The 141,591-nt window shown below is 45.0% G+C and overlaps 1 long non-coding RNA gene across 1 annotated transcript; it reads left to right on the top strand.

Moving 5' to 3' along the window:
• The first annotated feature begins 22,336 nt into the window (after positions 1 to 22,336).
• LOC135314258 (uncharacterized) lies at positions 22,337 to 135,725 on the top strand. Its single transcript, XR_010373697.1, has 3 exons — positions 22,337 to 22,482; positions 23,652 to 23,781; positions 132,501 to 135,725. It is a non-coding gene; the product is annotated as an uncharacterized LOC135314258 (long non-coding RNA).
• Positions 135,726 to 141,591: the final 5,866 nt, after the last annotated feature.

The raw sequence follows: 141,591 nt of genomic DNA, 5'->3' as shown, positions 1-141,591 counted from the left end.
TAGTGGGAAAATATGTTTGATCAGGTCTTGTTGCAGTTGCTTTGCAAACGGGCATATTTTTTCTTTAAGCCCCTACTGTATCCTTGAAAAGGGAATCCTATGCCCAAAGTCAAGTGAATTAATGTTTTGTAAAGTGAGGGTGTAATCATTTATTGGCATTGTGCTGGACAAAGTTCTTTGTCTTTGGAGATTTGGCCAAGTGCCCAGATTCAGGCAGCCTCTGACTTTTGCTTTAGTCTCTGAGATAAACTCTCAATGAAACAACGCTGGAATTGCACCAGCTGACATGGATCCAGGGAGCAAACCCTGTCAGGAGGAACAGTTCGGAGCAACGCCAAGCCTGGCGGAGGTGGCAGAACTTTTTTGAGATGTTTGGGGTATCTGTGGGATGAGGGGAAGAAGGCATCTGTTTGCAATGCGAGTCCAGGTTCTGGTCAGGTTGTACTTAGTTGACGCTGATTTGCTCATCTCTACAACCAGATCTTATTAAAAGAAGGGTCAGTTTCTCTCATCTGTAATTTGTTTTTCCTATAGAGTATTGAATTTACTGCTGTGTAAATACCAAAACACTCCTGGCTTGTTTTCAGCATTTGGTTGCGTATTCTGTTTCCTATGGACACGCACTCTACGGCTGACTTAGGCTTTGTTAGAAAAACACCGCCAGCTTCAAGGGTAAACCCTTTCCAGTATGAACGCAGTTAATTTAGTATGAATGTCACTTTGAGCATTTTCCCAACGTAATCTCTTTAAAGGTTAATCATAAAGTGAAAGAATGTGCTCTGGATTCTGACACAATGCCTGACAAATATTTTCAGCAGGCCACCGCTAAAGAAACACAGGTGTGGTCTCACTCTTAATGTCTCTGAAGTAGTGTTGTATCTTTGGAGAAACAAAGATAAATTGAGAGCTTAACCCATTGGCTTCTTGGCATGTTAAAAAAAAAATTATTTAACTTCCACTTGTTCTGGTTTTGCTCATCCATAATTCCCCGGGGGAGATTGTGTTTCAGAGAGATGAAATAGTCTTGATGTCTTTATGAAAAATGCAAACAATGTGTTATTTCTAATGATGCCTTAGACTTTCTGTTCTGTTGAATTCAGCAGGATGCTCCAAAGCCCAGTATTTACATAGTAAGGTTTAAACTGTTTTGGACTTGAAAGCAAACAGTTTAAGGAGATTAAATAATCTTATTGAAATATGTTAATAATATCTGGGATTAATCCTGATATTTTTTTTTTAATTCAGACAAAGGAAAAGCTGAAGAAAAAGGAGTAGTTCTAAAATTGTTTCAGTTTTGTTTCATCGCCGAAGAGGACGCGTGTTTCTGCGTCTAGTAAATGGGGACATCTTGGTTTTTTCTTTTTTTAAAGTGCCACCCTGTTTTTCTTAATATAATTTGTCATTTCCTTCTTTAGTCTTAGAACCTAGAATTAATAGATTTTGTTTTGTTTTGTTTGTTTCCTGAGATAGGATTGTATAGAGGGAAATGGGATGTTTTATGGAAACATAGGAAATCTTTCCAGCTCCTGTCCTGGTCGTGAACACAGCTTCTCCTAAATTATGTAACGTTACTGTCTGCTTTAGCAGTCTCTCTTGCATTCTCAGAGTAATTGCATTTCAGGAGCCGATATTCTAGAGCGGCAAAGCTGCCAGGGTAAGAAGTCTGTGTAGCTCCGGTAACACTTCTTGAACAAGTCATCAGAGAGATGAAAGAAAGCTCAACGAAAGGTGTAAATAGGCCTCTTACACAGCAGCTTGTTTACTTGTGCAAACAATTTTTCATTTATCCTTTTAATTATCACTTTAGGGTGTTCTCAGCCCAAGCATGTTCCTACCCTTTCCCTGAACCCTCTAGTCTGGCGAGGGAAGAAGGCACTGAAAGCAGCAAGAAGGGCTCCCTCCTTCCTCTCACCAGTCTTGCTCCCTCTGCTGAGCCAAATGCTGGACCGACATGTGAGGGAGGAGGCTTGATGGGGGGAAATGATAACCTGGGGGTTTCTTTTGCCTCTGTTTTGTCCTCCAAGGAAACTACTGCTTGTGTTTCTGAAACAAAATGCTAGTTAAAGGCACTCAGTATTTTGAAGTTTGGTCCCTCCACTGCGCGTGGTGTAGGTGTGTCAGATAATAGTGTTGCAGAAGGTTAGGGTCTTCCAACCCTTTGGTCAATCGCCCTTCTGTTAGAGGCCTGATTTTCCTAAGCTCTTCAGTTTTTATCCTTTCCACATCTCTGTGAGGTGATCCTGTTAGCCCCATTTCACAGGTATGAAAAGATGGAGACTTGCCCCGTGTATCATAGAAAGTCTGTGGCAGGGCAAGGAATGAAACTCGGGTTGCTAAAATCCTAGGTTACAGCACTGACCTCTAGCCCTCCTTCCCCTAATTGCATTGGGAGGTCTCTGGCTAACGGGACACGCACACAAAAACCACACAGGAATGCAGGTTTTAATGCCATCGCTTAGTCCATTGACTTTCACTGAGGAATTCCTTCTGAGACACAGAGTCTGGGCTTGACATGAAAAACTGATTAAAGTATTTGAAAAAATAGAACAGTACTTTCCAGTTTCCTCAAATATGATTTTCATTTTCCAGTGTTTGAAATCTGGTCAAATTAGAATTTAGCCTTTTGGAAGTCCGAGGGGGGAAACCCCCCTCCCTCCTACTCATAGATATTCATTCAAGTCATGCTGCAAACTGGCCATTATGATATTTCATTTGTCAGCATGTACTACAATCACTTGTTCTGGATCCCTTGGGCAGGCTGCCTTTCAAATCGATATTAATTATGTACCACTAGACAGTAGCTAATCTGAAAGAAAGAACAGGTTTCATTTAACAGATGACTGATGGTTACTAGCTTCCCCATGAGTGTGGGTTTTGGTTTTCTGGTTTCTGGGTTGGTTTTATTTTTTTCCTTTTGAGAAATCTCCAATCACTGTTTTGGAGCACAGATTGTTTTCTGCTTTGTCTAATAAAAAGTATCACCTTGTTTTGCATAAATCTAACATTGAATTCAGAATTACGGGTATCCTCACAATTGAGGATCTGTAAGATCCATGAGCATAGAAGTTCAGCTCCAGCACCTAAAGCCTTCAGAGAGCTCACCCCCGGGCAACATTTTTATTCTTTCTGGCAACTGTCCAGTGAACAACAGAGGAACCTGACGAAAGTGGCTTTGAAATGTGTGTTTATTGCATTGTCATCATGCCAGAACTAGCCGTTCATCTGTAATTTGTAAAAACTGCTCCTTGGAATCGTCTGAGCTTCTGGAGAGGGATCTGTAATAACCATGAGGTAGATGCTCTGCTGGGACGTCTGAGGCTGACAGGTAATTTCTGGTAGGGTTAGATGTGTGTCCGCTTTCTTTCTTCACTGGGAGTGTACACTGAAAGATATCTGCTTTACAGATGATGTAGTAGCAAGACTGTCCGTGATCAGTGAAACCGAGTATGTTGGATATCTGTGTGTTATTGTAAAATTAGTTAGGTAGGAGTAAGGATCAAATTAATAGAGCTGTTGGTATGAAAATGCTCATTGACTTGGAAGAGGGTGTTGGGAAGTTTCTCAGAAGATCTCCCGCTCCATTCCCTTGATCGCCTTCATCAACATCACTCTTGACAGTTGTTCATCAGAGCCATTCTCAAACCTCCCATGATCGCAGCTCACGGCCTCCCCAGCTGAACCACGGGAAGCTTTTACCAAGTGTCTGAAGGGCTCGAGCAGCTCCTTGGCAGCCAGAAGGGCTGTAATCTGCTGCCTGCAGACAAGAGGTTCCCTTTTTCTGTAGGAACTGAGGTATGCAGGTTTGGAAGTAAGATGTGCTGTACGGACTTGCAGTGCGACAAATCATTAACAGGCAGATTGTTTCGGGTTTTTTCTTTTTTGAGTAGTTTAGCCCTGAAACTGTAGAACCAAAAAAAGAGAAGCCTAACTAGTGCTTCTGCAAACAGGTTCAAGAAAAAAAATAGGGAGCAGTAAGGTATTTCCCTCTATGCTTGTGATAGATTTGAGGTACTGACCAGATGCCCTGCAGTGGGACCAGTGTCCTCACAGCCTTTCCTCCGTGCAATTGGAAGTGCTTATATTAAGAATTTTTCTAACGTGAGCTGTTCCTGGATTTGCAAAGAACAAAGCGTTACTTGATCTGGGCAGAGTGTCACTGATACGGCGCATTGCTGCATCTCTGGTCGCCGCTTTAGCCCGGCCGTCTTGCTTTTCCTGACGGCTGGAATGGATGTGAATTTTGCTTCTCCTTTCTGTAGATTACAATATCTATTAATCAACATTCTTGGGTCTTCCTTCATCACCGTAAGTCACTTGAGCCCCTTAGCTAGAAGAAAACTCTGTCAACTCTCCGTGTAAACTGAGACGTTGCTGCTGTGAATAGCACTGGAATTTTATTTATTAAGTAAAGACTCTTGGATTTCTAGCTTTTGCTTTGGAATGGCAGCCGCGAAATACAACCCTCCCCTGCCTGTCCCAAGAGAAGGGCAGCCTGTAGCATAGCAGGCAGTGCAGGGTCAGGGGTCAATCTCATGATATAGGTGGCCCAACCACAGCTGCATCTCGAGGGCACGCTTTAAAAAGGAAGGAGTATCTTCATGGGGCTTAGCACAAAGTCCTCCATGCCAGTGAAGAAACATATGCTGAAGGAATCATAAGGGAGAGACAGTCCTTGTTGCTCTCCTCCTGTCATCGCCGTATGATGTACCTTTATCCTCATTCCATAGCTGTACCTTGGCATCTGTTACTTTTAAGTCCTAAAAAACCCAAACTTAAATAATTTCTGAATTGGGTGAAGGCATGGCAGAAACTCACTTTAGTTTTTTGGGGTTCCATTTTAGGTAGTAAACAAAATACTTTGAAAATCATAATGTTTATAACTTCAATGTGAACAAAGTTTTAGAGCTCTGTGGTTTATTTTTTCTTTTCCTCGCTTGTTTTGCCATCTGCGTCGATGGGAACAAGAGTTCTTGCTGAGAGAGTGGCCTTTTCATTATCGTATATGTTTCTTTGAAAATTGGGGGGAAACAAAACAATGCAGCAAACAGTGTGAACACCATCAAGGAACGCTTATCTTTTAATTCTCAGTGCGTTAGGAAATATCCCTGGGGAAGCTGTGGGAGGGAGACTTGAAAGTCTCCAGACATTTACATTAGGGAATTTAAGAATGTAGGGAAGTGTGAAATTAAAAAAAAATAAAAGTGAATTGGGCATCACGTGCTTCTTGTAAGTAGGCATATCTAAACATGCTTGCAAGTTACATATTAGTGTATATAAAAAACCCCTTTAAAATTAATCTCTGTTATCATTTTGTGGCCCACTTTCTCATATTTTATGGTCCTTAGCTGAAAAACATACACAATTAGGAGCACAATTGACTTCCTTTTTTGAAAGGGCTGTTGTAAAAATAAAGAAAAGTTATGTGCTTCCACTTGTACAAGCACAGAAATAAGTACAATTGAAACATAAAAGCAATAAACAAACATTCATAGTTTGGGCTTCTATTTTTTGTTGTTGTTGTTGTTAAAAAGGTTTAAAACAAATTAGGCAACACTCCAGGAAATGATTCTTCATGTTTTAAATATATTGTTTTAAATTTAGGTGATCCTTCACTTTATTAAGCGGGTGGGGGGAATAAGAAACATTGTTGTAGGTTACCTGTTTATAAACTCTGCCTACTGTTATTCCAGAAATAACCGAACGGCACAATTCACATAAGCGCTATCACAAAACAGATCATCTAAATCAAAGCTTAAAGCTGAAATTCTTGTTTACCATTTGAACATCACCTCATTTACTGTGTTTCTATTCAGATAAAGATGTAAATAAGATATAAAAAAGAGATTGTTATAGGCCGGATGTGAACCAAGATGCATAGAGCTTTTCCAATACAACACTTTGTGTCCTGGTTTTGACCTTCGCTTGTGCAAATGACTGCCTGTCTTTGAGTCACGTAAAACTCTCTCGTCGCGTTGCATACGATTTATGCTTGGCTCTTCGCGCTGGTTGAACACCTTCACAGTGTCTGAAGGTAAGCTGCCTACACAATGGATGGTTGCTATAGGGTAATCTTAGAACCGATGGCTTTGAGGTTCCTGGCTCAGCCTTCTGCTGAGGTGTGGATTTGGTTGGCTTGGGTTAATAAAGTCGAGTTGCCAGTATTGCCTGTCTTCCTGAGTTGGATGCGTTTCCCTGTGTTCTCCTGCCTGTTTATGTCCATCTCTTTTCCTGTTCCAAACGCAGGTTTTGCAGCCAGAACAGTAATTTTGTAAAGTGTGATTTCAATGCCTGTGTTATGGCCAGAGGTACTATGTATCATAATAATGAGTCCCAAGCCCCAGAGAATTGAATATGTTTGAGGATCTGGGTCTATGAGAACCCAAATAGTGAGACGTTATAGTCATCGAGGGTGTCAGTAACATAAAACTACAAAGGGCACTTGGGTCTCTACACAGCCTTCTGCACACCCAGTCATTTGGTTTGTACACTTACTCATAGGCCGTGCATCTGCAGACTTTGCAGGATATCTGCATTCTTTACGTGTTGAAGCTCTGGCTTTTTCCTTGAATTCTTCCATTAGAAAAGCATTTTACATTCCTCTGACATCTGCAGTTTAATAGATATTATATATAAATCTGGATTTATTGGAAATGTCTTTACTTATTTTTCAACTTCTTTCAGAACATTTATTGGAGAAGATACGTTTGCCATGCCAGGCTGTGATGCAGTACAACTGTGTTTTATCTAGCAGTGTTTTCAAGAGAGTAGATTTCTCTAGAGAAGCACGGTTGTCTTCAGTAAAGATTTACTGTCAGTTTGGCGCAGCTCGGTACAAGCCTGCAAACCCTCCGAGATGGAGGCACTGTGAGACCATAACACACAAGGTCACAATTTTCTCCCTCTCTGGGAGAATTTTTAATCTGGGCCAGCACTTCATTTTGGGGTTTGGCTCAGCAGTGGAAGTGGAGCTGCTCTCTAATTTCGGAATGTTAGATGGTGACCCGGTTATTGGATGTTTACTGTGTGGACATGTTGCTTTAGTTTAATAGGAGGCTGTCAGTAAAAACAAGCAGCGAGGAAACAATGTCTCAGGGTGAACCACCCAAATGCCTGGTGATGTGATGGGACAATGGCAGGACTGGTGGCTTGGAGGAGTCTGGCTCAACCTCAGACTGCATTTGTAGAGCTGTTGTGGGTGAGCAGGAATTCAAAGAACAAAGACATCTGGCTAGATTATAAGGGACTCCCTTTCTCCAGAATTTGGAACTGTTTGAGAGAGCTAGGTCGCCACTGGTGTCAATTTGAATGTTTTGAAGAAACCAATACTGCCCAGTCTGCCATAAAGGTGTGGTAGGACACATGAGTTAAGTATACTGCTGTTTAGTTTGTTTGGTTTTTTTTTTTTCTCTTCAAAGAAAACCTTTCTCATAACCTTGTTATAACTGATTGAAAACCAAAGGCTGTGTCTTAGAATGAAGGATTGCTCTTCTTGTCACCATGTGAAAGTAGGAAGAACTGTAGGTACCAAATTCTGGTGTACCTTTGGGGCAAACAGGGTTTACATGCAGAGCACAGGACTTCACAACAGGGACTGATGCTAGGAAAATCACATAATTTCCAAAGAATAGATTACAGGAAAGACCTCTGAGAGAGGGAATATGAATGGAACAATTATGCAGCTAGTACAAAAGTGAACTGAAATCAACTGAGGCCTGCTAGGAAGAAGAATGATTTTTTCCTAAACTCACACTTCATGCTGTTACAAGCGACTTCCTGGCTGTCCCAATACAGACTCTGTAATTTCTTAGATTGAGAATTGTGCTGGTTTGGGCTGGGATAGAGTTAATTTTCTTCACAGTAGCTAGTACAGGGCTATGTTTTGGATTTGTGCTGAAAACAGTGCTCATAACCCAGGAATGTTTTAGTTCCTGCTGAGCAGGGCTTACACAGAGCCAAGGCCTTTTCTGCCCCTCACCCCACCCCACCAGCGAGGGGCTGGGGGGGCACAAGGGGTTGGGAGGGGACTCGGCCGGGACAGTGACCCCAGCTGACCCCAGGGATGTCCCACACCGTATGGTGTCATGCTCAGTGTATAGGGCTGGGAGAAGGGGGAGACGTTCGGGGTGATGGCGTTTGCCTTCCCAAGTCACTGTTACGTGTGATGGGGCCCTGCTTCCCTGGGGATGGCTGAGCACCTGCCTGCCTGTAGGAAGCAGTGAATGGATTCCTTGGTTTGCTTTGCTTGCATGCACAGCTTCTGCTTTACCTCTTAAACTGTCTTTATCCCAACTCACAAGTTTTCTCACCGTTACCTTTCTGATTCCCTCCCCCTTCCCACCGAGGGGAGTGGCTCTGTGGCACTTAGTTGCCAGCTGGGTTAAACCATGACAAGGACCTACTTTTAAACACTTTGGAAGTCCCCCTGACTTCGCTGGAATTTCTTCAGGTGTTTCTTAAGCATATGCTTAAATTTTCAGACTGTGGCCCATGCTACTCAGCTTTTGATTGCTCGCTAGTTTAAGTTATAACCTCCAAATTAATTTTCTTTTAGCTGTGGCAAGGCTTTGTTGTAGCAACGGATTTTAACCAAATGGGCCAAACTGGGTGCTATCTGTAGAGTGCAGTCCCTTGGGACAGGCTCGTGTTTCATCCTACAACTTGATTATCCTGTCATGGCATGATACATTGCCCATGTTGACAGATCTTAATTGTAAGGTCTTCGTTGTACAAATCAGCATCTTACCAATAAGTCTTGTGTACCAGTTTCTTAAACCCTTAATTTAACACAGCAAAGAACCCAAACTCTGAAAGAAGCATGCAGATGATGTGTCTAATATCTAATAAAAGCTAGTCAAGGAACTCTTCCCAGACATTATTAGCTGGTTTTTTGTAGGCACGTGCTGCTGGAAGCCTTTAACTTGTTCCAGAGAATGCAAATTAAATTAAATTCTTTATAGGCCACTGAATGCTGCTGGATTTTTTGTTTTACAAATTAATTCCTAACAGTTCCAAACTGCCTTCTCACACTGACATAGTTAATGTAACCTGATGTGAGAGAAGAATCACTTTGTTCGTGTCCAGCCCACCTCCAGGTATCTTTTCCTTCATGGGTCACCACCATCTAAGCGTGTGAGTTAAAAATAGGTGTTGCAGAGCCTGTTCCAGCCAAGGAAGCCTTCTGCTATGAGCATGTAGTATCCAAGTGGCATGGGAACCTGAAAGACATTGATATATGGTTTTCCTAAAAGCTGCCCAATAGAGCTGAAAAGATTGGTACAGGGCCCTTTGGCAGCTCTTTAGGTGGGAGCATGATTTACCCCCTTGCAGTGATACTAAAGCTGTAACCTATATCTACAAATTAAAGTCAAGGATTTATGAACCTTGGAATATTTTACCCATGCCTCTGAACTGCCAAGTGTAACTATTCTGGGCTGTAACCCAAAACATAGTTTACTGAAATTCCACTGCTTTAATGATGACTTTTTTTCCCTATAGAAAACAATATGAAACATTCTGCCATCCAAACATAATTACATTCTGCATCTGGAATTTGTTGATGTTTCCTTTTGCTGCTCATATACATTCAATTCAATGAAATTGTTAGTGAATGCCATCGTACCCTAAATCTTGGTTACTGTCGGTTGTTATAGCTCTTGCATTACAAAAGAGAACTGTTGGATGGTGAATTCTGCGGTCCCCCTGTGGAACACTGTCCTGTCCCTTCTCACAGATGGCTTGAAGAAGTAGGTCACTCAGGCTGATACATGTCTTGGGAAGGAAGATGAGACCGTTTGGGTGTACATCGCTCAAGATGGTCCACGTCCTGTGTGCATAGGCAGCGAGCTTCGGTGGCTCTCAGTCAGTGGGGTGCTGGCATCAGAGTGGAAAAGGCACCTAGATCTGCACTTGACAGAGGTAGGAGTGTGGATCCCTTACAAAATGTTTGGTGGTGCTGTGGATATTGAAAGAGCAGGAAGATGCTACCGCCCCTTGCTTGCCAGTGCTTTAAGGAGAACCCTAGGCCTTCCCTGCTCCTCTTTCTGCCCAGTATGTAAACAGGCTTTGACCCAGGGCTAAGAAAAGAGCTTGTTCTGCATGAGAATTAGTGTTCAGTCATCAGAGGTGAGCTGCTGCTTGTTCTTTTTTTTTCCAGATTTAAACATATGGTAGTGTAGATCATGAGTTCTTTCATCCCAGGATGATCTATGGCAACTGGGGACGGTTAAAAGGAGGCATGGCTGTCAGGGACAGAGGCACCAAAGCCTTCAACATGTCAGGAGTTGTGTTGTGAAAAGCTCTCTCGAGGCAATGGCAGGCTTTCAGGTAACCACAAAATAAGCTCTGAAGCCAGCCTTTAGACGAGGGCAGAGGTAATCCACAAACGTGGCCCTGGTGGAGTACACAGACAATCTAATTTTCTCTGGTTCCTGCTATGGTGGGCAGAGCAAGTGGATGTTTTCCAGATGTTTGGAGAGATGTATTTCTGAAATCACATTGTAGGAAAACAAACTACCACATGAAAGGACACCAGGGCCAGGAAAGTGAAGTAGAATGGCATGCATTAACAGTGGTTGATCCTTTTTTTCCTGTTCTTGTATTCTGAGAAGTGGAAGCTTGTGCTGATCAAGAAAGCTCCTCTGTGCTAAACCTGTAGCTTTGCATGTCCTCGGGTGAATTTTCATCAGATGGATTTAAGTAGGGGTTGCACAAGCAGTCCTAATACAGCCTCTAGCCATCTCCACTCCTGGGGATGCCACAGAAATAGCTGAATTGGGAATATGTATGTGTTTTATTTCTTTTTTTCACTAGCCTCATCCCCAGAGCACCTCCAGAAGTCTGCCATAATGAGGATGCTACTGAAGCAGTGCAGGAAGATAATTTGATAGCCACAGTTGCAAGTCTGATGACTGAACCTTTGAGCAGCATTTGGGTTTAAACAGGAGAAAAAACAAGGGACCAAAAGTGATTTGATGCAATTCCATGGAAAGAGACATTTTCACTGCTTGCATAAATTTCAGCAGACCTAAGCTTCCTCCAACTCTAAAGGACTCTTCAGGCTATCGAGCTACAGTGGAAATTAGGCTGGCCCTTGGGTTGGATTGTGTGTGGATCCTATGTGAAGGGCATTTGCTCTGGAACACATTAAACCGATGTGGTCATCAGCTGAAAATAAGCAGTTCCGTGAGAGTCAGAAAACCCAGGCTGTTTCCTGCTTTTTGCCTGTGCAATTCAGTGGTTTCGGGGGTTTCCGTGTGTGTGTGTGTCTTTCAGCATTTTACAATGAAGATCCCTTTCAATCAGGGCTTTTCTGAAAGTAATTTGGCACAGTTTAGCTACGTGCTTCTTGCCTGGGAGCTCAGGTTCTGAACGCGTGTGCTTAGCTCTGTCTGTCATCAGCAACCACTTTAACCTGAGGTGAGGATACAGGCTCTGAAATCCCCCCCAGGCTATATTTGTTAAAGCAAGACGGTGAAAGGTGAGGGAGGCAGATTACAATGCGTGGAATGAAACCCAAAGGAATACATGCACCTTAAATTTCTGCTGTGCTTTTACAAAACCTAGAGAGTCAACTTCATAATTACCTGCTCAGCAATCTATGTTGATATGCTGGCTTTTTCTTCCAGAGCTACCTGTCCAGGAGCAATCTCTTCAAGGAAGCATGGCAGGACTCTCAGAAGCAATTCTAGAAAATAAAACCTATTTTGGTAGGGCAGTACTCGTCTGTTATCCCCGAAAACTGCCCCTATTCTGGCAGCCCCTGCACGGGGCGAGGGTTATCACACCTTCCCTCTCACAGCTGCCATGCTTTGCGGGATGGCACTATCCCTTTGATCCACTGGTATCGGGGCATCTGTAATCTCATCCCAGCTCAGCTGAGGGGAAACTGCTAAGCTTGGAGCACTTCTTAACCTCTGCCACCGTGACTTGCTGTTAGGGCATCATTACATGTGCACTTTTGCTTGTAAAACTGCCTGGTAAGATCTGGGAGATGGGCAGAGGACTTGATGGGCAGCCTAACAGACACGGTAACCTGTTCACCTGCATCAGCAACATCCACAACAGAACAAATAATCAGGCCCGTGTAAACACATGCAACTCTCGATGCAGTTATATCTTGCTCACTGAGAATACTCCTGCCTCATCTTTTCAGTGACGCCCTTGTAGTTCATGAACATTACACGCCAGAACATCGCCCTGGCTGAAAAGGAGGGGTGTTTGGGGGCAACACGAAGCACAATCCAGGGTGAGAACTGAGAAAGCCCAGTCCTGCAGTCACAGGTCACTCTGTCCTCTCATCTTCTCAGTGAATTTATAAACAACCATTTTAAAACACAGTAACATTTTTGTGTGGTTTGTGTTTCTCCCATCCTGTTGGAAGGCTGTGCCAGAATCTTTCCGCACCTTTTTCTAATTTCTAGCAGAAATTTATTAATGGCTGGCTTATATCCATGGCTTGTTGTGCAAATGTTTTCCTTCAGATTAGAAGGCTCTTCTTCCTGCTGCTTGCCCTTCTGGTTTATTTGCAGAGAGCTTCGTGTACCTCCTCTCCACCTCACTTCTGTCACGTCTTAAAAGGTGCATCTTTGCAGTGTCCAAGGGAGTGGTGCAGAGACTTCTGAGCTATTGATTCCAGGTGATGTAGAACGGGATTTGTGTGGGCTTTGCAGCCAGGTCCAAAAAAACTGTCTGTGCTGTGGTGCTTCGTAGCTTGGGTTCATGTCTGGAAGGATTACAGGTGTGTTCCCACCCATCTTGGACACAGCCAGTACGAGTGGATGGAAAAGGAAAATGTTGAAGTTGTATCCTGAATCTCCTCCTGCCATATTACCTCTTTGATTTGGCTCAAAGCTTCGAAGCGGTTGATCACCAACCCCCTGCTGCCTTTCTGGGACTGCAGGCCGTTCAGTGACTTGAAGCAGTCATATATGATCATACTGAAATTGTTCAGTCAGCTCTTAGACGTCAGCACACTAGCAGCTACTTGGTGTGATGTAAAACATGGAAGTTATTAAAGTGAAATAATATATCTTTCCATTCTGATATTTACTAACCAGATGGGAAGTTTCCAGGAATAACTCATACATATCAATTTAGTGCTTGCCAGGAAGACTGTCTGTTTCAGAAATCCATAGGACGGAAGAGTGGTTACCCTGGCCTGTCTCATATGGAAGGATTTTCCTTGTGTCCTTTACAAGCACTTGACGCTGAGAACAGCGTGCTCGTGCTCACAGCAACAATTACATGTTAATGTAGGTTAATAGAAGTTCATGTGTCTGAGTCTTGAAATGCTTAGCTCTCCTTTTCTGTGTTGCTTGACAGCTTTATTACTGCAAATACTAAGAGAAGCCAGTTCAATATGCTGAACACTATCAAAAGATTTTTCTTTATGGTCTTAAGAGGGTTTATCTGTAATTCCTGACTGCACAATCTTTGAAAACTATAATGTTACAGACAGTGATTCTTTTTCTTTCTTTTTTTTTTTAATAACCACATGGTTTATTTTTAAATAAAGGCATTCTGAGATGGAACGGGGTCATTGTTAACTCTTTTTTCCCCCATAAGCTCTCTTAGGGAAACTGCAGATTTGACACAGTTGCTTTATTTTGTTAGTCTATGGCAATTTCACTGAGTTATTCAATTTGAAAAATGTCCTCAAGAGTGCAGAGAGTTGAAATATTTCTTTGTGAAATTTCTAAAATGAAACTGCAATTTAAGTAGTAATTTGTTTTGAGCTTTTTATAGAATTTCAAAACCAAAATGAAACACTTCAGAAGGACTCGAACCAAAAACAATGTAATGAAGCCTGCTTTTTTCCTTCAAGTTTTACTTTACCATGAATTAGAAATATTACTTTTATCTGTACTTGCTCTGCTTTTCTAATCCAGAGTGACCAATTAATAAGAAGGATCTGTTGGTCTCCCAGCACAGCTCCTGGGTGGTGGGGCTGAGCCAGCCAGGGCGGATCCGTCTGCAGCATGGCCTGGCCTGCAGGCTTGTGGTCACCTGCAAGCCTTTATCCCGGCTCGTGTAAGCTTGCAGGGACACGCATTCCCCTCTGAGCTGCCGGTTCTCTGAGGGCAGCAGCCATGTGCTGAGCTCTAAATGCAGTTGACAGATCCTCAGCTGATGTAAATTGTCATAAGTCTGTTCAAGCCAGTGATGTGATCTACATTAGCTGTTGGCTAGGTAAAGGCTAAGGGCATCGCTGAGAGCTCAGTGCTCCCTTTGGGAGGCTTGAGGGAGAAGCGAAGACGTTTTACTGTCATTCCCTCTGCCAAGCACAGTTCCTAGCTGGCCAGTACTGCATTAATCTGTAGATTTCTCAGTCACCTTTTATTGTTACTTTTGTAATTTGCTAGTTCTAACTGAGGAGTTGCAGCAACAGTTTGCATCATGAAACACTTCATTTTAATTTCTCATCCTCTTCCAGTGTGACTGTCCAACCTGCTTCCACCGTGTTCCCCTCTGGAGCTGGACACAAATGGGGCACGCCTGTACTCCTGTGACGGGAGGGAGAACCCGTGTCGGGAACGGGGCTCCACTGTGGAAGATGCTATCAGTCTGGGAGCAAAGGAATGATCCCTTCCCAAAGGCCTTCCTTTCCCTTAAAGCACCCACTTAGGAAAGGCATGAAGAGGAGTGAGCCCAGTGGGATTTAAGCATATGCCCACAGTTTACTCTGTCCTCTGAATAGCCACCAACTTAAGCATCTGCTTGGCTCACTTGTTAGGGCACGGTAACATGACCACGTGTCTAAGTGCACCACGGGAATGCACATTTCAATTGTCATTTTGAGAACAAACCGTCTGCGGCCTTGCCGACCATCAAAGGGATGCCTGATGCAGCATCAAGCGGCACGTGATGAGTCAGGCTGCGTGTGTGAGCAATAGAACACCCTTCCCTGGTGCACAGGAGTTGTCAAGGATTCCCAGTAGCAAAGAGGAGCTGCAGGAAAGTCTGGCATGCCAGACCCACTGTCTTTGATCTGACCTGAGCTATAGCAAGGACTAGACCTGCGTGTTATTTGTCTAATATTTCTGCCTTCATTTGCAAAGCTTGAAACCTGTTTTTAAAAATGTTGCTGTCATTACAAAAAGCAATCTTATTGCAAAGGGGATTTTTGGTCTCCACATTTTTTTGAAAGCTTCCCCCTTTTTTTCTTTGAAAAATTAAGTGCTGAGCTTTTCACTTGAATTTCTCTTTTTCCTCTCCAGCAATGCCCAACAGGCAGATCTGCAGCCCCATGCCACGTGTTCCCACCGCAGGGTCCCACCACTGCCGTTCAGCACAGGAGCTAGTGGGGCTCACTCAATGAGTCACATCAACAGGTCCTGCTCAGACATTTCTCCATCCCAGCAACTTTTTCACTCACAGGACAGGGCAACTGCTAGAGGGATCAATCTACGCTAGATATAACAGCTCATATGCGCTCAAGCTCTTTAAAATGTATGTTTGCCCTTGCTGCAATATTAGCACTACTCATCCCTGTTCTACAGCTGTAGTGATATCCATATCGAAGGGTAGATATTGTGTATATGTTATCAGTTACCTGCAGCACTATTCTGATCTTGAACTGTATCGTGAATCTCTGCATCAATTTTTTTATGCTTTCACAGCCCTACTCAGATTTCATCCCTAGAAGAAGAACAAAGAGTGTATGTTCTGTGTAACTGCAAAAATATCTAAGTAGGATAGGAAAACCATTTAATTGAGTACTGATACAACGGGGATGTATAAAGAAGCTATAGCTGTAAGTGTATTTATAGGTAACCAAGCTTCTGTTAGCAGGCACTGGATATGTTTGGATATGTGGGCAGCTTGGTTCTGGGCTGTCTGGAAACAGGTGACAGGAGAGTTCTGTGTTCTCACCATCTGTTAATTTTCACGGTACCTTCAAGGTATCCCAGCTGAGCACCTGGTATCCGAAACATTTGAAATCAATCAGTTTCTGTAAAAATGTAGGGTTTGGTTTTAGAAAATAGCCACGCTAATCTTGGAGTGGCTGCTTGGAAGCGTGGGATAAGCAGGAGAAATGAAAGGTTGCAAACCTGACTGTAAATTTTTATGCTTAATCTAGTTTCAAGGAATATTTTAGATTATTGTAATTGTCAAAGGGGGAAAATGCATTTCTGCTTTACACAAAGTACACATGGAGTCCTGTCCAGCTCATAGGTAGAGAAGGAGGAACTGTTTGAGCCAGGAGTTATATAGAAACCTTTTCTGAATTTCTGTTCACACACAGTTAAAACCCGCTGCAAGGCAGTGGCTCCCGCTGGGAGCTTCACGCTGTGGAGAGGGGGGCAGTGGGAGGAAGATGGGGAGAACATACTGTTCTACTAGTGCTTTGTTTCTGTACACCAAAAAAGTGCAACATGACCTTAAGTATATTAACTGGGCAGTTTCTACATCTTTTGCAAATTACAGAACCGAAAGTCTCAAATCCTTTGTGGATTCATCTCTTTTTAGAGTTGGTGAACTGAAGAGCTCTTTACAGAGAGGTGCTGAGTGCATTATCTTCCAAATCCAGGGTCGGCATGGGTGTCAGCTATATTCCAGATCCATCATAGCCTTGGAATACATTTAAATCTTTTAAAAATAACTCTCTGAACTTCTTGTTTTCTTCCTCTTCCAAAAGCACAGGCATCAGTACTTACTGAGATCAGGGTTGTAGCCAAATAAATACGGTCTTTCTATACCATGAGCAAGCCAAGCTTTTGAGATATGATGTTCCCAGAAATGGTAGCAGACTTTTCAAAATTAAAAACCTCTGGTCATTTTCTTTTTATTTATGCTCCTCTGTTAACAAATGCCGTGTTTGATTACTTTTAAATATTGTGTTTCTGGAACGAAAATAGAATACTGGGTTTTAACTCTGGCTTTTAATTCTGTATGCCTTATTATTTCAGCTTCTGAGAAGGCTGAGAGGGTTTGGGTTTTTTGGTGGTTTATTTTTTTGTGTTTGGTTTTTTTGTTTTGTTTTGTTTTTAACAAAGACTGGATTGTTTTAAGATTGTTGTAAGGCCAAATGTTTAAATACCAATTTTACTTACTTCCAATGCTCTGCAGTAATTGGTAGAAGGCTTGAATCTTTTTATATGTCTCTTAAAGAGTCCTTAGTTGATGGAAAAGGCTTTTGTCAAAATCTTGGCTAACTATTAGAACAGTGAACAAGACCCTGGTGGGTCTTGCATTCTGGGATTTCTCTGTCCTATGATGTTGCTTTTCAGCTGGACTGACTTTTCTGATAATGAAATGAAAAAGCAAGCTATAGACAATTTACTTGCCGTGAAGCCATGCAGAAGTAGGATTCAGGATTTGGGTATATTTTGGTAGACAGCTCTTTTACATGGCTAACACAAACAATATGAGGAAGGGGAATAGATGTCAAACATTTGGATAGAATGGTCTGAAAAGTGCCTTAGATCTGAATATTTCTCTGAATTTGGGGAAAACGCAAATCTCTACCTGAAGCTTACGGCCAGCATTTTCTTTAAATACAGCAGGTTCCGTCCATGCTTTGCATGTGTGCGTTGTCATGGTGTCGGTTAACCGGGACCCTAATCTGGCACCGAAGTTTTCTCTGACCAAAAAATTGCTCTGAGCTCTTCTATGGATCTAGAGTTGTCTAAAAGGAACTTTCACCTATCACAAGGGCCGCTTTAACAGTTTTTTCAACCTACTTTTTTTTTTTTTGCACTGTACTGAGGAGTAAAATCAGATTCTCCATGAGGTGAAGTCTAGTTGTTAGTATATGCTACATTCTGCTTCTGTGTGCCTGAAAATATTTTTGAAGTGGAGTTTTTTTCTGAGATGGGATTTGCATAATCAGTTGTAAGAAAAACACAGGTATTTGCAATCCTATTCTGCTTCCAGATCTTCAACTTGTTCTGAAAATCAAGGAGTTTGTGGGGATTTTTTAATAAGTATTTTCATAGTTATTTGAAAGCCTGAAATAAGGAATGAATTACAAGTATACATCAGATGAGATAAGACTGGTAATTTTTTCTGTGTGCTGAAGAGAGTTAGAAACCTTTGAAAACTGTTGTCCAAAGGTTTTAATTGGTATTTAAAATGTTTTTCACTACTTTACTGATAATTAGTGTCTAAATTTGTCAGCTCATATGGCGTAGCTGCAGCTTCTTAGAGCAGAAATACATTCTGTTTTCTATCCAGCTGGTTTCTTGTAAAGTGCTGAATTATTCTAGCTTTTATGGGTCATTGTTAAAAATGGCAGGAAGGGTCATTGTTAAAAATGTTTTCAGAACTTTGATAACCAGTTTATCAACTGATTCACATGTTTAATCAGTTAATAGGTTTTCCTTTTCAGTGCATGGGAATTTCTTTGTTTATCTTAACTGAGTAACTGTTTCTACAGTGGAAAGAACTGTAGTTGACTGATAATCTTTTCAAATATGTGGAGCTTGCTCTTGTGATGCAAGTTACATGACCAGATCCTGCACTCTTACTCGTAAGTCTGTATTCATAGGGAATAGTCCACCGGAATAAAGTACAAGGATTTGCACGTGAATGAAACCCCAAGACGGTCCGGTATTCTGGGGGTACAGAGCATGGAGCTATAGTTATTAGGCTTTTAAAGGCATTTTGATATTTCAAAAAGATGGACAGGTGCTTTTGAAAATTTTGCTGGGTGGTTAAGTGCCAAACGTCTGTGGTTCCTCTAACGCCTTGTCAAGAATTTCATAACATGGTACTTTCACCAAAAATACCAATGTGTCAAAAGGTATGTGTTTAGCATGAAACTTCTCCAGGAACTGCGGTCCCGTGCCTGTCTGGTGACCTCTTCTAGGGCTGCACCGCCTTTCTTCTGAATAAGTTTTTCCTAATCTCTGATCTGAACCTGCCAAGACCAGGTTTTCGATATTGCCTCTTATTCTGTCATCTGTCTCAAATGAGAAGTTTGGCTCTGTTGTCACTGTCATTTCCCTTCAAATAAGGGAATTCGGCATAGGCTACTTCCTTGCAGGCTACTTCTGGATAGCCTGTTCCTAGATCACCAGCTCTTCATCAGACCAAACAGGCCAGGGCCGTGCTTCAGATGAAGCCCAGTATGCACTTTGCCTTACTTGCTGAGAGCACACTCTTGGCTCATATTCAGCTTGAAGATAGGGTGGTGTTTTTTTCTGCCATTCCTATTGTAATAAGGCCAGTCTGCTCCTGTGTTTATAAACAAACTTTAGGCCAAGCAGAACTGTAAACTTTATTTTTGCTTTTTTTTTTTAAATAAATTCAATGATGTTTGCCTTCTATGTAAAGAGCAACTTGGCATGAAATAATACACAATAATAAAGTTGCAAAATATGAGTTTACATAACATTTATTGCAGATACTTACAGAGCCCTGCAACACCCGGATGGGTTCGTAAGAGAACCACATTCATACGGCCACAGCAGCTTCTGGGAATTGGCATCGTATTTGCACATGTGAGAAAGAGTTAGCAGCTTGTTTTGTGTGACCTGGTTTCTTCCTAGATATGTTCATTCTAGCTGCTGCATGAAGGAAATGTGTTTAGATGAACACAAGTCACAAGCAGTAACCCAAGTTATGCTGGAAACCCAGACATGGCAGTTTTATTGGTGTGCCTCAGACTGAGAAAGGCACAGACATATTAGTAAAAAGCCAGTCCAGCTTGACAGACCCAGTTCCACACATTGTGGCTCACATATCAACTAGAAAGACATTTCTAACTTGCTCCTATGAATCTCAGAGGTGAAATGGAGTATATCCTGTCTTGTTGAGAGAGCGCTGGGGGCTGTTGGTGGCAAGGCATGGTTGGAAGGTGCAGCTGGGCCTAGTTATGTGCCATGTAAAACGTACATCTGGAACCTGCCGTTTCAGGTTAGTCTTTAAGTCAGTGCAGGACTGTGCTATCGTCTGAAACGATCCACTGCTTTGTCAGCTGATCTGACCAAGAATGAGCAGGGAGGAGGCTGCGGGGATTTATTTTTTTCCTGTGGCCACCAAAAAGCAAAGGTGATGGGAAGGAAGCAGCAGGATCTTGTGGGTGTGGGTGAGAAGAAAGCAGAAGATTGGGTTAAGCCACTTGTAAAGCTTGTGTGGAGTCAGCCACTGTTTTGTATGGAGCGTTAACTCAGTGTTTTAGTTGATAAAGCAAAAATTCCTGAGACCTGAGCAGGCTCTAGCCTTTGAGAAGCATCGCTCTGTATTTGCCTGTAGATATTTAACTGTGGATATTGAAAAAATAGTGATACCGGTCCTTCTTACAGTGTTCAAATATTTACAAAATATTTTTCCAAAATATTTTATTTAAAATTTAAACTTAATTTTAAAAATATTTTGTTTAAAAAATATTTTATCAAGGAAGATACTTACTTTAAAAATACTGCTGTGAAATACAGCGAAGATAAATGGACCGTGATGTTTGAGACCTGTTTTTTTTTTTGTTGCCTATTTTCTGTGCTAGTCTACTAAAAAACTCCTCTTTGCTGGAGAGTTTGAAGCAAATAAGACCTTCCAATTTGTTGCTGAAGCTTTGTGAAATTCAAAACCAATTCATTAGGTACAATGTAAATGTAGAGCGTGGGCAATTATTAGGATTTCAACAGCAAATAACGCAGCCCATGAAACATTAGACTTATTTCCTTCTTGTTTAAAACATTGTAATGTGTTTCGCCCAGCTAAATGTGCTCTTGAGCTTTTATGTCAAAGTGAATCATGATCTAATGCTCACCAGATTAAATCTAAATGTCGCAGTATTTCCTTTCTAATTCTGGCTCTTCCCGCTATGATAATATTATTTATCTAGTCAGTTATGTGCAAGTGTGAATGAGAAGATGTAATTTTTATAAGTATGCAAACACCCATGGAAGTATTGCCCAAGGAAACTGTGCTCCGGTTGTGCTCAGCAGAGCTTGCCTTTAACCGCCGTCCGCCCTTTTTCAGATGCATAAAGAAAAAAGCCAAGTTGATAATTAGGTAAAAAGCATAATAAGATCCATGTCTATAAGGCCAGCGTGGCCCAAAAGACTTTTATTTGTGTGAATTTCTGGTACAAATGTGAAAGATCCCGGCTACTTAATTGGTTGCTAAGCTACCCACGGAGAATATTTGGGTTAATGACCGCCGGGCCCAAAGCCGCCTGCTCAGCCGAGCGGGCCCTGAGTGGAAGAGACAGGCCTGGCCGGGCTGTCAGGAGCCGGCTGACACTGGCGGCCACCTGCGCTGCGGGGTTATTAGAACATTTCATGTCAAAGTGTTTGTGGCGTTGGAGCAAACAGGCCCAATTAACAGGCCTGAAAGCTCCTCTCCAGCCAGCCATCACTAACACTCCAGATAAAATTTGACATCTTCCCCTCCTCCCCCTGCACCAAACTCCAATTAATTTAAATGGTTTTACTGAGGGTCCGTGGCACTCCTGAAAAGGCAGAGGACTTTGCTTGGGTAATCAGCTTAAATACCCAGTCCGTTTCCTGCCCTTGCTGCTCCAAACTTCCCATTCGGGAGACATAAATACTGTTTTTATTTTTTAAACTTTTTTTATCTCCAATTTCCTTGTACAAGACTCCATTTCAAAGGGCAGGATGGTAAAGCCTGTAAACTGGATGCGGACGGCAACTTTTAAGTTTAATGTCGATTACCTTTATTGGAAGGAAGGGGTAATGAGGGGTTTCACGGGGAAAAGGTACATCTTCTCTGACAGTCAGAAACTGGTGATAATTAGGAAGAAAACCGCAGTTTCATTTATTTTTATACTTCTTAAACACTCTTGCCTAAAAATGCATTTTGCATCTCCTGCTGTAGCAGCAGATCAATGACTTCTGCGTTAAAAAAAGGTAATAGCTCGTTGCATACTTTTTTATAACTATAGTCAACTAAAGACGTGCCAACGTCTGTACCAGCTGTAAGATAAGCTTTGAAATGCCCATATTACAAGACCTTGTATGCACAGAAGTTATTACAGAAGCATCTGCGATTTCAGTATGAATATATAGTTCAGCCTCTGCCAGTACTGAATTCTTCACTGTCATTACTCGAGGGAATTGCCATCAAGTGGAAGAGTGCTTCGCGGGGTCAGGGTCTTTACTCAGGTGAAAGACTTGAGTGTGTTTCATTTTAGGAGGGTGAGTAATCTGTGGAAACATCCCTATGCTTCAAATTATGTGTGCGCACAATTTTATTCCTGTATTCGCCAAGAATTTTTTGCCCATCGTACCCACCTTCTGAAACTGTTGGGGGAATTCTATTTTCTAGCAGGAGAGCTTGGGATCAAAGAAATATCCTGCTTTTGGGAGTGTTTTTCTTTTAAATGAGCAGCATTTCTCTAACTTTACATTCTCTCTTTTTCTTAACAAGCAGTTGGCCTAGAAGACAAACTGCCTTCCAGCCAGAATCCCTTACCATGGCTGATACAGCGTGCTTGGGAAGCAGGTACATGGTGACCTCCGCAGATGGCAGCCAGCAGCAAAACCGTGGCTGGACCTGCAGCGATACAGCACAACAGAAGTGAGTATATCATCCTCTTCCCAGCTGACATGCCATTCTCAGAAATGCCCTCCCGGCCATTTTAGGCATCTGCCTAAAACCGTCTCATGTTTTTATAGTGGAGGCTGTGAGTGACACTACGCGGTAGTCAGAAAATTGTTCTTGGACACTGCACAGATTTCTAGAAGCAAGTACTTGTCACATGTTAGGAGAGGTTCATCCTCTCCTTAAAGCCCAAGTTAGGAACCGTGTGGCTGCTTTGGGACACGCGTGCTTACACGTGAAGCTTGCAGGTGTGTGTGTGTACGCAGTGTGTGTTTGGCAATCTCCATTCAGGATCGAACTAAAATCTCCTAAGAAATAATGAGGATCTATTCTGACGTTAAGCTGAAGCGGTCTGTAGGAAAATCAAGTTTTTAATCCCACCGTTACAATGGATCAATCTTTGTTTCCAAAGGAAGGGGCTGGGTGGTGTTGCTATTAATCACACTAATTGATTGGACGTGGCATTGGGTTCCACATCCAGAGTTTTCCTACGTGTTTTGGAATCGCAGCATCTGGACTCAGCTCCTCTCCTACAAGGGCACTAAAATAAACAAGACGTTTGCATGCAGCACTTGCAAAACTAAGCTTAGGTAGCTAAATGGCAGTCAAGATTTCTTAAACATTAATATGCTAATAGCAATGGTTAAAATGTGATTTTCTCAGCAGGGGGTGGTGGTGGGGAACACACCATATTCTTCACCTCACATCAGCAAAGCCAGTGTTCACTTCCATCTGTCCCAGTCAGAACAGGATAATATCTTTTCCTGACTGGATTTAATGGGAAAGATCTACTCTGTTCCCAGGTGTTTGATAATTGAACAATTACTTTTTAAATATTTTATTGGTGTCAGTTTACGCATTTGCTAGCATTTCTTTTTTTTAAATGTTATCCTACTGTGGTGCTATTTCTCCAGTGCTGTTTTTCTAGCATTGTTTAATGATGAATCATGAACGTTAACTTTATACATGTGTAATGCTTTCTATATATATACATATGTATTTATATAAAAATCTGGGTGGTGGCAGGGAGAGACTTATTCTGTCTGCTCCATCTTTTGTTTTGATCTAGTTGCTATAGAAATACTAAGATCAATTTTGACAGAATAAAATACTACAAATTACATTGTCGGATTACCTCATTACAGAGGGCTGGCACTTTGGATTGCAACATTACTGAAACGAAGAGCGTGAACACTACAGGAATTTCTGCTCTATGGAAAAATGTTATTTTTGGATTCTTCAGGAAGGCGTGCGTATAAAACCACCGGTTCCCTGGTGAGTGACTGGTCCCCGAGACTGGCAGAACTTTCTTCTTAATTTTTGGTTGTGGTAGTTGACGTCATATTTGGCCATACATTTACTTTAAGCTGCAACTGGCATCTCACTGACAAAGGCCTTCATGTTTTTTCTGTTAAACACTTAGGCAACAGATTTCTTGCAGTAAGACTGATGGAGTGCGTCTTTTTTCTTCCTTTTTTTTGGTGTCATCTACTACCTATGTGCCTTTGTCTTGATGTAACTAACATAGTTTGAGTGATTTGCCCTCCGTGATCGAATAGGAAGTATTGTACTACGCCTTGTGTTCTCAAAACTGGCTACAGTTAGAAACAACTGCCCTTGTTCGTTAGCAGTGAAGGGCAGGCTTTGAGAACAAGCAGCTTTGGGATGTAGTCTCACTTGAAATGGGAGGTCTCTGCTGGAAGGAGATGACCGTGAAATCTCAAATTGCTGTGCGTTTCTTTTCCATGCTGATAGAACTTACACGTGTCTGCATGTGGATATGGGCCTTGCTTGAAGAAGTTTTGCATTTTCAGTCAAGGAAGTGTCTTGTGCTCTAACAACTGGTAGAGCTTTATTGCTGTGTTCGTAAAAGACACGTTTAGTACTAGGTTTTATTTAGGAAACCATTTATACGTTGGTATTATTTGTATACAGGGAGACAATCTGTGTGATTTGGCAAATGGCTTAGTCATTCTGTTTTTCTTCTAGTCAAGAATATTACTCTTGCTGTATCTAATCTAGAGTTGTAAATTGCAGCAGAGGTACAAATCCAAAACAAACATTTTGAAGAATTTGAATGGAGTAGAGCCCCAATTTCCATTTCAGTACTCTCTCTGTTGTCCAATTTGTTAAACTCAAGTGGTCCTATGTGCGAATAGCATTACTGCCAGAAGCGCTCTCCAGCCATCTGCTTTTTTGGTAAGTCTTTGATTACTTCTTTGTCCATTTTTCTATCCAGAATCAGAACTGGCAACTTACTTGGTTGATTAATATTGTATTTTTTATAATTTAACATTTCTAGCTTATGGCTAGGAAATGGCAGCAAGGTAATAAAAAGCACAAGAAATAAACTCTCCTACTGAAGTCCAACTGTACTATGGTGGAGCTTTTTTACCACATTGTTTCAGCCTTTTCAAGAGTAGCAAGAGAATTGAATAGGAAAAGTTTTACTGTTTGTGGGTAACGTCAAACTGGGAGGAAGAGACATAGCAGCCTGCATTAACTTGATGAGCTGTCTCGGAAATGTGAAGAACTGCCAGGCACTGATAGGGGCTTTCGCAATAGAGCTGAACTTAGATGCTAGCACTGCATTTAAATCTGAACCAAACCAGGCAGTAGAGGAACAAAATTTAACAACCCAGAAAGCTGGTTCGATACTCTATGGGAGAGGCTCTGATCTGTGTCCTACAACTGGATGGGGCATGCGCCCGCATTGTCTCAACTGAACCTTAACTAGAGGTCTTGGGATTCTTCACCAAGAAGGGCCGAAGCCTGCTCCTGTGTTGGTATTGAGAGACAGAAGAGGGAGTTGGGGCTGGAGTGGACACTGTGAGATGCTGTGGTACACCTTGGCGTACCAGCCGCTGGCTGGCTGCTCCTCCTGGTTCAGGTTGTGACAAGGAACCACTAGGTATTTTAGGGGCGGTGGTTCATTTTGGCTACTTGTAGAGTTTAACACATTAGTCGTGAAGGGAAATTTGGCTTTAAAGAAGTCAGCATTGAGGACTCTGAGTTCCGGTGCGTGTCGTAGGCAGAGTCCCACTATGTTTGTACGGCTTCAGGTTTTCAGCTTCAGTTCACAAGTGGCATCAACTGATGGAAACTAAATGGTTTTAGACACTTAATGAAGAAATTCTGCGGACAAATGAATGCTGCAAGACAAGCAGAGGGTAAATGAGAACTCTAGATCATTGCCGTTGTATTTGCTGCATTTAAATACCTAATGCGTGACGTGGTGCTTTTGGATCTGAGTAGGCTGGGTCTGTTCTAGCCGGCAGCCAGAGGAGATAGTAATGGATGTGCTCTGTAATGCAGACTTGGCCAGGGGGTTTGTACGATAAAGAATAACTTATTATTGTTTTGTTTGTTTGGTTTTTTTCATTTTAAAAGAAATTGCATCAGAATCTTGGTCTGATGAGCAGCATCTTATGAAAGCGCAACAGGTTTGCAGGATAATGATGGAAATCTCACGAGCCATATGCAGAGGTTTGGTGTTCCCAGCAGCCACTTTGACCTGCAGAGCTGACAGGGGATGAGAAAGAGAAGGGCTTTTTCTTCGGTGCAGCCTCATGTTGTAAATGAGCTGTACTTGGATGTTACTGTTGGGGAGAATGGTTGCTCACCTAACACAGCCTCTCTTCATCCTTGTCATTTCTCTTACTGTGTAGACAAGGGGAAAATATTTATTTCAGATCATAAAGGGCTCTGGAAACTGAAGTCCCTTTGCATTTCAAGAATCACCTTCTGATTTTGTAGGAGACATTGGTTTTCATGGCAGCGTTATGCAGAAAATCAGAAGTTCACAAAACTCTGGTGGTTTCAGGGATGCTATGGAGGGTGGGCTGCTCTGACTTGCTATATCTGCCTGGTCTGCATCTCTTGACTTGCAGGCTGCTAATGGCTAGCAATGCTCAGAGCTGTCAGAATGGAGAAAAGGCAGGTACCGTTTCCGAATATACAAACGCTCAACACATAAAAAAAATATTTTTGTTTTAAATTATAATGAAGGGGTGGGGAGGGAAGAGGAAAAAGGAGTAATTTAGCAAGTGGGGATGTGGCGGGAGCCAGCCAGGCTGGGGTTTGCTAATATCTGAACTAGGCTGTTGAAAAATGTTCCAAATCTGTCAGAAGGTCTTGAAAGCTCAGCTCTGCCCAGTTTAAGTTAGTGGCGACAGGATTGGGCCCTCTATTACTTTTTTATGTGGTATAAATTACTTTCCCATATTTCCAAAGACATTAATGAATCTTTTGAAAGCACATTGTGAAATCATTGTATGTGTTGCTTAAACTACTTATCCATATGTACAATAGGTTAATACAATATATGGGCTTTTTTCCTTTTGTTTTGCTTTTGCAAAAAACTGGCAAACTAAAACTCTTTCCTCCCCTCCCTACTTTGATTTTTTCCAGGTAAAATGATGGCAGATGTACTCAGCTCGGTTTCATATAACCTGTTGCTTACTGGAAAAACGAATTTAACCCTCTGCCCTTTTACTGTAAACTTGGTTGTGTTTTTTATGTATTTGTAATTTCCTTTAAACCATTTATAAACGGGTTAGAAATACCATTTCGTGGCATCTGACTCTATTAATAATCAGAGCTCTTTATACGGGTTCTTTAAGAATCTGTCAAGTAGGAACAAACTGTATGGTAAACAAACATCTCCAAACTCTTCCTGCTGCACAAATATTCACTGCATTGTTTTGTTATTCCTTAGATCATTCTGCCTTAGTGTTATCATCAGGGATTTAACTGCTAATTGTTACTTCCAGGAAGACTATTTTATTCCTTTAGGGTACAAAAAGAAGTAGGTTTTTTTTGCAACAACTTTCATGTTCCATTAAAAAGATTAAAAAATGTCATTGGAAAACTGTGAGGGTTGGGTTTCTGCTGCCAGAGCCAGAAGGCTGCTGGCTGGTTTGCCTGCTCGCTTCAGTGATATAGGAGAGCCAAGACAGTGATTCACCATCACTGGACTTGATGACCTCCAGGGGTCCCTTTACACCTAAAGTATTTTGTGATCCTGTGAAATTGGAAGGTTCTGCTCGCTTTCCTCCCTGTGGCTGGCTGCACACCCCCACCGCCTCCCTCGTGCTGTTCTGGCACTTGTACTCCTGTCTGAGCAGATTCAACTCACTATGCCTGCAGAAAACCAACCTGGGGAAAACAAGGAGGATTTCCTGTGCACTTAGCAGGTCGAGTGTGCTCAGTGAAGGGTTGGTAAATGTTGAAACCAGCATTAAGGAGGGGGCAGGACTGTGTGGTGGGGAGTGGTGTTGGCAAAGAGCTGTTAGAGCAGCTCAGCTGTGTTACTGTACTTACCTCCAAATGGGCTTGTTTATATCCGTGGCAGATCACATCTCTTACTGGTCCCGTGCAGGGGTGTATGGAGACAGTCCTTTTCCCGGTCATGGTCTCCTCCTTGATTTCCTTATTCAGTTTTAACCTGATGTGAACATTCCCATATACGACCTAGTTATCATGACAACAGAAAACGTGAACTTCACTAGACTGGCTCGACCTGGCACAAGGAAGCAAGCAGCTGTGCAGGGTGCCGTTCTGCGGTTTCCGTGGTGAAGTTGGTTTAAGAAGTTTGTGGCTGCTCATTTCCATCCTTGGGAACGCTGCAATTTGCTGCTTCCTCAGGCTGCAGCTTATCCCCTCCCTCTCATCAGCGCTGGTGCTCATATGACCCCCTGAGCTGATCCAGACAAGTACTGGAGCCAGCAGCACTGGAGGGAAGGATGAGTCCATGGCTGAGGAGGCAGCCTCAGCCTGTTGGTTTAACTAGTTCGGCCTGTCCGGTTTAACTGCACCATCAGGTGTTCCACGGCCATGACTTGCGAGACTGTCGTGTAGAGTAGATCACTATGTGCCCTCTGCTAAAAAGAACTCCCTGCTCTCTTTTGATTACTTGTTTTAAACTGAGAAATTGATCTCATTTGCAGGGCACTCTTTTACATCGTTGCATCAATGATAAACTGTAGTGAAAAGGCAGCCAAGGGCTGGGAATTCCTGAAAGCAATGTGTTTTAGGACTCTGCCGCTGAAGTAATCTGGTCTGCCTCTGCGTTTGCTGGTGATGATACTGCTTCTTTCTGTTTCTGTAAGAACACAAGAGACTCTAATAATACAGAAGAGGATTCTTCTAAATCATTGCCTATAAGCTTGACCATCCTCCAGTGGTTAAAAATGAAAAATTACTCACTGCATCAAGAAGATGAAAATTTGATCTATGCTAGTCATGGCTGAAAACAGCCCCATAATGTCCTTCTATCTTTCCAGAGATGGACTGACTCTTGTAACCGAAGGTGATAGAATAACCTAGAGAGATTTTTGCTGCATGGGTGGTAAGAAAGGGCAAGGGAAGAAATAATGAAACCCATGAATTTTCAGTGTGGAGGAGCAGACCTCGGGAGGATTTGTGTAACTTACAGACCTTTACCCCAGATTGTGAGTTACTTTTCATTTTGGTAAGCAGTTGCTCATGAGTGCTCCGTTAATTCCAGTGGGATCTCTCATGAGGGTAGCCGCTCGCCACTAAAACTTAATTGCTCACTAGGTAGAGCGTACGTTTTCTGCCTTGTTTTTGAATGTGGTACTTTACTGGCAACTTGCAAAGTAGCCTTCTCTTGTAAGGAAGAAATAGAGTTTACTACTACAAATGTTCTATGGAAATTCTGGTTTCTGATACTTTTTGCATGTTTATAACAATTCAGAAATTAAACGTGAATCAAGAGACCCCAACCTCATTTTTCTGAGCTGTAATGTTGTTGATAATAGCATATTTTCTGAATTCTAGCTTTGCTTGTTGAGAGGTAAGGTGGATTTCAGGCGGACGGTTGACTGTTCCCTGTCTTACACCTCACTTTCTCTTTGTGTTCTGATGTAAACCACAGCCAGATCTCCACCTCAGGAAAGCTGCAGTGATCACTTGTGTAGCAGTGGACAAAAAGCACTCTGGGATCCAGTAGGACAGGAGCTGTAGGAAGAAAGAAGCAAGAAATCATTGACGAACTTAATTTTGTGAACACCAACAAACTTTGTTGTTCACTCGCAAGAAAAATACGTTGGGTTAAAGATTTAAAATGTGCAGTTAACAGCTGACTGAGAGCAAGGGATGATGGTGGGTGGTATCTGAGACCTTAATGTTTTTGTTATCTCTGTTTGCTTTGGGCCCATGAGCAGCAGATAACTTAAAAACAGGGAAAAAAGGAATTAATATTTTCATTTATGCATAATTTCTTTAGGCATAATTCCTTGGACAGAAAGATGGAAAGTTCCTGAATAGTGTTGCAACATATGACTGCCTTGTGACAGCACTGGGGAGTAGGCTGGTGTCACAAAAGAAATGATCTCCAAGAAATGAAGGGGTTCAGAAGTGCAGCCACGAACATGCTTTTAGCACTTTCTTCCCTCTAAATGTAAAATTCAGGCACCCACTTTTCTTCTTGGTTTCGTGCTGATCAGTGATAACCTTTTAATGAACTGTCCTGTGACTTGTGCTTTCACCTGTTAAAATAAATGACATTTTTAAAAATAACTGTAACAATAACACCAAAACCACATTGTTTTAGGGCATAAATCTACCACTTCAATTGCAGGAGCCTGTCAGTGAATTTCTGACACCAAGTTATGTTATTTAATGAGTGCTATTAGGTAGTTCTGTCACTTAATAGGATTGAGGGTTGGAAATGCCATGTAGTATCACTTCATTGGAGAAAAAAATCAACAAACAGCCCTCACTAAAAACCTCACGTCCCCTTTGATGTTGGTAAGACCTGCTGTCACTTCAGAAAGGAACCCACAGGGGCTGTTTTCACAGGGCTACAGCTGCCATTTTAGGAGAGGCAACAGTTATTCTTGGCAATTTTACATTAGGGGCACCCAAAAAAAAATTCTCCCACCATCTGACCGAGAGTGAAGAAACATGGAATGGTTATGGCAAAAGGCCCTTTGCAGGAGTATGCCCATAAAACATCTGGTTCAAGGAAATGGGAATGTAGACTGTGCACATGGGAGAAAAAGCTGATGGCCATTACTGGCATGTCTTGTCATTCATACTCGGGTATCGCCTAAAATCCCTGCTTAAGTTCCAGGCTCCCTTATGTACCATACAATTAGTGAGAGTCGGTTTTTGTCCTGAAGAATTGTTGCCGATCATGCAGTCACCTGTGTCTCCAGGCATCCATCCGGCTGCCCTCTATACGCGCTGAGACTGCATCTTTACAGGAAGAAGTGTCAATGTGTAGCGGAAGAAAGCACAACGGCCTGGAGAAAGAAGGGTGGAGACTAGTAGCACAAGTTCTGTTCCAGATATGAGTTTTCAGGCTCATGTCACTGGGCAGCTTAAAGCCACCAGAGCTTCATGTCTTGGTGTTTTCCCCTGTAAGAACAACTTTTTTCTGCTAAGAAAATTCCCCACCTCACTGGGAGAACAATCAGCAACTACAGGAACTACTAAAGAGTGTAGAAAGAGGAAACATGCTCCACTTATGGTCCTTGGTGAACACTCTGGGTCTGAGCATGGTTGGGGACACTGTTCTGTTTTGATCCAGGAAGTCAAATTCTCACTTTGATGCTGGTGTCCAAAGCATGGCAAAGGAGCTGAATTCCCTCTGCAGCAGTTGAGCAACTTAAGTGGGGTTATGAATGGAAAAGTTAGATCCCCTTGGAAAATTCAGTGGAGAAAGGTGTTTTGCCCTTCCCATTAGATTCACTCTAAGCCCCTGTGCAGGTTTTGGGGGCAAACAGGCTTGCATGTCGGTAGCAGGAGTCCCCTGTGTCTTCAGGCCTTTCCTTACCACAATCCAGATTTTCTCCTGAAATAGAGCCTTTTCTTTAAATTGCAATTGCACTTTTTGTGATCAAAGTTAGAGTTTTTTGGTGGTATGAGATTCCCCTGAGACCCTGTCCTGCATTGTTTGAGCATATGCAGAAGGCAAACTAGCAGGCTGATCTCAGAAAAGCAGTGGCCGATAGCCACGACTCTCTTGCTGGGCTGCCTGTGTTTACAGGCTGTGGACTGGCGACTGGTGCAGAGGATGAGTCTGTGTTCCTTAAACTTTGCATTTCTCTTGGGTACAGCCCTGTGTTAAGCTACATAGGATGCAATGAGTACCTCCTGGCGCCTGTCTGCTATAGCAAGTAAATTCCCAAATCATCTGGAATAAAGACAGCTATAATATATCCAAATCACTTGTGCTGGTTTGCTTCTGCTAAATCTCCCGAAGTAGCATATAAAATGAAAAATTCTGGGTAAGTGGTGAAAAACGTATAATAAAATACTCAATTACAACAGAACATTTTAAAATCATTGCTATTGACAGCTACATAGGTAGATCGCACGCGAGTGTATTGTAAGTGCCACGTATGCGTGCCTAAAGACAAGGTAAATTCTAGAAGTGAAATATGGCTCCCCTGAAGTCCCTGACAGAACTCTCTCTCACTTCAGAGCAGCCAGGATTTCAACACAAATCCCACCGAGCCCATGCCAGGCTAGATAGGCTCTATATGGTGGGAACGAAAAAGCCATGCGCAATATATTCCATTTTAACAAAGAAATCTGTAAGCTTGGTAGTAGATGTTCTTCAGTCCTAAAACATGCTTATGGGGTTAAGATACACACCACTTTTCCCTGTACTAATCAGATTTGTCATTACTTGAATAAGCGCTGATAGAGACCTAGCGAGAAGTTAAAACTTCTGTGTGACTTGATGAAATAATATCAATGACAATGCTTAAAAAGGGAATTAGGCTGCAATATCCATATTTCTTCCCTATGACAACTGTTTTCCAAAGCCTGTGGCAGATTTGGCAATAAAACCGGATCTAGGAATCAAGGATCATTCTGAGACTGGACTTCTTGCGTTTCATCTTAGATCCTTCGGTTCTGCAGATCTTCAGGTGTGTTTTTTATTCAAATTGCTGTGTGGCTGTTAATTATTATGTGTCCAATTCACAGTGTTTCTAAGTGGGATTTGTGACTTGAGAAGACAGTGGGTTATGCAAAAAATGGCTTTGGCTTTGTCAAGAGCCTTGACTATTGCAGTTAAAGACACTCAAGCTGCATAAAAATTGTCCTGTGGGTCAAAAAAATGTGTGCATGTGGGAAGTGAAGTCCCACGGTTTGAATCCTTAGTATACAGAAGGTTTATTAAGCGCAGATCTTTTTTTGGACCTCAACAATGGGACCTAAATAGAAAGTGCCCAGCTAATCTTAGTGAAGTCCTGCTGGGATAGGTAATTTTTGAAATAATCCAAACGTGACTTGGGCCAACTGTTCCTGTTCAGAAGGCTGCATAGGTCCCTGCTTCAAAACAGACCACTTTTTGGAGGGTTTTCTGTGGAAAGAAGTGCAGGGTCTCATGTCAGTATGTAATTGCTGCAGCATTATGCACAAATAGCTCCACTAAGGGGATATCAGATTAATCGTACACCCATTCCCTTTGATTTATTTCATTTATTTCTGCATTCATGTATCCCTGATATCTTGAGGGCAAACAGCTTCCTGTTGGTTAGATGTTAGACACAGAATAGGATGCAGAACTAAGCAAAGGGTGATGTTTTGCATTTGCCTCAGAAGGCGGCTGGACTGGCAGAGTTCTTACTTCATCACATCACCCAGCCGTGCTTACCCAGCACAAAAACTTCTGCTTCCTTAGGCAGTGGCCATTAATATTTTGACACTCGTTTTGGTTCTTTCACGTGAGGAAACATTTAGTGTGTCCAGTAAAACAAAAACACCGCCGAGTGAGACCTCACCCTGACCAGGTCGCCTTGATAAAACCATGCTAAATATTATTTCAGTTATTAAATACATTTTAATGAGGAGCTGAGATTTAACTGTCCTTTTGTTAAATGTGATCCTTGTACGTCAGAGGCTCTGCACACTGTCCCAGTGCCCGCACGGCGTGGGCGTACGGCTGCGCGTAAGGCAGCCTCACCTCCTGGGCAGGGATTGTCTGTGTGGGAAAGGCACGAGGGGGAGCCGTCCGTCAGCGAGTGGCAGCGTCGCCGAGCCATGCCTGCGCCTGTGTCTGAACGCTGCCAAGGCTTTATTCCTTCTGAAAAACAATTTATGAGATTTAAATGGGGTTTTTAAAAGTGTGGCATGAGCTGATGTGGCGGAGGGGACCAATGGGAATTTGGGAAAAGGGAATATAGGCATATTCTATTTCTTAAGTGAAGAAACAAAAGCTGTAGAACCAAGCACTCCTGAACACTAACAGTTATTTTCTTTTCAACCCTCAAATTTGCTATGTTAGGCCATTTCTCTTTCAGAGTCTTCTATTTCTTAAAAGGATATCTTGCTTTGGAAAAGCAGTAAAATGCCCAGAGTGTAAAATACACTTCTGCTCCCTCTCCCCTACTGGTACCTCTATGAAAGCTCAATGGTCACATACTGCACCGAGGGGAACATCAGTACCTGGACAGAATCTGGCTGGTCTTCAGGCTGCAGAGCAGCTGATAGCCGGCACGTGCCTTGGGCACCGGGGAACGCCCTCTATTTGGGCAGATGCATTCAAAGGCTTTTTAAAGCTACATATGAGTTATTTATCAGATTCAGCGAAACTGGGATGGTTTCACAAGTGATGGAATAGATGCATTTTGGGGTGGTGTGTCGAGAAGGAGTTCACAGAAGCAAGTGAGGAAGCTCATATATGGTCACTTCATCCTGAAATAAGCATCAGCTGTCAGCAAAAGGGAAATCCCATCCAACTCTCTTCTCGCCCCAGATGTTGGTTCCTGCTGCCTCCCTTGCTCCAGCATTAGTCTTCATGGCAATGATCTGGATCAGAAACGTGACCCAGCTAAAAACTAGCCAGACTATTAAATAAATAAAAACCCCACCAACCTGGACTTAGGCCAGGCTGAAGTGCCTCTGCACCTTGCAGCTTGTAGGAGTAAAAGTCAGGGTAGGAGTGTTAAAATTTGCCCATAAAGGTCTAGGAGGGAGCCATGCTAAGAAATGAATCATGGGAAGTTCACAAGCCAACTTCTTTCTCTGAAAGAATCTACTCCTTGCGTCAGTAACTTTGCCAAGTCGAATGGCTGAAGTCTGTGTGTGCAGCCACTCACCGGCGCAGTTTCTCCTATGCGGGAGCTTCTCCCTGCTTCAGTGCATTAGCATTTTTTTCCATGGGCACAGGCTAGGAGAGACTGGTTTCTTCACATTCTACCGTATCTGCATGAGAACAGCCTTCAGGAAGAACGCCGAGACACCACAGATTTCATATGTAACAGCTTTGGTGTGGGAATCGTGATCAACTGCTCTTTAAGGTTTTGGCTGGCTTCCCAGTTTTCTGGTGTTTCAGTTCTTGGGATGTCCTTGCACAAAAGTTGGAGGCAGTTTATAGCTTGTGTGTTGGGAAACAGCATTGGTGTAAATGTTTTTTCCTAGATAAACCGGGAAATTTGGCGTCTTCTGGGACTTTTGGGTGGAAAGACTTTAGATATTTATTTTTCCTTTTGAAGCAATAGTGCTCCCACTACTTGCGCCCTAAGTAGGAAGCATTTATGTTTTGGAAGATTTGGCTTCATACATTCTGTATAGGAGAAACAAAAAAAAGAATTTGAACTTCCATCGCCTCCCAAACATCCCTGACCGAGCATATTAACAGACTGTTTTTGATTTTAAAACATACATGACTGATCTTTTCGGTTTTGCTGTAAAAGTGAGGTTCTGGCTACTAAAAATGCAGTGCTGCTTCCAGATGCTGACGTGCGGTATTGATGACTGGTAGTGAGAGACCCCAAGCAGAGGAGAACTTTTCGTAAGACCAGAGCTGTTAGCGTGAGACTCCTGGGTCCGTTCCAGTCAGCCTGCGTGATATTTCCTCTGGAGCTTCAATCGGATTAGATATTCATCTTCTCTTCCTGTTCCAAACTGTTGTTTAGTGTTGATGTGTCCTCTCAAACTGTTGCCAAGTTCCAGCACAGCGGTGGTGAAGCCAGTCCTACGCCTATGCTGGGATTTTAAACTTTTGGAGAAGTTTAACCCTTTGTCTCCGTTGAAATCAGTGGGATGTACGCACCTAAACTCAAATGGTTCGGAGAATTCCAGCGCTGCAGCAGCTGCAAGGCCAAGCTCAGGAGCCAGAGCTCCCAACCTGCTTCCAGCCTGTTCCCCTCTGCAAGGTGCAGAGCGAATATTTATAACCTCTTTGGCACTGCCTGCGATAAGCAATGTTTCTGAGGTAGTTCAAAGTGAGATGCAAGAAATAAAAATCTGCCTTGCTGCTTCTGCCACGGGGCGGATGAGGAGGGGTCTGTCCTGGCCCCTGTGCACAGCCTCCTCCCTGCCCAGGTTAGGGTCACGCCTGGGGCACACTCACACCGACCTGCGCCCGTGCAGGAGCTGCCAGTGCTGCGGGGGCTAGCACACTTTCTCTGTCTGAACAAACTAAATCTTGGTGATACCTGTGATTTCCTTTGCTAAAGAGGGTAACTGGAGCCTGCCCTCAGTTCCCTGGTTGTCCTCCAGTCCGGAGCTTTGCCTTCCAAAATGGGCTGTGCCCTTCAATTTTCTGCGTTGTTGGCTGACCTTTACACTGGAATGGTCCAGCTCTTCTTTTGGCTCCCTCCTGAAGGGAGCATGGCTGGAGCAAAATGACTGGCACACCGGTGAATAAGTGGAGAGTGCTGCGGGGAAATAGTAACGCTGCAGTATTTGAAGAAAAAGTGAGCAAAAGAACATGCGAGTGGCTGCCCTGCGTCGGACCAGAGGCCTGTCTGCTCCAGCAGTCTGTGTCTGAAAGGAGCTGAAGGCATGCGCTGGCTTGCGGCTTTTGCAAAGTGCATAAATCCTCCGTTCTCAGCGACAATCCTATGGCAAATTTTCTGATTATTTAGCAAATTCTGGATCTAGTTCGGATATTCTTGAGAAGGTCAATTATATCAGCTAGACTGCACCTCTGCAAGCCAAATATCCTTTATCCTAAATACAGCTGGGAAAAGGTTAGGCGTGTCACACAGCTCTGGGTAGTCAAATGCTTTTGTTACTTGGTCTTTGTGAACCGTTCTTCTGACTGCCACAAGGTATTTCGCCAAGACTCTGTGCCCATCTGAACAGGTTAGGGAGAAATCTAGAAAGTCCTAAGAGAGGCAAAAATCTAAATAATGTCTTAAAAAAATTTGTATGTTATAACGCCGAAGTATTTAGCATATCTGCTTTCTATAAGTCACCATATGCATGATTTGGGATATAATGACTGATTAAAAACCTAGGGCATATGGGCTGGGGGTTAATTTTTCTCTGGAAATAAGTGGCAAAAATGTTTCATAAATAGCTATTGTTTTCTAAAAGGACCAGAATTCTTGTGCTGTTATTATTTTTTTTAAAATCCTTGGAGGTGCAATATATACACACACCACACTTGGTTATCCACATACATTTCATTTATTTGTGTTTGCCAGCTTAGTGCAAACTCATGGCTTGCCCGTAAGTCCTCTGTTGACACAAAACGACACTGGGGAAATATAAATTTTTTTACACTCAAGTCTTTTATTCATATAAAAGGTTTCTCATTGGTAAAACAAAATAATGAACCCAGAAACACTAGCGTGCAGAAGTTCACAGCTTCTTACACAGTGCATGTGCCATAGCACAGGGGACCGCATAGCCACGTAATGAGAAACCTAATATATTTTAAAAATTTAATGACAGGACCGATGGCTCAATGACTTTGAAAAACTTTTAAAACTCATTGTCTGAGAGCGCAAGGATGAGTAATAAGTTATGAAATGTATTTACCTTTAGAACAATATGTTTTGTTCCTTTAAGTTCAAGCCTTTGACTCATTGAAAGGGCTCTGCTGATTTCTGAGGTGGGGAGCTAGGAGTCAAAATGGAATTCAAACTTTAAGCTTGGTAAAGGACCTGTATCTACAAAAGCATTTTGCAATAAAAAAAAACTTGAAAATGCAACCAACCATGCAAAAACCTCCCCCAAATCCTCAGCCCTTTGCATGGAAGAGATATGGCAGCTTTCGCTGTCGTTATCGTGACATTTTAATTCCAAATAGGACTGCAGCCTTCTGTTAGTGTTGCTTGGGAAGCACCAATGTGGATATATTCTGTGTGTGTGTGTGTAAATCTGTGGTAATGAACCTCTGGTGTCAGTGTGTAAAATGCTATTTGTGGATAAAGCTGCTTTACTCCCTTTTTTCCTGGCCTGAGAAAGGCTAGACTCTTCTGCTTGTTTCTGCATGGCTGTGTGAAGAAATGACCATGGAGAAGTATATGTACGTGAGTTTCACACGGAAGTCAGATCTGGGGTCATTTTCTTCTCTGGCAGGTCTGTGATTTGGGGCCAGCCTTGAAGAAATCCTGTCTTCTGCATGTGAGCATAAGTCGCAAAGGGTCGCGTTTCGTCAGGAGACAGAGGCATTTTTTTCCACTGGAGTAAATTAAAGCATAAATTAAAGCAGCCTCAAGGTGCAGCCGTGTGCTTAGTAACACCTCAGAAAGGCTCAGTGATCATAAACTCATAGGAAAACTGAGTTTGGAAAGATCTCTGTAGGCCTCAAGTTGAACCATCTGCTCAGAGCTAACTTCCAAGCTAGATGAAGTCGTGCAGGGTATTACTAATTGAGTTCTGAAAAGCCGAAGTTGGAGATTACGTTATAAGCTCCCCGGTCCGTGTTCCAGTGCTGAGCCACTGCCATCGTAAGGAACTTTTTCCTTACGACCAGGCAGGATTTCTCATGTCGTGCCTGTTGCCTCCTGTCCTTTCACTGAGCACCTCTGAGAACCCTCTGGTTCCAGCACCTCTCTCAACCTCTCAGGCGGGTGAAGAGTGCAAGTATGGTGTCATCTCATCCCTCTCTTCCTCAGGCTCAACAAGCCCTCAGCTTCTCCTTGTCAGCCCCAACCATCTTAGTGGCCCTCTGCTAGACTCTTCCCAGTTTGTTGGTGTGCAAATATATCTCTATCATATGCCAGAGGGCCCAAGTCTGGCCACAGTGTTGGAGTTTTGGCCTTATGAATGCTGAGTAGGGGGAATAATGGCAATTCTTTCTCCATATTGTCATCCTCTCAATGTCTGAGTGCTTGCTATGGTTTTGTTTCCTTCCACCGCAGCCAGTATAAAAGCAGTGCTGCTCCTGCTCGATGGCTGCTACAGGTTGTCTCGGCTGGGCTGTGGGATCTATACTTGAGGGTGCTTTTGGTCTGGAGATCGAAGTGCTCTGTTAATGACATGTGCATGGGGTACATCAGAGAGTAGTGTGTATGCGGAGAGCTTGGGGTGGTTATGGTTTGCTGCGAGGCAGGGGAGTCCCTTAACCTTGGTGGGAGTTAAGTAAACGCACCAAGGTGAGAGCAGCCCTGTTGCAGGCAGAGGTGTACTCACTCAAGCGTTCCCTTTTGCAGGCTGTGAATGAGACCTGAAAAAAATGCCATTCAGAAGTAAGTCCTCTTTGTCTCAGAGGATTTTCCTAACCGTTTGACTACTGTCACTTGTACATGAGCTGTGTCTAGCCTGAAGATATAGCATTAACTCAGCTGCTGCTTCAAAATCTTTCAATCCAAATCTCCAGAGGTCCCTTCCAGCCCCTACGATTCTGTGAATCACTCAGGAGAATTAAAAAATATAAAAGAAAAGAGATTGGTCTTTTCCTCCCTCCTCTTCTCCCTTGAGCCTGTGGCTGACAGCATAAATGCTTCTTCCTTTCGTTGAACATCCTTCTCCAACTCTCCTCAAAGTGAGAATGCATCGTTTGGGAAATGCACCCCTAACACAGAGTTTACATTCTGGCAGCAAATAAGCATCATTTCAGTTCAAATCCCTTTTTTTGCCTGTGAACCAGGTATTCCAACTCAGACGGGAGCACCGGAGTGCTGCGGGGGACATGAGGAGTATTTGATGACCGATGCCCAAGTTCATAGCCCCTTTCCCCGGCTGCGGCTCTGCCTCTAATGCAGTAAGGTTGGGAGGATCCACATGTAATATAGTGCGCACACTGTTCTGCAGCCGACCGTGCTACTCACTGCTAAATTTACAGAGAAGAAAGGCACTGCCTGCCAAAATTACATAAATTCCGCTGGTTTCCTATAGACTAAACCTCATATTCACTAGGTGTGATTACCTCATGCTCACCTCTGCACCTGGGGAGTATACAAGGCCAACAAACAGACGGGCCAGAAGAAAGCTTCCTGGTTCCTGAAATCACTTTGCTTATTCAGTGCAATAGCGTATGCGCGGCGCACGGGTTCAGAGTGGGGGCACGCGCGGCGATTTGGAGACCTGCGTTTGTTTATTGTGCAGGTCAGCCTCTCTAGTGCTGACCAAAATGAGGTCTGCCTGCTGAAAGGGTCCGAGGTGCACTGCACAACGTGCTTCTGAGCGAAGGGGCGAGAGCCATTGCGTACGTCCCAGCTTCTGCAGGACAAACACACGCAGTGGAAACCTGTTTTGCTAACATGACTCTTGTTATACGCTGCTGTGGTGGGGCACAAGCTCTGTTTCCTGCTCACATCTCCATCTGCACGTGGGGCGTCCTGGTCACGGCGGGAGACGAGACATGAGGTTTTCTTCAGTGAAGGGCAGCAGGTGCTGGTAGAGAATAACAACCAAGTCAGGCAAACCTCATTAGTTACAAGAAGTGCCTTTTCAGCCAAAACAGGGTTTTTCACAGTCATTTTTTGTTTGTGTTAAAATTTGTTTTTGCAAATGAAAGCTTGGTAGATTTTCTTTCTAAATCAAAATAACTTTTCAAGAAAAACAAGAGCCCATTTACCTTCCATTAAATAACACATACTGTCTTCCTCAGCTCCCCTGAGAGCTTAAAGGCAAAGGCGTGACTACCCCTTATATGGAACAGAAAGATAGTCTGTGGTGAGGACCACTATTATTTTCATTTTCATCTGCTCAGTTTTGCAAGGCATTTTGAGCTGGGTGATATCAGAGACAGCGGGAAATCAGGTCAGGCTACAAGGCTCGCTGTCTTTAGAGGATATGCTGCAGGGCCCTAAATCCAAGTGGCCGATTTCTCTAGAGCCTTGCAGCTTGCCCAGCCACTCTCTGGTGGTAACTGGAGGATGCACGGTCCCTTCACGCTCATAACACCCGTTCTCTAACGCTCTGCGTGTTTGGAAGCTGGTTTCCCAAGGCAAAGTTGTTTGTCATGGTCCCGTTTGCTTGTTCGCATATCTGCCTCCCTCCCTTTTAAGCGCTGAAGCTGTTCACCAAAGAGAATTTAACTCTCTCCAAGTTTTGCGATACAAAAAAAGAAGCTGCACTGATGAGGGAGACGCCATAAATGTTTTGGCTATGACGTGGTCTCACACCTTGCTAGACACCCGAGAATCCACATGTGAGCGAGGCATTGTAATGTCTCGACCACAAGCTGTGTCATAAAACAAAATCCATCCAAGTTTCCTTAATTCCAGTGTTCATGAACTACTGGTTTTACTTTCACCCGTCTGCCTTCCCGGTTATTGCTCCTAAACGTTTTTGCCACACCCTCCTTCTCTATACTCTTTTCAATCCTTCCTGGAAATATATCTAAGTCATTAATTAAATCACTTAATGGGAGCATCAAGATAGTTACAGGATATAACGAGTGATCCTATTACTGTGACCGTTGTCCTGCCTTCCCTGGTCCCCACCCACCTCTTTCATTTTTGCTCCTCTGGCCTGTTGTATCATGTCTCCATGGAAGATTACCATTTCAAGGCAAAGAGTGTGCCATTGTTTCCCGAGAACCACCCAGGATAGCTAGGGGAGCTCAAGGAATAATAACTATTGTTAATAGTGTGGTAAAGGGTGGAATTTGGCTGCTGGATCCTTTTCGTGTGGAAGGCCTTTATGCTGGGATGCGTCATTACACTTCAGTGTCTTTTGCCCTTGGAAAATACAGAGCAGACGGACTTTTCCTCAGTTTTTAATGTTCCTGATCCTGAAAATATTTTTGAGTCAATGTACCTTGAAAATCTCATTTGAAACGAACTGCTCCTCTCTCCATGGCAGGTGTGTTTGTCCCTAACTGGATCTGCCACCAGGTTAACTCAAGCCAGCGCTGGGATGAGCAGCAGCATTGGAAGCCCTGGCACGAGAGCTGCTAAATGACGAACATTCAGAACAAGCGTATTTTCTTGCTCATGAACTGCTTGAGGATAAGTGAGAGAGACCGAGTTGAGACACAAAGGTGCAGAGGTGTGTGTGCACGTACCGCTGTTCCTCAAGTCTTGCCTACCCTGGCAAGCAAGAATTTTTTTACATAATCAACTTAATTAGCCCAATCGAACTAGCCGTTGTGCAATAAACTGAATATACAAGCTTCCTTCTAGAAGAATGAAACTATACGTTAGCTTGGTTAACAGCTTTTTAGTCACCTGTCAAACACTCGACTTGGTTTATATCGTGACTTGATAAAGAAATGACATCGTTAATACAATAACAACAAATCATTTCTATGTAAATCAGCGGACCTTCTACCTGGATCATTTTAACGATTGCCCTCCAGCTCACTTTTTCTTTCAAACAGCGTCTTCACCTCCAGTAATAACTACTCATTCATTTATTTCTGATTGTTTTGGTCTTGATAAAGGAAACAAAGAGGGCAGAACCCTTCAGAAGCTTCAGAATCCAAACAAATAAATTACTGTATGGCCTTTTATCAGGCCTTTGCAACTTTGTTTAATATTTATCATTTTAATGTTGTTTTTTTCCCCTGAGTTTTTGAGGTTTGGAGTATATTCTTTTACCATTGTTATCATTTTGCAATGGTATTTTGCAAATGTTTTTGCAACCCAAAATATTTTATGGTTTCTATAGAAAAGCAATCTCTCTCACAATTCAGGTTATCTCTTCATTAAAATATGAGGTTTGCAGTATCATCTGGAATCAGATAGAGTTGGGTTTGAGCTCATACCTCCATGGGGGAGAGTTCCCTATCAACCAGGACTGGAACTGAGTCTTTTGACCTCTTTTCCTGACTATGCCTCTAAGTCACTGTCTGGCTCTTGTAATTTAATTAACTTTTTAGCACTTGCCTGCAAAACAAGGATGATTATTTTATTCTCACAAAGGAGCGTTAAGAAATTTAATTAGACTATGCCTTTAAAGTACTTTCCTTAAATCACTGCAGAAGATTAGTGTATTAACTTATATCACATGCATTACACAGAAGCAGCTTTATACCAAGAACATCAAGTGAGTGTGTACTTTGGAAAGGCCTTCGTGTGCATCTCCACTGACGGCAGTATTTTATGTCAACTCACTTCTTTGAGTCAGAAACTTAAATGTAGCAATTAATATCTTTTTGTGCCTGAAAGCCAAAGCTCCACAATTAACAGTAATGTGGGGGTGATAATTAAGCTTGTTCTATATCCTGCACCTAGCAGCTGATAATATGGACAATCTGAGCTGCCTGGACATAGCTGATATTTTAGGAAAGGGCAGTGAGGAACCTAAGATGGTTTCAAAAAAAGATGAGGTAGTCATGCAGGAATGCAGCCATCTGAAAAGTACCTATGATAGATGGGGAAAAAATGCTTCGTTCTTCCATAACTAGGTCTCTCTACTGATTCCCTATGATCAGCATAACACATGTCAAAAACTGAGTTTACGTGGACCAAGACTTGGCAAGTTTTACTGCCAAAGCATCAGCCATCTAGTGATGCGAAGAGCTGGCAAGGTGCTCAGGCTAGCAAGGCAGCCCACACTTAGGTGATAATTTATGGCTACCTGTAATCTCCTCTAAATAGAAACCATTCATATTCTCACTAGGGAAGCCAGAAATGACCAGACAATGTGAGTTCAGCCAAACCAAGACTTCACATAACTTTACAGAAGACAAACGCTCTCTGGTACTGACATTAACAATGGTATGGGCTCTTAGAAAGTGTTTGCTTTCACGTTTTATTTATTTTAGTATTGTTTGCTTGTTTAATTTCAAAAACTGGCAGTTTATAAGAGCTGAAATAGAATTTTAACTCTTGGACTTTGCTTCTGTTTATTTAAAGTGTAAAAAAAGACTCCGGACCAGCCCAAGTCAGCGCAACGCCATGCAGTGTTTGTGCTCTCCCACCGGGCGACTTGCTGATAATTCCAAATGTGCGTGATACTGAAATTATTAGTCACCGATGCTATCTATCACGGTGCTGCAGGATTCATGCAGACACTCTCCTTGCCCCACCCTGTGGTTTGGCATCGCTCTGCCCTTCCCCGGTGTGCCTCTGCCTCCGCTCTGGGAGGTAAAGTGAGCGTTGGCAGGGTAGACATGGGCCATGTCCACCAGGCTGGGATGCTCTTCCCTCTCCTCAGCACAGGGCCACAGCCGATCGGAGCTGGCATGTGCAAGAGGCTGTGAATCTTAGGGAAGATCTTCTGCTTTGGGAAAAAAGTCTGGTCACCTTAAGTGAGAGCAGGGGTTGATCTAAGTCCTTCTGACACCGGGACTGTGCTACCTTGCATGTATGAAGTCTTCCAGGGACAGGTCTGAGGCCTTCTATGAGATCAGAAAGATCACTGGGGAACAGGCTGTTAGAAAGGAGTAAGAGAGAGTTCTCCATTCACAGATCCGCAGTTTCCTGGTTCAAAATGTTAATATTCCCATAGCTGGGGCGTAAAGAATTCGAATGTTATTGCCTGCCTATAGTCACACACTGACATTAACAGATCCAGGCTGAGAATCTCGGTTTAGATCTACCTTTTCCTCAAACCTGATTTATTCATGTCCTGAGATCAAGGTTTCCACGTGAAATCCTCCTAATTCTGTGGGTGCTGATGTCCAGTTTTGGTCTAAGCTATTCTCTGCTCTGCCTGTCGGTCACTTTGTGCTGTTTATCTTTGCACATATGCAGTTATACGTTATTATTTATGAATGTTCTTCATTACCCTCCTGAAGAGAGTGCAATACTGCAAGGGGACAGGGACTCTCTATTCTTTATATACAGTAATACAGCCTCAGGTATCACTGAAACTCAGGTCATTAATTCCATTAAGCTTAACCGGTGAGGAAAACTCTACTTGTTTCACAGTTCTTTGTGGTTTATTAACTTCTCTTTTGTGGACCAGCAGGTTCAAGTCTTCCCTCTTCCCTCTTTTCTGTTTTTTTTTTTTTTTTTTAAAGTTTTCCTTTTTCGTAACCGTTAAGCAATTCCACCTGGAGACGTGAAAACTTCACAGGCTATAAAGCTTACATCCTGCAAATCTCCCTATCCCATATTAAAAACATCTAAAGGAGGGGAGGCACCGTTGAAATATTTTGAGTTATGCTTAGGAATGAACACAGGGATTGGATTTGTTCAACAAAAATAGTCTTTGTGGTTTTAGGAATGGCCCAATGAATGAATCTCAATGCAGTGGAAGTATGGAAAATACCTTTTACCACACAGTGCCATGAAAAAAAGTCTTTAAAACTGTTAGTAGAGTTAAAGGCATGTGAAAAAGATCTTAAAAGCAGAAGGGACAGTGGCAGCTGCCACTGCCTTTTGTTAATTGTGGAAGTCCTTCTCTCCCACCGATGACCTTTGAGAAGGTGCTTTTCCTTGCAAAGGGGAAACATCTGTTTCTCATGTAAATTAGTACTTAACGTAAGATACGCAGTAGAAACACCTTACCAAAATAGGATAGAGGCAAAGACCGGAAGAATTGGTTTATGCTTTCACAGTGGAAACAAGGTGACACTTTCAAACCAAGTAGAAGAACGTGGATCTTGGGTTGAAAAATATCATGTAAGAAGTGTGGGGTCATTTGTGTGTGTGTATACATGTACACCTATATATGTAATTAGTAACTATGTCTAATAGGTTATGCTTTTGGAAATGCTAGCCTTTGCATTATTAGTCTCATCCTCATATTTATTTAGATGCTTGGGAGGGTAGCCATGTTACCTTGAGTTTAGTACTTGGTTCTTGTTAGCTTGCAAAAGAATGTTCTAGATACACTTCCCGTCTCCTTTGCACTACACCTGCCGCCGTACCACCCATACAGCGTGGTGCTCCTGGGGTTCTTTTTTAAGATAAAGATGGGATGCTAAAGCAAATAACTGTCTGAAGCAAACCTACAGAATATCCCAGTCCATATAGCAGGCTTATATATCTGCTTGATGAGCAAAGAAAACCAAAGTCTGATCTCATACGAGCATTGTCAGAGGAGTGGAAAAAGAGCATGTGAGCACATAGTCATGTTATTGAAATATCACCATGTCTTTGCTTAAATGTAGGCAGCAGTAGGTGGAGTTTTGTGGTTCTTTATGCCTTAAAGGAAAACCTTATAACTTGTTTTCCTTCATGTTGCCATAACACTTTGTATCTTAGCAATAAATATTGGGTAAATTTAGTGTTATCTCAAGAAATTTGTGCTCCAGAGATTTACTGTTCCACTCCCACAGTACCTTTAAACCCCACATCAGTAGTAGGACAGCGATTCCTGGCCTGTGTTAGGACCAATTTACCTCATTTCCTCTGCTTTGGCGAAGTGAGATTGAAGAGGTTAGAAAAATAACAAACATAAAAACAGGAGGAAAGCTATCGCTAACCTCTGTGTGTAACACTCCCCGAGTCACCCGGCGGAGCGAGCCCAAAGGGTTCTGCTCAGCGGAGGTGAGGGGAAATTGTTCTTTTGCAGAGCTAAACAGGACCCTGTTTAAATCCATGCTTGTCACTGTTGTCACGTCTCATCTGGGTATCTTTAACATGAAATAAAATACTTCTATGTTAAGGACCGAAAAAAAAGTGGAAAATGCACTCATCTGTGTCCCTCACTTGTGCCAAAGAATTTTTCATTCCCACCTCGGTTCTAATTTGAAATGTGTTAAATAAAAATCTCCAGGAGAGTATCCAGAATAGATATGCATGTTTAGGTCAGCATACTACTTGGCATTGCCGTGGACCTCATCTCTAATTACTAAAGAAATAGTGAGTTAGTGAGTTAAAATACGCAGCAACTGTGACCTAAATAATTTCCATTCTGGATACTGGCCTGAAATAAAGAGGGCTTTTCATTAGCACGGCACAGATTTAGTGTCGTGGGACATGGAGTTTGTGCTTTGGAGGAAGTGCAGTCAATGGGCCATTAAGTTTTGAAACAGGAGGCAGGCATCTTCTAATCTCAGTGCTGTTGACAATAAATATTGGGGAATAGCTTAATATAGATTCATGATAGCCATGCCAAAGTCATTCAAGTAAACTCGGACTTGTAATACTATGAATGTGCATACACTGCATTCACATAATGGAGGGATCATTTGCAGGTCCCAAAGGAAATCTTTCCTTTCAGCCCTGGAAGATGAGAAACCGACTGGGAAGTCTAACCCAGTGTATAGATTGAATGGCAATTACTTGTATTGTGGGGATTTGCTTTTCCCCTGTTGAAAATGAAATGTTAAAATTAGAAAACAGTTCCTGAATTTTGGCAGTTTCCCATTTAAAAGCAAGTAAACAAACAAACCTCCAAACCCAGATTTACACCTTCTGAAACCCTTCAGGGTATGCGTGTCAGGGGAAACCTTAATAGCTGGGGGAAAGCAGCAAGCAGAGGTGACCCAGCACAGGGGTCCTGGAAGCAGGGCTGTGGGGGAGAACTCCCCCGGAGTATCGAGGGGGGACAGGAGATGGCTCAGTTTAATGTAGTAGAGCCTGGAGCGCTTTAGGTTGACACTTTTTGGGCTGTTATTTAAGGGGTTATAACTCTACAGGGCTGTATCTAAGCAGCCTGTAGCTGGTCTGCACGTGTCAGGGCGGTGGCGGGCTGAGGGAGCCCTGCAGCCTCCTCCTGCCTGTCTCCCGGGGTGTGCATCCTGGCTAAGGTAAGCCACACAAAATGGTAGAGAACTGCTCATTTAAATAGGCATGTATTTTCTGCAGGATTAGGGTGCTCAAATTTGCAGAGGACGTTTGCTTGTTCAGGTCCGAGGGATAATCTTTGAAAACCTTATCCTCCACCACTGAAAAACCCCAGGTTTCATATTTTTAACCCTTAGTGGGGAAAATTTGCAGGTGTGCCCGCCCAATATTTGCTTGCAAACTCTTCGGCTGTCGCACCCCTAAAGCCCACAAGGCCGGCCGAGGTGTCGTTCTGTAGTAGCTACTGGGCTGTTTTGTGCTGTGTGAACAATCCCTGCGGTGCAAAGACCCAAGTGAGCTGACAGCAAAACCGTGCGTCCCGACAGTTAGTGGCAGTGCTAGTTACTGGTTAGCAGCTATCCAGGGTATCGTTTCTTCCTCTTTAGTCTCCGCATGGCCAAGGTCATGCTTGCAGCATGCTGTGAAAAATCTAATCTGGAGATGGAACGATTAACTTGCCATGTGTTTCTGTGATTTTCATCAGGTTTTTTACCTGAATGCTTCACTAACATGAGTGGTTTTTGCCAATGTCTTCAATGACAAGGAATTTTTTTAACTGTAATTTAAAGGTGCAAGTTGGTAGCTCAGGATTCTTTTGCAGAATAAATACGTTAAAATAGATTAAATAAATGAATAAGGGTACCTAGTCTGAAGCAGCTAGAATCTGAATTTTTTGAATTTGCGTCATTAAACACTTTAATACAGTGTTTAACTCTATGGCGTGTTCTTGACAGGCTCTAGGCCAGCCATCTGGCTGGCTAAGACCAGCCTCTGTCTTCATGAAGTTTGTTGCTTTATTCACTGCGCATTTTACCACTTCTTTAACAAAAAAGCTTCTGTGGACAACAGTTTGCCTCACTAGGCTCCTGGAGCCAGACCATCCTATGAGCAGGTCCTATGGAAAAATAGCATGTTATCCTGTAATTAGACTGTGTCATAATGTACACACTCAGAGGGGTCAAACAGAGGTTGAGCAGGCAAAGGCAACCTTATTTCTGTCACTTCCTTGGTTTTGACTTTGCAGCCTTAATAAATACTCTTCTCAGTTTCTACGTGCATCTGCATCAGGTGGGTTTCTCCCTTGCCATGCTACCCGAACACTGGCTCGGGTGTTAGTGAGGGTGCCGGAGTGACCTGCACAGGCGCTGACTGCAAGCCAGGCCGGCTGGTAATTTCTGCCTGTGGTCGCCAGCCTTGGACTGGAAAAGCCATATACATTTGCTGCTCTGACACGTGAGAGCTACTAGGAAACGGAGCATGGTCTGGGAGAAAGGAGCCACTGGAGATTGTAGCTATTAAAGTGCCACTGTCTCCGCAATGTAGGCACATGTATTTTGTTAACTGAATTTGAGCAGACTGATTCAAGACTACCACAAAGTGTGTGCCTGCCAGAAAAACCTGCCTATCTCATCCCCAGACAAATATCAGTTTCTTATAATGCAGCGTGGGGGCACAAAGCCTTCTCAAGGAAAACATGACCATTTTGATACAATGACAATTTTTTTTCCCATACTCCTTTTCAGAGACAATTTGGGTTTAAATTACTGCAAGCAATTTGGCTAGAAGCGGACACTTGCTTGGAATATCACAAGCCTAAATTTGAAAGTAATTAAGTAATAATTAGTTGGAAAAGGTACCTTACAAGTCAAGCGATGCTCGTAGTAGGCTGTAGGGATAGCCCTATCTATAGCTGTTCTCAGCTGATTAAAAAATTCACTGAAACCATCACAAGTGTGTTTATTGGATGCATGGATTAACTTGGAGAAAGCTTGATCTAGCAGTTGCATGAAAAAGCTGAATGGAATTGAAATTTGCTCTTGTCCTCTGTTGACTGGTTCGTGACAGCACAATATTTGCCAAAAGAACAGATAAGGAAAACGAAGCAGCAACGCGGGCTGGCAGCACTTGGAAGTGAATGCTAAAATTTCTCTGACTTGAAGGAACTAAAAGTGCTGTTTTATGGGCTGCTCATCCAGCCTCCAGCTTGTAGAAATCACAGCCTGTCTCAAAGGTGGGATCCTCATGGAGCCTGTCCCTCGCAGCTGTCTGCAGCGCGTGGTCCGGCCAGCGGCAGTGTGTCAGCTCCGGGGTGTCCTGCTGTTCCCCTGGCTCCGCTGCTCGTTACTCTAGGCAGCACTGCAAGGGGACCGTCAAGCTTTATATACGTACGTACCTGTGTATACACACACATGGATATGTGTGGATGTATACACGGACATGAAAAGAAAAAAGAAAGCTACAGCTTGATCAATTTATGATTATTTCTACTGGTTATTTAACTCTCAAAGAATGCAAAACTGCTACTCCGTTAAATTACAGACTTTAGTCTGGTTTTCTTCAGGCCTGGTTTTGCCTGGCAGCCGTCCCTCATGTAGGTAGGCCCCATGGGAGGAATGTGCTCACTACGTGAACGTCTGGGAGAAGCGGCCAGCCATGCTGCTTGACTATTGGGTCTTTGGTTTTTATTTTAAACCCTCTTAAGTGGATGAGATTTTCTGACAAACTTAAGACAAATGAGGAAGGAGAGTACCATATGCAGGCTGAGCTTATCTGTGACCCGGTGGGCTCGCAGAACCTCTGTGAGTAGCTCAGGTGGGAGCTTGGGGTACAGCTTGGACCACGGGTGGGTGAGCACAAGTGCATCCCTCCAGCTGCTCTTTGCTCGACAGGCTGAATGCTTCTGGATTACCGTGCGTAGTAACAAATGAAGGCAGTAAATAGCTTCTATCTGGACCTGCTTCATACAGTATGCTCAGAAATGTGATGGCCTGGGGGAGGTTGGCACATCTGATTTAGAGGTATTTACTGCCTCATACACTTGTGGCTGGGGCTACTCTAGGCCTCGTACAGCGGAGTTGCTCTCTGCTTCCAGTGCAGCCCAGGGATTCGAGGCCAATGTTTACCAGATGCTGGATGAACAAAAGTTACCATAAAAACCAAGTTCTACCGTGTTGTAGGAATTATTTTATGGGGCTGGAAAAATACCATGGCTACCTCAGCATACCACTAGCAGGACTTTTTATTTCCAGCCAGTAACTAAACATGAAGACAGAGGGGAAGAGTGCCTACGGTGCAAACAGGGTACCACCTGTGTTAGCAGCATTGCTCTCCGTTTCTGGGGTGAGTTTACTGGGAGAAATTAGGAGGCTATAGCATCCCCTCTGCCTCCAGACTATTGAAGCGTGTGCCCAGATAAAGTGACTGGAAAGCAGCTGTGGGAAACGTCCACCTCTGGTGACCGTCCTTGCTGTCACAGTCACAACCAGCCTGGCCTCTGCAGAATTGGTAATTTCTAGTACTTTTGCTACACTCTAGCTACCTTCCTCCTGCTGCAAAGTATGCCAAGGTTATTTTTTATACATGTGAGCTTCTCAGATTGTGCCACACTATTGAATTTTGAAAACAGAGCTGTAAGGCATTAGCTATGCAGCTGTTCTAACAAAGTCTCCTGGACTTTGCCCATTTTAAAAATTTTTATTCAGGAAAACACTGATGCTAATGGGAATTAAAAAACTGAAGTCAGGAGAGTTTGCCTAAGTAAGGGCGAAGTTGGAAGGAAGAGCCAAAATTTGCAAGCAAAGATTTTGCTTGGCTACAGCACCATGTAACAGCGTCACGTGGGGATGTGGCACCTGGAATCCTGTCCTAAGAGAAAAACGCACAGCATCGGCTCTCCCAGCCAGGCCTGCAGAATTACTTTGATAGTGGAAGGCACCACACAGCACATGGAGCACGGGAGAGCTGCCACTCAGATCCCGCTTGGAGACTTGGAATTGGATTCACCTTAGGAATGTTTCCATGCTCAGGAGTTGATCACAAACTTTTGGTTTGGTACCGGCTGACAATATGAGGTAAATGTTTTTGAGGCAGCTCTGAAACTAGAGAACAAGACAAGGACAACGCTTTCACCTCAAAAATGAAGGTTAATGGCTGCTTAAAGCTTCTCGTGCACACCCATTGCCAGTCTTGTGTCTGAGTGAAGGTTGCTAGCGTTGAAAGCTGTTGACTGTGGCAGGGTAGGAGCTCCTCTGACTGCGTCAAGATGTTCAGATTCAGCTTTGGTACATTTGTTGTTCCAAATCACTAGGAGGGATTTTGCAGATGAGATTCTGTGCAAGCAGCCTTGATGGGGGAGCTGCAAATCTGCGCCCTTCTCACATGCTAGCAGGTAACCTAATGCTACCCTTTGTGGGACACCACAGGTTGTGTGAGGCAGACCTGTTACCTGCATGGGCCATGGGCTGGAGGTGGGTTGTGGTCAAGGAGAGACATCCACTCCATGGGAGGTAGGTGGCTGCAGTGTCTTTCCCCTTCCAGAAACTCGGGGGCCACTTGCATCTGCCTGGCAGGAGGGTGAGCACTGTCTGGTGTCCTTGCTTCCAAAGCCGGAGACAGAAGTGTTGTGGGTGCAAGGATGAGGAGCCCGGTGAAAGGCTGTGGCCTCTTTTGCATCTCCTGCTTTCCAGGGTGTCCATACCTGGCTCATGACCTGGGAAAAGATAACCTTGGGGAACACTGTTGGCAGAACTGGCCAGGGAGAAAAATTCCCGTGCCTGGCTGAGAGCTGCCTGGGGGCTGCCTGCTGATCTTTCAGGTTTTGGAACAACAAACTCACCTTCAGAATTTGAAAATTGAGAGTATGTTTCAACCCAGGGTGTTTCAGTGCTTCTATGGAAAATAACGTTATGCTCACAGTATTGATATGTTTGGAGCTCTGTGCAAAGAGTTAAGTTATTGTATATTTTAGTTTTTTAATTGACTCCATATCTGCTGGCAGCAGAATAGACATTGATCTGTTTTTTTCCTTTGCTTTATTTAGGAAAATACAGCACATAGTGTTTACTCTGCCTCCATACAGCATTACTTTGTAGGGTGAAAGTGAGGGCGAGACCACAGTGAAGAATTCCTTCATTGTCAATTTTAAAGGCTTCATAATAAATGGTAGGCTTTTTTGGATGGGAATCAGAAATGTTTTCATGACAATGTTTTGCTTAACTTTTTGTATTCAGATGGGATTTTGTAAACGCTCTTAAATTTGCTGTTTTGATCATTTAAACATTTCCTTCTGGGCACCAACTACTTGATCAAATTACTGGAATGACTGTACCTGACGACTATTAAGAAAGGACTTGAAAGATCAAATCGGTGAGTGTAAACTAAAATTTTTCTTGAGGGCAATAGGCATCGTTCCCCCTGGTGGCAGCACCCAGACTGTCTTTCAGTGGGAGAGGATGAGGAACTGGACCCGTATTTCTGCACGGTGAGAGGCAGAACGGCCTCTATACTGGAATTTTGATGGAGAAGGCACTACAGCATTGAGCCCAACCTCAGAAGGAAACGAAGAGGAGTAGATGCCCAGAATTGATCTATTCCACATATACCAGCTGAACTATCTACTGAAGCTGATTTGCATTGGGCCATTTATAAGGGGCACTTAGCTCCTTGTGAATTCAATTTCTCTAGTTGTGAAGCTGCGTTCCTCCCGGATCCTTAGGAAGAGCTTACTGGTTTCTGTAGAGGAGTAATGTTTTTTGTTGCATACGAACTGCTGGCACAAGAGTTTCATATTGATAAATTTTTTTTCCATATTCCTCTGGGCTTGAGACAATATTGGTTTATTGGTCTCTTCACAACTACAGGTTTGCCAGCAGTTGTGCAATCCTTTTAAGGGTTACTCTTGGTTTCCTCTGAAAACTGTCCAGGCCCTTTGTTTGTTTTTCCTCTTGCTTTTTTTTGTAGTGCTTTGTTCTTGGAGGTCTCCATGCCTATTGCAGCCTTCCCTGTGATCATTGTATTCAAACAACTTCTGCAGTATTGCTCATAAAATGTGCTTTGGCGCAGGTCTGTCTCGCTCTACACAGTATCACTGCTCGGTACTTGCCCGCTGAAGAATGTCTTGAGGAGTGAAAAGCTTTGAGTAGAGGAACTCCTTTGGAAGGCGTTTGTATTTTCCTCAACTGTAAGAGCACAAACCGAGGGCGTGTGATCTTTGTGATTGATGAACAGCTGAGGTACAGATGCCTTTTTCTGTAAAGTCAGGACTAAGTTCATGCATCTCCTAGAATGACCACTTGTAACGCATATTTCTTTCACTTCTTTTTAAATGGCAAAACTTCCTTTGAAAAAGAAACCTTGTTACCCTTAATGCTATGCAAACCACCCACAGAGCCTCTTGGTACAACCCGAGGATTGCTGGGGTCCGTTTGTTTATTTTCACCAGGATCACTAACAGTCGCAGTACTATTTTGCTTGCGCTGCTGAAAGACGTCCTGGAGATCTGTTTTATCATCTTAACACCATAAACTGCTTTCATTCTTTTGGTCCTCTTGCAGAATATCACGAGTGGCAGGATGTGTCCTGCACAGGGGAATTTCTATTAGGCAGAACTTTACTCAGGAGGTTTAATGTACTCCCAGTGTTACTGATCAAGTAACACTGTTGTGCGCCCACTTCTGTGGTGGACTGAGCTTATCATCCATTTATTGCATTCAATCGTTAACTTGGACTACATGTTTGTGAAGACCATTTGTATGGTAGGGCAACCTCTTTAGCAAGGCCTGTTGTGACAGGACAAGGGGTGATGGTTTTAAACTAAAGGAGGGTAGATTAGAGTGGTTATAAGGAAGAAATTTTTTACAGTGAGGGTGGTAAAACACTGGCCCAGGTTGCTCAGAGAGGTTGTGAGGCCCCATCCCTGGAAACATCCAAGGTCAGGTTGGACAGGGCTCTGAGCAACCTGACCTGGTGGAGGATGTCCCTGCTCGCTGCAGGGGGGCCTCTAAAGATCCCTTCCAACCCAACCCATTCTGTGATTCTATGATTCTATTCTATGATTTTTGCTATTTTCCCACGTGCCTGGTGGCTTGGAAGTTCTGCTTCACTGTTGCATTTTTAGTTTAAACTGTGTGTACTGGTGCAGGCAAGTCTTTAGTTGTCAAAAACCTTACTAGGCTCACATCAGGGAACTTCCCTGATCACAGCATGTTTGTGTCAACCTGCTGGTCATCATTCTCCAGATTCATATGATTTTGTGGCAGAAGAATCCCATGGGGTTATCCAGCTATTTCAGAACCCAAAGTATAGGTTTCATAATGCAAATGCTTGAGATTCTCCTCCCTCTTCCCTTTCCTCAGGGCTCTGGGCTTGGGGTTTCCTCTCTGTGCTTTTAATTAAACATTCAGAAGCTCTGGGGAAGAGGGTGGTCAGTAGTAATGCAAGTCACCAAAGTTTGTATTCTTTATGCTTCCTTTACTATTAGATAGGATTCTTTGCTTTGTACCTTTTCCTCACACCATAAGATATGTTTTTCTCTTCTCAGTGAATGAGAGTGTTTTCCCTTCCCTGGCATAGAAATAATATACTCAAACATGCTTCAGTACAGGAAATCCTATATCCAGTGCAGGGAGGAAAGGCCTTAATCAGTAAAAATTCCATTATGTTTATATCAATCCTGACCCTCAGTGTCATTTGGACAAGGCATTTTAGCCTGGGCCCCAGGCACTGGTTGGTGCTGCCGGCTCGCAGCTCTGTCACTGCAAGTCCACAAGGCCCGTACGTGCCAGATTTCTGCTCTGTAAGTTATTCTTCATGGAGATTGCCTGGCCTTTTTATGGGAGGGCTGAGATAAGGGGCAAGTACGCAGGGAGCTCCTCTTAATTACAGGCTTTTCCCTTCTTTGGAGAATAGGTTAATCCCCCAGTATTTCCTGAGTATGAAAGGCTTTCAGAAGAGAAAAGAGGAGAATTTAGGAGAGTTTGCGATCTATTTCACAATCCCTATCCCTGTTTTCTAGCCTGTGCTACAAGCTGGCTGCATCATGATCTTACAGTGGCGGTCTGGCCTCGAGGGAAAGAGCCTGGTGAGATACTGGTGCTCTCTGAGGTCTCAAAGGGGTGACAAGTTGCTGCTGCATGCCAAGAGGAAAGCTCCATGGTGTGGCCAGGAGTGTTTCAATCAGGAGGAAAATTTCCAACCTGCCTGGCCCATTAGTGAAAGCTTTAAATAGAGGATTGACTCTCTGAAAAAGTCCTGCACAAATAAACATGCCAGCAGCAACCTTCCTTCAGCTTTCAATGTGTTTTTTATCAGGCTTTGAATTAAACCACTGTCCAATTATTTGAAGGCATGATTTTCAGGAGTCATCCAGAATATAATTAATGGCAACTCAACGCATTCTCTGGGAGTGGAAGGACAGAGTCTTGCTGCTTTATCTTAAAGTGGCAGCTTTGTGTAACTCGCTTATGGCTGTCCGAGCAGCACATGCATAACAAGCTGCTGAGCAGAGCACCCTGGCTGGGCAGGTGGGCCAGCCTGGGCAGGGGGGCCTGGGTCCTATGTCTGGCCCCTCTGGCTCTCTATGAGATGCGAAATGTGACTGATGGATACGACAGAAGTGCAGGATGAGTGCTGACTGCACACTGTCTCCCAGCCTGATGCTGGGAGTGGGGTTGGAGCAAATCTCTGCGGTGCCTGTGGGCAGTGAGCAGAGGCCTCTGCCTTATTTTCCCCTCCTTTCTCCCCCTAGAACTCTTTCTTCAGAGCAGCAGCTCCCCAGGGCTCCTTTCTGGCTGCAGGAAAAGCAGGCTCAGCCTAGCACAGCATGCTGCTCCTCTTCCCTGTGCTCCCTCCTTCCCTGGCTGCTGCCTGTCCCTCTCCCTCGACCCTGCCATGGCTCTGGCTGAAATGGTCTCCGCAAGCTCCTTGCATTGCTGCTTTTCACCAGAGGGAAGGTTGGGGTGGTCTCACTGGGATTGTCCCGTTGCTCACCCCGGGATCTGCCCGTAGCTTTTGTCTGGGAGACAGCTGGGTCCTTTTCCCACGCGTTCGAGGCATTCCCACACGTGGCATCTGAGGACCCTCTTTCTTGGTTTAACATTTTCATCTTGTAGGAACAAATGAAAATAAGTCATCTCACCAGCACTTTTCTGAATGTTTAATTAAATCTGTGCATTCATGACAGGAAATGAGAGCCAGTATTTGACCTCCGAAATGTTTATACAATTGATATATAGCTTTTTCTTACCTCATCTCATGTTTGTGTATAAGATACTATGTCAGTACATTCCCAACACGATGCAACGCTTCGTTATATGATAGACATTTAAAATAACAAACTATTTTTTTAATAGTCAGGGGTATCTGCTGTAATTCTTGGACTGGGAAATGGGCTGGCCGGCATCTTTTAGATGCAGATGGCAATAGTTCAGGTACTAGTATTATTGTTATTTTTTGCCAAATAACCAAATTAACATTGAGTAGTTTGGCTTGATGCTGAAATATTCACTTTTGGAAGTGAATTAAGGTTTTTTTTTTTTCCTTCCAAGTGCTGGCACTAGTTGCAAGGGCCTCAACATTGGAAGAAATAGATTTGGATGGTCTTCAAAGAACACTGCTGTGGTTCTGCCGTTTTTAACTTTTTACCTTGCTGTTCTTTCTCCCCACCTCTTCCCTGGGGAATTGAAGGTAAATGATTGATACTCTGTCTCTCCTGCTCACTTTCTTTTTTTAAATCTCTTTTGGCTAGACTGCTCCAATGTAGAAATATTTACCAAAAGGAAAATTGCAAGGGCGGGGGAATGGAGAGAAAAAAAGGGAATTGAGAAATAAAACATAAACATTCAGCAGTCCAGGATGGTGACTTTGTTGGGGAAAGAGGCCGAATTGTTTGTAGAACCTAATGAGATTTGGGATTAGATTTCCTGTATCAGTGGGCAGCCGCTGGGGAAAAGTAAATTCACTGCACTTAATGTGCTTTGCAAGAGAGGCATTTATCTTACCCTGTTTGCATATGGCTATACCTAAGGGGTCCCAGCGTCGGTAGGTGCCTGCCCCCAAAGAAATCCCGGTCTAAAACAGGCAAAGAAGAAAAAAGACTGGTAAAGGAAAGAGGAGCATGGAGAAAGGCAGACACTTGCACGGACCTGCCCGTGAGATAGTGGGAAACAGAGCTGAGATGGCCGTTCCTGTAGTGCAGTGAGCCCGGCACTTGCCACACTGCTTTTGCAAGGAAGGCAAAGAAAACGATGACCGGGCCATTAATGTGGCGTGATGCAAAGGATAGCTAAATATATTTGCTGTAATGCGCTTATAGACCGGGTGAAATTTCTATCTGTTCTGTGCTAACTTTGCCATCAGTCTAAAAGGCAAATATTTAGCCTGGTTTACAGTTGTAGGGGTCCAGTTTTATGTGGCCAAGAGACTGAATGAAACGGGAATTTTTTCAGTGCCTGGAAGGTGACTTTGCAGGTACAGAATTAAATTTTGCCATTTTGGCATCTGACAGGTGTCCACTTTTCAGCTCAGGTAAAGTATCCAGATTTCTAGCTGTTCTCCCAGAGCTTTCTTGTAAGAACCAAAGCATTTGTGTCCAGGAACTGACAGGACATCTCGCCTCATCCAGTTTTCACTTGAAATTGTCTTGTACTACATCCTGACTCTGGGTAGATTCAGTCTCCAAGAAAAAAATCTTTTGCTATCCAAAAAAATTCAATGCTTACATTTAGGGTGGGCTTTGGGTGAAATTTTTTGCATTGTTTCCTGTTTTCATGGTTTATATCGATTGTGAGGTTCAGAGACTCTTCTAGAAATTAATTCATAGGATAGAAGTTGGGTCTGTAAGAGAAGGATATCCATCCCCACGCAATGAGTGTGGGGTTTTTAATTCTTCAGAGACTGTAGGTGTGGGGAACCACTGAAGGCTGTGGCTCGTAGTCTAGCATTCTCCCCCTCTGAAATCCAGCCAAGACTCCCCTGTGTGATGTTGCTGCTGAGACTTTGCCTCAGAGGAGCTCTCCCAGTACGTGTGGGGGCTGCAGCCACACAAACTCCCGCCTAACCTCAGGACAAGCTGAGTTTTTCAGGAGATTCCCTGCAGGGCTGAGCAAGGACAATACCCTACAGGATGAAGCTGTAAGTTTTAATTCTTCAAAACTAGGCTGCATTTTTTTCCATCCAGGCAGATGGCTTTGGAGGCATACTTGAGGCAGCCTGACCTTGCAGGCTGAGCACTGCTGTGGAAAGCAGGTAGCTGTGAATTCTGATTCCCTCACCAGCTCCTTGAAAGATTGTAGACAAATCACGAGTCGCTCTGACTTGTGTTTTTATAGTTATACCATTCTATGTATTTTTTCCTTTTCTCCTTCGAAGCCACATATCACACTCTTGCGTCTTGGCGTCAATGCAGGTTCTGTTTTTCACATCAACGTATGAAAAAAGTCTTGCCAGATCAACTCTGGCAGCTGTCAGCAGCCCAAGGTGCAGGAAATTCTTCCTTTCAGGAGACCTGGCTCAATGAAATGTCATTTCTGACCTTAAGGTAGATATGCAGAAGATCCAGTATAAGGGGGGCAGAACTTGTAAGGCTGCGCTTATTCTTCGTTGCCAGCTGAAGGTATGACCTCTTGCAAAGTGCATAGTTGAAGCGTTTAGACCTCTGGCTGGGGAGGGAAGATGGGAGGGTGACTGATGTTTGACCCCTAGGGTGCAAGCTGCTTCGTCTCTGCCTTTGCTTGGGTCTTTAGGCCAGCCTCTATCAGAGGGAACTCCTGTGCTTTCGCTTGGAAGAATAAGTGGAACCGGGTCTCTTTTTTCCATATGCAACAACTGGAGTCAGCTGGTTTGGAAGAGGAGCTGCCTTGCATCGGCCAGTGGGCTGAAGCGGCATATATTCATCCTCCATCCAGGAGGTAAAAGGAGCTCTGAGAGTGGGAGCGTGCATCTAAGACACAGCTTCTTCTGGGCTAAAGGAATGATACCCACACTTAATACAGGCCTTGCTAAGAACATGAACATATTTTAATCCTCAGCAAAGTTGTACCAGGCCATTGTAATTCCATTGTACTAAAATGTCCTCAGTGTCTTGTTTGTTTTTTTCAAGCCAAGCTCTGTTTCCCTTTGTGATACAGATCCCTTTTCAATCCTCCCCCTCCCACCAAAATAAAATTCTCTCTGAGACTTAATAACACTTTTTAATATATACACATAAAACAAATTTCCTTCCCCAACCATTCGTGTGGTTTTTCAAATCATTAAGGGAGTTTCCTCATTCTGTGATGTCAAGAGTCACCCAGATCAAAGCCTTTACTGATATTACAATTAAGCACTCTGCACCATTAAATTCACTTTCCACACTGTAATTTTTATAATAGGTCGGGAAGGAGCTTCATGGTTTGATTTCATTCCAGCCATGGCGCCAGATTCTGATTTCTCATTAGCTGTTACACCATGGTTTGTGAAATACCGGAGTTAACAAGGAGTCTGAGTTAATAGTGGACTGGCATCTGTCCAGCTGAATTGTGTTCAGTGGACTTGCATGCATCTGAGATGACAGGGAAATGATATGTTATGTTCAAGAGAAAGGAACAGCTTCACGATAAGAACGAGGTAATCCCTCTTGCTTCCCCCAAAGTACATTCCTGGGTAAATCAAGGCTGTGCGTAGCAGATCCAAGCAGTTGCTTCGGTTCTTCATCTTTGCATTAAAAGTATAACTCAGAGAAACTCAACTTGAGGGAAGAGGAAGGCCAGACTCAAATGGATCTTGCAGCAAAGGCAGAGAGGAAAAGGAAAGGTGGGCATCTTTCTTCATTGAGTGATAATGGGATGGTTTTCCATTGCCTTCCTTGTGGGCGTCTGAGGGAGTGTTAAGTGCTCTCAAAATGGAAGGGTCACTGGACTGCCTTAGATTTAAAAAAAACCCAAACAAAAAAAGGAGGTGTTTCCTCTTCTTTCTACACACGGAGGTATGAATACATGTGTGCATGCATGTGCTCACCGCTCCCGCTGCTGTTAATGGGAATTGCATGAGTGCAGGCATTTGGATTCTGAGCTCATTGATGCTGTTGTGAACCTGCAAGGATATGGATTTTTGCTAACAATTGATACCAGCCTCATGAAGAATCAGCGTCCAGCCCTCCAAGAGGAGAATATATTGCCGGAGAGTTCGTAATCTGGAACGTTAGCCTGCATGACTTTCTCTGCATAGCACAGTAACTAACACTGGGTGGGTGTTTCTTGAAAACTATTCAAGCGAATGTCAGAAAAACTGATCCAAAGAGAGCGTTTTCAGGCAAATATTTGGAGATACATAAGCTACACTTCTGCCTTGAGCCATAGAGACGGAGCGCTGCAGTCCTGCCAGCTCTGAGGCACTCGGGTGGGAGTCATGCTGTGTAATTTGTAACAGATGACATTTATTACCTGAGTTTCTGTGGAGAGTCAGATTTGGGAGGAAAGGGGGGAAATATTTGACCAAGTTGGGAGCCAGTGATAAATTTATACAAACTCATCCTAAACGTGCAGCACATGCCACCAACCAATCTAATATATTCTGCGTAGCTGGGACAAGGACTTGGTTCTGTACCAGCCAGATTTACTGTCTGAGCATTTTGGGTTATAGCTGCAAACTTTGTGCTGAGCTATGAATCCTGCATGTATTTTTTTTAAAAAAAGTATTGTCTAAAGTGTTTTTCCTGGAAGATCCCTCCACGAGCATCCCCATTCCAGCTGCATTTTCAAACTGCAGCCAGACAGCTTTAAGGTCTGCTACTGAGTTGGGGTCATGACAGATGAGAGCTGTGACAGAGCATCACTCCAGTACATGTCATGTCTTTCCCCACCCTGGTTCTGACAGCCCTGTCTCTGAGCATCCAGGGGACAAAAGCGCTGTGCTGAGATGCAGATGTAGCTGCAGTGACTGGAGTTCATCATACCAGCAGCCTGCCAACGGGCAGTTTGCATTGTCACAAAGGGGAGAGAACGGTCATCTACCAGTTTTGCAGGTTTTTTTGACTAGGATGTGGACTCAGGAGCCCTCATAATGAAAGCACAGTGACACCCCCCAAAAACTCAGACTTGGGGGAACCATCTCTCTCCCCTCGTGGGCCAGGCCTGGCTTCTGCACACCTTGTCCGTGAGACAAGGATCTGAGAGATTGGCTCAGAGCTGGGATGCATTTCCATGCTGGGCACAACCAGGCCCCAGATCTATACACATCTACTTCAGCACTGGAAATCCGGTTCCTGCTCTGAAGCTGTTTGAAGCCACTTCTGCTGCTAGGAGCTTCAGGGACTCCAATTCATGACACTGCGAATAAAATCAGGTTTCTTTTTACACATCCTGAGTTCATAAACCAAAAAAGGAGATATGGCTGTACCTTAGATGAGTTACCTTTGGCAGACATAACATGGATAATAGTCTTAATTCAGTTTTGGTGATACTCTTGAAGACTTAATAATCCAAGCCTAATTTAGCGTGAGCAGCTACTGAGCACAAGACACAGCTTGTCAGTGGATCCAAGTCATGCTGACCGGCTGCATCGGGTGCGTAGGATCCAGGCGTGAGTAACAGCTACGGCTCAGCCTTCAGGTGCTGCGGTGGGGGAATGCGAGGCAAGGGGCAAGAGAACGTGTCTCATGCAGGACGCACAGGCCTGTACATGTGGCCACATTTAATGCTTTCCTTTACAGCCCTCTCTCTCACAACAGGTAAACCTCGTTTGAGAGAAGAGAAAATGTTGAGTACTATACGGTGTTATGAACTCCATGGTAAACCCACAGGACTGCTGAGACACGTCACTTTGTGCAGCACTTTCTCAGGTGTTGCTCAGACAGGGCTTCCTGCCTCCTCCCTCCTTAACCTTGTCCCTAAAATGTGGGACTCCTCCAAGCGCATGCTGGGGCTCTCCCCCATTTCTGGGCAAAGAGCAACTTTTCAAAGCAAGAGCCCAGCAATAAATTTTCCCTCCAGCATCCAAGTTTCTGATTGGCCAGAGGCCAAATGCCACAGTGTGGCATCGCTAGTTTTGCTCTTCAGCAGCAGCAAATTTTTCTCAAATGCTACTGAGAAATCTCAGCAGGTTCATTCTGAGATGATCTTCCTGGGGCAGAAAACAGAAGTGGTGTTCCCTTGAGCTGTCTAGGAAGAAGAATTTTTTGCTGGAATACCTCTGTGTCAGAATTCACTGCTGCTCTTTGCTTTTTCTTGGGGCTCATTTGGCATCTGGCTTAAATTAGAGGCATCTCAGCTGCATGGTTTAACACAGCAAATGGGGACTGGGGATGCAGCAGGCACAGGACAGAACCTGTCATTAAGCCACCTCTGTACACCTGTACACACTGATTACTCCTGGTAGTGCAGCTGCCCCCCGGGATCCGTCCTCAGTTGCGCTTTGGGAGGTGGGGGTGATGTTACAGGGAACGTGTCCCCATTTCCCCTGCCAAGTTTCAGGCTTGGGACTGAGAGTTTTGGAATGGGGTGCTGTGCCTCAGAAACGAGCTCAAGAAGCTTGCGCAAGGGTGGTTCAGGCCGTTACGTTTGTGGTACCTATCAGGAACTGTAATACATCGTGGGCGTGACAGCAGCACACTAGCACTTTCAAACAAAAAAAGTCTTTTTTTCCTATCCTTTAGCAGAAATCCCCTGGAAACTGCAGAACTGCCTTCTATCTTCCCCCCCCCTCCCTTGCACATTCCTGCAAAAAGTAGGATGAAAATCCCTCTGTTTTAGGCAAAATATTTTGCAATTTTCCAATGACCTTGCCAATAAGAAAATTATTACCCATATATCATGGGAAATGCCTGCTTTCTCACAAGGCTGTAATGTTAAACTATCACCAATAAAAGACTTAGCTGGCTGCAAGCTTGGCAGGAACACGAAGATCTTCTGGTATGGTACATTACATGAACTATTGACTTAAGAATGCCAAAAGCTTCACCCCATTTTAAATGAGCTCCATTTTTTAAAATAAATCAGCATATGAATTGAATGTGTTTATTCCAGAAAATAAGAGGATCAGCCTCTGTACCGAGTTTACATCATTGCCATTTTTATAAGAGGAATCAGTCTTGAGTTAACGGTTGAATTGCTTAATCATCTCATCAAACAGTTTTGTTGAATTCTGCGGTCCAAGGGACGGTACAGTGACCATTTTGCAACTAAGTGTTAATACTGCCTTGACTAAAAGTGTCCCTTTCCCTGGCTAGTTAATGGTATGTGCATGCCAGGAGCTATTCATTATGGATGAAGAATGGTTTTGTGGTTAAAGTACTGGCCTGTGTTGTGGGAGATCTGAGTTCAGTCCCAGATTCTTCTTCAATTTCCCTGTGTGACTATGAGCAAGTCGTTTAATCTTTCAGTGCCTCAACTCTCTCTTGGTAAAATGGGAATAATCCTATTTCCTTTCTTCCACCCTTCACTTTTATAGTATTTGTTTTCACTGTTGCCTGTTCATCGCATCCGTAGGACAGAGAAAACAGGCCAGTAATGGGAATGTTAAAACAAACTAAAACCATGAATAATAATTTAGTGTTTCACTTGATTTTTCATATTCATATTTTAAATTGAGGAAGATAACTAAAGCTTGATGGCAGTGCTGTCTGTTTATATGCAATGACCTACTTGTCCCAGAAAGCAGTATGGCCAAGAAATTGAAACAAGATCTTGTGACGTGCCATTGCAAATAAATCTGCCCAACTTCCCTTCTGTCAAGGCATCTCACGCTAGGGAAGGCCACTGGGAGTCATTAATTGTATAATGGATATACTTGATTCTTTAAAAGGGCTGTTTTCCCAAAGATTAAAGGAATGATGAGCAAAGTGGTTTGAAAAGAGAAAAATCCACCCTAAACCAAGCAGTGTGAATGATAATTGGGAATGGTTTAAGAAAACTTCAGCAGATGCTGTATAAGTCACGGTTCTGCAATTGTGGACGAGGACTTGTTAATGTGACCCAACACCCCCTGCCCCTCCTTCAGCCCAGCATAAAAGGGAAATGAGAGCTCCTGTACCTATATACATGTGGAAACATGCACTTGCATGTATCTGAATGAATATAAAAGGAAATTAGGAGATTGACAATGAGGCTATAAATTATTAGTATTTATGAAATAAAGGCTGCCGATGAAAGAAAATAAGGAAGATCATTAGAAGTGTTGATGGGGGCAGCAGAACTGGCCACAGCACCACAGAAAAGGCAGGAGGATTCCCTAATTAGCTGTTTCTATATTAAAAAAAAAGTTACACGATATTTTTAGAAGTTACCAGAGTATTGAAATGCTTTATATTCCTACACCCAAGATGGTGAACAGCAACTGCTACAGCTCCAGCACGTATATCTGGGAGCTCTGCAAGGTTAGCTGGTGAGGTGCTGGAGCCAACACTGACAATTAAATGATATTCCAGTATCGGGTGGGTCCCAGGCACTCAGGAGGTAACACAAATCTTGGGTCAGCATTTACAAAGGCTAAGTGGGATGAGATCAGCAGCAGCGCCCTATTTAGCTGGATATTCATTCAATATAAAATCATGTGAACTTATAAGTGACGTATTCAGTAAATGTTATAGGACAGGAGCAGACTTGATCAACAGGATTTTTAAGAAAGTAGATATTGTCAAAGCAATTTGATACTGGTTTACATGAGTTTGTTGAAAGTCATTTTTCTAAAATACGATTTCTGCAAGGTGTAAGATTTCATATGAAGCTGTGTTTTGTTTATGAAATCTAAATTATATAAAAGCAAGGTAGTACGTACTAAATATGATAAAATCTGGTTAACTGATATTTCTCAGATGAGTCTGGAGAAAATCCCGAGTCCAAGAAAATGGAGAAACATTATCCAGTACTAAAGGTTTCTGGGAGGATCTCTCAAAAAGCAGGTTTTTACTACTGCTGTTCCCTACCTGCTTCTATTCAATAGCTTGATTTTATCATACAGAAGAAATGTTGGTGGTATCTCATAGTGTTAACCACAAAAGCTTGTAGTTAATAACATAATAATGAAAATTGGCCAGTTCCACGACATGATAACTTTTTAATCTCAGATGAGTTAAATAATGTAGGTCATGTGTAGTGGGCCTTTATTTAGGTAAACATCCAAGGAATTAACCAACCGTGCCAATAATTACCATCTGCACAGTTGTTTTGGGGAGTTAATATAACTTTTGTGTGAATACCAGCAGATATATGGAGATCAGGTTTTCACCACCAGCGTCGTAGAGACCCATGCTGAAATATTGGTTTCGTTGTCGATCAGTGATTACAAAAGAATCGACAAAGTGATGTGAGTTACAAGAATATTTTTTGTTCTGGAAAACCTATCTCTGAGTGAGGAATTAAGAAGGTTGAGGCTATTTAATTTCTCAGAGAGACTGTGGGAGAGGGACCCGAGTTGGTGGGTGTTAAGTGCACTGTTTACTATGAAGAAGAGAAAACGATACGGAGACTAGAAACTGGATATACTCAGTCTAGTAGTGCAGTGCTTTTTATTTTATTCCGTATTGCTTAATCCCTGATGATAGGTAACCATTGAAACATCTTACATAGGTAGGTCGTTGGTTCTCTGCTGTTAAAACAAACTACTTAAAAGTTCAAATTTTAGCTTGATGGAAATTCCTGTGCAGTTGCAGAGCTAGAGTTTGTGGTATTAATTTACTAATTGCTTGAGGAAACGCTAATTTTTGCGAATGTGGGAAGTCACAGTTGATTATCACCATGATTCCTTTTACCTTAAAATCTATCAGTCGGTGTGGTGGCCTGTGCGCTGTGTGGAAACATTGTGTTTGTAGACACCAAATGCTGTGCAAGAACAACAACAACAATCCCCTGTGAACTTCCTCCGTGAACATTGTTCCCCACCAACCCCCCAGACCTGACCCATGGAGTTAACTTAGTAGAAGTCTGCCCTTCCCCATGTGCAAACTTCCTCCTGCAGCTCAGGCTGGGAATCGCAGTCAGGACATGACTGTGAGGAAGGCACGTTTTCTTAATTTCACCAGGAAACTTTGGGGGTGACAGCATTAACACTGTGAGGGGCTTATACAGCATAAGACGTTTCCCTGCCCAGCCTGGTTAGGAAGGTTAAACCACAGTATGTTATCACGGTAACCATGTCAGAAGTGATTCTTCCTTCCGTGCCCGGTGCCTGGATTTACAACTTAGGTAGTGTCTGAAAAGGCAAGACTTTTAATTCCCATGTCATGATGCAAGAAGCCAGACCTGGGCTCTAGTGACAGCCTGCAGAGTGCAAACAAGGCTTCCTCCTCAAGCCTGCAGTCCTTCAGGTGTTGGCCCTTCATCACCCCCACGCCACCCTTCCCATCCCTTTGGGACTGACGCAGCCGTCGGGCTCAGTGTGTTATTTCTTACTTTTTCCTGTTCTCTCCCCATCTGAAAGCTGATGGGGATGTGTGGGTCATACCCTCAGCTAAGTGGCGAAATGACTGCTCGTGCACCCCTCTGCTCAGTGAGTCCCTTCAGGCATTCAACAGCGCTGGTCTTTCCAGGGCTGAATGGACGAGGCTGTCCTTCACTCATCGGCTGAGCAGCTGCTTCTCTCCTATTCGGGTGGTTCAACGCTGACTGCTATTTAGGTGCTTGTAAGTAGAAGGATTACTTCACAACAGCTCTTCCAAGTGAAGAGTGATAGAGGCAAGCAATTTTCAAGCAGAAGTATTTCAAGCTAGGAGCTTAACTTTTAATGCCTGCTTCTTCTTTGCCCCCATCCAGCCCGCAGAAATACGAGAGAATAAGGGAATTGCAACTTGTGAACTTGCATGGTCTCCTTGCAAGTGTAATTGGCATTTTAATGGAGATACTGACACCTGAAAGATCCTATTAACCTATCTAAAATTGTAACTTAACAGTCAGTGCAGCTTTACAAGAAGTACCAACTAAGCCTCAGCTAACACTAAAGCAGATCTAGTTCTTGTCTGGAAAATGAATTAAAATCAAAATAACATCATCATCACAGTTCAAGGAAAAAAACTAGCTCAGAAGCATAGTAACAGACAGTCCCCTGTGCCTGCTTGTGTTCACCTGGACGTCAGTTCAATTTGATAGTTTGGTTTGCATAAATCATTTCTTAATGTTCATTCATCTTAATTTCTTTTATTTACAGATGTGGCTTCTGAATCCCATATGTGTGAATGGCAGAGGCCAGGTTCCTGCCTTAAAGCCCTGCCATAAACAAGTGGATACTCCCTTTAGAAGTACAACAGCATGAAATGCATTTTCTTGAAAGCAAGATCCAGTCCCCTGATAGTGTAGGGATATAAAATGACTCTTAACCTGAAGAACCTGTGCCTCTGCACGTGATCTTGTTAGTTCTTTTTTGAAAGACAGCACAGAAGTTATAATTAGCTTTTGCAAAATGTTTTGAACAAGCAAAGTCTTTCATCCTGTCTGAATGCCTTTAGAGGCACGGCAGCGAAACTAAAGAACTCATGTGATGGACCCACAAAGCAAATCTGAGTGTACCTTTATAAAGGAACTCATTACAGCAGCTTGGAGTGATTTAACAACTCTTAAATTGTATTTATATGGTTACTTTAATCAGGTGTATGTCTGCTGTGTTCCTGAAAAGGGTAGTTCCACCCCCCCAGCCACTGCCTGCTGTTGCTATTCTCTCCGTTCCTCTCTCTTGTGCTGACTTTACCATTTTATCGGTTCAGTTATTTTTCAGCTGGATCAGTTCCCTGATCTGGATCACGACTCAGCCACAGAACTGTAGTGCTGGCAGAGGGCAGAGCAGGCAGCCATGGAGGAGAACACATTGCCAGCAGTGACTTATGCTGGATTTAATGACCCTATAATTGCACTGTGGTGTTTTCTACAGCTCTTCTCAACTCCTTTATAAATGTTGAAAATAAGATGGAAGGCAGGAGTTAGACAGCAGAAAGCTTGTCTGCAGAATTTAGTCTGGGTACTGTATTTCCAAGACTCAGCGATAAATAATGTTTGGTGCATAGAGATAAGCACTGCCGTGCTATGGCCAGGTTAGGGCTGGGGCAGCCCAAACCACGCTGGAAGAATTTTGCTCTCTTTTGTACTTCTGTTCCTGCCTGTTGAATTTGAAAAAGCAATAATTTATGTGAAATTTTTATCTTGAGGTCTCTTCGTAACCCTCCAAACCCTCTCCTCATAGTCCTCCAAACCCTCTTCTCATAACCCTCCAAACCATAGCTGCAGCCAGCCTTTCAGAGGTGGCAGTTGAACTACCTGTCTCCCCAGAGCTGCTGCTACCTTTCTGTGCTGGCGTCGGTTCCTAGGGTACCCTCTGCCGTTTGAGGACCCCCAGAGTAGAGTGCAGTCATATTTTGTACCTCTGTGCAGAAGCCATCAAAAAAAAAAAAAAAGAATATAGTTTAAGCTTTAAATTGTACAACAACCGATAATTCATCATCCCCAGTTGGCTTCTTCCTTTTATCTCGCTTCCAGATGCAGTGTCCACATCTCAAAGAAAGATGCTCGGTGCCTGTGTGTGCAAAAGTTGCATGTTTGCATTTTGGCGGATTCAATTTATTCTTGTATCAGTTACAGCTGGGTGTGTGAACGCGTGCAAATGAACGCTCAGCACGTAGGCACAGGCTTCATTTTTGTTACGTACAAACATGAGCCACCTTAAAAGGCGATGGTTATTTTTCTGCAAAGTCAAGTGCTTGGATGTTCAGAAATGTCACAGTTAACCCACAGCTGACCCCTTGGCACATGTATTGTGTTATCTATCTTTAATGACAGGTTGCTAGGGCTTTTTATTCCTTTGTTTTAACCCTTTTCCGCTGAAGTTGCTGAACCATTTGGTTAGGAAAAAAAAAATGGGTACATAACATGGAAAGCTCCCACAGAAATGGATGAAGTTTGGCAGGGTTACAGGCAGTATTAGAAAGGGTTTCTTTTTGGCCAACTTGGACAATCTTGATAAAAAGAAGGCTTGCAACCTGCGTGTGAGCTAACAGCTCCTACGCAATTGTTCATACCCAAATAAAAGCAAGGTTGAGACCCCTATTTATTCAATAAACAGGATATATTTGATTAACCAGAGAAACAATTTGGCAGTACCATGATTTATGTAAAAAGTTATTGAAAGTACAACTAAATTTAAATTAAAAAGAACACTTCATCACCACATGTAATATTTTTCTGTAGCCTAGTTTTGAAAACCATTAGTAGTAATAAACTTTCCTCCCATAAAAGTTCTGCCATTTTAATTTCCAATTAGAACTTGCAAAAGATATATACGTGGCAGTAAAAGTAAAGAAATTAAGTCTCAGACCATGCTGCAGCCTGACACAATGATGCCCCAATGCTCATAAATCAGTTTCTGTTTGTTGTGAACCTCTTAAATCCACACTGGTAAGAGGTGTAGAGGTATTTGTCTCCCATGAAAACATTCTCCCACACCCTTTGTAATTAAAAGTAATCTTAAATTTCATCTAGTTCCATGAGAAAGAGCTTTCATACAGTAATTTGAGTTGGACTCCAGAACGATGGAATGCGAGTTGAAAGCTTAATGAATTTACTCTATAAATCTTTTTCTCTGTTTTTCTTGTCAGTTATATCAGGGCATTACACATATTTTTCCTTACATTGCTAGCTGGGGAATTTTTTTAAGAGAACCTCAGTGCATGTTTTTCTGTGGAACTGCGTCTGCTGAAGTTCATTTTATTAATACTGTAGCATGATTGCTGCTTTTTGGGATCAGAGTTGAATGCCATTCTTCTAATGAAACAAGACTGGGAAAGCTCCTCTTGGTTAAGTGATTTCATGAGTGTTGTTTTAGTTTATTGGCTCTGTAGCATGATAGCACAACAGAGCTTTGGTTATGCTTTCAGCAGTATTATTTATGCAGTGGGATTTACTGAACGCAGGCCTTGAACACCGCTCTTCCAGCTTCTAGAATGGAAAGCTGCTACGAAGGAGTTGCTGTATATTGTTGTTTTTGTAGTTCCACTGCTCCTGGAAACCATGATCTGAACTCTGTTGTGCCAATAGGTGAGAAAAGGTCTTCTGTTCAGGACAAAATGCACACCGAGCTGCGAGCGAGGCTTCTTTACTGCTCAGGCTTGCCACGCGCCTTTCTTTAAGGTCTTCGTTATTGCTATTTCATGTTGCCGTCATGTGCGTTTCCTTCCAGGTGCACTGAAATTAGTATTAAAATCAACGAAGGAACAACGGGAATGATGACAGAATGGAGTGGGGAAGGGGAGCAGAGGGGTGAGGACAAGGAGAAGGTGGGAAAGATTGCCAAGGGAGTTTGGCAATTAGGACTTTAGAGTGACCTCACCATTCTCCCACGCAGAACAATTTTCTGAAACCAGACAGATTTATAAGGATTATGGGAAAGTTTATTTTGCGCTACCTACTGCATTTTGTTATAGGTGTATATATATAAACAGAACTGAGGTTTCCTTAAACATTTTTACAAAACGTAGCTCAGAAGCATCCAGAAAGATTAAAAAAATCACTGAGGAATTTGAGGAAATAAAATGTTAAAAGAAAGGGAGATTAGCAGGGAAAGCTGCGGTAGTTACTGATTTGGAGGGGGAAGGAGGGAGCGCTCTTCCCTGGTACCACAGCAGTGTTACAGGGAATACGTGCAAGTTCAGATCCTCTCTGTGGGAGAACAGGAAGGTGAATGAAGGACAGAGCGGAGATTTTCTGTTACCAGGGCCTGTCCCTTTGCTGGAGTACCCGCAGGCGTGTGAACTGAGGGTAAAAACCCGCCATTCTGACTTGGCAGCAGCATGAACCATTTGTACCAGTGCAGGTACCTAATATCAGGTTAAAGAGAGAAGCTGAGGTTGAGATTTCCATTAAATTCCTCCATGCGGCTGGCTAAAGCAAATAGAAATGCTTCTTTTATGTTGACAGCTTATAGGACTATGAGCTTTGCATTTTTTAATAATAAAACCCGATAGTAAATGTTCAAAAAGAAACGTCAAAACACACAATCATAAAGGGCAATTGTGTGTTTAAACAGAGAGACTCCCTGTTTTGCGTTGGCCTTTTGTGCAAGTGCTCTTGCTCCTTGAGCTTCGTTGCTCTGAAGGAGATGCAGCATGGATTGACATCATTATTTTCTTCGTTCATCTTTCAGTATGGAAGACTGCGGTCTGTCACCTGTCAACGCTGTCTTTATTATTTTGGAGAAGCCCAGGGGGAAAAAAGTGCCTTGGGGTGTTTCCATATCGGTGGATGTTGCAGTGTGGTCTCTGTAGCCAAAAACGTTGAAATATCACTGGTTTTTCTTACCGCTACTTTCCATATTTCATCTACGGCAACCTGTCTTTCAGATGGTACGCATCGAGACAGCGCATATTTTTCTTTCTTAGCAGGCACCGGCCGGGACGAGCTCTCTGTGCTGCAGATCCCGGCCATGCCTCTGCCTGACTTCACAGGCTCGGTCTAGGACTTGTGATAGCACTGTTGGGTTGGTGACGGCTTGTCTTCAGGTTTAGGCTTCTGCAGAGTTGCCCCACACGAATAAAACGGTAGAAACCCCAGCACCTCTGCTAGGCAAGTACTTGGGAACAGGTGGTCTTTGGCAGAAAGTTCTTTGAGATGTTTTTGCCATACCTAGTCTATCAGTGTTAGCTGAATCTAGCTTTGAGTTGCCCAGATTGCTCTCACTGGGAAAACTGGGATGTACTTTCGGTTTGTCGGCAGGGACTTCACCCTTTACCAAATAACTGCTATTTTTGAACCTTCACCCCCAGCTTATAAAACTGGAATTGAGAGGAAATACAGCCACTGAGATCAGCAGCCGAGAGAGCTGCTTCTCCAACGCAGAAGTGACTGTCACAAATACTTTATTGCTCTTCCCAGGTGTTTTGCCCTGTCAAGCTAATATTTTCATCCAAAAAGAGTGGCAAACTGCATTAATGTACTGCCTGATCCATTTCGCAGATTACAGTAAAGTCCACCCCGTTGACCAGTAGTTCAGTCTATCAGGTCCCCCATAAATAACTTCAACAGCACTGAATCCAAACCCAGTATTTAGGTTTCGGGGGGGGGGGGGGGGGGGAAGCGCAAATTGTGATGATTAATGTAGACGTCACATGGAAAGCAATGGGTATAAAGGCCTCTTCATTTTGACAGGTGCATTGTGCATTCTGGGCTCCCAGCCAAGACACATTGTCATCAAATGTTAATAAAATCTGCAAATAATATACAAAGTATTAAATTGTGCTTATTCTTAGAGTAATTTGAGATGTAAATTTATCAAGCCATGCTATATATTAAGGCTCCTTAAATGAAGAAAATCAGAAATACGAAGCAGATAGAAAGATTGTGACAACAAAGGGCATTCAGTGAGCCATCACCCTGGTTTAGGAGAATTAAGCATTTAAAACCTCTTAGTATTTTTGTTCAGAAGTTGTTCTAATGTAAACAATTAAATCCACAAGTAAAGGGGAGCAGGCTGGGGTGAGAATGTAAGAAATTTCCCTTCAGCTGCGCACTTAAAATGGTAATTTTTCAGTCTTCTGCGTGTGGCTGTGCCCTTACTCATAAGGACTAAGGCTGCAGGCCCCTACCCCCCGACCATTTACATCTGCACCTGAGAAAAGCATGTGTATTATAACAAGAAACTGGGTTTTCAGGCAGGAGGGCTTTCTGCAGCTGTCCATTTTGTGCATCTGGCCGCTCACCCTGCTTACTGCCGGGATCCTTCCTGGCAGCTCCGGCGCAGCGCTTTGGTGTCCTCCATGTGCTCCCCTTTGGAAATGAGAGCCATGAGTGCTTTGGCGTCCAACTAATGATCCCCTTTGAAAATGTCCTGAACGTTTGTGTCTGAGCAAGGGTATTCAGAAAGCTACTGAATCTTTTGACTTTTGGTACACTTAGTAACAGGAGACTCTTCTTTAATAACTATTTAACACTCTTTAAATTAAATGTCCTTTAAGAGGTGCTAAATGGACTTAGAGATATTCTAAATTAAATATAGTGGGAAAATGTAATCCAGAGTGTAAAGATCCTATAGAAGCAGCCTGCCTATCACAGCACTCCTTTACACCCCATTCTCATATACAGTTACTGTGCTAGGAAAACGTTTTGACTCCTGAATAGCAATGCCAGCATAAAGAGAGCATCTCCGAGCTGCTTAGTGCCCCGCTTAGCTTCTTTAACACAAGGGCTTTCCTTCCCATCCTGCTTCACAGTGATCTGAAAGAGGTGAAGCTGTTCCCTGCCTCCACAGTACGGGCTGGTCTCTACTGTGGATGGAGCTAGTTCAGAAATGTTGAACACAGTGCCCGTCTTGTGTTTTAGTCTAGGGCAGGAGGTGTTTGCTGAGAGGATGGACTCACGGGATGCAAAAAGCCAGCCATGAAATGCAAATGGGGCAACTCTGGGTTATCCATCTGAGGATGGGGAAGGTGATGGTGCTTTACACTCATCCTGGGATGCCGATATGCCTCAATACCCTGGCTAACAGGTTGCACAGATCTACCAACGCGTGTGGCTTGAAGGTGTGGCCACAGACGTTAAGCCCCAAACACAGCTGCCTCCAAGGCAGCGCACATCCCATCAGTGGGTTTCTCAAGCTAGAGCCACACGGCGTGGGATTCCCAGATCCCAGAGGGAATCTCCCTGCCCAGATTCCGGAGGGGAGCTGCAGAAGGAAGAGTGAGACAGCAGAGCCTCACAGGAGTTACGGCATCCTGCTGTCCTCCCGTGTCAGGAGCACTCAGCCTGTGGTCTGGGAGGTAGGAAGGGCTCGTGGGTGTGAGCCCGGCCTCGCTTCAGCAACGCCAGGCGCTCATGGGGAGGCCGGGAGGTGCAGAGTGTCAGAAGCAGCCCCGTTCTGCACCTCTGAGACACCTTCCTCTTCCTCCTGCAGCTCACTCCAGTGCCAGGGGCTGGCTCAGCTCTGCCCGCTGCAGCGGCTCCCCGGCTGTAAAGCTGCATTGGGACAGTTCTGTGCTCGAGTCTGGAAACACAGCGGGTGAGCGAGGAGCAGGAGCTGGATATAAAACCACGAAGCTCTGGGGACTGCTTTGCATTATGAAATGGAGGCAGGTTTTTCGTATGCTTCCAGCACTTGCTGCTGCCTCCCATGGGGCTGTGCCCCTAGAAACACGAACCCACTGCCAAGGTCTGCACTGCCCTTCCCAAGCTTCCCAGCATAAGGATTTTCAATCATATTTTCTTTCCCTGGCAGAGTCCTTCCCAGTTCTTTTCTCTAAGCCTCTGCAGAAAGGATTTTCTTTGAAATATCTTTCTGGAGTAAGCTTCTTTCCCACTCCTGCCAGTGGGATGGATGGATGGATGGATGGATGGATGGATGGATGGATGGATGGATGGATGGATGGATGGATGGATGGATGGATGGGTAGATGGAGGGAGGGATACTATGGAAAAGTGTAACCGTGTGTAAATGCAGGTGAGAACAAAACTCTCACACTGAAGCCCTGCAGCGAGGCTAACTGAGCTCTCTAATGAGTCATTTGTTTTCTCTAGTGGGTTTTGGAGAGTGGAGTTGTTGTCCTCTTTATGTCAAGTGGGGAAATAAAGAGGGGCTGGCAAAGACCTGAATGGGAATCCTGCCTCTGCTGAGCTGCAGTTGTTGTCCACCCTCCCACCTTCCCTGCTCTGCTAGCATCTACTGCTGCTTTAAACACAGGGCAGCTCTCTCCCAGCCTTGTCTGTACTTCTCAAGAATATAATTGCTTTACTATCTATCCCCTTAGCGAAGCAGAAATATAGCAACCAACTCTTCCTCCTTAAGAATGTGCCTTGCCAATGGCCTTTGTCAGGGCCAGGTTGTTATCAGTATAATGCCTGATGTTTACTTTTCAGTGCCAGTAAATAAATCTCAGCCCTGCTTGACCCTTTGCTCTCCAGCCTCCCCCAAGTTGAAAACAAAAATGCTGTTCTGGATACAATCAACCAGTTTGGTTCAAGTCCTGCTTTTCAGGATCTGAGTCTGAAGCTGGTGGTCTCTGAGTCTCTTAATGCCATTAAAGCTCAGATTTCAAAGATGTGTGCCTTGGAGCTTTTGGGTTTGATTTAAAGATAAGCCACTCAAGCTATGTTGATCAAGGGAGTGTCTTTATGTGAATTTTCCTTTTCAAATAAATCCAGGCCAAGATTTATCGGATCCTTCTAAAGGCATGTGTTACTGGAAGACATTCCTGCCTGCTTCCAGCTCTTCTTTTTTCTTCCGTTAAGGAAGGATCCTGAACTGGCCTTCCTTTCTCACAATATCAGAAGCTCTAAACTGGATTGCAGGCGGTTCGTGAAACGAAGACATGCCCTCATATCCTGGGGGCTTTGTGTGATTTGTGAAGCCTCCGTGAACATTCCTCACTTTCCTACTTCTTTTTTTTCTTCATTAAAATTTATGAGAGTCTTTCTACATCCGGCAAAGCAGTGCAAATAGCCAGGAAAGTGAGAAGTGGTGGTAATTAAGGGCTTGTCACCTACCAGCGTAATGGGAATCAGTGGAGCTGGCTCAGCAAAATGCCAGTAGCAATGCTCCCCCTCCACCTGCAGATGCAGAGTTGTCACCCCTGAGCACCTCCAAGCCTTCTCGAACTGAGCTGGTTTGAGGATGACCAGGATTGAAGAATTTCGCAGGGGTGATCTGATTGTGTTAAACGTTTCAGACATTTCTGTTTTTTGTTGTGACATGTACTATTCAGACTTACTCGTTATTTTGACTCTTCTCCACAAATTTCTACAAAATCAAATTCAGGCTTTTCAGAATAGGAGCAGACTCTGGTTTGTTTGGGTTTTTTTTGTAGAAATGGTGTTTAAATGTAAATATTTTGGAGATTGTCTACATATTTGCTTGTAAAAGAGATCCCAGGTATAGGTGGAAGTGGACGGAGCTCTAACTGCTAGACCTCAAGGCAGAGATGTTGTTACTGGGCTGTTGCCGTATGGGTATGCCCAAATCTGTTTCATTTTTCTCATTATTCACTCTAGACCTGTTTCTTCTTTTTCCTTTTTTTTTGTGCTTGGTTGGTTTTACGTTGCTGGTTTGCATTCTTTCATATTTAAAACACTTCATAAATCCATGTAAGGGTAATTTCCTTCGCAGAGAATTCCGAGTGTTTTATATGTTTTGTATATATTTAATAGTTACAAATTGGAAAAACAAAACACCACTTCATGTTTTTTTCCCCTCACTTTATGTATTAGCTGAAAGAACGGGTCCAAACCCCAGACAAGAGGGCTTTGGGCAGAATTGTGGGGATTTGCCGGTGTCTGCACTGATATCCTGCGGCTCCTCTGCAGGGCAGGGAGTTCTGGAAGGGGCAGAGCGGGGAGGTCTGGGTCTTCCCAGGTGGAGTCACCAGCTCTCTGTTTCCCCTTTTCCAGCTGCACTGAGTCACCAGCGTGGTTATCCTGACAGTTGTCCAGACATCCCTATTCTCCTGTAGGAGGGCAGGGTGCAGGAGACAAATCTTAGTTTAAAAAACAGAAGAGCAAAAGCTGCAGCATCTGCCTAGGACAAAACAAACCATGGAGGTCTCTTTTCTCTACAAATACCCTCTGAAGCACAAAAGCAAGTACTGTTTCTCTCCCTATCCATAATGTTTTCAGACGTTAAGCCTGTTGATTATAACTGTCCCATTTGTTTTCGATCCCTTCCTGCCTTTTGTGCTCACTTTGGTTTAGCTCTGCCCCTATAGAAGTCCTGCTGATAGGAATCCCACCCAAAATCATTCCATTTGCATGGCTTAGTGGGTAAAAAGAAAAAAAAAGAAATCTGATTTAGCATTTTAAATATGTGAAAGGTGTGCAGAGTCCTAAAGCCAGCTGGAGGTGTGGGGAGGGAGAAGCAGCTTGTCCCATTCAGCAGGGACAAACAAGAGGCCAGGGTCTGGGGGAGGCCGGGTGGGAGCGAAAGCAGCCTGGAGAGATCATGTAACCTGAGCCTGGGCCATTTCGGCAGTTTAATGCAGCAGTTCTTCTTTGCAACTCCTAAAATGAGTCCAACACATGGCATGTGTGTACTCCGGGGTACCAACTACCTCCATAAGAAAGCGAGTTTCCCACTAGATAATACAAAGCTATGATTCCTGAGGGTCTTTTTAAAAGAGTAACATTTCTGATCAGCAGGGACATTTTTATCCCTTCCTGTTTTGAACCCTTCGTGGCACTAACGGGGGGTGTGTGTGTATATATATACACATACACGTTAGTGTGTGGATTAGTGAACGAGGAGCACTGCTGGTCCTGCACGCCCGTGTGGTGTGTGCCCATCGGGTGGAGCTACGTGGACCCCCCCAGGCACGTGTGAGATATTCTCTGCCTCTAGCAGGTTTTTTGCCGTTCTTCCCCACTCCCTTGCCTGGTTATCAGGGGGTGAGATTAGGTGGTTCCTGACAGCCTGTGCAGCACCTTTCTCCACGTCTGGTTGACATTTGCATATGGAGGAGATAGAGTAAGATGAATGCTTTTGCACTGATGTAATCTGTCATCGCTGGTGCTTCCAGCAGGCACTCAGGGGAGGAGCAGACAGACGTCTTGTGATGCTCCATCCCTGCCTGAGCAGAGCATAGCTCTTCTTTCCCAGACATCTTGCAGGGGTAACTGCTGACTATTTACCGACCAGCGCTCCTGGACCCTGACAAGTCAGCAAGATTGGTTTTGTCTTCTCCGAGCATTCCCGCTGGCTCTTAGGCAGCACTCTGGGTCCTGCTTCAAAATTAGTGTTCTTCTGTCAGCACCCTCTGCACAGTCCTCTGGGTGTCCCTCACTCCAAGCCTGGGTATCCCAAGGATTCCCATTTCAGTGACCAGGACCTGTCCTCTGGGCTTATGCAGAGAAGTAATTGGAGGTCAGCTCAAGATCTTATCAACTGTGATGACAAATTGCTCCTCTGTGTGCTGGAAACTTGCTCCTGCATCTTTCTGGAGCAGCAGGGTGCTGGATCTCTCTGTGGCCCTGAGGAGCAGGCTCAGGCTGGCTGAACAGCATTGCTGATGGTTACCACGTTTGTTGAATATCCTAACACTATGTGCAGGAAATGCACATTTTTCTTCTACCTGTGTGAAGTGAATACAGTACGGCAGGAAGGTATCAGACTTGCCGGGCACGTAGAGATCAGAGTGAGCGGGTCTGCACATCTGGGCATGGGGTACAGGTGGGATGTGTCAATCACTCTGTGGCCTCCCTGGCGAGCAGGGCTGATAATTGCTTCCCTTGAGGACCAGACGTGCGTGCGTGGTGGAGTCCGGGCTTCTTAAGATCTTGAGAAGTTTTTTGGTCTTTTCCTTCCACAGGAAATCATGATCAGATAAATGAAGAAGCAGTCTGGCAGGGGCCTCTGGCTCTCACCAATATTCCCTTTCAGAGCATAGACAGCAGTTTTGCCCTTAACCAAACTGCTGCTGCTTCTAACCAAATCAGCCAAGGAGCAGAGTAAAGGGAGGAAAGATGGAAATACCTAGAGAAAACTCCATGATCTGTGATCTTCCAGTGGAAAATATTTTAAAAAAGAAACCATAGATACTTAGTTTGTGTAGCAGTGGAGATGGTTTCAGGCTCTGCTTGGGGTACCACTGCTTCTGAGGAGTTGACTCTGCTCTTAAATGTTTTGTCCAGAGCAAACTTAGCCTTCAGGCCCAAGGATGGAGAGTTGTAGAAAGACATTTGGCAAAAATAGTGTCTCTTTTTGGATGCGCTGAAAGACTGAGACGGGGAACACAAGTGACAGAGAGGGTGGTGGCTCCCCACTTGCTCACCAGCCTGCTGCCTTTCTCGTGGCCCCTCTGACACAACAGCGTCCATCACAGACTGCTGTACTCTGTGTCCATCCCTGTAAGCACTGGACGGGCAAACCCTGTGCTCTGCGTTAGGCCAGTGACAGATCTTCAGGGTGTTTCCTGGAGGGGTACAAAGGATTTTATCCATCCTGGAGAAGAAACACTTCCATGCAGTGGCTGCACGTCTGACTGCACGCTCACGCAGCTGAGTTGCTCAGGCTGCATGAGGAGCTTGGCACAGAAAACCTCTGGAGGAAGTGAAAGAGTAGGAGGGTGCAGGTCCGGCCCAGTTCCATCTCAGCTCTGAGCCCTGTTGCAGTCCCTGATGCTTCCAAGGGAAACCAGTTTCACTAGGAATACCCAAGGAGGCCTTTCCTGCAAACGCAGATCAGATGCATTGCCAGGACAGCTAAAGGAGACAGACAAAAGGGCTTCTGTCTTTGGGAGTCAAAGGAGATTTCTGTTACAACCAGGCAATAAGGGGCACTCAGGTTAGATGTTCCCAGAAGGACTCCCCTCTGCGTGAACCTCCTCTCAGAGGAAATGCTGCTTTCTGCCTCTTGCCGAAGCTGCAGGAGCATGGGATGGGGTTGCAGAGCACTGAGAGCAATGTCGACAGTCGTCTTCTCCTCAGGGCCAGGGAAGGACAGCGATACGTGGGGTGATGCAGACTTTTCCAGCTCTAAACCCCAGATAAACATCCAGCTTGCTCTCATCCCCTTTCCCTTCTGTCTGCTTCCTGCCCCTAGACCTTCACCCGGACCCAAATTAGGTGCTGTTTTCTAGAAGCATATCTGATTTCAGTATGATATTTCTGAGCAATGGTGAGGCTACCTTTCATAAGAAATTGTTCCAGTATGTCATTACCCTCACAGCTAGAAGATTACATCTTAATTTAAGGTCAAATATGTCTAGTTGCAAGTTCCAGTTATTAGATCTCACTAAGCAAGGTTGAAAAGTCCTCCACTATCAGATCCCTTTTTGAAGTTCCTCTGTGTAGTAATAAAATTGTCTCTTAATTTTTGGGAGCCAGTCTTTGGAGAGAGGCCTAAACACAGCACTGAGCATAATAAAAAGAAGTTTAAACTGGCAGAGAATCCAAAAAAGAAAAAAAAAACAACCCCAAAGCCCATCCCTTCCCTTCCCTCCAAGAACTTTAAGGAACCGAATTAAAAATGAAAGCTGGGAAATTTCAGGTTTGTGGTCGCATCCACCCACCTCGGCTGTCTATGCAGCTGCAAGAGATACTGAGAGGTCGCCCAAGAGGTGGTTTTTAAATTTACCAAATAAAAAGTGCAGCATTCTTATCTTGCATGCAATGTGCACTGAGTTATGGTGCAGCTTTGGAGCATTTCCTTGGTTTTGTGGGCTTAAGCTAGATCACTAATGCTACTTTAAAATAGATCTCTGTGGTTTAATAGCTCTCCATTTGCGGTGTGGTTATCTGAAGAACACAATTCTGTCTCTTCAGGAAGACAGAAAGTGGGAAAACAAAGACTGTCCTGAAAATACTGTGCTGAAAGAGATGCTGCCTTCTCAGACAACACGCAGAGCTCGAGACCTGCTCTGCCGTGGGCGTAACGCTCCCGTCATCCTTCACAGCCAGAGCAGGGGTTCTTCACTCCAGTCCCTTGGTTGGATTCCAGCTCAGATAATTACCCTCTGCCCACTTAAGTTTCTTCCTGCAGTTTCAACTGAATGTTATTTTTTGCTTCCGCCTTTGAAAAGAAACCGATAGTTAGCATAATTGGCACAGAGGTGGCAGCAGTGGTAGAGAAAGCGATCTGTGTATCTACTAGAAGGTATTATTTAATATAATTAACTGGAGCGTGGATCTGCTGCCTCCCTCTATGGATTCAGCTCCCAGCTCAGACCCAGGCTCTGTGCTCCTCATTTTAAAGCTGGTTCTTCAGGTACGGTAGCAGTTTTCAACTGTGCAGGTCTCATCCTGTATTCGGCTAAGCAGCTTCAACTCCCACTGAAACGAATGAGAACTGAGATAGTTCAGCATCTCCCGGAAGGAGGGATTTGAATGTGAAATGAGTTGAGGATATAATTTTTGGATCAGCATTTGGTTCATGACTCTGGGGTTAAAGGCTTAAAATAATTCTGCTATGAACAGGCTTAGAGTTTGGCTACCTTAGAGCTAAATATCTGAAAACATGCCTGACAGCAGGAATCAAAGCCTTCATCAAAGTCTGTCTGTTTAAGAGCTTGACCACAAGTGGAAGTTGTCTGAAATAACCTCTCAATAACGGTTCTCACGCAGTCCCTTCTAGCACGGATGATAACTCCAGAATGAGTCATGCTGGGCCAGCAGCAGCACTTCTATTCACATCATGCTTATTTCCAATATAAGGGCCCATCTGGCTAATTAGTCCGTTTGGTTTTCGTTTCTCTTTCCACCTTGCCCGACGTGCCAGTGCCACCGTGGCTGCGTTTCACCTGCGGCTGGCAACAGAATGACCAGAGCAACAGAGTCCTGCTAGTGTTTGTACAGATGATGCTAAATCTTCAGAAAGACGGTATTAGCTTCCATCGTTTCCTCTTTATAACTTAGACTGGCTGAATTAGTTAAAGCCCCTGATATATCAAAGGCTGAGAGTGGATGTTTCTAAATTGCCTTGTCTATCCGGAGTAACATTATTGCTAAACCAGTAGAATGTTCCTCCTAATGACCAGTCTCATGTAAGAGTCAATGGGAGTGACACGAGTGATAGCATTAATATTCTGACTCGAACAGAGAGCTAAAAATATGCAGCCCAGCATCGGCAGCGTTGCTAGCAGGGCCTGCGAAGAACAATCGTCAGGAGATGCCACCCACAGATCTGCATAGGGTGAGCAAACCCCAGAGGGGGAGGAGGTTCTGTTTTGATATACATCCAAGAGTTGCTCTAGAAACAAGGCTAATAACAGTCTTCTGGGGATGGGCTTTTACTTGTGATGTCTTTGGTTCTCCCTGGCATTTCACGCAGAACCAGGAAATGGAGAAAGGTGCACCAAACATCAAACACCTTTCAACTAGGCATTTTTGACTAATATCCTAAGGAAATGAGTCTTGTATGATCACACTGCCTCTGGGGGTGTATGTGTGTGTCTAATAGCTTTTGAATTCGCTGGCCAATTTCAACCAAATTTAGCAAAAGGGTGAAGATCTCAAAGAGGGATATGTTCCTACAAGTCTGGGGAAAACAGGTGGCAGGGGAATGAATGGGAGAGCCCCTGCTAGCACCGTGCTGAGGGCGGAGGCCAAGCAGCTCACCTTTTATTAAACATCAGAGATTCACATGGGGAAAAGGGGGTGGAGAAAGATTGGGAGCCAGACAAGTGGAAAATGAGCCTTTGTTAGTTCTGCTTATCATGGATGTGCTTGCTGAAATCCCAGAATTGATGGTTACTTACACTTGCTTCACCATGTGTATTCCAGACGATAGGAGCTCTGTGGAGTTGGGCCACAGGACTTCCCTTTTGGTCAACACCTCTGCGGGAAGGGGTTGGCTGCTTTGAGGGGGCTGCGCTCCCTGTGGGGAGCCGACCAACACCCACACTCCTGCTCCAGGCCCTCCTAGACTAATCGTACAGGATGATGCATAAGGACAGCAGAAAGCAGTTCTGCCTTTCTGGAGAAGAAGTGGAGGAGAGCCATGATGCCAAAAGTACTTGCTGTCATTAGAGGTATTAAACCTAACCCTGTGCCCTCACCAGATGTCAGTGCCCAGCATTGCACTCTCTTCTGCTATTCCAAGCAGTGGTTGTATCCTGCCTCACGTCCCAGCCTGAAAACCTGTATTTATCGGTGTATCTGCTAAAGAACTGCCGCTTACCTGGAGATTTGGCAGTTATTTAGTAGTGTCTAGTCCCTTATCTGTAGAGCTTCACAGAAGGATGGCAAGGGTTAATTAATAATTGAAAATGCACTACTGTATCAGTCCATACTGCTATTATTATTGTTCAAAGCAGTCTCCTCCATCCCTAAGCTGGGCAAAAATGAATTTCATATGAGATTCCCCAGAGAACCTTCTGGGACTGCAAAGTTGGTTGTCAAAGGCTTTAAGTAGTAAGATCAATTCTTAGTCCTTGCTACACTGCCTCTGGGGAGATGGGTCCCTTTAATGATAGAGAGCATATGGAATTTTAAAGGGCCCAAAGGCTTTTTGAATGCTATTTATAGAGACTGAACTCTTTGAGCACAAATGTTTGATTCTAATGATATGTCTGGCTGTATTGCTAATAAAGCTTTATACCCAGAATTTAGCAGGGACACCTAAGCTAACACTGTTCCTGCAGGGAAAAGCCTCTGGAACTTTTATGGACCCTCACAAGTTTGCTTAGTCTCCCAGCTTCAGTAAATCCTGCTGGACTAAAATTGAGGGGTACTTGCTGTTGGGATTTACCATCCAACAGAAGAAGGTCATGGAAACTCTTTATTACTGTGTGGGTGACTGCCCACCCTCCGGCTTCCTCTGCTAAGTCTAGAAAGCAATTTAGTTTGTAGATGGAGCCCACCACCAGGTTCAGCCACGTCCCTTGCTGTTAATCTAAGGAAGGCAGGCAGGCTGCGGCAGCACTTGTAGCCACAGCAAGTATTTTATTTCATACTGAGCCTATAGAAGGATGGCGTGAGCCTGGCCCTGGGGACACTTTCCTCTTTTTCACGTGTGTTCGAGGAGTCTGGGAGTGCTGTGCTCTAAATCCCTCTGTCGCCTGTTGGGCCATTCAGGTGCTGCTTGCTGCAGGCAGCCCTGCAGCTCCGTAGCAGCGAGCCAGGTACAGGGGATGTTCAGCCATCTCTGCGTGGCCAACCTGGGGACGGCTGGGGCAAGAACCACACCGGAACCAGCACCCAAACAAGCGCCTACTCAGAGTGGAGCTGCAGAGTGGCTCAGTTTGAGTGGCTGTTTTTTTAACTTTGGGTTTTTGCAAGCTTGGGCGGCTTGGTTGGTTTTACATAGCCGGGTTGCTTCACAGACCCAGTTAGTGTGAGGCCACCTGGAGAGCTGAATCACCCAGCTGAGGCAGCCCGCACCTCCCGTGGCAGACGAGGAGAGAGGGATTGAGGAAGAGCGTCGGAGAGTAGAGGGATCACTCAAGCCAGCTTTGCCACAGCAGTGCACAGCTGAGCACCCAGCAGAGCACCGGGGCTGGCTTGGGGGTTGCATTGGCAACGGTGAGGCACGGATAGGAAATCCCGCTTTTGGCTGTACCTGTTCTTGGAAATACCCAGTTATTTCCTGGTTGGCTCTGCATCCTCTTAGAGCAGAGATCTTTCACACAGGCTCAGCATGAAATAAAATAATATAACATATACCCATTCCCAGTCTGCTTGGTCATGTTGGGAAGAGCAGTTTCAGTCAATAGCGGAGCAATGCTTTGGTTAAAGGGCTTTGGACACCAAAGTGTAAAGCCCTAGGTTAAAAATATAATAGCGCTGGCAAAGTGACTCGCAAATGCAGTTTGCATTTTACTGGCTTGATTAATTTGACGGCTCTCCTGAGAACGGCTTTAATGAGCTTCCCTGACTTGCTGCTACAATGGGTAGGTTTCAGAACCTGCCATTTCCTTAGAGGAAAAATATTTGTCGCAGAATATTAGATTGGCCCATTTTGATTCAACTTTCGCTAAGTCCTGTGCTGAAATCATAGACATGCTTCAGCTGTAGAGCTCACTTCCTAGTGGTTCTGTGGACACATTGGGCTCCATTCATTTCTGTGGCAGCCACTTTTTTTTTTTTAAATGAGAAGTTAAATACTGAAAATGATGGTTGTGACATAGTGGGTGGGATTCCCTCCGGGAAAATGTAGTAGGCAGGTTGGATTTCTCCTCTGAGTCCTAACAGATATGGCATTCACACTTGTTAGTGTTTGAAAATTAGTAATGAATAATGTTAATGTGGCTGAACAATCCACTGTCAGTGTTGTTGGCCACATGCAAGGAAGGAGTTTTGAAAAGCACGGGTGGCTCAGAGCCTGCGGTCTCAAACCTTCAAGCTGCAAAACAGTTTGGCCTTGATATGCAAGGCACTTAGGTGCATAATTAATGCTAATTATCTTGTATAGTCACATTTCTATCAATGAAACTACTTGCTAGCTCAAAGTTAAGTGTATACTTAAACTCTTCCCTGGATTAAGCAGTGATGTGCAAGACCCTGGCGCTGATGCCTCGTTGCCTTTAGTAGCTCACGCTGTCAGACCCGTCACATTTTATAATTACTGACCCTGAGGAGTGTTAATTCACACCGCTGGGGTAAAGTTCTTGTTCCATTCAAGTCAATATCCAGGATTTTACTTCACTCTAAAAAACGATAACCAGGGAAATAGTAGCTGACAGGGTATGCTTTTCTCAAGGATAGCTGCAGTTGGCTGAGAAATAAAATAGCAAGTCTCAAAGGAAAAAATGCACAGTTGTCTCTATCCTGCTCTGCACATTTGTAAAGAAATTTCATGTCTGTTTTGTGTTGGAAGTAGTGAACAACTATGGAAAGGATTGTGGGCAATTTCCATCTACTGGCCTCTTTTTTCTACTTTCAGTGATCAAATCATTCTGATAAGGTAAATGACTGCAAAAAAAAAAAGCAAGATAAAAAGAAATATAGTAATAGGAAGTGATGAAGTTGGCAGTTAGGTGTAATAGAAACAACGGCACTATTTTTTATTAAATGCCTTTTCAATAAGAAAACTCTTTTTTAGGGGTGTTTCAACTATCTGTAATAGCCAGAGTAATCTCTCACCATACAGACTCATTTGAAAAAAATTTGTGCCTCTGTATAAAATAGTTTATTCCCTCTCATCCGGGAAACAAGGGTGGAGTGTACAGAAAAAAGAACATCTATAAATCATGTCTTTGATGCCAGATTAATGAGATATGAGTTATGAATCATGTATTAGGATGAGAAGGCATTATCACAACTGACCAATATCCTTGTTTGCATTAACCACGCTCCTTCCATTAACACGTTTTAAATTAAGAAGTTGTACGTCTGAAAATATCGCACTCTGAGGTTTCTTTGAAATACCTGTTATAACAGGCATTTGAGGAAGATCCGAAAGGCTTAGCATGCGCCGCCTTTTGTGTTAAGGCGTTGATGTTAGCAGAAGGTTTAGTCCGTTGGGGTCTAGAGTATTTCTTGGTTGAGAATGAGTGGTTGAGGGAAGGGTAAAGTAAGTAAATATTTCATCTCTTTCATTTTTCATACAGGCATGCTTGGAATCCTTCCTCATCAATAGAGGTTTTGCTGGATGTTGGCAATGTCCCTCAGGCAATGCACAAGATTAATACTACTCCCTATCTAATTACAGGTTTACTGACGGATATTACTAAGGCCCCAGCAATGCGAGTTCCTTACGTTGCACTTTTCCCCCTGTCTAGAGCTTATAGAAAGAAAAGAGGAAAAAAAAGTAAACGTAGTAAGGTATAAAGGCATGTATAAATGGGAATGTATAAACATTCCCTTTCTGCAGTAATGCATCGGAGCAAATATTTTGCTCCTGAAGCAGGACAAGTTTAGAGGTAACTTGTTTTCAAATGAACCATCTAGGTTTTTGTGAGAACTAGGTGGTTTGTAGTCTGGAGGCAATATTAGTGAGTTACAAAAGGAGTTTTATTTGGCAGTTTGTGCTCAGTGGCAAACAGCTTTGATCAGATAATGTCTAGTCAGGAATGCGTATAGGCAGAATTTTACCCCTTGCTCTAGCTGGAGCTTTTCTTAGTTTGCTTAAGAATTGGGTAAAGAAACCAGGAATTAAACCAAACCAACCAAACCATAAACAAAACCAAACAGCCCCTTCCCCCATTTAGATGTCAAAATTAGGGGTAGGAAAATACCTTCTCTCATCAGATCTGTAGCCATGGCAGATTCTACTGATTAAAGCACGAGCTTTAATGTGATTTCGAGCCATGGGACTCCCTGAATCCAAAGGGTGTCAGACCACAGTGAATAACCAAGAGAGAAGAGAATACAACGGCTTATTATTATTTGACTTTTCCATCCTTAATTATTGTGATCACACAACCTTTCTGATCTATTATCTCCTTTATTTCAAAGAGTCTATACAGCCCCATGTATAGGCAGTTTTAATACTGCCATTGTTGTGGTGGCTTGTGAGTATTTCCCTTCTAAGTGCATGTTAGTTGGAAATTTAAATACTTTCATTCAACTATCAAGTCTCTGTAGGTGGTTTTCTTTCTAGGAAACAGCTTTTTCTGACAACGTGACATGAAACAGTGACTCAAGACTCCTTCCCACATTAAAAGGGTCCTAGAGGAACTTCTAATTGTTGCGGAAATGCTGATTTAAGGTTCTAGGATAATTTCCATGGACTGGTTTCATGGAACTAATTTTCCTTTTACATATTTTCTTGCATAATTAATTGGGTTGAGGCAATTAGTGGAATATACTGCTGTCTTTTATAAGCAGTAGTATGGTAACAGAAGTTTCAGCTTAGGACAGTGTTTTACTGGACGTGGTTGTGCTTTGTGCAGGGCTGGACAAAGAAATGGTGTTAGTACGCTCAGGACGGCTTCTGCTGGGGTGTTGCATTAGAGGGATTCCCTGTCCTCAAGAGCTTTCACTGCAAATAGGCACAAGAGAAGGTGAAAAACCTGTTGTAAGCTAGTGTCAACAGATCAAAGCTTAGCGTTCAGCACCCAGTCCTGCATCAGCCACGTTGCATCCCAGGATGGTGAGCAGGTCCATCCGTTGCACCCTGAGCTCCTGTCCTGGCCTGGGGCTTCTCGGGGGTAGTGAGGGGGCAGCCGCCCGCCACTCGCCCCGGCAGGTACTGCAGGGGTGCCAGGCTTCCCGAATGCCCATCTCAGGTCTTCACACCAAGGCTTGTCCGCACGGCCGCCTGGTGCTGGCGAGGGAGGGGGGCTCTGTGCGGGCTGTTATTTGGTGGCATAGATCTGTATCCCCAGGTGTGCCAGGGCCAAGAAAGCTGCTGCCTTGGCCCCCTCTTCTGAGAGCTTGAAGCGTGTTTCTACACATATTCCTCCTAATCCTCAGTGTGCCTCTTGCTATGCTGGGAAGGGTCACAAGGAGACACGAAGCCCTTTGCTCCTTGCTGTGACAGGAGCCCTGCCCAAGGACCCTTCCAGCTCTGGGCTGTGCATGGCTCTCCCGGCTCTGCTGCTCCGCTCGCCAGCCCGGGGAGAGCTGGGAGCACCACAAAGCCTTGCTCCACTGGACTTCTCACTTTTTTCCTCCCCTTTATGCGTGTTGTCTTCTAATAATACCTTCTCTATGAATTCATCGCCTACAGCACAGACATTAGATAAATAAAGCTAGCGTGGGCCCAGAGCCAGGCTGGATTGCATAAATATACTGAAATCTTGAGTAGTTAGGCTTTACTTGCTGAGACAGTTTAAGTACTGCTTGTTACTGGTGCGGGGTTTCCTGACAACTGGAGGAGACCGAAATGGGAGGGCAGGAGGAGGGAGGGGGGCATGATGGATGGTGCGGTGCCACTCATGGGTGTTCCTGTTTGACTCCATGTCAGTGTTTTCAACAGCTAAGCGGTACGGTCCCGTCTCCCCAGTTACATCTCTGCTTCCCGGAGATGGATGCAGTGTGACACTGTATTTTCAGTTTCTTAAAAAAATACAGAGATGGAAGATAACAGGAGGTAATCCACAGCCAGAAGGCTGTGCCCTCTCCTTCCCATGGGTAGCCATGCCACATCTTTTAGAGGTGCATGGATTTAAACAGCGAACAGGGATGAAAGAGTGTGAAGGAAAGAATTAAACTGCCTGACACCACAGCCCATAGCTGTCTGGGCTGAAGACGGGGAAACCTGTTTGTCTGGCTTTGGCTGTGTGAGGAGGAAGGTAAGGAGGTTCAGAGATGCCTCTTCTTGTAGTAAAACCTGCACATGTCACGGGTCCCCAGGGCACAACCCGGGGCAAGGGGAGAGCGCTGCTTGCTGCAGTGCATGTTGCCTTCTTCCCCTCCCACCAAGGACCACAGGTGAATTCTCCTCCCATTTTTTTTCCAGTCACTTCACCAACATGTGCATGACTGGGAAATATGAAAGACGTTGCTCCAGATTTTCCTGGGCTTTCCCTGAGTTAGCGCCATGAGTATTTGTCTTCATTTCAGATGTCTGCCATCATTAAAGTTACTGTGTTCTCAGATGTTATTACATTAATACATCATCCAGGCTCCAAGGCTTTTGATGATATATTTGTGTCTGACTTCAGAAACCCTGCTGCTCCGGCGACACATCAGTCAGCAACACGCCACCAGTTCAGACCAGATACTGGTGGGCTCAGTTACAGTGTAAGCTGGCAAAGCTCCTTTGCGATGCGATGCGGTGATTTACACTAGGTGAGGATGCGGCCCTCACAGTCCTCCGTGTTCTGAAACGTGAGAACCTGATTCAAAAGAAAACAAACAAACCTCAGACAAACCTTGCTATCTTGCAGCACGGGGCAGCCTGAAACCATTATCCCAGCAGACAGGGTTTGCTGGGGCCAGTGCTATTCTGGGCAGCTCACTTGTGCGCCTTGTAACTCGCAGCTGAAACGCACGTCAAGGAACTCGGATCTGACCAGGCTCGCTTGGCTTTAGGCTCCTTTTCAGCTTGTTTTCGGCTCCTATATGTTTGGGCAGAAAGCACAGTTGTTTGGAAACATTTTAATTGTGCTAAACGTAAGTGTCCTCCCCAAAAAGGATACTGATGAACTGGCACCTTTATAAAGAGCTTTCTGCCTTGTTACTTTGCTCTCAGCTGACTCCCTGCGTTCCTGTAACGAGGCTCTCTGTTGCCAGTGGACCGTGGTTCTGTAAAACATTTTGAAATGCCAATAAATTCAGAGACACGGTTTGGAAGCTGTCAGCTGGAATTTGCTAGCTGGGTTTAAACAAGCTGGGCATATCTGCTTCCTCCTATTTTATTTGCCTAGGTGTAGTGAGAGCAGTGCAGTTAGCGTGGCTGTGGGTTTTATTGGAAAATTTTGGGGAAGGTGAATCTATAAGGAGCCGTGCTAAGTTTGTCTCCCCATCCTCACTGCTAACACGTTCTGGATATTTTATGTCATGTTGTAGGTAGATTGTAGGTGGCCCTAAGGACACTTCGTGTTGCTTGTTGGAAATATCGTTCTTCAGATTCACACAAAAGTGGCTATTTCACTCTTTTTAGTTGTTGATCGGCTTCCAGCTGAAACATAAACCTGAGCTTGTGAGCTCTGGAGGGTGTTAAGGATCTCCAACAGCTTTTTGCAAATGTAAGGGTATTAAACCCAAAAGCTTGGCTAAAATCCAAATGAAGGGGTCTTATTCTGAAGCCTTTAGGTTTCTCCTATACTCAAGGGAGTTTAAGATATTTTGCACTTCTTAGATCTCACGTAAGCAACTTGCCCAGATCACACACAGGAAACCCGCTGGGGTAAAGGACTTACATCTCAGCTTTCTGACTTGTAGGAGGGCTTCCAGATTAAAGGATGTGCTGCGTGGGGATGGGTGGAGGTTCGTAACCAGTAATTCCCAGAGCACCCATGAGCTCAGGGGAGCACCTGCAGGAGTCTCCAGTGGTAGAAGAGGTGTGAGCCCACGCTCAGCCTCCATTTCTCCCAAGGGGAAACAAAGAAACCCTGTCTTCTTTACTTAGCGGTCTGTTTTCATGGAACTTGAAGAATTTAATATCTCTGAGGCTGCTGTTAGTGTCCCTGAGATTGGTCATTCCAGAGCGTGAGGCTGGGAATGCAACCAGGTTAAATAGGAAACCCTGGTGCAGCAGGCACAGTGACAGATGGCCCGCTGCTGCGCCCTCCAAGCTGCGCCAGAGTCAGGTCAGTGACAAGGGTGATTCCCAACAACGTTTGTGGTAAACCAGTCCTAAAGAAAGGATACAGCTCTGTCTGTGGGGGCACAGGCCGAGAGCAGCACGTCTCCTCCTGGGGGAATGTCACCCACTCGCAGATCTTGGGAGACACCAGTGGGACCTTCTTGAAAGTCCTGATGCTACTTGAGAAGAGAGCTTCTGGTTACGGTGCTGTGACGTGCCGTAGATTTTCACACTGGCATCTGGCTCGTCTTGTGTAAAGAAATGCATGGTTTGGCTAAGGACAAAATCCTTAGAGGCCTAATGTCAAGCAGTGCTGCCTTTGACGTGTCTGCTCAGCTGATCCAAGCCATACTGCTGCTGCATTTGAATCTGCAAGCTTTAATAGGCAGGTGCCTAGTGCATTCCTTGCCTTAGAGCAGGGGAAGCAGATACATCTAGGAAAGACTGGCCAGAAAGGTCGCCGTGGTGTGCGAGTTCACACGCGGTGCCAGAGAGGATCCGTGGGTATGATGGTGTCTATGAGCTTCACACCCTTGCAAGCTGTGTTAGCAGCCCTGCTAATTGTTTTGATTTGTAAAGTGAGGGGCTCAGTAAAGCACCTAGCAGGAGAAGAATAGTAGTTGAAAAACAGACCTTGACGAAGTGTCTCATCAACTAAAAAGGCAGCAATTTCTGATATTAAACACACACACCCCCCCCCAAGTATATAAGGCTGGTTATAATGTCGTGGCAAATACACAATAAATGGACGATTAGGGCACACCTTGGAGTGGATTCAGGTTTGTGCTACTTGTGCTTTATAGGGGCATAATTCCACTGGCATCAAGCTGGGACAGTGCAGTAGGGGATCAGGGCTCTGGCTCTTCTCCCCAGCCTCTCTGAACAGTGTGTCTTTTTCTTCCCATGTGCTGAGCTCACAGTGAAGAAAATAGAAATAGGATCAGCTTGAACCGGTACAAAAAAGTAGTCCTTTCCAAGGGTAGCAGAGCTCAGGGAGGCAGGAGCAATCATCATGCAGGCCACGAGCATTGCCACATAAATCTTTGCCTCCACCTTAACTTCAGTCATCTGGTAGAACAAATTCACCCTGATCAAAACCGACCTGTTCGGGGTTTGCAGTGGCAAGGGTGGCTGGAGCTGACACCTAATGAAAGACACCGGGATTCTCTTTGTTTTTGCTAACAGAAAGGAAAACAGAATAGCCACATATCATCCATCTGAAAAAGGCTGTAATTACCACTCCCAGAAATTATTTCTTATTTAATGAAATGTCTCTTTAGGCTCAACAAAGGAATTTTCAGAGAGGAGAGCACTGAAGGGCGGGACAGGGAACACAGGCAAGAACACAGTTCAATTACAGGGAATAAAATCCTCTTGACATTATGACGCAGTTTGTGGGAGATCTTATTAGAAACCTTGCCAGGCCAGAGCAATGTGTGCTTTTGTATACAGATATTCTGTATCTATTTATACTGACCCTACCCGCTGCGAACCACTATCTATAGTTCGCCAAGAGGCATGAGGGACATGCAGCTCATTCCTGCATGCAAGTTTCGAAAGGGATCTGCTTTCTTTTCTACCAGCAAAATGCCAGATAAATTCTCGAAGCAGGGATGCTGCCAAGTCTGGCAACACCCTCTCCCGCATCAGACGGGAAAATGTCTGTGGATGAGTCGCTCTGGCAGTGGGAAGGAGGGTGGAGGTAGGGAGCAGACCTTTGGAGGTGTCTTCCTCCCCCTGGCACCCTGTGACTGCAGGGATGGGGTGCTCCTCGCCCAGCAGGAGACACCTCAGGGGTCAGATAGAGGGAAGAAAGAAAGCGGTGGCTGCAGAAGGTGGGCAGGGACCACAGGGTGCTGCAGGAGGTGGTGCCCTTGGTAGGGACCACTGGCCTTCGTGCATGACGGAGGTTTATTGCCCCCCATCGTGGTGGGGGAGAAGCTTTACCCAAATCAAAGTGAAGCTCATGGTCTCTCAAGCCTCCTGGCTGTACCGAGGATGAAGCCTTTTGGCACTTGAAAGTCTGCCACCTGCTTGGCACTGGGAAAACTGTGAGCACCACGCAGCCCGGCCACGTAGTGATGGACCGGGGTGGCTTGCGAGGAAGTGAGGACTCTGCCAGGTCAGCGACTGCGTCCCTGGGACTTCATCTGCCTTAGTGTCACCTGGCTGTACAGCTGCAGACTTGCTGGTCTCCGCAGCTGGTGTCCAGCGGAGCCGTACAATCGGGTTTGGCACAGTCCTTGAGGGCTTGCACAGCTTTAGGGGTAGCAGGGCAGTCAGCTGAGCTCCTCTTTTTGAACACTTGGTCAGAGTTTATGGCAGATGAACAGGATGGTTATTAATTTTAGAGCAATGCTCCAAATCAGGAGGATGGTATTTTTAGTAGCGTACATAATATTTTTCTACTGATTACCTTTTGAGAAATGAGACAAATGTTGTGATTTTCCTTCCAAGAACAGACTTACTGGATTGAGAAAAAAATCACTTTTTTTTTTCCCGTTTTGTTTTTTCTTTGCTTTTTTAAAATTTATTGTTTTTATTTAAGTTCCTCTTTTGGAAAACATTGCTGCTGGTATATCTTTTTATTGCTTGGATTAAATGAATACTATGCACTGTAACATACAGTAAAGTCAGGCCGTGTAGGAAATAACAGTGGATTTAACCTCTAGCACTGCTATAAAAGCAGCCTTAGTAAAATCTGAGGTAAATAATGCAGCTGTGGAAATTACCATTCTCCAGTTTATGCTGGTGGAAAAAAAAAATCTCCTGTAATTAAGTAAGACCCTTAGTCTTTGGTGTTAAGTTTCATGGGCAGGTTCAGGGACGGAACATGGGATCACTCTAAATGCCTAACGAAAGGGGCTCACGATCCGAACAGGCAGCGAAAACAAGAACACACCATTTCTGAGTCTGCTTGCGGCAGGCAGCGCCAGACCCCATCATAACCAGCTGCGTGAGGAATGAGCAAGAAAAGGGACAAATCTGGAACTCAGTTACAACCCACAATAAGACAGCGGAGACCAAGTCTTGGTGACCTACAGCCAGGGACAACCTCATGCATGCCGCATCCTCTGATGCTGTAGAAATGCGGTGTTCGGTGGAGACAGAAAATCTCCAGGTGCTCCTGCAGGAATCGTTGCTAACACCAAAAGGTGAGTTGTGACGAAAGAGGGACGCTGTGCCGAACTCTGACAGTCAAGAAGCAAGAGCCCTTTAGAGCCATCACAGCAGAAATGGCACCTCTGGGCCCATGTCATCAAAGCTCAGCAACGCAGGCAGGAAAGGAGGCAGCCTGATGGGATACCATATACTTAATGAGGTTCAGGAGACTTCTGAAATGTATGGTTAAAACTGCAAATGCTAAACTGCCACTACCCTCAGGCCAATTTGAGAAGCTCTTTGCTCTTAGGATTGTTGCATGCTGGCAATCACCCTAACACAATTAAATAGTTTATTCTATCATGTTTTGATAAATTCCAACCTTCACCCGCTGGCTTACCCTGTGAAGGCTTGGTCCGTATGCTGTCTAATGTTTGCAATATACAGGGATTTGTTTCTGCTGTTCATTAATTCTTTCAAATTAAATGTACTTGGGAAGGAAAAATATTGATGGAAAAATAAATAGCAACTTTCTCACAGAGGGCTGCAGTGCATTCTGCCTTGAATCCTGATTCACGCTAAGCCAAGTTTTTTAGTCTTGTGAAATCACTGGTTTTCCTGCTACAAATTGATAAAACATACCTGTTTGCATTTTAAAACTGATACCCAGGTGCAGCGCATTGCTGTGAAAAAAGTGTAACATGACCTCAGCAGGATTCAGCTTTGGTTTTGGTAATGTCTCTTTGGCATTTGTTAGCCAAAGCAAATGCAAATAACATGCTGGAATGATTAAAGTATTCAGCCTTTGCCTTAGCTCATGTTTTGACTCTGCAAAGTAGGTATAGCTTGCACTTGATTCTCAGTCAAAAACAGTTTCTAGCAGCAATTCTGGCTAGAAGAGCACCAAAAAATGAGTGGGAAATGAACATCCCATTGCTTACAGGCTGCACTTAGTGGGAGCCAGGCCTTGGGGTGCAGTCCTGGAGGTGACCAAGGGGGATATTTACTCAACTGTAATTAACTTAATCAGCCACTGGGTATCAGTATTGTCTCACATCAATATATAAAAAAGGGTATTTTTGTGGAGCTGAACAACTGACTGTTAAAGAGGCATTGCTGAGGACTAAAGCCAGACCTCCTTCGCGGGTGTGTGAGCGTGATGATCGGAGGGGGAATCGCCTTTGGCTTTTAGTTACCTCTAAAATAAACCAACTCCCGAAGCACCGCTCCACAGTCTTGTGTCCGTGCAACCGAAGGAGGGGTGAGCAGCAGCACAGGAACGGGGTGCCAGCCGCGTTACCACCCAGGGAAACGCTCTGCTGATGCTCCTGCCCGACTGCGGGCCCCGGGAAGCTGGGCACGCCGCAGGCTGGGATGAGCTCTACCTCTCAGGAAAAGAGCTGTGAAGTGTTTATGTACATGAACTCTGTAACTGGTGTCAGATGGGATTTGGAGACGTCAAGCCAAGGCATGGCCTGCGTCCGGGGTGTGAGGGAGCGTGCCTGTTTACATCAGTGCTGTACAACATTGCAGTGACCTTAGTGCTACCTCCTGGCATGAGCAGATGGAAGAAGAGAGAGAGATGTGACCATTTACTGAGCTGAGCTCCGTTCGTGTGGGGCCACTCTCCCTGCCTGCCGAAACAGGCGGTTGGGTTTGCATTTAATGGGGTGCTCCAACCAGGATGCACAAAAGGCAAAAGATGCTGCCCAGTTGCTCCATGCACGTACATGTGTGGGCTTTTCTCTTAGGCCCCTCGCCTTCTTCACCAGAGATGGGACTCCAACACTGGTGGGATTTCTGCCTGAGTTTCCATTCAGTTTTGGCTCCAGGTAACAGTTTCTTCCCTTTCTGCTGCCTTACAGGCTTACTTCCCTTGCCAAAATGCTAATTTAGCCCTTCAGCTATGTTTAAAAATAAAAAATCCTCCACTTCTCAGGGTAATAAAAGGCCAAAAGGAATATAAAAAGTTCACCAGACTGGTCAGTTCACTCCCCGCTGTGTCTTCCCGGGGCGTTGCAGCAAAAACACAGGCACAAAATCCAAAGCAAACAGCTTCCTCCTCGGTCTCCCGTGGAGCCGCTGGCTCCCAGCTGCAGCCCACGCCGAGGTGCCCGGCTCCCTCCTCCACCCCCTGCGTCTCCGCCCTGCCTTGGGCAGCGCCAGTGTCTTTCCAGGCTCTAGTGGCATCTTCTGTACCTTTTCAGCTAGACTTAGAGGTTGCTTTTCTGACACCTGAATCATTCCTGTTCTTGCTTTCTCCTGTCCTGAGCTTTCCCCACCAACTTCTGGGCCGTTTGGGCACAGACCCAGAGAAGAACCCCAGCAACAAGGTTTCTTCCCCCCTAGTCCCTCCTGGAGTGAGATAATATATCCACATCCTCCCTGCTCTTCCTGCCATTCCCAGGCTACCCCACAAAGAGACCCTGCTAGGCGGCAAGACTGAAGTCCTCTGCTTGGCTTTATTTCTGGTTTAGTACCAGATGTGGCATCACTGGAAGCTGTAGAGGGATTTATTTAAAAATACAAATGGTTATGGCAATACATTGGTTTTCATAGAAGCTCTGTGAGGTCGGTAAAACCTGTAGGATCACAAGATTTGTATTTATTCCTACTTAGTTAAGGTCTTATGTTGTAATACAGGAAACTCGGATAACTAGAGCAGAAAAAAGGTCATTTGAAAGGTTGAAAGTTTTGGTGTTTGTTGACCTGGAGTGGGGTTAAAGTCTCATTTCAAGACCGTCTCAGAAAAATACAAAGTGCTCACCACGCAACTTCCCCGTTCTGATTTCTTTCAATCTATGTTGAGAATAGCTGGCAAGGGATACAGATCTCTCCTCCACAGTGCTTTTTTTTTTTTGCCGTGCCTTATGAGAATAGGGAAAAAGGCCTCATAACGTATTAGAAATGAAAGAACATCCTGAGTGATTATCCTGTAGTCTGAGAAACCTCCCGGGAACGTATCGCTTAAGGCCCCTGAAATGTTAAGCGAGAGCAGGTGAACTCTTGTAACCGTAACTATCCCTGAAGTCGCTGAGTTTTGAAAGGCAAAAGCACGAATGTTGAGAATGGCACAGCTCTGCTCGTGGCTTCCCAGCCCCGCACGCTGGGTCCGGGAGCGACTCCGGATCTGCAAGATTTGGCAACGTGGCAGCCTGCGGGAATATGCTGTTTGATGGCCTGTTTGGAAATACTTTAAGCGTACAGGACATTTTTGAGAGGTAGAAAAACTTTTCTTCTTTTATTGCAGTAGTGTCTGTGGGCTTGTTTCCTGACTTCAGTACTGGTCGTGACCTCAAGTACGGGGGATGCTCTGCTTTAAACTGTGCTATCGGTAGGGATTGGAGTTCCTAAATGAGGTCCTCTTCTTCCTCAGGTTTTTCATTTTTCACTATGTCCTGCTGTATCTCTCCTTAAAAGGTAAAGTGGTGCCACTTCGAAGCAGCCATGGAGACAGAGAGGACTTGTTTGGATTACTTTCTGGTTTTGGGGCAGTGGATGTTTAATTTTAGAGCTGTTCACTGTATGGAGAGAGCAGTAATTTGCTTTCTTCAAAACTGAATGTCATTTCACAGAACAGGTTAATCACTAAGCGATGGGAGCTGTGCATTGCCTGTATCAATGTGTAGCTTCAGAAGGCTGAGTCAGCAAAACACAGTGCATGTACACCGTCCTATTCCTGGGATTAACCCATACCTCAGGTTTAAGCATATGCTGCAGTTCCTTGCTCTCAGCTCGCTATAGTCTGTAGGAATTTAGCAAAAGCCAAAAAAGCAAAATTAGTGAACCAGGACCAGGGAGGATCGAAAGCTGACCAACACACAAATGTCAAGGAGCGTGCCCGCTGGTGCTCAGTGTTTTGGCAACGCGAACCCAACACCATGATAGGAAGTAAAACTGGGATGGAATCAAATGCAGTAGGTACATGGAAACAAGAAAGGCGAAATGCGACTCCAACACTTGAGCAAAAAGTGTGCAACTAAATTAAGTAAAACTCCGACATAACATGCCCAGTGACCATTATTTTGCAAAGGCATATTTTTAAATGTAACTAATGTTGAGGCATTGAGTTCAACATCCTTCACTGCATCACATGCCTTTTCTCTCTTAATGCTTATCCTGTTCACATCAGTTTTGCTTTTTTTTTCATCAAATATCTTTTTTTTTCCCCTGAACAAGGAAGACCCTAATCATTTCAGGGTGCTTGCCACCTACTATCAGTGGTTATTTTGGGGATAGCTCAGCAAAGCTTTAAAATGTCTGAACTGCATTAAAATGAATTGTTGGCATTCCAGCCCAAACCTCAGGAGGCAGGAATCTGCCATGAGAGCATGGAGGGAAGCACTGTTATAATAAAGCATACATGTAATGAGGTTTGATGTGCTTGAAATTCAGAGTCTGGTCCACATTATGAAACATTCACTGGTTTAACTAAATCAGTTTCAAATTGATCTAATTAAACTCCTAGACAGCCTCAGTGTAGACATCTTCATATTGGTTTTATCCATTCTTAAACCAGTTTAGCTAAGATGCTTTAGGAAAAAAATGTCCAGGGAATCCTCAGAGGGGGTCACCATTTGCAGATCTGAGCTGGGTTGCCATTTCAGATTTGTTCTCACATATTGTGCTGGTTTGGGCTGGGATAGAGTTAATTTTCTTCATAGTAGCTAGTACTGGGCTGTGGTTTGGATTTGTGCTGAAAACAGTGCTGATAACCCAGGGATGTTTCAGAGCCAAGGCTTTTTCTGCCCCTCACCCCACCCCACCAGCGAGGGGCTGGGGGGTCACAAGGGGTTGGGAGGGGACGCGGCTGGAACTGCTGACCCCAACTGACCCCAGGGGTGTCCTACGCTGTATGGAGTCATGCTCGGCATATAGGAATGGGGGAAAAGGAGGAAGGGGGGGCCATTTGGAGTGATGGCATTTCCCTTCCCAAGTCACCGTTAGGTGTGATGGAGCCCTGCTGTCCTGGGGGTGGCTGAGCACCCGCCTGCCCGTGGGGAGGAGGGAATGAATTCCTTGTTTTGCTTTGCTTGTGCACGCGGCTTTTACTTTACCTCTTAAACTGTCTTTATCTCAACCTACAAATTTTCTCACTTTTACCCTTCCGATTCTCTATGCACGATCCTGCTGCACGAGCAGCACAGGACTGGTAAAATGTGCACACAGAAGCAGTTGTCTTCTGTGCTGCTCTGCAAAGAATACCAATATCTTACTGGTCCAACCGGGGAGATTGTGTGCTCCCCAGGCAAAGTGCAGCGGTTCATCTCTCGGTCCCAGGAGTCGCTGGTGGCCTTCGGAGAGGCAGCCCTCCCACTTGGCATAATGCAGCAGCAGCCTTCAAATTGCCACTGTGTTGCGGGGCTGTACCAAGGGATGCAACTGAAAGAATCCCTTCTAGTGGGAAAGAGAGGCTCAGTGTTGAGCTTGCTTGATTTTTCTTTGCAGGAGAAGGAGTAGTGATGCCAATTCTGAACTCAGGCATGGACTTTGCAGAGGTTAATGTACCCCTGGAGATTGTGGAACAAAACTGTCTGTCAAACAAAACTGTTTTTTGCGGCAGGGAGGTGCATAAAAGTATATTATATTCTGTTGATCATTAATTGTATAAATAAAACACCGCTAAGAATGTTTTTATATGCCACTCTGTTTTCTTATAAAATATAGGGGTACTTGAAGCTGTGTAGAAATTCCATAGTAAACACAAAATCTGTCAAATCATATGCATTCCATGGAATACAGACAGATACTCGCAAGTCTCTGTGGAGCAACAGTACCATGCGAGCAGGAGAGGCTGCAGGTCTTCCCACAAATGACACGGACAGAGCAGCAGAATGGAAAACGCCTGCAACTCTGACCCCGCGTGCCCTTCCTGGGAAAAGGAGCTGTCATTCCCCAGAGGCTAGCTTTCTACAAGAGCACAGGTGATACTTTGTGAGGATTAGGGATTTGAACATGATGTTCTGATCTTAAAACCCTTCCAGAGCGCAGGAGCGGTCGCAGTTGTTCCTGCATATTTAGTATGGAGAAATCAGTGTTGTTCACAGTCATGGTCTCCAGCATTACCTGGTGCCCAGCAACTAGGAGGCATCAATATATTTTTTAGAAAAGTTTTAGGGCACGTCTGAGTGATTCTAACAGCAGCTGCCTGCCTGTGGCTAATGAAAGGTTTTTGCATTCCTTTCCATATGCTTTGAAATGCCAGAGGAAATGTCCCAGTGACTCAAATTATAGGTGTTACTTGGGAGTAACTGCTGCATTATTGTTGAACACCTGGAACTGGCAGCAGGCAGGCTGCACACTGGAAAAAGAAGGAATTGGACACTCTTAGCCACCGCTTCCAACCTCCAACAACAGGTTGTTAGGCAGCCCTGCCCCTGGGCTTTGTTCAGCTGAAACAGGTATGGAGGGGCTGCAAATGGTCGCTTGGATGAACCTTGCCCTGTTGTCACTTTCTGGTCTGGTTCTGTCTCTCAGATCTTCCTGTTCCTTGCTAAAGCACAAGAGAGTTTAGTTTCAGTGTCAAAGCATTCATTCCATGAACTTAAGCCATGGATGGATTTGGGTAGGTACCTTTGCAGATATTACTGGATGTTCACACAGGATAAAGCATATCTGTCTTCCATGGGGAAAGACAGCTGGGGATGTTCTGCAGTCCCTCTGCTACTTATTTAACATATTTAACATCTTGACAGTAAAACTGTTGGAACCATGTTTGCCAAAGATACTTCTTTTAATTCCACCTTATCATCTCCTCTCAACCTGTCTAAGAAAAGCATTCTTGGCATGGCAGAGGGAGCCCTTTATCCCACTGCTTTGCCTTTGAAGTTGAGTTCTCCAAAATGATTGGTACGTGGCCAGGAAAGAAAAAACAAAGTCTGATACTGCCAGTTGGCTGCACATTCATTGTGCAAAGGTGGTATTGAAGGAAAAACTTCCATTTCATGGAAGAAACAGTGGGAGGACAGTATTGTTGTTTCTGTTTTCATTACCTGACGCAACACGGAAGCTGCATTCATGATGAAGGCCCAGGTGTGCTCCATGCAAACTCATATTGGCAGCCAGCTCCTGCATTGACAGATTTAATACAACAAACAAGTCCATACCACAGCCAGGGTTCTGTATTTCTTACTGCAAGGTGAGATCTACCATGAGCATACCCTGGCAGCATTGGCTTCATCATAGAAACTACCTGCATCTTGTTTCCTGACTTAGTCAACCTGCTGAAAAAAAATCCCCTGACAGTGATAACGCAGTTTGTACATGTCAGCTTGCTAAGTACATGGTGTTTGGAGCTGTTTGCTAATACGTAGATGCCTATAATTGCCTTATCTACACTGGTTTATACAGTTGGTGAATTTACATCTGGAAGAAATAGTGCTTGAAATGGGACTTCAGAAGTACCAGTGTGATCATTCCAAAGTATGAGAAGGAAAAAGTACTAGTGAGCTGGGATCCAGAGCTGCTTACCCTGGTGAGAGCTTTGGAACACCCCTCTGTGGTGCCAGTGTTGATCCATCTCGACCACAGGGTACACATAACGCTGGGTGAAACCCTAGCAGAGACACTTATGGAGAACTATGGGCAGGGAGCAACTGGGGCAAGGGCTGAAAACTGGAAATTAAAATAAATCAGGTCTTTCATGTGTAACCTCTTCGAGATATTGATGGCACCAACATAGCCTTGTCCCTGCAAGGAAATTGTGGATATTTAACTGGTGGTTTGACTGGTGTCCTGCTGCTCTGTGGGTGCATGGAGGGAGAGGGGCTGGGGTGTATTCTCTTTCCATTAGGTGGTGCAGGATCTCTTCTGTCTAAGTGCCTTGTAATGAGCAAGGTCACATCTGCTGCTTGGAGACCACTCTTTAAGTCATCTAGTTAGACTGGTACAAATCTGTTTTCTAGAGAAGGCTAAAAATTCCCAATGTTCAGTTAATACAACCTTAAACAGCCCCTCTGCGTTTGCTCTAAGACAAATTTTGGCGAGGGTGTTTTCAGCCACAGGGCTCAAATACTAACAAGGTCAAATGGCATCTTTTTTGCAAAGGTGGCAGCCTTTTTGTTCTTCCTCCTGATTTATGGCAAGGTTTCCTATGGGCTTCCACAGTCTGCTCCACAGAAGTCTGAAGCAGTATGTGAGCTAGCATGCGGTTAAATATTGCTCAGTTCTTGATCAGAAGTATCAGAATCCTACTCAAGCTTTGTTTTCTGAACATTACCTTTGCTAACTGCTGCGCCAAAGTGATCTGGTTGCAATATTAACAGGCTGAGAATCCTCGGTGTCCTAAAGCTACCACTGAAAATTTGTCTTTTGGGGCTTGTGATAAACTCTTCTGGGAATTTTTTGGTCTTGATGGCCTTTTTTGTTTCTCTCCAGTTTGAGTAGGAGGCTCCAAAGTGATTAATTTAGTAGTACCTTTATGAAGATACATCTGCCGTGTGAGATGTCATAGCTGTGTATTTCATGCAAAGACACTATATGAGTAAGTCAGTGGAAATATTATATCTAAAACACAGGCCCAGGGATCCTGTACATTGTCCTCGGTGTTTAGGGAATGCTTTGTATTAGTGTTCAGCTGAATGTCAAGCTGGTCCTTCTGTTGGTATAGCCAAGCTTGGAGGAAAAACTTACTTTTCTGCAAGCAGAGGACTGTGCCCATTCACACTGAGCTTGCAATATACACAAGTCTCTTTCCATGAGTGCTCAAAAAATAGAGAAAACCTTATCAAAAGTAGTTACTTGGTTTTCCTGGCCATAGAAATCTGGAGCTAAGATGGACTCCAGCCTGCCAGAGCTAGGGAGCTAGAAGGTGGGATACATTTGCCCGTTGTGTTTCAGTGTTGGTTGTTAAGCTTGGCTGTTGAACTCCTCCTTCCAGGTATGATTTGTCAGGAGGCTCCTGAGAACAGGGAACCCAAACAGTGTTGTCTTCAAACATCTTGCAATCTCCTCATTGTCCATGACGCAAACCACCCATCGGGAAGCCGATACCCCTGCTGCTGAGGTTTATTCTCATCTCCTGACATGGATGTCTGTTCCTACGGTGGTGGAGCCGCATGAAAGCATCCACCCTGCTTCCAGGGGGAGAAGGGCTGGCTCTATACCAGAAGTGTGCCACCAGCATCCTGAGTTTCAACCTTTTTTGTTGCCTTGTCACATCATTACAGCTGTGCTCTATGGAAATCAGAGATCCATGCTTGAAGGAAATAGGTCTGCCTATGTGTGGTGTTATGTAGTGTGCCGAAAACTGCATGACAAAGGAGGTTCACAGGCACAGCAGTGTTGTGGTGCCTGAAAACCCATCTGGGATAAATGCTGCGTTGGATCTGTTGTGAATTCAGACTTCCAGCCCAAAATGAAAAATAAGGCCTTGGGGAGAAGTGTCTGGGTGACATTTTGGATTGTGCTTATGAACTAGTGGGGGTAGAAAATCTGTTAAAGACCCGAGGGGTTTTAATAGCTTGGATGATGATTTACAGCTGTTTGATTCAGTGATTTATAGACTGCTCCGTATCACAGAGGCAGGATACAAATACTGAATTTAATAAAAGCACACAATTCCCATTTCTTTCTCAGAAACTTATAGATGGAAAGGACATTCCACAGTAAAGAGCAGTCTCTTCCCATCATCTAACCACCCCCTCACACAAAGATTTGAGACTACGGAGCACAGCCAGCACTGCCTGGCCATATCTCTTCCCATATAATTTCCATAATACAGCCCTTTCCTCTGACTGTAACGCAGACTCCCTAAATATACAGCCTGTTACCATAATGTTACATTCCTGCTCCCCCTGTCTGCGATAGGCACCTCAAAATAACATACAAAGACTGAGCTCTCAGGAGTCCCAAAGGAAAGGATCGGGTTTTTCCTGGCACTAGGAGCTCCACATCTTCACGCACGCTCCAGCTGGCTGGAGCAGACCAAGATGGGGTCACCCTCACACGGGCTCCAAGAGCGGTGAGGAGCCGATGTCTAACCAGGGCTGCCTGGGTGTTGTAGATTCAGAGTCCATACCCCACACAGCTAGCAGTGGCCTCAACAAACTTATAAATGGGTGAGGAAAGTGAGCTCTAGATCAGAGGAAGGACATAGCTGAGGTCACCCTGGCCTCGTGCTCTGCCTGCTAGGCCATGCTGCTTCCTCACAGCTGATCAAAACCCTCCCTAGAAACCTTCCTCCCCTACCCTGGGAGCCATAAGAGAAAATCTGAAGTCTCCCAGTTGTGGTGACTGGTGCTGCCTCCAAGGGTGTGCTCGGTCTCCGGGCGCAGGTCCCTCACCCTCTCTCCACTCGTGTTGGTGATCAGCTCAAGCACAAGTCGCACAGGCATCAGCACCATCTGCTTAAACAAACAAAAAAATGCATTTCCACATGGTACCTCTCTGCTGGGAAGCCTAAAACACTGTGTAAACAGGAATTAAGCTTGGATCGTCCCAGTGTAATGAGTCATTGTTATTAACCCTTTTTTCAGACTAATACGTTTTAGGTTTGGAGATGTTGGATGACTTCTCCAAACAAAACGATGAGAGAGTGAGGAAGAGACCCCCAGGATCCTGGTGCTCCCATCCCTGCTAGAAGGTGTCGCTGCCTTGGCCCCTGCTCCTGCTGTGATACAATAGCTGTGCTGGTGGTAGCCAAGAGGAGGCGGAGGGGTAATGCTATTCCTTTCCTAAATATCATTGCTGCTAAGTGTTTTCCAAGTGCTCTAATCTTTCCAGCTATATTGCGATTCTTTGACTTCTCCTCCTGTCCTCAGTAATTGTTTTCTGCAAGTAGAAATAGCCTGAGGCAGAACTGGAAAGCAAACAGGATCACACTGAATAAATCCATCTTCACGGTTCTTTTTTTTGTATACGCCTTTATATCAGTTAGGTTCAAAGAAAGTATCTCCTTACTCCGCCTGGACTGTTTAGCATTTTTTATTAACAAAGTCCTCTTGTAGGCTGTAGCCCATTGAGGTTCATTAATCAACAATTGCCATGAAGTGAAAAATTCTCAAACTTCCAAAAATCTTTTTCTTGGAGTGAGTTAATACTAACAATGAAGTTTTCCTTGGCTAACTGTCCCCTGCTTTGATGTGTCTGGGTGAGAAACTAAAAGCCACAAAGGTGTTATAAACTGGGCACCGATCACAGATTTAGACAGGCTGGTATGTGCTTTTAACCAATAAATATATATAGTATCGCAAGAATTAGTGTTTGTTTTGCATGAGAGAGAATTTTTGGCATTTCAATGATTTTCTTATCAGTTTTTCATTAGTTGAACTATTATTTTTTTTTTAAAGAACAGCAAGTTCTCCTCAATGTCCTGAAAATGGCACTGAAACCGGTTACCCAAACCCCATTCCTAGAGTAACATTAGTTTACGTTATTTCTGGCAGGAGCGATAATACAGCTCTTCTTAATTTTGGGAGCTAGCTGTGTTTGAAACGTATGCCTCTGCAGTTCTGAAAGCTTTTGAGTACTTCTGGAAGCCCTGGCGCGGTGAGCTGTGCTGGCAACCAGGAGATGTGACCCCGTTCAAAGGTCCATTCCTGGGGCCAGACCTGGCAGGAGAAAGCGCTGCTGCCCTTCAAATGGGTGCAGAGCTGATGTGCAGGGCTTTTTCACTGTTATTACTTAGAGTAGGTAATTTTTTTATACAAACACAGGTAGAAAAAAAGCTTGGGCGTTAATTTTGAGAATGTAGAGTCCCTAAACCTGCTCAAGGCTGCCTCCCCAAATAAAGCCTTGCTCCTGAGGCCAGTAAAATAAATAGGAAGACCCCCACAGCTTGTGAATGGGGGCAAAGGACCAAATAGCTCCTGAGAGCAGTCAAGCTGCTTAAGTGCTGTTTCAGGCCAGCCAGATCCATGCTCCGAAGGTCAGGAGGAGGCAGAGCATTCCACAAAACCAAGATTGCAGAAGCAAGAGCACTGCCCCTCCAGTGCCTACAAACCACAGACTCCAGCAGTCCTCTGCCTTCCAACCAAAGAGTGAGAAGTTTTGTGCTTCACCATGTTCTTCGGCTTTGCCTTGATTGCCGGAATTGTTCTGATGGCGTGAAGTTATTGCTTGCGTCATCTTTCCACAGCAGTATTGTTATTCTTTAACCTACTATAAAAAGCGAGCAGAAATAAGAGGCGCTGCTCTGTTCTGCATAAATAAGATGTAGTGTTTACCGTTGATAATAGTTACCAGGGTGCTTCTTCCTCCAGTGAGTCTGAAGTGGATAAAAATCATCCATCTTTGTTTCTGTTTTTGCGTGCATCTATTTTTGTTGCTTACATTTCAAATTACTGTATTTTTCTAACAGTTAAAGACTGCGTTTTGCACGCATAGCACATTCTATAAAACCCTTGGAAAAAAAATTGGCAGTGTGAATTCTCTCTCCAGTGGGGTTGGAAGGATTTTAAAGTCTCATGAAGGAAAGACCATGCCAGCTTCCTGCATACAAATTCTGAAATAAGTAGTGGTGATCAAATAGCTAATGTGCAAGTTTCATATGCGCGCACACACACAGAGGGAGTACCAGCCGCTGGAGAAAAGCAAGGCTTATGAACAAGAGCTTGTTTCTTATCTTACATCAGCTCATATTAAAGCAGAGTAAATATTTCACTGCAATAACAGAGGTCTAAATCTTGTAGGGTTACATGAGCCAGGCCCATAGGTTCAGCCTACCGTAGGGAGATGTGTAGGGTGCATCGGTGGGACATGCGTTCTCCCTCCGGCTCTGCCAGTTCTTTATTGCATGGAGGTGGGTGAATCTCCATGGGCCTTGGAGATCCACGAGAGCCTGTTGGGGAAGCATAAGCAGCTCGTTCCTTTTAGTGTTATGTGCCTTGTTAGGGCCGGTTTGGGGGAAAACAAGATGAAATGAATAGGAGTGCCACTGACATGTCCCATCAGTTGAAAACTTATTGTTGAGGCTTAAGGAGCAGCCGGTTAGGGATTTGTACCGATTTAATAATTTCAATTCAGTAATATTTAAAATAAATCTAATAGAAAATAGACGGAAATTCTTCCATAGCTGGCAGGAATACTCCACCATTGTCCTTATTTTTATATCATTTTAATGAAGCTGTTTTTCCAGCCTTTTTCCACTCTGTTTGTTTGCCTTCCCTGAAGAGAGTAAACAACTCTACACAGGAAGGTGATCCGAGTTCCACTGTTAATAATTTGGAGCTTGAATAAGTGAGAAGTGCTGTTTACAAGGAAAAAAATAGATAAATACAAAAATCAGAAGCTCTGTTTGGCTTTGCAAACAAAAGTAGCCCCAAAATAAACAGGCCTACCCAGCAGAAAAGAGGCTCTGAGGGGAAGTGGATGCCAACCAAAGAGGCAGATGTAAAGAGCATTTCCTATTTGGTTTAGTAACAGCAGACTTTTGTCTCCAGTCTGCATGCACTTCCTCCAATGATTCATCATAAATGTGCATTTATAAATAAACTCCACCTTGGCCTGGCACATTGATTGCAGGCTGGTTACTTAGAGGGGGGGGGGAAAGTCATACTCCCCATTTTTGAATGATACCTGTGTGGCAATCTGTTTTTATAGAACTGTTTCCAGGCTGTTTATTTTATTTACGTTGAGGGATTGTGACTGTGAGAGATGGGACCTGTGGTTTTCTCATTTCGTCTGAGTAACGATTCATTAAAGAGCTTGTTTAAGCCAGCCCCGTGTTACGCTGTCCATGTTGTACATGTCCAGGGACTTGGGTTTGGAAGCCGCTCCCAAGCCTGGGGCTGAGATGGCGGGAGGCTGAGAGCGGCGAAGCTGGATGTCTTTGGGGGCTGGAGAAAGGTGTCATTTAAAAGACTGTCTCTTCAGCGGCTTCCCCGGGGATATGGGGTACGACAGTGGCTGTCAGGGAGGCAGAGTGCGAGAGGCTGAGCAAACCCACAGTGTTTATCCCTATGCATTTTTCATGTTTGTTCAAAACAACAGCCCAGGAAGATTCCCATAGCGGTGTCCAAGAGAGACCCCGTGCAAGGCTTCTTGTAGGGAAGCCAAGTCACAAGTTATTTCTCCCTCCTTTGAAATCCGGCCTTGAACCTGGCCGTGCAGCCTTACCCACGTGGGAAGGTGCCACAAAATAGCCCAGAAAAGTTGTGACAACCATGCCATGTTTCTGCGGTTCATTAGCACTCTAGAAAGCCAGTGCAATTGCACTTGGGCTGTGCCCTTGACAGTTTGGGCCCAGATCTCTGCCAACCTGGCCCAGCTTCTGCACCACAGACCCCTCAGACTTGGCTCCTCATCATCTTCTCCCCTCCGAGCTCTGCACACCTCCTGCCCTGGGGGCCCTTCCCATCTCTGCTGCCTTCCAGCCCCACACCGTGCTGTGCTGGGCGCTGACCCAGCTTGCTGCCATCAGTCCCACAGGGCCACCAGCAACCCCGGTTTTCTTTCCCTGCCTTGCTCCTTAGTACCTATAGCACTCTTGTAGGACTCATCCTATGGGATGAGCTTTTTAGGCTGAGTACCGGGGAGGGGTCAATTTGCACTTAATAAGTGTAGCTGAAGTGTCTTTGAGGAGAGCAGCAAGGTTTGATACAGCTGGGAGGAGACCACATCAGGTGGCTTAGCCTGACGTAAGCCAATCTTATGGTCAAATCTTCATATAGACACATGGCCTCCTGGGCTGTTTCCATGGGACTGGAGCTGGGTGTTGTTTTTTCCCAAGGAAGGTGCCATTCCTTTATGCCAGGAGCTATACCGCCTGCTTCTGCACTGAAGTGTGTTGTACCATCAGATGTGTGAGTGGCATTCAGGGAACAGGGGTCCCTAAAATTCTTCTGGAGGTAACACCAGCAAGGGCATCGTTCACACAAAGCTACAGCTTTGCTGTTTTGCTGTTTAAATATCTCTCCGTTGGAATGAAGGTGGAGGAGCAGCTAAACAAATGTAAATATTTTTTAAGAACAAGAGCTAGTCAATAGTAAATGTTCTTAACTTTTTTATGGGTCTAATCCTGAGCATGTTCAGAGCACTCTTGAACTCTTACTGACTCGTGGAGCCGCAGCAAAAAATCTGCAAACCAAAGGGCTGCTTTGTCTGCAGACAGTGTAAAGGTGCAACACAGAGAAAACAAAGGCAAGGCAGTCTCAGACTCTGCACAGCACATGATTCTCTAATAAAAAATGTTTGGCCTCTTCTCAGGAATAACATGGCCATGCTTGTAGCTCCAAAAGAAGCCCTGAATGATATTAATACATTCATTAGAACAAGTTCAAAGAAAATCATCTTAATTAGCTTGCCTGGCTGAAACTGAGGTTCATTAATCTAAAGTAGATTAACCTGATGGTAATGCCATTAAAGCTGGCTGGGATATTAATGAAATATATGCAGTTGCAGAGAGCCCAAATGTCCTCCTGCCAGTCGCGGACTGATAAAACTGCCTGCGTTTTCTGCAGTTCAGCCTGTTTTAAGGAAGACCTGCCTGTTTTACAGCCACCACCCTAGTTCTGCAACTCAGCTGTGGCATTGCTTTTGGGACGCGTTAAAAGGGGGAGAGCATCCCACAGAGAAACTCAGGAAAACAACTCACTTTAGCCTTTTGTGCGAAAAACTTGCTAGAGCAGAGCATGCACGTGCACGTTTGGAACAGGTAGGGATTTGCCCGTGCAGGGAGCATGCAGGCTTTTTATAAGGCAAACTGTGGTGCAGGACTTCGAAAATTTGACCTGCTTTTCAGTTATATGTTGGTGCACAGTACGCAGTCAGGATCTAAAAGCTTCCAGAAACCCAGTGAAGACCCAGAGGGCTTAAAATGGCCTTCTCCTTCTCCCCAGGCTCCAGTATTCTTAATCTCAACTCTTTTTAGTCTTTGACACATCATTAAAGTGACAGTTCAAGAACAGCTCCGAGATCAAAGGCCTGCAGAGCTTCTATCATGTTGCAATGCTTTCGGCAACTCTTTCTCCAGGCCTGCTTCTTAACTCCCTCCCTCCAGCCAGGAGGTTGGATCTCTCTTGCTGAAGGCCAGCGGCAGCTGGCAGCGCTGCCCACGTCCCTTCCCTGCCCCTTGGTCTTCTCAGGGCTCTGCCTCTCCGCTGGGTCACTCCGGGTTTCGCTGGACCAGGGCTCAGCCCAGCCGCTAAATACGGTGTATTCGCTAATTTAGGTGTATGAGAGCTACCGAAACAACTTCAGGTTTGGGCATGGCCGTATACAAATATATACAAATCCAAAATGCAAATAGGGAGGATTTGCAAAATCAGCTCTGATCCCGAGTGCCAAGAGAAGACACGGGACGGAGCATGAGATGGGGAAGTGGGGAGATTGGGGTTCCTCTCCCAGCTCTTCCGCTGGCATGCAGAGAGCAGGGAAACCTGCTAATCTCCTGGAGAGGCTCCTGGGTTTTGCCATGTGTGCCTTCGCGGTGCTTACACACGTGCATCCGAACGGCCGTTTTCATGCTGTAATGTGCCCGGTCTCCAGCCCGGGGTACCGGTGGTGCGGAGCAAAGGAAGCCCAGGGATCCTGAATTTTCTGTTTACATACCTCCCGCCTACCTAAGCGTCGAATTAGTTTTGCAGCTTCATTGATACATATTTGTAGAAAGCTTTGTGATCCAGAAGTGAAAGGAAATATATATGCACACGATATTGTTCTTACGACAAGGTGTAAGGACCTTCCTTCCTCTGCAGCGGCTCGGACATGGGTTTTCAGACACAGAGGACTGAGCTCTGCCAACCTCACTGTACTGCCTCTCCCTAATGCTGAATATTTGGTGACTAAGTGTCTTTCTCTTGTTGCACCGTAAAACGCTGGGTTGGCGCACAGCTTATTTACAAGGTAACACTGTGTGATGCATCATAAAGACACTTTTGAAGAATTTCTGTTATTAAAAACTGCCCATGGAAAGAATTAGGTCAGGTGTTTACAAGTCAAAGCTTTGGGGATAATTAGGTGGAAGGCAGCAACTTTAGAAAAGAGGGTTATTTTCCAGCCCTCCAAGAAGCATGTAGTAATGCGTATGTTAGCAGTAACCTCTCATCAGTGAGTTTCCCACCTCCTTACTGCAGGATCTGTTACAGCCATTGCTTTGGGGATGGGGAAGAAAGCGGAGCTTAGAAATTCTCCAAAAATAAGAACCCCCTGAGCAAACCTGTTGATGTCCAGGCTTTCTATAAACAGCCGTCAAAGTCCTCTTAAGGGGGCTTCTTGTAAATACAAGCTCGAGCTCGCTACTGCTGCGCAGCGAGGGTGAATTCTATGCTACCTTTCAGGGAAGAAAGTTGTTTTCTTTTTTTTTTTTTTTTTTTAAAAAAAAAGGCCACTTGTTCCTGGTGGCAGCGCGTGTGTGTGGAGAGGAGGGACGGGACAGGGCGCTGGCTGTTTGTGCACTTCAAGCAGAGCGACCTCCTTGAACCCCACCGTGCACAATGATGCTTTCCATGGAAAGTCTGGCTGTATTACCTTTGGCAAGGGCTGAGGGAATATTTTTGGAAGCTTTAAAATCCTCTGTGGAACATGCTTCATTTTTGTTCATATACAGTATCTTTATATTTATTCAATAAAAAAAGCTTTCTGTTTTGCTGCAGTTGGCTGCCCGGCCCTTCCCCTTCAGCTCTTCTCCAACAGTGCCCAGGGTGTCGGAAAGGCTGGTCCTCCCAGGAGGAGAAAAAGATCAGGCCTAAAACATCAGCCTCTGTCATATTGGACTGGTTAAAACTCAGTTGCCCCCCTCTCCTAAAAGTTTGTTTAAAGTGGTAAGAATATAACCTGTTCAAAGTGAGACCTCCAAGGGCCTGGTTCCCATTTGCATTTAAGCCTTTATGCGGTGCTGGAGCAGGGTAAAGGGGCCCTCTGTCCTAAATGGAAATCAGACCCCACATCTGCGTTTTTCAAAGTGTCCTTCCTTTCTGCAAGCAAAACCAGGAAATGTCTCTTGAATGGGAAGGGGACAATTTTTAAAAAAAATAATTGCCAATCAAGGTTCGCAGGGGCAGACGGTGCGTGCAACGTTACCTGGTGGTGGATAACCCTCTGGGCTGGGTCTCTGGGATCTCACCCTGGACCGCCGTGCAAAGAGGTTGAGGTGTAAGATACAGGAGGTATTAAACCCAGTTTTAGCTTTGGGGTTGCATTTGGTAGCTGGAAGGAACAGGGTATGAGCAGGAATGTGGGGAGGCGAACGAGTATTAGGGCATCCTAAGAGGAGTTTTCATAACTTTTTCTTTTACTAGATTTAGGAAATAAACGCGATCTGCTGGCTGTTCCCCCCTTGGGTCAGCTGCGATGTCCAAACCAGAGCGGTGCCAGGAGGGGACGGTATCCAGGTGCACCAGCCTGAGCATCCTGAAGCAGGATGGGAACAGAGCAGGGCAGGCGGGGAGGCCATACGCCGGCCAGGCTCCGACCCGGCTCCCGCTGCTCTGCACTGGGGATTTTTTTCCACATGTTTTGGTGACAGCAGATGCAGGCCAAGATGGGACTTCTAGCAGCTGCTTTAGAATGAGCTATTCTTTTATGTTTTAAGTATATTTGGCAGTGCTTTAGGAAGCAAGGGAAGCATTTGTGTCCCTGCGATACAGATAGCAACAGCGGGATGGGATCACAGAGCCGATTGAGTCACCGTTGGGGCCAGACGCAGAACCCACCGTTCCTGGCTCCCGGGCTGGCGGGGTGCATGTACCTGCACACTTCCTTTTTCCTGAGGGGTGGGAATTGAGCAAATCACACTCTGTGCGACAGCCACAAACCCTCGAAGCTCAGAGGGGGGTCAGGAGGAGGCTCCTGCCTGCTAAGCCTGCGATCCACGTGCTTTCCAGCCACGCTCCTGGCTGAGACGGGCTGGAGCTGGGGCTGCCTGCCTTCCCTGAGCCGCAGCACACTTCGCGCCACTCTGCCTGATTCGTCTAGACTGAGTGAGAACTTGGCCTCGTGCAGAGAGTTTACAACCTGGATGATGGGCGAGTCTGGTCTTGACTGTGGCTTGTAGCAGTACGAGCAAAGGAGACTGGATGTCTCTTCTGCAGAGGCCTATAATCTTCAGCAGGCTGGTAATCGCCCTTTGCAGATGATAGCACAAACTGATTTGTGAGGGGTGATCGCCGGCAATCAGGTGACGTGGCTCTGCTGCTGTCCTCGGGGCAGCACCACAGGGTATGTAGAATAAAAGGTACCTTGGAAAATCCACTCGTCCATCCCCATCACAGGGCAGAATCGCTGCCTGGCAGATGTGGGTCCGATATTTTCCTTCATACATCCCATGATGGAAAATCTACCTGACCCTTATAGTCCTTTTTATAATTGTCCTATTATCTATCCTGAATCTTCCTTTCTATAGCTTTCTTTGTCCTGCCTATCCTGGACACGGAGGAGGTAGTACCCAAATATGACGAGTACAAGCATCTCCTCTGTGCCTGTGCCAGTTTTGAGTTTGCAGGTTAAATCCCCCCGAGTGATGCCTTCATAAAATTTGGTTACAAAGGCAGAAATCTCTTCCACTTCACCAAGTTTCAGCCCCAAAAGAATGTGTGAGGATGAGCTAAACCCCAGAGAATTGGGATCTCTAGTAAAAACAAACACAAACAACCTCTTAGCTATTGCAACTCCACTATCAAAACCCCTTTTCAGAAAATGTTTAGTTAAAGATTTAGTTTGGAACAAACATTGTTAAAGCATGACCATCGGGCTGCTTATTGGAGCCAGATGTTGATTATAAAGACATTTGGGTCCATTCAGTGATTTTGCATGCCCTGATAGGCTGGGGTGAGGAGAAGGATTTGGAAAGCGGTGACTCAGATCTTCAACTTGCCCAAAAATGCACAACCCCACTGAAAGTGCCTCACCCTGTGCCATTACAGGGAGATATTCCATAATGGCGAGCATCCTTTTTGTCTTCCTTTTTATTTTAAGAATTATGTATTTTTTTAGGAATGGCTGGCCTCCCTCAAGTCGTCCCGCTTGATTTTGCTGTTAATCCTACATACTTCTTGAACCGTCTTTTAGGAATACTTCTCCCTGAGGGCTGACTTTCTTAACAATTAAAAAATGAGTATCTGTTGACCTAATCCTGCAAGCTGTCTGGGTGTGACCATCCCACGTTAGCGAGTGGAATGGTGCCCTCAGAAGACGTGCAGAAATCTGACCCCTATTTCTAAAGCAAAGGCCGGCAGAGCCAAGCGCCCTGCAAGCTGCGTGCGGGTTTGGCCAAATCCATGCGCTGAAAAAAAATCAAAACCAACAAAAGCTTTGCAAAGCTGATTTTTTTAAACTTTAGAAGAAATTACTTCTTTTTAGAACTGCTTCTTCAGTTTTTACTGCTTGAATGTTGATTACTTGGCTGCTTTGTGGATGGAAAGCTGGATGAAGAAGCTCAGCGGGAGAGAAATAAATGTGACAGTGGGCCAAAAGTGTGCTTCACTTCCTTCGGACCAGGCTCACCTCTGCTTTTGGGGCCTGATCCTTGATGGAAATGGGGTTTGGAGCAGGCCAGGGTGCTGTGGGCTTGGCTGAGGTGTGGGCTGGGAAGCAGCCACTAGATGGCCATGTGGCTTGTCCCTACCTGTCCCCCTCTGCTCCCGTGCAGGGCAGGGACGTGCCAGCCCCCAGCCCCACACAAGGCAAGCTCAGGGGGCTGCAAACAGGATGAAGAACCCCCCAGGGTTGTTGGAACTTCCCCAGGAACAGATCGTTGTCGGGGGGAGTGCTTGTGTGGAGGGGAACAGCAGCCCCAGCAGCTGGGGACGTGTGACACATGGGGAACCCTGGTGCTTTCACGGCTGAAGGGTCTGCGTCCCTGGGGAGTCAGCCTGACCCTGGCAGGGCGGAGCTGTCCTGAGCACCATCGATGCTCTGCATCGGTAGGTAGGTGCCAGCAGGTGGTGGAGGTAGGACCAGGCTTAACTGGAGCTGGTTGACAGGGCTCAGCTGGGGTTTATTGCAGGAAGCATTCTGGTATGCAAAACCATGCAATTTTTTCCATCCTGGACTCTCTTGAGATTAGAAGAGGAGAAGAGAATGGGGGGAAAAAATAGAGAATAGCAAGGCAGATCTTCACAGCCTCTTCTCCTGCCAAAGTGATGTAGCATTTGGGACTTGCAACCATTCATGCTTGGAACACATCTTCTGCAGGCTGCCCTGAGAGGCAAGCCAAACGTGGAAATGGGAAAGAATTGGGGGATTTGCTTCAGAAGTGCACTCCGTAAGTAAAACACCATTGCAGGAGATCCCGGCTCCCTCTCCTATCCTGCCTCGGAGGGTGTGGGATGGATGCTGCTGTGTCTCCGGGGCCCGTAGCTACACACTGCAGGTGGGTCTTGGGCTTAGTGTTGCTGGAAGACACAAAAGCCTTTGCAGAAAAGATCACAAAATGACCAAGGTGAAAAATCTGTGGTGTGAAAAGGGAGTCTACATGGTCACAAAACCATGAGTTTCCTTCACAGTAGCACATCAGCTATTGAAATGTTGCTTTCACCCTTTTATATGTCCTCTTTGCCCATGACCAGGACTGTTAGAGAGGTGTGTAGCTCCAGTTCATCCAGTGGATAGACACTAGCATCTACCCCAAGGGTTGAATGACTGATGCTGTTTACTGGAAGTTTTGGTTCCTTAGAACTAAGCTTGACAACGCAGTGTGCCTGGACAACACGGCAAATGTTGCTCAGTGGGACAATTGTCCAAGGCACATAAGACTTTCCACTGCCTTGAGATTCTGTGACGTGACTCAGAGTTGTAAACATTGGCACCAGCTGCTCTTCTCACTGAAACCATAAACCCATTAAGGAAAATTTGTTTTCTAAAAATAATCTGATCAATGAAAGGACTCTCTCAGCGTCCCCAGCCCCTCTTCCCCGCCTCCCTCGTAATGACTTCCTCATAAATACGTTCCTTTAGAGGAGTATGATGCCTCTTACCAGCCTCCCCATTGACCCAGCTTCAGCCCTCCAAGTGAAGATATTTAAGGGGCAGCGTAGGGCCTTATTAAAAGGCATTTAGCTCTTCGGGGTGTAACAGGGAGAATGGAAAGGAACAGCATGACTGCAGCACAGTTCTTGTAGCGAGAGGCAAACATGGCCCTGGTGCATGGGAAGATTTGTCATTTCTGTGTCATATTTATAATACCGAAGCCTAGAGTTGGCCAGCACCGTGCAGCTGGTGAAGCCAGGCTGGAGGTTGGGCAGGTGCTTTTAAATGAATCCTGTGGCTTTACACGCCCTGGATCAATTCCGCTTTTCTTTTATTGTATCACAAAAGGGAGTCTCAAGTCATCCTCCGTGCCTTAAAGAAATGAAAGGATCATCTCCATATTGTTTCAGATGTTAGCACAATTTGGATGAAGGCGTGTTGAGCTGGGAGTCAGGCAGCTCTGTTTTCTAATCCAGGCTCTTCACTTTGTACTCTGGTCCTCTGTCTGCTCTCTGGCTGTCAACTGAGGATCAGGCTAATGCGAGGCCATCTGGCAGGCAAAGGCGGATTGGTTGGCTAATACTGTGGAATGCCAAATATTACTGTGTGCATGCTAGTAATTTTGGAAAGCCAGCAATAGTCAATCTATAATTTGCTCTTTGCTTAAGTAATACTCCACTCTACTCAGGCAGTGTTGCAGAAGGCTCTGATCAGATACTGACCTGTGACTGGATTGTGCAAGAATCTACTAGAAAAAATTAATGCTGAATTCTGCACCAAGGTGCATGGCGCGAAGAGCTACAGCTGAAGTTGGATGTGATTCTGAATATCCCTCAGCATGGATGCTGGTCTCGGGTGCCTCCACCTTCATGACAGCTGATGGGGTGATGGTATAGAACGGGAGAGCTTTTCTGGTCTAGAAAGACTGTGACTTTGTATGTCTGGTGTAAGCAGAAGTGGACTAGAGCCCTCGGTGTCCATGACGACTGTCATGGACCACCCAGCTCCACAGCCCTTCCCAGGCTTGCAGCTGTGCTCTTCCCCAAAACCAGTATTATCCATTCAATGACTGCCCTTACTCCTGGAGTTCTGGGTCACAAATCCTATCGCTTACCTTTCGAATGCTTTGATATATTTTCAGAGTAATACATTTATGGTCCAATCTGCTGCAGATGAAGGAAAGGGCAAGGTGCATTTGGCAGCAGTGGGGCTGGTTATAGCACTGTGGTTTGTGTTCAGTGGGAACCCCTGCACTGCTGGCCTGACACCTGCCTCAAGGGGGTAACACTTGGAGATCCCACTGTCCCCTGGATGTCAGCTGGACATGGTCATGCTACGGCTTGTGCAGCCCTGATCCGTCTCAGCAGCATCTTAGTGGTCTGCCACTGGGAAAAGCTAAGGAAAAAAAATGAAGACTAGCCAGTGTAAGCCATCTTTGCCTTCCTCCTTGCTCCTCCTAATGCCATTTCCTCTCTGTGAATCTGCCCCTAACTTCTTCTGAAGGATCAATATCCTTTTAAATAAATGGAAAGTGATCACCTTGAGCCAGACTCCATGCAGGCATCTGTTGCTGGCTGCAAAGCAGCGCCATGGCGTCATTGTTGTCTCCATCCTCAAGTACCATCCCATCAAGGTCACTCGGTACCTTCATTCAGAAAGTACTGAATTTCATTACTTTTGCTGCTGACCACATTATTTGCAAACTGCAAGTGTGAACCTGTTTAATCTGGCTATGAAATAGAGGTGTTGAAATAACACAGAACAAAACTGCCGGCTGAGAGGAGAGGTGCCAGCAATGTATTTGTGGCTACAATAGAAAAACCTATCACAGGATTAATTCCTGGTGCCATGGGCTGATCTTTTCATAGGGAGGCTTGCAAGAGGGCTCTGACACTTGGTTTGGCTTGGCACACATGACTAGTAACTGGACAGATCTTCTCACCTTTTATCTGATCACGCTGCCCTGTACTTTTCTACTTGAGACACTGGGGGTTTATTACTTTAATAAACCTGGTCGGTTTTGCCTAAGGCTAGCTTTGAAGCAAGCCCTACCCCTGTAATTGGGGTCTGTGGTGGTTTGGGAGTTTTTCGTGCTATGCTGTTGTTCGACAGATGCCTGCAGCTCACTCACATTATGCTGAAGACCTCAGTTGAACTGAGGTGCAGCTTTGCTCTTGCTGTGCAGGGTCAGGTGAGTCTTCCTCCAGGCCAGGAAGGCGACCACACCTGAGGTGTCAATGCATGCTTCTGTGGGTCCCATCAGTGACCCACAGGTGCCATCTCCCAGACGAGCACCCTGGAGCAGACAGAGAGCTGCCACATGGGTGCTGCCCTCTTTGAAGCACGTCCCAGTGTGACTGGGAGAGGTGGAAGGTTGGTGGGCAAGCGAGGGAGGCTGTCCAGGACAGGATGGGGTGGGGAGGAAGAGAGCATCTATCATTGCAGCATGAAGGTTGTGCTCCCCCATATCCTTCCCCACAGATAAAGGACTGATATTTTGGGGAAGGGAATGGTGTCTACAGCCAAGCAGGAAGGAAGGAAAGAGGGAATATGGAAAGAATAAGGGAGTTTCCAAGAAAGAGATGGGAAAGCAGGGGAGAGGAGGAGCTGGAAGATATGAGTGTTTGGAGCAGGGTGGCCTTAGAGCGGTGGAGATAACCCAGCCTTGGGCATGAAGGGGTGACAGGAGGAGTACAGGACCCCTGAAGTAGGTGGGTGGGTGGGTGGGTGGGTGGAGAGACCCCAAAGCAGCATCAGTGAGGCGCCCACAAATCCCTGATTATCTTCCTGGAAGTTTCCATTGAAAGTCCTGGCCAGGTCCCTCCATGCCATCCTTTTGCAGTGGGACAAGCATCGTGTGGGGGTGACCTTCGCCATCCCCAAATCCATCTCTTGGGGGAGGCAGAGGGGCAGGGTACAACCCGAGAGCCAGGCACCCAAGCAGCCAGGAGCGTGGGTGCAGTCCTGACGCGTAAAGGGATCATTTCCACATGACTTTTACCACTGCTGTGGGACTGTCGCTGCCCTGATCCCAAGTCTCGCCAAAGATAATTAGTTTATTTTTAATGAGTGCTGAGATTCTTGCACAATCAAATCAAAGGGACTTTAAGATAAAGTTAAAAAAAGGGACTAAATTAAGAAACTAGGGCTTGTGATCGGTGGAGACCTTTGGAAAGCTGACGTAAATGCATGCTTGGGGTTTAAAAACAAGAGAAATGAAAAATAACTCTATTATTTTTAATTTTTATTCTGCTGCTGCTCCTAGTAATAGTGGAAATCATAGTATGAGCATTTTAAATCATGTTTTTTAACACATCCCATGGTTTGGGAACAGCCTGAGGAGTGATATTTAAACTCCGGCAGCTGGCAGCGCTGCCCGTGCCGGGACCAGCCTGGCTCCTGGCGAGGCAGCAGGCGGGGTGCAGCTCCCACACCATGCCTCTGCCTCTCGTTTGATGCTACTGCAAGATTTCAGTTGTGCTTTGCCGTGAACAGCCGCAGCCCTTTCTTTTCTAAACATGTGTGCTTTGAAAGGGAAAAGGTTGTTGCCAGCATGTCTGACTCCTTCGTCCTGACAACATCCGACCATCCATGTTATCAAGCCTTACTGGGACCTATCAAGAGACATAGTTAAACAAGCTCATGTTTATCTGAGGGAAGCTGTATTAATTGCGCAGTGGGATAAAGAACTGGCCGGCACCAGGCAAATCTCTCGCTGGCATGGGAAAGGGACAGCAGGCCTCCGCTTAACAATGGGCTGCAGCAAAAGAAAGTCGCTTAGTGCTGTAGGCTTTTTTTCTTTGCAGACTTCAGGTTTTTTTTTTTTAATAGCTCTTACTCCCATGTTTTTTTTTGCCCATTTTAAAAATAAGAAAACAGTAATGGCTCTGCTGGCTTCTGGCTGAGCAGTTCCCTTAGAAGCACCATTGCAGGAAATGCTGTTGCTCCGGCGCACGGCTGTGGAGCCGGGCTGGAGCTCAGGTGCTGCGACCCCTCCATCCTGTTCCCCGCGCCTGGCGTCTCCCGTTCGCCGCCTCTGCTGCCGTTGGCGGCGGCGGCCACTTCTCACCGCCCCGGGGTCGCTTTGGGCAGTGAGCTGCGGAGTTTCCAGCTACGCATCTGCAAAGGCTGTGGCATAGCTCTGCTCAGCAAGACCCTGAGAAAACATGTTTGGGGCTTGCTCGATGCCGGGGGCTCGAGGATGGTGCTGGGCATTGGGTTTCCCATGGGGGTGCAGAACGGGCTGGGGAGCAGTGGTCGCTGCTGGCCGTGGGGATGGCTCCGTGCTCCAAGGGGACCTTCTCAGCAGGGAGTCCTCAGAGAAGATGCTGGGTTTCTCAAGGGAACAAGACCTGACAGCACTGTTGTTATCCCTGTCTCAGAGCAAGTATAAAAGGAGGCTTTGCAGCTAAAGCCCATCAAATAATCAAACAGTGAGGAGTGAATAAGAGTGCTGCGTTCAGCGTGGTTTGTGGGCTCATGCTATTCATCAGGTACCTGGAAAAACTGGGGTAGAAATATTTCCAAATCCCCTTGTTTCACAGGTTTAAACTTGAAAATTTGTACTCAAAATATGTGGTTTGCTGTTTTAAAAAAAAAAAAAAGAAAACAGAACACGAACCCAAACCCTCAGCCAGTTGGAGAAGCGCAGCAGCAGTGGGTGAGCTCCGTGGGCAGCGCTGCTGCACGCCAGCCATACCGCAAGCTCGGAGCTATTGATTAATGCTCCAAACAAGCCTCTTGCAAACGGCCAAGAGGCATGGAAATGACCCGCCTCACGCAGCCAACAGCAGAATTTCTCCCTGATGGCAGAAACTGGCTCAGTTTGGGCATGATTCCCTTATCAGATAAAGGGAGCTGCATTAGCCTGCAGAGCCCAGCTGGGCTGCCCGGCCGGGAGGGGAGGGAAGCCTCAGCCATGCTGTGCCATGGAGGCAGGCGAGTGACCCCACCAGCACCGGAAAGCAGCACAGGCCCTGGATCGTGTCCTCTTGTGAAGGACCAGGCTACCATCGATTGCCAGCTTTTGTCTGATGATGCTTCACTCAAAGCAAGATGTAGGAAAGGGGAAACTACCAAATGAATCACATCCCTTTTCTAATCTTATTTTCTCTTGGGGGTGGATTTGGGCATGCTCCAAAGCCACAGCCTAATTTAAATCAGGAGAAAGGTGGCTGTGAAGAGTGGAGAAGCAAGAAAGCTGGGAAAAATGGACAGAAATATTTGTCCTTCCATGAATGAATGTCTGTCCTGATGGGAAATGGCCACATCTGCTGATAGAAAACAGAGGTTTCTTCTAGACGCTAATCGCTTGCTTTTTATCTGGGATTCGCAAGCCATTTTAAATACTGTGTTGTGATGTGACTGGAGGCTTAAGAGGGGGAATGGTTCCTGGCTTCCCCGTGTCTGCTGCCCTTCCTAAGGGATGCTGACAAATGTCTTGGGGAGATAGCAAGCAGCTTGCAGGAAGGAGTCTCTTCAAAGTCTTCTCTCCCTTATCTCCCCACTGGAGTTGTTTTGACAGCGGCTAGTTAGAGACAGGAGCCCTTGCTGGGATGAAGTCAAGACTGCAAGAAAAAAAACAAACCCAAGAGACTGCATCGGCAGCACACGCTATAACTCTAATTTGGAGTGGGCAGATGGAGACTGTGTGATTGCTGCTAGGCCAGGGAAGCTCAGCCAGTCTAAATAGTACTAGAGGTAACGTGAAAGGTCATTCCTGGTGTAGTTCAGCAGCTTTGTGCTGCTAGCACTCAAATTCATGTTTCAGCTCTGAACAGGCTCCTAGGTTCACGGTGGTTTTTGTGATAGGGACAACAGCAGCCCCCTGCTTTTCCTTGCCCTGCCGGCCTGGTGAACGGCTCGGGGATCTCATCTGGTTTCCTTGCTCCGTGCCATTTGCAGACGTGTGTTAGCCAGCCCCCGTGCCTGCCCCTGACTTGCCTCTCTGCACCGTTGAGCTCGCTCAGAGGTCTCACACTGGCTTCTTTCCCCACCTCGTCTGCCAAGTGCAACGTGCCTGACCCTTCCAGCTTGCTACTGAAATCGCTGACAGTAAGATCCCGCGGATGGAGGCTGTCTCGGGGGCGGAGGGGGTCTGTGATTTTGACAAGCTGCGCGGTGCTCACACACAGCCCATCAGTCCTGGGTACAGATGCTGGGGCATGTAGCTGCTCAGTCACCCTTGCAGCCCCTGGAGGTGCCCCCCGCTTGGCTGTGCAAAGGGCTTGCAGCCATGTAAAGACACCCCCAAATTCTTATTCTGGCTTTCCAATCGCGTTTGCTGACTGGAGCCATGCTGGCGAGAAAAGCTGATGCATGCCAGGCCTAAGCAAATCCAGGTTTGATAAATGGTGGCCAAAAGAAGTTTGCTCTGATGGCTCTTCTGCTTCTCCCATCACCATCTCTGCCAGATCTTCAACACGCAGGTGAAAGCACCTTGGCAAAAAAGACCCGTGTCAGGCAGGAATAGGGCTTCATGCAGATTTGCTGTAACCACCCGGGCCCTACCCCGATGCCCATCTGTCCAGTCACTTCCATTTATTGGTGCAGTTAAAAAAATAAAAGCATGCCTTCCTTTTTAAAGCTTTTGGCAATATTTTTAGCCCCTCTAGCTATGTAATCACAGCTCCATGACACAGAGAGATAAGCTAAGTATTTAGGAACACAGACGGGATCCGGGATGTGGCCCAGCTAGTCCTATACCCTCTCTCTGACAGTAGCCGGCAGGAAATGAATCAGAAATTTTTGCAAAAATGGCTGGAAAGATGATAAGCCTCTCTCCCCAGATGTTGTCTCATGGACTATTTTGCTGTGCATCCGCGTGTGGCTCCCACCCCTTCCCTCTGCGTAAGACAGCGGTCCTGGCTCCTACGGGGCTCTGAACCTATGCAAGAAAGCTTGCGTTTTTATGTTGTACACTGCAGGACTTCTGGAGGCAGCCCGTTCGTCCACCTTGCCAAATCAGCTGAGCGCAGAGGGTTGGTAGGTGCGCAAGGCCCGGCTGTTTGTACCTTGGAAGCTATCACGGCTCTCACAACGCTGTTGCTCACTGAGCTCCATCCTAAGAGGTTTCAAGTGCAAAACTCTCAGTGGAAGTAGACCTGTTCTGCAGAGGTGGTTGAAGACCCCGTGGAATGGATAAAAACCCCACTGTTCACAAAACCCCTGTGATTTTTTATTCGGTCCCAAACTGTCAGCTGATGGTGCTGAATTTGTTGTTCCTGCTAAAGTAGTTCATATCTATTCTTACTTAGTGCAAAAAACCCTGTCAGATGCAATTACAGACAGAGCTCTCCCGCTTGCCTCCTTTGGCCTGAGAACTCTGCCCAAGAAATTCTTGAAATCATGTAATTTCTTCATTCTTAAGTAAGAGCTACACCCTGCGGGGCCTCTGGAGCGCCCCGTTTCAGAGCCCTCATCGCCCGCTGCCGGGCAAACACCTTGCCTGCACTCTGCCCTTTGCCACGGGGACGGTGGGATTGGGCAAAGCTGCTGAGGGCCAAGGGGCTCTGATGGTCTTCTGAAAGCCCAGACCTTCAGGTTCAATGCCTCCAGAGTGACTTTCAGCAATTAGCATGCATCAGAACACCGAGCGTGCGAACACAGGCTTTGCATTCAAAAAGGAAAAGGCTATTCAATTTTTGGCCGGTTTAAAGTAGCATTGGAGCATCCTTGATGTGTCTATAAATAACAAATTATTATTTAAGGGAACCTTTGCATTAGTGGTTACCATGGCAATGAATCATTCGGTCTCTGCTGGTGCCAGATTGAACATTATTGTCTAACGTTCATCCAAACAATATTCAGTCATGGTGCAGTTAGTTAAAGGCAGCAGATGTTCTAAAGTAAATTCTATTCAGAGCTGTATGCCCTGGCAAAATGCCATTTTCTAATATCTATTCTGAATATGTAAAGACTACTGAATTTCTCTGTTTAAAAAAATGTTTGTTAATTGTCTGTACCAAGCCTGTCTAATTAATTGCACATGGATCCACCCTAATGTGCAGGGAGAAATATAAGTGAATCCATTCTGCCACTATTTCCAAAAGTATAATAAGCGCATGTAAAAGCTGTAATCACTGGCTGTAATGGCTTCCTAGTTGCAGGCTGTTTCGTAGACTATGAAAATATGCTGTGTGGAAATAAACCATTTGTGCATTGGACTGAATTAAAACCAAATGCTCGAACTTCTAATTAAAATTTTTCTTCAAGTCGGGGAAAGGAAAAGCTTAATTACCACCAAAATGCTCTCCTTTTTTTCTTTCTTTCTTCCCTTTTTTTCTTTTTCCCCATGTTGTTGTTCAGAATTTAGCTGTGTCCGGTAGTTTTTGGTACATCTTGCATTACTGCCCAAGCAGTCCCTGAAAGCCAGGTTTGCTTTCCAGAATACCTGCCCATGTGGTCCTCATTGGCTCTGCTTTCAAAGTTTACTGCAAACACATGGATTGCTGCCTACACATTCCAGATGCTAAGTAAGCTTTAGGAAAATGAAAAAAAAAAACCAACAAAAAAACCAAGAGAGAGAGGCAGAAGTGTGCGTGGGGTGGAGAGGGGGATAAACAGAATTAAAGAGAGATACCGTTCCTGGCAGAGACAAAGATGCTAACTTCCATCCTGCATAAACGGCAGCGCTGGAATCAGTCAGATTTGTTATTTCTCCCTATCTTGTACGCTGTATAATAGAGGGCTTTTTTGAACTTTAACATTTGGGCTTCTTAACAGACTGTTCTTTAGTGTGGTTTGGGAAGGACAAAAGAAGATTTTTGTTGATTTGGCATAAATTATACAGTGGGTATTTTTGGCATAAATGTTGGAGTTTGATGCTTTTTGTTGGTTTGGCAAAATATACCTTGAAATCACAAAAATATGCTTCTAATTACAGAATGTATGTTGCAGTGATGTGGGACAGTGAAGTAAGGAACCTTTCAGTATTTATATTAACTGAATCAAAAAATTAACCTCTTCCTGTTGAATGTTTACAGCTGGAACCCGGTCAAATAATCTGAGGCTGGAGTTAGTAATGCCTAATACGTTTCTGCCTCAACAGCAAAGATAAGTAATTCATTATTCAGATGCTAAGCATTCAGCAGGCCAGTCCCAGCAATTAGGGTTTAGACTTGCTTGTGAGGAGAACTGGCAGGTACCGTGGGCCCCAGACTTAAGCTGTGCGGTGACGTTTTATGGAACCCTACACGAACAGAAATCTTGCAGGGAAATAAAAGGGCAAAAATGCAATGAAAACGGGTTCTTGTTTAGACTGAAACCTCCTCCTGCCACGTTTGTCGCTCAAGCATTTCGGCTGCCTGCTAGAGCATGACAGGCAGAAAGCAAAGCTGTTTTCACTGCCCAGGTAGAGCAGAAAGGAAACAAACAGCTTTCACAGTTCAAGCAAAGCCTGGGTTGGTCAAAGATCTTCTCAGTGCCCGTGGTCCTTCAGCAATAAAAAGCAGGAAAAAAAATGTTTTATGAACTGGGGCAGGACCCGGTTCTCCATCCAGCATCGCCCAGCCCAGCTGGACCTCCCTCTGCAAGGCGCCCCGCGCCAGCCCCCTCCTGCGCCCTTGGTCTGCGCAGGGTGGCAGAGTGCTGACTCTGCCTCGCGTTGTTGATAAGGATCGTTCTGCAGAGGAGTCAATGACCCTAATTAACAGCGTATGTAATGTTTTGCCTGAAGAGCTTCCTGTGAGTGGCTCTCCCAACATGTCTGTCTTGTTCAGAGATGCTCTTTCTGGAATTACCATTAAATTGCAGTGCTGCGTAATTGCTCCAAACGGTTGTAAATCTCATTTAACCCTTCTCGCTGCGCAGGTTCTGGAATGTGAGCGCCGCAGAGCATTTCCAGGGTATCGGATTTGAGTGCACTCTTTATATAGCAAGAAAGGCTTTTCTGTGGGCTATTTTTTTAAAAATGTATATATATTTCTCCTGAAGGGCTTTTTATTAAACCAGGCAGCAAGTACTGAGTAGAAGTGCAAGAACAACTAACTAATTTAGGGCACCCTAGACAACTCTGAAGGAGATTGCAAAGGTTTACTTGACAAAACAGACACCAAACATGCCAACATTTGAGAACGTTACAGAGAGACTATTATGGTTTCAGGCCCTTCAAACACCAACAGTAGGAAACTACCTCGCCCTGCAGCGTATAGGCAGCAAAATGCAAAAACAATGAGCGTGAAACCCGCTCTGGCTGTATATGTGCAACCTCGACTTCAGCAAATCATATCAGCTCTCACGTCATAAAATATAGAAAGGAATAAATGCTTTCCCCTTCCCGTTTCTTTAGGAATGGTTATACAATTCCTGTGGTAAAATCTGCTTTGCTGTGCTGGTTGCTAAGATAATATGATCATGTTTTGAACGGGGGGGAAGCAGTCTTTTTATTACTGTATATAATGGCTTTTCCTGTTTCTTGGTCATTATGGTTATTCTTTTTCTTTTCTGTTGTTTTTTTTTTTTCTTCCCCACGTTTCTCAGTCCTTCTCAGAGACATCAAGGAAAGGCTTAAGTTTTCTGAGGTACTTGATGGCAGTAAGAACAGGAGTCTGTGGAAAATCAGTGGAACGCATGCAAGTAGATTATTGCCCCTCTGGAAAATTTGCCCCTCAAAACACCTGAGAAGGTGGTGGTAGTGGAAATTTTTCTGTTATTGTTGCCCTTTTCTTAAAAAAAAAAAAAAAGGAGCGCCATAAGGAGCTATTCTGTGGGGGCCAAAAATGCCAGTTTTGCCCATGATGTTCACTGGTGATGGTTCAGTCGGAGAGAGGTTGGGCTCTCCCAAAACCACTGGTTCCCCATTCTCAGGCGGCTTTTTGTATGATGGTGGGCAGGGGACAGCGTCTCTCCAGGCCCCTCTCTCCCTGCCTACAATATGGAGATAAGGAAATTACGGGATACTGAAAGGACTCCCTGAGCTGGGGTTTTAAAGTGCTGTATATGGGGCAGGGACTATTTATTCCTAATAATCAACCAGCACCTTTTTAAAGTCTCAGTTCAGTTTTCCCTTGTGGTTCTTCCTGTATATTCTTAATATTTTTTTCACAAATTAATATGAGCAGCAGTCTTCCAAGGAGGGCAAAATGATGAAATGGAGAATGTGGCCAGCTGTCAGAGGATGGGCACACGACAGCAGCTCTCGTGCATGGGCAATGGCATTCTCGTGTTTTCCAGCTGAAATTTCAGGCTTTGGCTTCACATACGCAGCATGGGCAATTGATGGTGACTCTCCCAGCCCCTTGTACACAGGAGAGGGACCTCAGCTTTCCACTGATTACTCCACTTGGGATGATTTCTCACGGGGCTCTGAAGAGAAAAAAGTGATACGTTTCCCATTCTTTGAAGAGAGACCTTTAACTTCCGTGGATAAAATAATGTGTAAAACAATGTTTGGGAAAACTTCCAGGGGGCTTGTTTCGGCTTTACAAAGGAACCCTCCGCATTTGAATCCTGATGGGAAGATAAGATAATTCTCCAGCACTGTTTAGTTATCGAATGGCGTATAAACAGCCATCCTCTCTTCATCTCCTGAGAATGCAGTGCTATTTGGGAAATAATGTTGCGAACAATTAGAGTAACTGGAATAAACTCCACATTCCCCAGGAGATCATGGACTCTGTCCTCATCTCTGCTTGATGGCTGTCAGTAGGGCTGTGGAGCTGAAGGTTGCTATTCATATCTTCAGGGCAATCTGCTGAAGTTTCTAGATAATTTTAGTCTTTTAAAGTAACCCAAACTTTAATTATATGAGCAGTCATTGCCATTAGATCTTTTCTTGGCTCCTGCCAGTTCCCCGGAAGGTTGTGAGTGCCATTGCTCCGCTGTGCTGTGCTGGGAGAAGAGCTGGGAGGTCTGCTTTAACACGCCGGGATAATTCATCACATGCTGGGATGGGTGAGAAGGAGCACTTAACAGGCTGGAAGAGCTGTAAGGCAGACAGACCCCATGCTTGCAGCTCAGTCCACAGCAGTGGTAGAGCTGTGACAGCCACCTTGGCAAAAGCAGTTTAAGCCTGTGCATGGCTCGATGCTTCCAGTGCGTGCTGTCTCAGGAGCTTCTGGTAGGGCAGCATGGCGTGGATAACGGGATGAGCCCGGACGTGGCCATGGCCGTTTCTCCTTCATGGGATTTGGCGTTTCTGGCAGGGCTGGGGGGGGAGAGTGCACTGCTGGTCTTCAGAGCTGCAACATTTTGCTTTCCTGGAGCACCGAGCCTGCGAGGAATCAGTCATCTCGTTTGTTTGCACCACATTTTGGATGTGATTTTAAAGGGAAAACGTTGCTCTGTGGAAGCAGCCACAGTCAGCAGTAACAGTGATATGCCCTACCCCTTATCTAGAACCTTTTACTAACAAGTTTTAAAGTACTTCACAGAGAGGTCAGAGGTATTATCCTCATTTAATGAGAGGGGAACTATTACTCATTTTGCTCTTGACATTTCTCTCTCATTGCTCTTTTGTTACCAAGCCCCTATAACAGCAAAGAGTTCCCTTCCACTCGAATTTATCTGCAGGGAAGGATGCTGGAGCAGTGACAAAATGACAGCGTTGGTTGGAGACCTGTGACTGTAGCAGAGCAGTGGTTAAGTCAGCCAGAGGAATGTTTTGCCAGTTTGTCTGTTATTTTTTGTTTGTTTGTGTGTTCAGCAGAGCACTCTGTTATCTTCCGCCCGTCCTGACGCCATGCTTTTCCTGTTTAAAATTCCTACTTCTGATTTTCCCTTTGTTTTTTTTTTTTCTTTTTTTGCTTCCCCAATTGTTCTAGTTTTATGTTCCCAGCACCAATCACCAAACGATATCCAATGAAAGCATTTGAGGACACACAACATTTGGTGCCTCTGCCTCCTTCTAATATGTATTCCCTGTGCAATTCTTGTTTCACCTCTCTCGCTTGCAAGAGTGGCTGAATATTTCTCTGTCTCATTGACAGAATTTTACCTGATAATTCCTCTTCACAAAGGGAGCCCATAATGCAATCAGAGCAAACTGGTATCTTGCACTAGACAATAAAACTGGGGGGAGAAGCAGAACCTCCTTTCTCTGGTGCCTCATGCGACAGACACTCGTCACACCGCGGGTGCAATGTGCTGCGTCGTGGGGTTGGGTTATGCAGGGATGGGTTATGCATCAGACCGTGCATTTATGTGGGGATGGACCAACATGCTTCAAAGTGGTCAGGAGGCTCTTCTGATACAGACTCGGTCTAAGTTAGGGGGAAACTGGTTTCTGGTACATCACTGCGTGCGGGCACAAGGTGATGTGAGCCTCTGCATACCCCGACAGAGCAAGGACAAGACCAGAACAACACTTGGTGACTCAGTTGAGATGAAGAATTCATTACCAGACACTCTTCTTGCTGTTGAGTGCATTGTATGGTTCTGAAGGTGCTGTAAAGCGTGCTTTTAAACTCTGCTAGTGAAACACAAGAAGCACTGAGACTTGGAGCTCTGCAGGTATTAGTTATACAGTTGGTGCTCTTCAGGGCTAATCTTTGTGCCAGTTGTTGCACAGGAAAGTGGAAACTCTGTAAAACCCAAAACATCCAAAAATGTCCAGCACTGAAGGCTTTGCAGAACACTGGGACCATGAGAACACATGAGAGAGAGGGGCAGGGCAGAGAGCTTCACGTAGCCAGAAAAACTCACCAAAGCTGTGCACCAGACTACCGAGTCCTCCCTCCGTCAGTGCTCAGAGACTGCAGCCTGCAGAGACTGGGCAAAAAAAAGCCGGTGCCTGAGCTCCTAGTCTGCCCGTCAGCACAGACGACAGAGAAGGGCCTTAGAGAAGCTGCTGTGGTTACGGCACTGTGGATGTTCACTGCAGCCCAGCATAGGGAGGATGTGATGGCGCGTGGTGTCTGCACGGATCGTGCAGAGGGAAAGGACAGGCACTTTCAATATTTTCTTACTTGATGAATTTTTAATAATCAGATTATGACTCATTTCACACATAATTTTTGGTTTCAAAAAGGAAATATTCAGTAAATTTATTTTTGAGTATAGAGAGATTGAATTTAGAGGGTTGCTCAGAATCTGCAATACCAAGTGCGGGTACAAAGTTCTAGTACTCAGAGGTGTTATAGAAATGCCTGGCTGTCAGAGGCAGTAATGGTGCACCTTCTATGTAGTTTTGATGATGCCTGTGACAAATTGGGCATATTTTGGTGGGAACAGTATGACAGAATTATAAGATAGTGTGAAAGAATTGAAAAATCAACTGTCTGCAAATGAGGCAAAGTAGAAGCAATATTGCTTTACTGAGGACTGAAGTAATCTAGGTTCATCAAAAAGATGAGTTGCCGTGGTTTGGATCTCTGTGCTATGAATACCAGCAGGAATGCTAAGGAAGCAGTTCTGTGCCTCTCTCTCACATGCACACAAATACACTCAGTATTTTGTAAAGATGTTCTTTTGTCCCTCTCTGCATGGGAAAATGTGCTTTCCACCCAAACATAAATTACTGTGCAAACTGCAGCTTACAATTCAGAAGTCGGCATTTTTAGTGGCACACTGTGCAGATCATTTTGGCAACAGCTCTGAGCAAACACACCAGAAAAAAAAGCACTTTGGGTGAGCAGTGAAGAAGCAAACAACCTGAATTCACTGTAATGAACTTTTTTGGAAGTCCCAAAGAACATTTTCATGGCAGGGACTATTTTAAAATACATTCTGGGAATACAGAGCTTGGAGAAAGAAAAAAAAAACCAGCAAAACCCAAATCCAACCCCCTAGACAACAGCAGAAATCCAGAAATTACTTTTGGTTGTTCCCAGATCATGAATTAATACTGGGGAGTAACAACCCAAAGGAATCATGATCCCCTCACCCAGACAATCCCAGATTTTTCAGGCAGCCTTAAAGGCTCCTGTTCCAGTACAGTCCCTGATTTGTGGCGTTAAGCTTTTTATAGTTTTGCTTATCCTAGCATTTAAGGTATTTTCAAACTTTCATACACTTTAATTTGTTACATTTGGAATGAGACGCTGGGTTTAGCACATAAAAAGGGTATTTTCATTGGAGATGTGATGAACAGTTCAGCGAGGAGGAACTTCTGACCATGGCGACCTGCCATCCCACAGGTAGAGCAAAGCATAGCAATGCACATGGCACAGCAGTCCCACCAAAAGGCTCACATGGACAGGGAATGCCTGGGATCGGGATCATCGGCAGAGCCGAGCCCTTTGCTGCCAAAAAGCCCCGATCTGCGCAGTCCCCAGGAGCCACCAGGCTGGAAAAGGGTTTCCAGCCAGGTTCAGAGGAGCTGGATCTCCTCCATTCCTCACTGAGCTGCACAGAATGGAGGAGGAAGCCCAGAGATCTTCTTGGAGGATAAATCTAGCAAAAGATCAAGTTCAGAGCCCATTTCATCAGGTGGATAGCTAACCTCAGCCAAGGACAGGTACCAGCCAAACCAGCAATGCTCAATAACGAGGGAGAGTGTGGCTAAAATGGTAGAAAGGAAGTTGGGAACGATGCTTGGTGTCCTGCGCCCATCACCGGAGGGTCTGGCACCCATGGGCACTGGAACATGGAGTTTGCAGAAAACTTAATAAACTTATTTTTAAGTGTTTGACTTCACCCTGTTTCTAACTGATTCTGTGGCTGCTCAGGCCCTGGGCTAGGGAACTGTGTTTGAATTTACCTCTCTGTAACAGCCCATCACACCTAATGTTGTCTCTGATGGAAGGGTTCAATCTGCAATGTTTGGAATAACAGAACTATTTCAGAGGGACAAATGCCAAAGGAATCTGGGAGGTGTGGCGAAGGAACACTGTTTTACCCACTCCACCATGGAGTGTCATATGCTTCAGTGCTACTCTTCTACTGAGAGAATCGCCACAGAAAGTTCAACAGTGAGAAGATCATTTGCTGCAGGGAAAGAGTCCAACCTTGGGCAGTAAACAGAATCCCAGGCTGCCGGGGTTGGAAGGGACCTCCGGAGCTCACCCCATCCCACCCCCTGCTGGAGCAGGCACCCCCAGAGCAGGGGCACAGGGCCGCGTCCAGGCGGGGGGTGAATGTCTCCAGGGAAGGGACCCCACAGCCTCTCTGGGCAGCCTGTGCCCCTGCTCTGGCACCCGCACAGGGAAGGGGTTTGTCCTCATGTTCAGGTGGAGCTTCCCGTGTTCCAGCTTGTGCCCGTGGCCCCTTGGCCTGGCGTTGGGCACCGCTGAAAAGAGCCCGGCCCCATCCTCCTGACACCCGCCCTTCAGATATTTATAAGCATTGATGAGATCCCCCCTCAGCCTTCTCTTCTCCAGGCTGAACCAACCCAGGTCTCTCAGCCTTTCCTCACAAGGGAGATGCTCCAGCCCCTGGTCACCTTCGTAGCTCTCTGCTGGACTCCCTCCAGCAGTTCCCTGTCCTTCTTGAACTGGGGGTCCCAGAACTGGACGCAGCACCCCAGATGTGGCCTCACTGGGGCAGAGCAGAGGGGGAGGAGAACCCCCCTCGCCCTGCTGGCCACACTTTTTCATGCCCCCCAGGGCACCGCTGGCCCCCTTGGCCCCAAGGGCCCGGTGCTGGCTCAGGGTCACCTCGCTGCCCCCCAGCACCCCCAGGGCCTCTCAGCAGAGCCGCTCTCCAGCAGGTCACCCCCAACCTGCACTCCTGTGGATTCATCCCACACTTATTTAGGCATTTCATTGCATGGGATGCCTGAAGTAGAAGTGTCGTTGCTCTTGGCTCCTTCTCTAGTGGAGGAATGCAGGTGAACACCTCCGGGGATTAATTAAGATCTTAGGGAGTAATTAAAGTCTTAGGCTGTGCCCACTGGAGATGCATACAGGTCTCCACATACTGTGGAGGGAGCCTAAGGTGACCAGACTGCTAAGCTTGTGAAATGTCTGTAAGGTGGGTTGAATCTCGGCTTGGGACTCACTCACATACCCTGTCTATCTGAGCTATGCGTCATCATGAAAAAGAAAACGCAAGTTTGTGGTTTGTGTATTTCTCCCACTTTACAGGTTACTGTATATTTCTCCTATTCAGGTGGATCACAGCAAACAAATATCCAAATAAGCCACTACATTGGAGAGCAAGGCCTTTTAACGCTCTCTCAAGAATTATTCTACGATGACCAGTTTTTCCCTCTACACTGCAGAAAACTGCATGTTAAGGTGTAGCAGCCAACTCTGAGGAGACACTTTGCGTGTGCCTCATCAGCCCTTGCAGTGATGCCACAGGGATTTGCCAGCAGCAGAGAGGACAGCCCAGGGATTCCTGGACAGGCTCCAGGGATCTTCTGCTAGGTGACAAGGTGACAGCTTCAGCCTGAACTGGAATTGGGCCGCCTACAGGATGAGATGGACGAGAGCTGCTAGGTGTCAGGGTGGGTGGTCCTGAGCTCCAGGACACCTCCAGCCCCTACGCCAAGAAGTCGGCATAAGGGGTTGAATCCTCTGGGGGACAGTTCCTGCAAACGATCGAGTGCTTGAAACCAAACAGAAAGCAGCCCACGTGTTTGTGCAGGAGGCTGAAACTGTGACACTTAGACGTGTGTTGTCCATTTAGCCGAGTTTGCTTGCTTGGAGACTTGAGACTGTACAAGTCAGCAAGATGTGATTTGAAAAAACCTCTGCTGTACCGCAGAGCTTCTACTCACTGACAAGTTCAACATCTGGCAAATACTACGAAAGGTTACGTGAGCAAAGTGCAATGATCTAGCGGTACCCGCGCTGCTTGGAAGGGGACAGCACCCCCAGCATCGCGCCGACCTATCGCTCCTATGGATTTTTGATACAGTGCAAATTGCACAGCGGTTGCAATACTCTAAATACTCTAAAAAGAGATTGCCAGAGTTTCAGTATTGCACTTTTTGTTGGGTAGAGCAGCCTGCCGAGATCCAGAGCCAGTCAGAGGTTTGCTTCTTGCTTCATGACTCCCCAAAATCCAATTATTGTGAGCTCTTTTCAGGAGAGATCCTGCCATATCTGCATCAGGACAACTCGCACAGAAAGCCATCACACCTTGCCAGTAAAGCATTCATTATCATGCTTGGTGAACACAATGACAGAGATTGCAAAAACAAACAAACAAGAAAACAAACCTTTAAAGTGGGACGGGGAGTGGTGGCTCTTGAGAAATGATCTTTCATGAGATTAAGAGGTTGCCGCATAAAAACGCAGCCTTCCCTATACCATTAAAATGCAATGCACCTCAGGCCAAAAGAACAATCTGTGCAGCTATTTTTAGGAAGCCTGTTGGTTTGGGAAAGTCTCAGAGGAATTCCCTTGCTCTCAGTCCCATCTTAAAAAATAAAAAAAAAAAGGAAAAAAAGGGTCCAAATTCCAGTTCTGTACAAGCGTTGCGTTGGGGATGAAGTCAAAATAAGTAACTTCCCATTCCTCGATTTGCATTTTCCATCTAGAAAACAAGTGAATAAATACAAATATGTATGAGACAACCTATATTCACGAAAATTCCTTCTGAAGATTTTGCGGAAGATCAGCCCGTAGGTACACAAGGATTTTGGATGAGGATTCAGATGAGGATCTTGCTGAATGAGCACAGAGCAATGGGCCACTTCTGCCTCTGGTGGAACTTGTTCACTCTCAGCTAAAAGGTTTTGGGGACGGGGCTGGGAGCAGTTCAGCCCTGGTCATATTAGTGGAAGCTTTGCCACAGGTTAGATGTAACGTTAATCCTTGAAGTTTGGTCTTTAAAAAGAATTTTTACTGGAGGAAGAGCTGGCTCCCAAATAGTACCAGGGACTGGATCTTTTATCCAAGCTCTACAGGACTATCCCATTCTGGATCCCTTTGGCGTGTGTCAAAATAGGAAACGTTGCACGTGGGTGAACTTCCACACACTTTGTTCCGTCTATCTGCAAAATGTAGGCTAGTGCTTATGGTATCATTTTGGATGAAAAGTACTCCTTGACATTTAATTATTATCAGAATTAGTCATTAGTACTGTCGTCATCACAAGGAGTTTTGCCACTGATGTAGTAGGACCAGACCTTGGAGCCAGAGTTAGGTCAGCACTTCTCATGTGATTGTAGGAAGGTGCTTGTGTTTGGGATGTAGCGTGTGAAAACACTGTGTGGGGAACAGATTTAACTGAGGACATTTATCAGTCCCCAAACTTCTTTTAGGCTCCTTTCACCCTAAAATTGTCTGAGACCCTGTCTTTACTGAAGGATGAGAGACGCTAGATCCAGGTTCCAGTCTTTATGCTTGATGAGCTATTAGAATGGGAATTTGTTGCCCAACTCTTGGTTGGGAAACCTGAAATTCAGAAAAAGCACTCACCTTCAAAGGAATGCTGGAGCACAGGAGCATCTTAGCCCATGGCTGTGCTCAGCTGGCTGGTTGCAGCAGCGTCCTGCGCTGATGGGTTTGACGCAGAGCACTGTAGAGCCTCTTTTCTTGCAGTGATCGCTGCTTCGCACAGCAACCCAGGGACAGCAGCTCCTGCTAAGCTTGTGGAGGGCCTCGCACAGGGCCGTGATGCTGGACCCATGCAACCAGCCCTCTTCCACACTGGCCAGACCCTGCAGCACCTCCAGCCCTGCCAGCCCTGGGGCTCAGCAGGAGACGATGCCCCACGACAAGGCAAGCATCCAGCATGTCCCTCTGGGAATCGGGGGCTCCTGGCTGCCCCCTTCGCCGGGCTCTCTTTCCGCTGCCCCAGGCGCTGACTTTCCCGACTGAGATACCAGAGATTGGATGGATTATCTACTGGCTGTTTCCAGACTGCTGTTTGTTTGGAGAAATCATGTTGGAGATAAGATGTTAAAATACAGATAATTAAGTTGTCTTGATATGAGTGTAATTCTGAATTGAGATTTAAATAGCCTGCTTTGAATTATGCCTTACATGCCTCTCCATGGCTTTGCTTTGGGTCTCTGCTGAAGGAGACGAGGGGGAGAGCCCTGCATTGTTGACATTTGCTCTACAAAAACTTTTCCAGCTCTTCTTAGGGCCTTTTTCAGAGAATGAAACCAGTTCAACCACTTCCCCATGAACATTATGTTCTTTACAGAGCCAAGGAGCAGACTGTACTGCTGGGCTGGCTGTGATTCATTCCTTTGCGTTTCTCTCATTAACACCTCTTCGTCTCACACCGGGGAAATTTGGGAAGTTTCATCTTGAACAGAGGGCAAATTGAACTGCGAGGAGACCCTCCTTAACAATGTGCAAAGCCCTTACACATGCACGTAAAAGAAAATAGAAAAGCCTTCCAAACCTGAGGGCCCTGCTGTCAATTATGGAAGCCGTGAAATGTAATAAACTTTTTAAACAGCATTGATTGATGTGGGATTCTGTTTACTCTGTTGCTCCAGCAGTAAACGCTCTGTCACGCCAGCCCCTCCATCGCGTGGTCTGGGATAACGTGGAGACGTGGGGTTTGTGAGCTGAGGGAGGTGCTGGCAATTCAGGACCTGCTCCTTCCCTGCCCAAAATGCGCCGTGTTGTAAGCAGGAGACACAGTATGGGGGAAATGAATAAGCAACTGAAAAGTGAGTTCAAAGCAGAAAAGTTTGGACCATCAACCAGTAGCAATTATCCCCAATCTGCCGGAAACCAAGCTGTCTCAGACTAATTTGAGCTTTCTTAAGATATTAGTCTTCTGGTTTGAATCATATTTCTGAAGCTGGGTAAGAAGCATCTGAATACTGGGTAACTTTTAAACCCAGGGCAAATTAACATGGCAGCTTCCGACAGTCTCTGCTGAGCAGCTTTTCATGGTTATGGCCTGACCTGCATTCACAAGAGCTGGAGACCGGGGCAAAGGACTTGCCGTCTTTCTAACCTCAGTGCCCACACGCAGTTAGTGTCAGTACAGAGGTCTGGGGCTGCCCGGAGTCTTTGAACACGCCAGGGCTGATGCTGACAGTCAGCAAATGTCTTCGTCTACTTAGAAGGGCACCAGGTCAGGGAAATTTTTTGTAGGGGAAGACATCGCCCCATGCTCTGTTTTCTGCCTCTGTCCGGGCTGACTACAGAGAGATTACTTGGAGAAGAGGCAGAACAGCACTTATCGACTCTGTTTTATTGTTAGGCAGAAGCTTTCTTTTCATTGTCATTAAAAAAGTGTGTGTGTGTGTGAGTGTGTGTGTGCAAAATACTGTGTGAGGCTGATGGACTGTGCCGTGTAGCTTTGAAATTCGAGTGGGCTCCTCAAGGCTATGTTTACACTACAGCATAATTTGTGTGTGTGAAAGAGCCTCTACTTCTGTTTCAGCAACATTACAAGGATGGAAGTAATACCCTGTGACAGCCTCTCCCCCTGCTCTGCAGGCACGTTTCTGGAGTGTTTGTTCAAGGGAGAGTCCTGGCTAAGCAACGCGGTGTGAGCGTGTCCGGAGCGGATGGAGAAACTATCCCAAAAAGCAGCTCCTGCCCCGAACTCACACGTAAAAATCCTTTTGTGGTCATTGCCCTGCCAGAGCCTTGGGTTGCCAAAGGCTCCGGATCCCTTCCTGCTTATTTCTCTCCAAAAATGTGTCATTGTGTCACTTGGCCACTCAAACATTGGTCGCCCCAGACCATCAGAGACATCGGGGTGCCTTGGGGCAGGAACGTCACAGCGATTCTAGGCACCTGCCTGCTTCCCTGAAATATCTTGATAGGGGGAAGAGAGTTTACTTGATAAAAATGACCTATTATCATAAGCAGAGCTTTATGGTGCCATAAAGCAATTTCTACACTTTCAAAACTGACGCTTTGGTTGTGAAATGGAAGTACTGTAATCGTGCGAGAGAGACCTGAAAAGGCAGGTATAACCATCCTGACACCACCACCCATTTTGCTAATGGTCAGTTGTGCAAGCTTCTGCAGAGAGAGAGGAAATTGCGTCTGTCTCCACGTTGGAGCTATCTGAAAATCTCTGCCTCTCCCACCACCCCGAAAAAGCATGATTAAATGTATGTTTAAATAAATTTAAAATTAATTAATTGGCATTATTTGAACTAATTAAAAAATATCACCATGTGAGAGCTCCAGATCCCACTGAAGCTTTATCCTTAAGAGATAAAAAGAACAGATATTCCATGAATGCCATTAAAGGTTTGGGCATTGAGAACTATTTGATATGGGGAAGGGATTTGGGCACCACTGATGGGCAATGGTGTAAAAACCTGAGATGGACAGACAGCTTGGAATCCTTTTAAATTTGGGAGCAGACATGGAAGTCAGTTCGCATTCAGCAGCAACTGCCTTCCCATTCTTCTTACATTTACAGTAATGGATTCGAGGGCTTCCAAGTGTCCTGCGCTATTGATTGGAGATTTTAATGAGCTTTAAATTACCAAAGGGGCTTATGGGTCAGGTGCCTTTGGTAGAGGAATTGCTCATAGACACTGGAACAGGGGTTCAAAAGCTGCTCCTGAAGCCATGCAAGCAGGACGCCTGAGTCTCCGGCTGCCAAGTGCCCGAGTGCCCTTGCCTTGCCCTACTTATCTGAAGAGGCTGTCAGCATGTTCTATAACTAGTGGAAACCACTTTAGAGCTGGAGCCAGACACCGAGGTGCCGGGGTCCACATTTCATTTCTGTGCATGGGAAAGTTCGGAAGCAGATACAGCCAGATCCTTCTCCCAGCAACATTTTTCCGCCTATCTAGTTCTCAGCCCTGAGCTGGCATGTCTGAAGATTGACATAGGCCCTGCTGTTTGTAGATTTTTCTTTTTTTCTACGAAAGAGAAAAATGTGGCCATCAAAAATTGTTGCAAAAGGTTAAGCTGTAGCAACTTTTAGTGCAATCTGAGAATTTTAATTGTATGTTTGCAGAGAATTTAAGCTCCACTGTGGGAAACATGTCCCAGTGCACTCTATAACCCCGAATCTAACTAAACTTCAGTTGCAGGGTGTTTGAAATTCATCCCATTAACAGACCTATTTGGGTGTAATGACATCCAAGAAGCATATTGGAAAGTTGTTCCAAACTGGTTCCTTTTCAACTGTGTAATTAAACAAGTTGTTCATTAAGCAGTGGCACTAACAAAGCTTGGTTTCACTGGGGTTTGTAGCCTCTGTCCCTCGCATGTTTCTGTATAATAATCCTATCTGTGCTGGATGATTTCTCGTGGTCTGTCCACCTCAGTCCCTGCCGCTGCCTTGCATGCTCCCATGCAAACGGGCAGCGGAAGGTGCCGGTCACTGCCCGTGTGCTCCCGGTCACCCTTCGGGGAAACGAGTGTGCCTCTTGCCCCACACTGCCGGGCGGCTGCTGCGAAACTGGACGTCTCAAGGTCTCTGTCCTCTCAGTTATTGGAAAATGGGCTCAGAAGGCGTGCGAGGAGGGACCGAGAGCCTTGCAAATGGACATACAGGCTGATGGCACAAGTTGCTTTAGGCAAGGTGAAAGCTTGCTCATTTGTAGGTATGCCCAGTTATGCCGTGGGCTTTGTAGGAAGAGCTTTCCCTTCTTCCTCTGTGCTAAACCGAGGGCGCTTTGCTCCCCGAGAGCCGGGCAAAGCCAACCTCCTCCTGCTGCCCCAGGCAGCGAGCAGACAGGTGAAGGTGCCAGTTTTATGGCAGGGACACATTCCCAGACTGAGCGCTGCGTAATTTCTCACATCCTCTGAGCCCTCTCGTCTCGGCGCCCCGAGGTTCCCATGGAAGCCAAGGACAGTTTGTCATTGACTCCACAACAAACAAACCTTGGTCCATGGCTCAATGCGACAAGTTATGCTGTCGCTTGAAGTAACCAAGATGTATGTTCAAAACGGCTGCCCTGCATGAAAGAATCAGAAAAGTAGCAGTGTTAGCATCCTAGCTTCTCTTTCTGGATTCATGTGTAGGATAAACCCATCCCTAGGTCTTATTCCCAGGACACAGATGCTCAGTTTCTTCCTCCATTTCCTTAAAACTCGTCTTTCATCACGACCTTGGGCAAGTAAATTATTTTTGCTTTGTTTTCCCTAGTGTAAGCAAGAGCGGCAGCACTTCCCTGCTTTGGCAGGGTGCTGCAGAGGGGGGGGCAGCAGGGCTTCAGCGGTGCACGGGTGGAGTGGCAAGGGGAGCCCACCGGGAAGGGTGTGTGAGCAAGTGGCCCTACACGCAAGATCTCACCTAAACATGGACTAAAAGAGCTCTGAGTCTTGAACTCTTTGCCAGTGCAGGCATTTGGAGCGTCTTTGTCAGGAGAAGCGATATTATTTTAAGGGAAGGAGAATGTTTTCCTAGGGACAGGTTATGCTCCTTAAGAAACACTTCAGATATTATTACTTTACACAGATTCCTGGTCGGGGAAAAACAGAGTTTAAAACCAGCCAGAACTGTTAAAATTTATGGTATCAAAATATATTCTGTCAAAATATTTATACCATAAACTAGCATCGTTAACTGTCCCCTCGTACTGCTCTTGGGAAAGGAGGGAGAGGAATCTTAGCTGTCTGATGTGTAAATTCCTTCATTTATCACTGGTTTATTGCCTGGCATAGCAACAAAAAGTGGCTTTAGAGTTTGAATTAATATAGATCTGAAGGAATTCCTGTTGTTGAGCAGTGCTTCTGTGGGCTGAAGGGGTGTTTTCTAAGCGACATATTTCCAGAGGCACCTACACACATACTTAACATCCCAACACACATGCTGGCACATGTTATTAGCCTACAATTACTCTTCAGGAGTTGAGCAAGCAGATTCTGCTCCCATCGAATTGTGTGGCAGCAGAAAGGGACCTAGGGGTTTTGTGTGTTAAAATACGAGGCTGAAATATCTACGCGCTGAGACCCTGGTGCTCTCGTCTTCATGGCTTTGCCTTGCCTTTGATGTAAAGCTGTGCAAAGGTTGTGTAAAGCCAGATACAGATCCTCGATACCCGCTTCCAGCACTCCCCTGTGAAATCATCTCTCCACCTTTTTTGTCCTACACCGTTTAATCGGAAGGTCCAAGGGATATGCCCATTACTTTACAGGCCCCCACAGTGCGATGCTTGCCTGTCCAGCATGAATAGAGTTACACTGATGGAGGCACAGGCATCCTGCACCCTGCACCCTTCCTGTGGGCCGCAACAGGTCTGCAGCAGTGACCACTGATCTTTAATTCCCACCGTCATCCACCCCTCGCCCCCAGCATCAGCAATGAACTTTTTGCTACCAGATCACTCTAGGGAAAGCAAACAGTACTGCAGTCTTTCATAAAAATTAATTGTTCTGCTTCCTGGAATTATTACTTTCTGTCTTATCACTTATCTATTAATTACCAGTGCTTTTGGATGGAAATCAGCAGATAGACAGGAGTGCATTACACACATGATTTAAGATGCAAGGTTATAGTGTCACCTTCTTTTATTATTTCACAGAAGTTTGGGTCTAACATAGCGATTGTTAATATTAGCGTTCGTTTGACTGTGAATGCCTGGAAAAAAAGGCATCTATGAGTTTATTTATTTTGGCAAAGGCAGCCTGATACATACAATGCATCTTTAGTTTTTGTAACAAGTTGAAAAACAGCCTGGAAATGGTGATGTCTGGAGACCGTGGTGAAGTACTTCCCAGGGTAAGAACCCCCAGCAGGGAGTGGGTGTCGCAGGGGACCCCCTTTCCAGAGGAGGTGCTGGAGCGGGGTCCTGGGCTGTGTTCCCAAGCCTCTGCCAACCCCAACTCACAACATTCCCTTAAAAATCCAGCAAATGCATATTCTTTTAAATCATAACAAGGGAGTTCTTTTTCTCTGCCTTCTACCTTTTGCATTATTGGGGTTCCTGGGTTTTATGCTTTTCTCTGTAACAGTGAAGGCTAGAAAATTACTTCTGAAAAAAATGAAAGTTGAGACTCTGGTATATTCACAGGTCTCCCAGGACCAAGGCCTTACAAAAACCATCAACTATGAGGATACGTTTGTAGGAGTTGGCAATGGCAAGGTTTTTGTGTCCAAATGTTTGTGCAAGTGAAAGCCCAGATTTTCATTTGTCTGAGAATTATATGGTGTGATAAGGAAACAAAGTGCATGCAAAATATGGCCAAGAAAAAGCAGCCTGCAGCTTCAGAGATGGGGTGAAGGCCCTGTAAAAATGTGTTCCATTAAGTAAATGAAACAACAGTCTTCCATGTAATGCAGGGGGTGATTCAGCCTCTTCTATTTTCTGGGGCATATGCATGTGAGGAGACACCTTTTCTAGCATGGGGATGTACAG

This window comes from Phalacrocorax carbo, chromosome 7 (genome assembly GCF_963921805.1).
Source record: "Phalacrocorax carbo chromosome 7, bPhaCar2.1, whole genome shotgun sequence".
NCBI lineage: Eukaryota > Metazoa > Chordata > Aves > Suliformes > Phalacrocoracidae > Phalacrocorax > Phalacrocorax carbo.
This window is presented reverse-complemented; position numbering and strand designations above follow the sequence as displayed.